At 41.5% G+C, this 144,179-nt stretch overlaps 1 protein-coding gene, 1 non-coding gene and 1 pseudogene across 9 annotated transcripts; 1 reads left to right on the forward strand and 2 right to left on the reverse strand.

The window, feature by feature from the left end:
• Positions 1-11,216: 11,216 nt before the first annotated feature.
• PASD1 (PAS domain containing repressor 1) lies at positions 11,217-116,516 on the reverse strand. 8 transcript variants are annotated; one of them, XM_086385981.1, is made up of 17 exons: positions 116,372-116,493; positions 67,053-67,108; positions 66,486-66,607; positions 62,408-62,469; positions 60,158-60,247; positions 51,158-51,257; positions 50,373-50,486; positions 47,927-48,051; positions 45,721-45,794; positions 38,532-38,598; positions 27,973-28,102; positions 25,233-25,480; positions 18,624-18,803; positions 18,130-18,321; positions 17,609-17,793; positions 15,817-16,081; positions 11,217-11,838 (listed from the first exon to the last, which is right to left on the reverse strand). In XM_086385981.1, the coding sequence occupies exons 2-17, from the start codon at positions 67,082-67,084 to the stop codon at positions 11,719-11,721; spliced, it is 2,106 nt and encodes a 701-aa protein (XP_086242107.1). In that variant the 5' UTR covers positions 67,085-67,108; positions 116,372-116,493; the 3' UTR covers positions 11,217-11,718. The 8 variants fall into 8 exon arrangements, with proteins under 8 accessions (XP_086242107.1, XP_086242105.1, XP_086242106.1 ...); XM_086385979.1 differs by having other exon boundaries at positions 11,217-11,841; XM_086385980.1 differs by lacking the exon at positions 116,372-116,493 and adding an exon at positions 69,294-69,418.
• Positions 75,226-75,332, forward strand: LOC147341155 (U6 spliceosomal RNA). The gene has a single exon (XR_015160021.1). It is a non-coding gene; the product is annotated as a U6 spliceosomal RNA (small nuclear RNA).
• Positions 116,517-130,030: 13,514 nt separating the features above from the next.
• LOC147341156 (syncytin-1-like) lies at positions 130,031-131,088 on the reverse strand (annotated as a pseudogene).
• Between the last annotated feature and the right edge of the window lie 13,091 nt (positions 131,089-144,179).

Genomic DNA, 144,179 nt, shown 5'->3' on the forward strand with positions numbered 1-144,179 from the left:
AATCCCTGGGTCGGGAAGATCCCCTGGAGGAGGGCGTGGCAACCCACTCCAGTATTCTTTCCTGGAGAAGCCCCATGGACAGAGGAGCCTGGTAGGCAATAGTTCATAGGGTCACAAAGAGTCGGACACAACTGAAATGACTTAACATGCATGCAGAGGTATAAAATCATTTGGTTAAAAAATCTGAACCTTTATAGGGTCTGATTCTGAGAACTGAGATGCTATACAACAAGGTTGGTCTAAATCCCAGTGTGAAAGGGATTCACCTCACTTTTGCTAGCAAAAAGTATGGTAGTTTAATTTTTTTTACAAAGCTTATTAAAATATTCCATCACTTTGTGGTCATAGTGGTTTAGTCACTAAGTCATGTCTGACTCCTTTGTACATATTTACACTCACTTGCCTTTTATTAATGCTTATGAGATGGCTGGATGGCATCACTGACTCGATGGACGTGAGTCTCAGTGAACTCTGGGAGTTGGTGATGGACAGGGAGGCCTGGCGTGCTGTGATTCATGGGGTCGCAAAGAGTCAGACACGACTGAGCGACTGATCTGATCTGATCTGATCTTCTTGTTTATCCTTTGTGATTCTTTCCATTTCTTTTAAACATAGAAAATCTCACCTATCCCAGGGTCAGAAAGATATTTTATACATTTTTTTCTTAGTTTTTTTTACAGCTTTATTTTTTTCAGTCACTCAGTCACGTCTGACTCTTTGACAGGGTTCCCTGTCTTTCACCATCTCTTGGTGTTTCCTCAAACTCATGTCCATGAGTTTTAAGTCATGACTTCAAAGTTGGAGGGAAACAATAAATCTCCCAGACCTTTGCTATGGAGGTTTCCTCTCCCTGTAATGTCCACCAGCCCCCCTTCTCCAACTCATAACATTCATTTGGAGCTGAGACCCAGGATAAACCTGCCCTTCCCCCAGAACTCCTCTTACAGCTAGAAGGGGTCTTGTCATCATTGCCTCCATTAGAACATCTCCATTTCTTTCACTTTTTTTCCCCAGTATACATCTAACAGTTATCCACCCTGTTTCCTGGGCTCGGGAGAGAGTGGGGAATCAGTTTGACCCCCTCTATGACACTAATAGTTCAGAAGTAAGGACAGAAGGTAAACAGTTATTTATTCAATGTGCTTAATCTATTAAATGATTTATTTATTAAGCAAAATAATATATAAGTACACATGGAGATAAATTGTGCTGTTATGAGCATTTATGGAAAGGGAGAGGGTTTAGTTAAAATAATATAGTAACATTAGAATAAGAAACAAGAGACATACATACCGAAAATAATACATTGTAAAAGTGTATCATTAATAGCAAATTCTGTGATTGCTTACTTAGAAAGCTGAAGATGTTTAAGAAATCTTTTTAGGAAGGCAGATGAATACAAGACTATTTTATCCAAAAAACTTAACCTTTTTATTAATTAGCCACAAAATAGAATGGAGAAAAATACTACTCACAGTTACAACTTCCACTTTGAGGAAGAGATATTTAAACAGAGACCTAAAGCAAAAGATGAAGTCAGCCATGTAAGGAGCTTTTAAGGTAGAAGCCTTTCTGGCAGAAGCAAGTACAAAAGCCGAAGGCACAAAAGTGCTTGATGTTCAAGAGCCATAAGGGAGGCTGGCATGGTTGGGGCATATGGCGAGCAAGGGTTGGAGGCAGACACAGGAGGTGAGTTCAAAGAGATGGCAGGGCCCTAGAGGACTTTTCAAGGGGCTCACAATTTCTCTAAGTACAATGGAAGGTGTTGGAGGGTTTGAAACAAGCAAGTGACATGCTCAGTTTGATATTCTATGAAGACCACTCTGGAAGTTGTATAGGGAATGGATGGGAAGGAGCAAAAATGTAAGTAAGGAGACCAGTGAAGAAGACATGGGAGAGACATTTCAGGGAATGTCCTGCAGGTGAGGGAACTCGCAGGTGAAGAGCAGCAGATGGATTCCGGATAGATTTTGGAGGAGATCTTGAGCCAACAAGATGTTGCTGTTGAGTGGATATGGAGAGTTAAGGAAAAGGAAGAGGTTAGGGTTGGTCCCAAGAGCATTAATACCACAAATTGGGTGGCTGTCTTCGTCACCTGGGGCTGCCGTAACAAAATACCACAGGCTGGGTGGGTTAAACAACAGACATCAATTTTCTCACAGTTCTGGAGGTTGGGAGCTCCAAGGTCAGAATGCTGGCAAATACGGTTCTTGGTGAGGGCACTCTTCCTTACTTGCAGATGGAAACCATTTCACTGTGTCCTCATGTGGCCTTTCCTCTGTGTGAGTGCAGTGAGAGAGGAATCTCTAGTGTTCTTTCCTCTTCCTCTAAGGATACCAGTCTTATTGGATTAGTTCCCCACCCTTTTGATCTCATTTAACCTTAATTACTTCCCTAAAGATCTCATCTCCAAATACAGTCCCATCTGGGGTTAGGGTTGCAACATATGAATCTGGAGGGTGGGCATAATTCAGTCTACAACACTGGTTTAAGTAAGAAATTCATTGTCTCACAGCTATGCAGGCTAGAAGTCCAAGATCAGTGTGTGGGCAGGGTTGCTTCCTTCAAAGGCTGAGAGGGAGAACATGTCTCAGGCCTCTCTCCCAGCTTCTGGTGGTTTACTGGCCACCTTGTGTGTTCCTTGGCTTGTAGAAGCATCACCCCGTCTGTCTTCATCTTCGCCTGTGGTTCTCTGTGTGTGTGTGTGTCCACGTTTCCCTTTTTGTATAAAGACACCAGTCATGGTGGATGAGGCACCCCTGCTCCAGTATGATGCCTCATGTTCACTCATTACATCTGCATGACCCTATTTTCAAAGAAGGTCCCATTTGGAAGTCCTGGGGATTGGGATGCCACTATATGAATGTTTGGAGGACACAACTCAGCCCATAACAGGAGATTTCTGCCTTAGAGAACTAGGTGAACAAGGAGCTCCATCTACCAAGAGAGGGAAAACTATGGGGCAAACAGGCTTGTGGGGGTATCATAAGTTTTGTTTTGAACATAATATATTTGAAATGCCAAATGGGTATCTAAGTTTTGGGGTGTAATGTCGGCAGTTGTGTATGTGACTCTGGCTTGGTAAAGAAATGTGGTGTGGCTGGTTTATTTAAAATGGATAACTAACAAGGACCTACTATATAGCACAGGGAACTCTGTTCAATGTTGTATGCCAGCCTGGATGGGAGGGAAGCTTGTGGGAGAATGGATACATGTATATGTATGGCTTAGTCCCTTCGCTGTCCACCTGAAACTATCACAGCATTGTTAATCGGCTATACTCCAATATAAATTAAAAAAAAAAAAAAGAAATGTGAGGTGTGTGTGTGTGTGTGTGTGTGTTATAGTTAGGGGACTGGATGTGATCACTTAGGGTATGAAAGAGGTGCATAAAAATCCAAGACCCAACTTTAGGAGTCAGGAGGAAGAACCAGCAAAGGAGAGTGAGAAGGAGTAGCCAGTGAGGTAGCAGATGGCGACACAGGAGTGATGGTGTCCTAGAATCTTAGAGAAGGGAGTGTTTACAGGAAAGGCTGTCCAGTGACTCAACAGTGCTGAGAGCTACAGTAACACTAGGGCAGATAGGTGAACTTGACAACATGGAGTTCATAGGTGACCATGGTAAGAGTTATTTTAGTGGACTGGTGGCAGCTGAGGCTGGATTCAAGAGTGTTGATGCCTATGCTGGGAAGAGAGAGGAATTGAAGATAATACCTACAGACAAGTGCTTTGAAAGGAAGCAGGAAAATGTAGGGGAAAGAAGATAGGAGTCAAGAGATGATTTTTTTTTTTTTCCAGCTGGTAACAATGACAGCAGGTTTGCATGGTGTGGGGACGGTCAAGTAGAGAGGGGGAATTCAGTGATGCTGGATAGAGGGACAAGTGGGAAGGATGGATCTAGGGTGCAGAGAAGGCATCAGCCTTGGAGAACAGAAGGGAGGCATCTGCTGTTTTAGCTTGCGGAAAGGAGGAAAGGTTGGTTATAGAGGAAGGCAGGTGAATATGCTTGGTGATGGTATGATGAGGGAGTTTACATTCCATATTTTCTAATTTCTAAATCAAATATGGACAAGGTGAGCAGGAGGAAAGTGGGAAGACATGGATACTTTGAGAAGAGAGCAAATCACCATTGTAAGATGGACTGGAAAAACACAAGACACAGAGGTCCTCCCGCACAGTGAGGTGTGCCCAGGTGAGTTGGAGATCATAAATCTATAAGGCTGTGCAATGTGCCAGATTGTGTGATTCTTTCTACCAACACAGAGATGCTTAAGTGCAGATGCACAAAGCATAAATAGTTGGGTTCATCCAATGTTGGGGATTTGCTAGTCAATTGTGAAAGAAGGCAAGAAGGGGCAGGGAGTGATGGTATGATGGTTCATGACTCTAAGGGCACTTGGAGAGTAGAGACGGGAGATATAAAGAGATCTGATCAAGGGATGGACTGAAATCTTGAGAATAAGGTTCTGTCCCACATGTAGAGCCTGGCCCTATGTAGGTGCTCAGAAAATATTAATTGACTTGGTCACAAGGGAGGACACTGGAGAGCTGCAATACTTCAACCATACACCAGGGGGCAAGAGACGACAAGAAATGAGTCTAATCAAGTCCTGCCTAAAGTCTGGGGGCTGTGTGGCCAGAGCTCCAGGCCCCCTCCTGCCTGCTCTCAGTTTCCCCAGGCAGTGGGGGCAAATAATACTGCGTATCCAAGCTGGAGTCTACTGAAGGTACCACCAGGTGGCTGGTGGTGGAGCGTGTGGGGCAGGAACAGAAGAAATCATGAGCCCTATGACAGAGATAATGGGACCTCCTTCATGTATGCCTGTCCTGGGCTCTTCTTCCATGTCTGGGCTCTGGACAATGCCCCAGTCGTGAGCAACCACAGGAAGCAGACTGGAAGTGTTCTCGTGCACCCTCACATACAGAAAACTGGTACCAAGAAGTTCAATCTATGTGTTGGTCCTGAGGAGCCATCCCACTTCCCCCGAGGCTTGTCCCATGGGATATAGCCTCATATGCTGACTCGACCTAGAGCGGCCCTAGAGCTACGTGCCCCAAACCTGGAAAGGTGTTTTGCTGAAGCAGGGGCCTGGGGAGCTTCTGGAGGAGAGGAAAGACCCATTGCTCAACATACCTTCCATATGCCTCCTGTATGCCCAGCCTATGTTGGGAGCACAAAACAAGGTCGATTCTCCAGTCATCTGTTCACCCACGTGCTCCCTCATTTATTCAAGCTTTCCCTGCCCCTACTGTGTGTTAGTGAAGGTAACAGACAATTATGCCCAATAGGGTAGACCACAGAAAGGGAGGTGTCAAGGCCAATGTCTGACTACTGGCAGGGGTGACTGAGAGGAGGAAGGGTCCTCTCCCTGAGTGGAGACCTGGTTTCTGGAGATGTTGAAGAACCTGTTTTGGGCTGTATCGACCTTGATATGCCCAGAGGACACCCATGGGTGGTGGTTTAGTGGCTAAGTCATGTCCAACTCTTGTGACCCCATGGACTGTAGCCCGCCAGGTTCCTCTGTTCATGGGATTCTCCAGGGAAGAATATTGGAGTGGGTTGCCATTTCCTTCTCCAGGGGACACCCATGGGGAGACATCTAGTACATAGTTGGATCTAAGGGCCTGGAAGCCAATGGGTAAAGAAAGGTGGGGTATTGGGGTTTGGGAGTCACGTCATTTCCCAGGTAAGGGCTACGGGCTGGGGAGGGGTTAGCACGGGAGTCAAAGATGGTGGTGGGTCTGAAGAGTGGCTGCCTGGGGCCTGCTGTCCTGAACATGCTTGTAAACTGATCAGAAAGTACTCAGTGGGACTTGGGGGGAGGTCCTCAGAACAAGGGTGGAGAGCCTCTGAAGTTTTGTCCATCTTCTCAGGGACCAGGCACTCCCTCTGAATCTTCATGAGAACTAAGGTAGGGGGGCAGCACAAGGGCCAGATCGGCAAGGATCAGACTTGTGTTTACTTCTTCATCCATTGGTCCCTCAGTCGAGGAGGGCTCTTCATTCTGGCCCCACTCTGGAACAGGCCTCATATCCTTCTCCTGCATTCTAGAGAGTCTGACCAGGCACACAGAGGTAAAACAACTTGCTCACAGTCTCAGAGCAAGTGGGTAGCAAGTGAAGCTTAAAATAAAAGTTTAATGTCTTGCCTTCCTCGGCCCCATGTCTGGACCAGGAAGTGGTGGGCATTGTTGTGTGTGGGTGAGGTTTAGTACCAAACTGCATGGCTCTGGCTCCTTCCCACGTGCCCTGTTGTCCACAGGCCCCTCTTTGCAGGAAGCCTGCTTTTCCAGTGGACCACATGCTCCAGGGTTCTGGGTGTGAATCTCCCCATGAGCCAGGCTCTTTTCCAGAGACCTGCACCCTCAGTTGAAATCTCACCCCACTTCAGCCAAACTTCCAACCCCTCTTCCCCCAGGGCTGGTAGACTAACTTCTAAATAGATTACACAAACATTTGAATGCACAATTCTAAATACTGCAATTTGTCTGTCCTGTCTGTTGACCTTTGCCTCCATGCCTTTGACATGTTTTGATTCTCCAGGGTTGTGGGTTTTGTTTCATCAACAAGGAGACCATGTGGTTAATTATCCTTTGACCTTCGGGGTCAGGGCCTCCATCTGGGCAGGAAACACCCAAAGCTCCAGGAGTTTCTTGGCATTTAGTTGTCATTGCCAACCACTCCCATGCTCCCCCCCACCACTACCCCACCTCCCTGCAGTGTTCCTGCTGGTCTCTCTCACCCACCAAGCCCTCCCCCAAGTCCCACCAGAGCCCAGGACTTTTGCCCCACAGCAGCTTCGGTCCATCCTCATCTCTGAGTCTCTTGCTGAGGACGAAGCCTGAGGCAGGGTGGCAAGATGACTGGATGAGGTTCAGAGGCTTAAGAACACCAACACCTGAGCTAAGTGTTAGGTGTACGGGGAAGCCGTCTTCCTGGGGCCCAAGGCTGAAAAAGTGGGCTGCCTTGTGCCCTAGAGATGGCCTCCTGGGAGTTAGCCCTAGAAGGCTTGAGGGCTTGACTTGTCACTTGAAAATCCTGCATCAACCAGCTGGTTTTCTTTGTGAAATGTTCTTTGGGTAGCTGGACGGCCCTTGGTGGAGGACGTTCATGGGGACATTTGTACAAAGAAGGTTCTGGTGGCCCCAACGCCTTCCCCTGAATCTCAGTCTAGAGGAGGCAATGGCATGTGTGCAGCAGGGGCCGAGCAGAGACACATGGGCTTTGGTGAGGCCCAGGTGAGGCAGAAGAAAGGTGAGCAGAGAGCCTTCCAGCTGGGCTCTGCTTCATGGGTGAGAATCAGAAATCCAGAGGTGAGATGGAAGGATGTTCAGGGTGTGGAGAAGAGGGACAAATCCATGAGGGTAGGAGAACCAGGACTCGTGCCCAACCCAATGGTTCCACAAGGCTGGGGCAGAGTGTATGAAGGGTGGAGGGCTATGCAGTTGGGGAGGAAGGGTGAGGCCAGGCCACCAGGCCAGACTAAGATCTTGGTTTTATTTGATAAGCAGTGGAAGCCATTCCACATCGTCTTGCTTAGCCATGAAAACAGAAAAACAGCACAGTGCTTTTCTATGCCCTGTGGAACATTTACTTGAGTCATGGCAATAAACTGGAGTCTTTGTTATGGTCGTTGGGGCCTGTTTTGAGAGATGGGGATGGAATTTGCGGCAGCCCTAAGCCCCCCAAGCCCACCCTGGCCCCTTCTCTCCTGCCCGACATTTCTCCCAGGGATTTTGGCAGAAGTGAACAACACTCACATCCCAGAACGTTCAGAGGCTTCCTTCACTTTCACTGCCTTCAGCAGCAACCCTTGAGATGCCATGCAGGGCCTTGGCCGGGTGGTGCCCCACCGATGCAGATAAGGAAGATCATGGAGCAGGGCTGGCATTTTAATAATGCCTTTTTTATTGCTTCCCTTGTGGCTCATCTGGTAAAGAATCTGCCTGCAATGTGGGAGACCTGGGTTCAATCCCTGGGTTGAGAAGACCCCCCAGAGAAGGGAAAGGCAACCCACTCCAGTATTCTGGCCTGGAGAATTTCATGGACTGTATAGTCCATACAGTCGCAAAGAATCAGACACGACTGAGCAACTTTCACATCATGACATCACATCCTTCTTTATTATCAAAGTCATTTGGGAATAGGAACAGTTATCAATTTTTGCTGACCTACAAATTACATGAATATTCAGCTCGTAAAATCTGCACTTGGAATATCCTATTATATCCAGACTGAGGCTTGGTCAGTGAGGTGGCTGTGCTGCCCACCTGGGGATGAGCTGACGGGGGTGGGGATCATGGTGTCTGTGTTGGGAAGGGTCTGCCACACAGGGGCTGCTGTGTCATGTTCCTCCAACTTCCTCTGCCCTCTCCACCCACAGAGAACTGCAACTCCAGTACTTTTCTGTACAGGAGCTGCCAATTTGACTTTGTGCTGGAGGAGTAAAGAAATCCTTGCCCAGCCACCAGAAGGTCTTCTGGGGTGGTTAGGCAACAGTGGTCTGGGTCAGGGGCCACTCTTGCTGACCTCCTTACTAGGGGTGCATACTTTACATCTCGGGACTGCTGGTGGTACTGTTGAAGGAAGGCAGGCCGGGGTCTGGGGTCCTGGATCAACTATGTCTGGGCCCCCTTCAGCTGTAGGAGCCCTGTGCCCACAAGATCACAGTGCTCTGGCCGCTCTACCCCACCCCCACCCCAACATCAAAGCTGGTGGGGTCCGGGCAGCTGTGGTGAGGTCAGAACTGTCCAGCAGAAGCAGCAAGGCCAGGAAACTTGGGGTAAGCTACCCCCATGTCCCAAATCATGTGCCCAGCCATTGAGTCGTGTATGGGTCCCAGTGCTCAGGGCACTACCCAGTAAGGAAAGCCATGAGGCTGAAGCTAGCATGCTGGGCATGGGCATCCTGGGAGCAAGGCTCACTTGGCCTTTGGATGGGGTCTCCCTCCCAGGCCCTTCCCTGACACACGCCTGCCCTTGGGCTGCTGGAAGAACCTCTTGTCTCCCTCAGAGAGGAGTCTGGAAGGAAAGACGAGCTGATTGAGTGTGTTGTGCACCGTGTATGAGTGGCCTGTGGGGCCCGGAGGGAGGGGGATGGACAGAAAAGCTTTGTCTTGTGTCATTCCAGGTGTAGCTTCCATTTGTGGCATGGGCTGCAGAGCCCCCAGCACCTCCTGGGGCAGTTTAGCACAGATCGTGGGGACAGCCATAGCTATTTCCAGGTGGAGTTGTGGCCTGGGAAGTTTGGCCCATGATCAGTCTTCTTGACGCAAGTCTGCTTCCCTGGGCAAGGTTGGGACAGAACCGCCCCCTCAGTTTGTGATGCAGAGTGCATGCAAGTCTCATTCCTTTGGTACTAAAGCCACCCCTGACCCTCGTGTGGACACTGCCATCTCTTGGTCTGGTCACCCTGTCTCTCCCAGCACCTGACATCAGACAGCTTTCTCTTGGGCTACAATCATCAAGAGACCCTCTGAAGCTGGGGGAATTAGGGCTCATGCCTGGGAGAAGAAAGATCCCAGTTAAAGCCATCAGTCTGCCCGGGCAGCCAAGTCTAAGGTCTCAGCCAAGAGTGCCAAGAATGCCTTGGAGCAGTAACTGGGACTAGAACTGCCTAAGAGAGCTTGCTCAGTGTGTTTTGCCTTTAGTCACATCCAAATCAAACTCATGCTGAACCAGCCAGCACATGAGCACTGGTTCTGGGCTTTAGTCCCGTGCCCTCCACTTTCCCCATCCTAAGATGGGGTGACACTGCAGCTACTGCTGTGGGGATCCCTGGAAAAAAGCAGGCCCTTATGACCCTCTGACCACCTGGCTTGGGGGTTGAGCTTGGAGCCGAACTGTTGATCAAGGTAGAGCCTGAGGGAACCACAGACTACCTCAGCTCAGGATTCTTGTCTGAAATCCAGAGGGTGGTGAAGCCGGAGTCATCTGGGTCAGATGGGACAAATCCTGGCCCAGAAACACCCTAAACATCAAATTCAAATAATAACCCCAACTGGATGCCTCTGGTTGAGTCAACTTTTGTGGTGCCCCTCTTGAAGGCTCTACAATGCCATTAAGCATCATCTAGCTAAAAGGCACTGTCTCTTTCTCCCTCCTTTTTTTCTGATGGATAAACAGAGGCCCAGAGGGCTTCAGTGACTTGTACAGCAGAATGAGGCCCCAGCTGCATTATCTTGGGGTGTGTGCTGCTCTAGGACCTGCGTGACCAGCTCTCTTTTCTGTGTAAAGGGGAAAATACTATACTCCAGGAGTTGGTGATGGACAGGGAGGCCTTGCATGCTGCAGTCCATGGGGTCGCAGAGTCAGACACGACTGAGTGACTGAATTGAACTGAACTATAGTTGGGGAGGGTGGTTGTTTCAACAGATTTTTATTTCTCACAGATCTAGAGGCTGTCAAGGAGATCAAGATCAAAGTGACAGCAATGTAGGTTTTATTCTGAGACCTCTTCGATTGGCTTGTAGGTAGCCAACTAGTTGTGAGCTGATGTGAGTGCCTCTTTGTGCACACAATGTGAGAGGGAGAAAGCCCTTTGTGTCTCTTCTTCTAGGTGCACTAATTCCACTATGAGGACCCCAGCCTTATGACCTCATCTACAGCTAATCATCTCACAGAGGCCCCACCTCCAAATACCATCCCATTAGTGAGAGACCTTTAACATATGAGTCGAAGGGGGGCAGGCATTCAGTCCATAGCACCATGGTAGAGATCTGGCTGCCTGGCAAATGTCAAGCTTCTCCTATGGGTCTGTGGCCTCACTGCCCCTTTAACTTACCACTGGAGATGGGGGCTTCCTTTGCCTTATTCCAGCAATGGCTCAATACTTTAAGACTGACATTCAAAGTACATGATGACTTTAGGTTGGGTTATCCAAGCACCCCCTACCCCCTTTTCCCCTCCCCACTGCACACACCTGGGAAGATGCTCTCCTTGGTGCTTCACTAAGAGCAAATCACTCTTCCTCCAGGGAGAACACTTGCCCGAAAGAAGAGAAGGAACCTGAGTGCAGAGCAGATGGGCACTGTGCCCTTGAGCAACCAGGCTCACCTCTGATGGGATATACCAGGCACAGCCACAGTCTACAAAGAGAGGTTAGCACCAGGCCAACTGTGTCGGGCCTCGGCTATCCAGAGGGCTTGGGCACACGGCCACTTGGGAAGGCAGGAGCCATTTCTAGGTTCCCAAAGTCAATCCTAAGTTCACAGAGAGTTGTAGTCAAAGATAGTTTTTATTAAGCAGTGGAACTGTGATGATTTTAGCACAATTTGTTGACCTATTTCAGCTTCCCACAATTGGATTGCTATTTCCCATGGGTTTCCCCAGTACAACTGTGGAGGAGGCACAGGCCTTGATGGTTGAAGCCAAGGCCTCGAAATTCTCACAGCTTGAGATGGAACAGCTGTTTACTAGATTGCAAACTGTGCTGGAAAATATTTCTTGGCAGAAAAAGGGTATTCTAAGCTGAGCAGACTGCAGCCTGCCTGCCCATGGTAGAATAGTTAAGTGCAACACTGGGCAGCAAAATTTCCAAGACACAGGTTTTAAAGAACTAACAATTAAAACAGAAAGTATTAGGAAATAAATGTCTTCACCCCCCACCCCCCACCCCCCAGTCCAGGGAACCTGGAGGTCCCCTGGCCATGCAAGCTTCGTTGGTCTGTCTTATCCCCCTTCTCTCAAGGCCTGAGAGAAAAGTAGAGCTAATGTGGCTCTACAGATTCAAGTGGGACTGCTGTGATGACATACAGGAGTTTAGCTCGTTCGGCCCATTATTCCCGGCTTGGACAGTCCCCAGTTCTGAAGAATGCTGGACTTGTTCAGTGGGTGCCACCTGCTGAGAGAAAAGGGACAAGATGGAGTCCTTTTCTAGAGTTCCTGGGCCCATTTTGCAGTGGTGTGAGGATCCCTTTGGTCTGAGCCAGTAAGCTGCTGAGAAGGATGTCTTTGGAAAGCACAAGCCTGCAAGGTGCCAGTAGAAGTTGAAGCTGGGAGAATGGGATCCTCCCCAGCTTCTCTCTCCCAACAGCATAGTAGCTTAAAGAGCAGCAGAAGTAGGCCTGGGCTCTCCAAAAACTTGTCTGAATGCCTAAGGCTACTGGATTCCCTGTCTGGCTTCCCCCAACCCAGCTTCCAACAAGCCATGGCCAGCCAAGAAATTAGAAGATCTCTCTGGCCTCTCCCTGCCTCTACCTTTAGGTCTCACCATTCTACACAGACTAGATGACTTCCATGCAGAGCCTCAGTGGCAGCTACCTGGCTCACTCAACGTGACATGGAGAGGTAACAACCCATTCTGGCCTGTGGACAGGGGAGGAGGGACAGACACACAGATGGTGTCACCAAGAGTGGACTGCGGGGCACTTTGTGCAGGAGAAAGAGCAACCCCCTTGGGCTGGTTTTTGAAGGTGATAGATTTTAGTGAGTTGAACTCAAGGGGGTGGAGGACAAGACTAGGGAAACAGAAGGAGCAGGGCTGGGAGAGCAAGGCTCCAGAGCATGGAGAAGAGGAGCCAGGGCAGAGTGTGGGAGCCCCCACAGTCTTGTGGACAGGGAGCATCTGACACGGTCCTGCCCTTGGCTGCTCCCCTGGTTCTTATCCCACCTGTGTCACATCCCTGGGTCCTCTTTTCTCCACTAACTGGGCATCTGCCTCTCAGGGTAAGTGCTTGAGAACATGCATGAAGGTCTCAGCAGAGTCTGGCTTTGTAAATGAACCACAGCATACACTGACCATCTGATGGCATCATGAAGGCTGTCCCTTTAATGGGCCACCTTTCTGGAGGGCTGGTGGCCCAGCTGGTCAAGGGGTGTTTGTGAAATGAATCATACCATTTAAAATACCCAAACTCCTTCATTCTTCCTCAGTTTACTGGATTTTTGTTGTGGTTAGTTTTTTTTTTTTTTTTAAGGGGTTAAACCCTACACATGGACATCACCAGATGGTCAACACCAAAATCAGATTGATTATATTCTTTGCAGCCAACGATGGAGAAGCTCATTACAGTCAGCAAAAACAAGACCAGGAGCTGGCTCATATAATGAACTCCTTATTGCCAAATTCAGACTGAAATTGAAGAAAGTAGGGAAAACCACTAGACCATTCAGGTATGACCTAAATCAAATCCCTTATGATTATACAGTGGAAGTGAGAAATAGATTTAAGGGACTAGATCTGATAGACAGAGTGCCTGATGAACTATGAATGGAGGTTCATGACACCGTAGAGGAGACAGGGATCAAGACCATCCCCATGGGAAAGAAATGCAAAAAAGCAAAATGCCTGTCTGGGGAGGCCTTACAAATAGATGTGAAAAGAGAAGCGAAAAGCAAAGGAGAAAAGGAAAGATATAAGCATCTGAATGCAGAGTTCCAAAGAATAGCAAGGAGAGATAAGAAAGCCTTCCTCAGTGATCAATGCAAAGAAATAGAGGAAAACAATAGAATGGGAAAGACTAGAGATCTCTTCAAGAAAATTAGAGATACCAAGGTAATATTTCATGCAAAGATGGGCTCGATAAAGGCCAGACATGGTATGGACCTAACAGAAGCAGAAGATATTAAGAAGAGGTGGCAAGAATACACAGAAGAACTGTATAAAAAAGAGCTTCGTGACCCAGATAATCACAATGGTGTGATCACTCACCTAGAGCCAGACATCCTGGAATGTGAAGGCAAGTGGGCCTTAGAAAGCATCACTACGAACAAAGCTAGTGGAGGTGATGGAATTCCAGTTGAGCAATTTCAAATCCTGAAAGATGATGCTGTGAAAGTGCTGCACTCAATATGCCAGTAAATTTGGAAAACTCAGCAGTGGCCACAGGACTGGAAAAGGTCAGTTTTCACTCCAATCCCCAAGAAAGGTAATGCCAAAGAATGCTCAAACTACCAAACAATTGCACTCATCTCAAACGCTAGTAGTGTAGTGCTCAAAATTGTCCAAGGCAGGCTTCAGTAATATGTGAACCGTGAACTTCCAGATATTCAAGCTGGTTTTAGAAAAGGCAGAGGAACCAGAGATCAAATTGCCAACATCCACTGGATCATCGAAAAAGCAAGAGAGTTCCAGGAGAACATCTATTTCTGCTTTATTGACTATGCCAAAGCCTTTGACTGCATGGATCACAAGAAACTGTGGAAAATTCTTCAAGAGGTGGGAATTCCAGACCACCTGACCTGCCTCTTGAGAAACCTATATGCAGGTCAGGAAGCAACAGTTAGAACTGGACATGGAACAACAGACTGGTTCCAAATAGGAAAAGGAGTACGTCAAGGCTGTATATTGTCACCCTGCTTATTTAACTTCTATGCAGAGTACATCATGAGAAACGCTGGGCTGGAAGAAGCACAAGCCGGAATGAAGATTGCTGGGAGAAATATCAATAACCTCAGATATGCAGATGACACCACCCTTATGGCAGAACGTGCAGAGGAACTAAAAAGCCTCTTGATGACAGTGAAAGAGGAGAGTGAAAAAGTTGGCTTAAAGCTCAACATTCAGAAAACGAAGATCATGGCATCTAGTCCCATCATTTCATGGCAAATAGATGGGGAAACAGTGGAAACAGTGTCAGACTTTAATTTTTTGGGCTCCAAAATCACTGCAGATGGTGACTGCAGCCATGAAATTAAAAGACGCTTACTCCTTGGAAGGAAAGTTATGACCAACCTAGATAGCATATTGAAAAGCAGAAACATTACTTTGCCAACAAAGTTCCATCTAGTCAAGGCTATGGTTTTTCCTGTGGTCATGTATGGATATAAGAGTTGGACTGTGAAGAAAGCTGAGCATCTAAGAATTGATGCTTTTGAACTGTGGTGTTGGAGAAGACTCTTGAGAGTCCGTTGGACTGCAAGGAGATCCAACCAGTCCATTCTGAAGGAGATCAGTCCTGGGTGTTCTTTGGAAGGAATGATGCTAAAGCTGAAACTCCAGTACTTTGGCCACCTCATGCGAAGAGTTGACTCATTGGAAAAGACTCTGATGCTGGGAGGGATTGGGTGCAGGAGGAGAAGCGGATGACAGAGGATGAGATGGCTGGATGGCATCACCGACTCGATGGACATGAGTTTGAGTGAACTCCGGGAGTTGGGATGGACAATAAGGCCTGGTGTGCTGTGATTCATGGGGTCACAAAGAGTCGGACATGACTGAGCAACTGAACTGAACTAAGTTCTTTTAAGATTTCTAAAGCCAGAACCCAAACATCCTTTGTTTGTGGCATTAGTCAGATTGAGAGTTTGTGGTCCCCAAGGGGACTTCTGGGAGTATATCTGGGAGCCAAACCTGCTATGTGACTGTGGTCTCGATCAGCTCGCATCCCTGCCCTAGCAACATGGGCACTGCAGGTGGTCCCCAAGGTGGGGTTTGCCCTGCCAAATACAGGGCACTGCATGGTTGGATGCCAAGCACTCATCAGAAGGACTCCTGGTTTATTTTCAATACAAGGAAACACACTCACACCAAGCCTTGGATTTTGTAGCAGAACTAAAGATACAGAAGTTCAGAAAGGTATCCCATCTAGGGCACTGAGTTCAGCATATGGCAAGACTCACTCTGCCCAGGGAACACATTTTTGATAAGTTTCCAAGTAGGACTGCATTTAATATCTATGAGAACAGCTCACTTTTTCATGGAAGCCTAGAGAGTCTTTTGTTCAGCCATGACTGCTACCTCCATGTGGGTACCTGTCCTCAAATTTTCTTGTGCTTTCAAGTGTGGGTTTCACACACAGAGCCTATGCAGAAGGGGTGTAGTGCTGTGCAGAACCTCCAACCTGTGTCGGGGGCAGAGAAGAAGGGAGTGCTATACCTGAGTACAGATGGTTTGGCCCAGGGTGGCCTGCTCATTGGGAGACCAATTACTCATTTGGACTGCTTGGTAAAGATGACTTTGCGAGTCTTGAGGCTGTTGCCAGAGGCAGATGTAGTCCTGTGGAGTCTCCAGTGTTACAAGCTGCGGGTTGTGAGTGATAGTAGTCTGAGGGAGGTTGGTAGAATAAATGTCATGGGACCCTGGGCCGTGGGTCACAGGAAAAAGATTCATGTGGGGCTGATGGTGATCTTCAGGAAATAATCTGTAATGGAAGAAACATGTTACAGAGACACGGGTCTAACAATGAGGCCCAAGAGACATCATCTTGCTCATTAAGAGGTACTCAAAGAACCTTTGGTTTGGGTGGCCGAATCAGGAGTCACTTGCTTGGACTCTCACTTTGGCCTGAATAAGACTCAATTCTCCAAAGTAAAGCAAATGGAAACACTGAGAAAATTTAGTCATTTGTATCAAGTGGTATTGTTGCTATTACTTGGATGGTCCTGCTTCTTTCAATATGGTGATCTCTGTGTAAGTCACTTCACTGACTCAGAAGTCAGGGACTTGCCCTTCATCACCGAAGGAGCCCAAGACCCAGAGAGGCTGCAAGTCTGCTTTCTCCTCTAAGTCCAGGGCTCCCTCTATCACCCTAAACTTGAGGGTTGTGTGATAAACAGAGATTTCTGAGCATCATCCCAGACTCTGAATATGCACTTTCAATAACCTCCTCAGGTTGATTCTGATAATTAGGCCAGTGGGAAACATGGCATTAACCCATCCCACATGTCAGGGTCACTGTTCCTAAAGGAAGACCCAGAAGGAACTCAGGAGAGCTTTAGGAGAGCTGCTCAGAGACTGGCATTCATTCAAAAATAAATATTGGGCACCAAGACTGTGCTTACACCACCTTTCATTGCTGAGCAGAAGCTTCTTTTTCTGGCATTGAGACCAAAGATTTTATCCCTGAGCAGAAACTGTTCCTGTCCTCATAGTGCCTCCCAGGACTTTGTCTTTCTATATTCTTGGCTCTTTAGGTATCCAATGCCATATGGATTGTCAGTACCATGGAGATCCCTTCACCTGCTCTACTGTGACCACAAGATCCCAGGAAAATGGAAGCAGGAAGTTAGGAGCCAGGAGTCACTCAGCTGGGGACGCTCAAGACTTCCCAATAGACACCCTGTACCGTGAGACTTGGCTTGGCTAGAAGAAGTCAAGCAATTTCAAGATCGGCATGCTACTTCCCTAGCTTGGAGACTTCCTGATCTAGCCTTCTTATTTTCGGAGACAACTCTGTTCCATCAAGGCATGCTTGGCTATGGATCATGCCAGCAGAGGCAGTGAGGCCACAGAACAGGATGAATTGGAGCATGTTGCTTGGGATAGGGGACTTTGGGTGCCCATGGGCACGTCGCCCATGGTTTCGGACATGATGTCCAGCCACCATAGGAAAGCAGTGACCTCAGTCCTTATGACCATCTCATGGCCTCCTTACCTGAATCTACCATTTTCTGGGCCATTGAAGTTTTCTGCATGATAGTAACCAGAAGCATTGAAGTTTTCAGTAAGGTAGTAGCCAGGGGCATTGAGGCTTTCGGCACGATAGTAGCCAGAGGCACTGAGATTTTCTGCATGATAGTAGCCAGAAGGCTGCTGTTCAGCCACCATTTGGGTAGGAATAAACATGGGTGGTGGTGGTGGTGGTCGTCGTAGGGGTAGGGGTAGGGGCATGAAACCATCATTGTAGCACAACATAGAGCAGCTAAGTTGGTTTGGCACGAATACTTGCATTTCTTGGTTTTCTCTGGTGGTATTACACTGTTGTGGCTGCTCAGGCAGTGGCAGAAGCTGCTGCTGCTGTTGTTGCAGCTGCTGCTGCTGTTGCTGCTGCTCCTGCTGTTGCTGTTCCTGCTGCTGCTGCTGTTGTTGCAGCTGCTGCTGTTGCTCTTGGTTCACCTCTTCCTGAATGGGAACCTGCATCCACAGGAAAGAGAGAAGAGCAACTCAGTGTCTGCCAGAGCCTCATACATGGAACAAACTCTCCATCTTCTGTGGCAGAAGACAACAGGAACACTTCCTCTCTGGGTGCCCCGGCAGTCTGGTGACTCTGCTCCCAGCTGTGAGAAGCTGTGGTCCAGAACCCATGTGTGCATGTGCACCCAGGTACAGCTGGCCTGGACGTTTTATCTCAGGCAAACGAACTGTACCCAACCGGGAAACCACCACTCCCACCAGAGAAACAGGGGAGCCCACGCTTTCATAAGAATGAACTCTGCCTTTGGCTACAGCGATGAAAGCGGCCTGCTGTACCTGAGAAGATGTGTCAAAAGTCTGCTGAAGCTCCTCATGGATCTGAGAAGAACCTGGTAAACATGAACCACTGACAGATGTGGCCTCTGAAATATCGGAGAAGGGACTCTTCATTGCCTCAGAGCGTGGTTTCTCTGGTGCTAGCTCCAGCAAATCAGGACTAAGAACACGGCCTACGATGGATGGCAGTGCCTGTAAGGACACAGTATCACAAAGGTCTTACTCAGGGCCCACAGCTTTCCTTAGGGCAGAAGACATGCTGGTCATGGAGCAAGACTTCCAGCTCACAGAGAGCCTTGGCCCATCTCAGCTCCTGCAACTAAAAGAAAAGGAGCAAAGCCCTAAGTCCCTGCAAAAGATCATTCCAGATGTGCCATGCTTCCCTGGAGGCAGTTGCCCTCACGACTAGCAGGCCCTATCGACTAACCCCTTGGAGGCTGTCCAGGTCCCTTACTCGTCTCCCTTTTGCCACTGGCATGGAACTGGTCTCTGACCTGTGGCTTGGAATTATTCCTCTCTTGGAGCTGCTCCTTCAAAGTTTCCAGGGAGCTCCTCTGTTTTTTTAGTTCAGTGTTCAGTAGTTGTATTTTCTCATTCAGCTGCTCCTGGAATTTCTTCATCATTTCCTCCTGACTCTTGAGGTATGATGTGATGTGTGGTGACAGCTGTAGGGGCTGTGGGGAGACATCACTATGGTTTATATATGGGGCCACCAGCTTCTCCAAATTCTACCACATTGTTTCATTCCCAAGCTTTGGCATACTGAGAATGTGAACAACAACACCCCAACCCTGATTTCATTCACTACTAGAAAGTGTGAAGAAATGTTAGGGAATCCAAAAATCCTATCATCAGAAAAGATTACGGGGAATGTTTAGTCTATTTTTCCCCAAACATTGACTCAGAGACATGAAATAACCTTCCCACAGTCCTTAGTGGAAGAGTCAGAGTGTAGCAGGTCAGATCACAAATGAGACATGTGGAAACATCCATCAAAGCTCCTGCTAGTGATGCAGAAAGAAGAAAGAGGCTCAATTGGCACTTCCTTTCATCCAAGCACTCGTCTAAGCACCATCAGAATCCACAGATCTGACTTTCACACAACTATGGTGTCCACATACAACTTGTGTGGAACACTCTCCCCTTAGCCCTAGAAATCTAATTTTAACTTGAGTATCAGCCTCAGATCTGCTGATAAACAGATGTATGTGTGTGCTTAGTCACTCAGTTGTGTCTGACTCTTTGTGACCCCACAGACTGGAGCCCATCAGGCTCTTCTGTCCATGGGGAGTCTCCAGGCAAGAATACTGGAGTGGGTTGCTATGCCCTCCTCCAAAGAATCTTTCCAACCCAGGGATCAAACCCAGGTCTCCCACATTGCAGGCGGATTCTTTACTTCCTGAGCCACCAGGGAAACCCAAGAATACTGAAGTGGGCAGCCTATCCCTTCTTCAGGGGCTTTCCCCAACCCAGGAATGGAACCTACATTACAGGCAGATTCTTTACCAACTGAGCTACCAGGGAAGCCCAAACAAATGTATAGGTTAATAAAATTAGAAACTGTGTTGCAGGACAAACTAATGCTTTGCACTGGCAGGAAAGGGATGAGGCAAGTCACACTTGAAAGGGAAGCTGGGAAAAGAGCCTTGTGCAGACCATACACATTTAGGTGGCCAGGGAACTTAAACACTGCTGCCAGGAGGCATGTTCTAAAGCACAGATTTGATTGGGGAAGTGACATGCTCAGATCAGTGTTGTAGAACATGCCTTTGGGCAGCAGTGTGGAAGATGAACTGACAGGACAAAGTAAGTCTGGAGTCAGAAAAAAACCTAGTGAGGAGGCAATGGAGTTAATTTAAGATAGAGATAACTGGGACCTGAAACAGATCAGAGACAGGAGACAGACAGGAAGAGTCAGGGGAGTGCCCAAGATGGAAGAGTAGGAAGACCCTGAGCTCATCTGCTCCCATGGGCGCACCAAAATTCTATCTACCGAGCAACTATTGATGAGAAAGATCTGAAGACCAGAACAAAAGATCTTCTACAACTACAGATCTTCTCTACAGAGAAGGAACCATGAAGAGATGGGTAGCAAGAGTGGAGTTGCATGACAGTTCAGTCACATACCCTAGGGTAGGTGACCCACAGACATGAGGACAATTACAATTGCAGAGGTTCTCCCTGGGGTGTGAGAGGTCTGAGCCCCATTTCAGACTTGCCAGGCTGAGGGTCCTGCCCAGGAAGCTGAGTTCCCAGATCATTTGGCTTTGAAAGCCAGTGGGACTTACCTTCAGGAGAGCCAAGGGGCATAGGAAATAGAGATTTCACTCTTACAGGATGCACACAAAGTCTAACATACTCCTGGATCCAGGACAGAAGCAGTAACTGGATAGGAGGCTGGGTCAGACTCACCTGCTGATTGTGGACAGCCTCCCAAGAGGCAGAAGGCAACTGTGGCTCCCCTCGGGGACATAGACACTGACAGTAGCCATTTTTGGAGTTCATTCTCCTATGTGGACACTGGTGTTGGCAAGGGCCATTGTGGGATCCTCTCTCAAGCTTATTAGCCCTGGGACCCAGCCCTGCCCTGGCCCAACAGTCTATAGGTGCCAGTTCTAAGATGCCTCTGGCCAAGAAAATAGCCATACAAGGATACAGGCCCACCCACCAACAGGCTGGCTGCCTCAGGACCACCTGAGCTTTCAGCTAACTCTGGACCTGACCCAATCCACCAGAGGGCTCAGGACACAGACTTGCCCACCAGTGAACTGCCACTACTCCTGGTACCTCCTGGGTCCCCACCCTGCTCACTAGCTGGGCAACATCAGCTCTGGGACCCTGAGGGCTCTGCAGCCAGAAATATCAGGTCCCAGCTCCATTCAGCAGGAGCTGTCACTGTCCCCAAGACACCCTGGGTCCCAGGCCAATCCACTGGTAGGAAGATACCAGCTCCAGGACCACAGTAGCCCCACAGACGGCCCTGTCAGGATCTCGTCTAAAGACATCACCAAAAAACTACTAGAATTTATAAATGAATTTGGTAAAGTTGAGGATACATTAATATATGGAAATCTGTTGCATTTGTATACATTATCGACAAACTATCAGAAAGATAAATCAATAAAATAATCCCATTTATAATTACATCAAAAGCAATAAAATCCTTAGGAATAAACCTACCTAGGGAGTTTAAAGACCTGTACTCTGAAAACTGTAAGACAGTGGTGAAATAAACTAAAGATGACATGAACAGATGGAAAGTTATACTGTATTCATAGATAGAAATAATGTCAAAATGACCATACTACCAGAGGCAATGTACAGATTCAAAGGAATCCCTATCAAAATACCAATGGTGTTTTTCACAGAAGTAGAACAAATAACTCTCAAATTGTGTATGGAAACACAAAAGACACTGAATAACTAAGACAATCTTGAGAAGGAAGAACAAAGCTGGAGGTATCATGCTCGCTGACTTCAGACTATACTACAAAGCTACTGTAATCAAAACAGAATGGTACTGGAACAAAAGCAGACATATAGGTCAATGGAACAGAAGAGAGAACCCTGAAATGCACCCACACTTATATGGGTAATTAATTTACAACAAAGGTGGCAAGAATATACAACAGAGAGAAAACAGCCTCTTCAATAAGTGTTGTTGGGAAAACTGTACAGCTACATGCCAAAGAATCTCACAACATACATAAAAATAAATTCAAAATGGATTAAAGAGTTAAATGTAAGCCCTGAAGCCATAAAACTTCTAGAAGAAAACATAGGCAGTATGCTCTTTGATATCAGTCTTAGTAATATTTTTTGATATGTCTCCCCAGGCAAGGGAAACAAAAGCAAAACTAAACAAATGGGACTATGTCAAACTAAAAAGCCTCTGGACAGCAAAGGAAACTATCAACAAAATGAAAAGGCTGCCTACAAAATGGGAGAATATATTTGCAAAAGAAATATCTGATAAGTGGTTAATATCCAAAATACACAAAGAACTGATACAATTCAACATCAACAAACAAATAAACAGTCCCCAAATGGGCAGGGGATCCGAACAGATATTTTTTTTCCAAAGAAGACATACATATTACCAAGAGGCACATGAAAAGATGGTCAACATCACTAATTATCAGGGAAACGTAAATCAAAACCACAACGAGATGTTATCTCACACCTGTGAGAATGGCTATTATCAAAAAGACAACAAATAATCAAAGTGTTGGTGGAGATATGGAGAAAAGGGAACTCTCCTGCATTGTTGGTGGGAATGTAAATTGGTATAGTCCCTATGGGAAAACAGTATGGAGATTCCTCAAAAAATGAAAAATGAAACCAGCATAAGATCCAGAAATTCCACTCCTGGGTATTTATCTGAAGAAAAGAAACACACTAATTAGAGAAGGGTGTTGGAGAAGACTCTTGAGAGTCCCCTGGACTGCAAGGAGATCCAACCAGTCCATTCTGAAGGAGATCAGCCCTGGGATTTCTTTGGAAGGAATGATGCTAAAGCTGAAACTCCAGTACTTTGGCCACCTCATGCGAAGAGTTGACTCATTGGAAAAGACCCTGATGCTGGGAGGGATTGGGGGCAGGAGGAGAAGGGGACGACAGAGGATGAGATGGCTGGATGGCATCGCTGACTCGATGGACGTGAGTCTGAGTGAACTCCGGGAGTTGGTGATGGACAGGGAGGCCTGGCATGCTGGGATTCATGGGGTCGCAAAGAGTCGGACACGACTGAGCGACTGATTTGATCTGATCTGATCTGATGTTCACTGCAGCACTATTTACAATAGCCAAGATATGGAAGCAATGTAAATGTCCATCAAAAGATGAATGAATAAAGATGGAGCATACATACATTTGAGATTCCCAGGTAGCACAATGGTAAAGGACCCGTGCGCCAATGCAGGAGATACAAGAGATGCAGGTTCAACTCCTGGGTTGGGAAGATCTCCTGGAGAAGGAAACGGCAATCCACTACAGTATTCTTGCCTGGAAAACTCCATAGACAGAGGAGCCTTGTAGGCTACAGTCCTTGGGGTCACAAAGAGTCAGACATGATTGAGCAACTGAGCACAGCCCAAACATATAATTGGAATATTATATGTTATATGGAATATATATGTTCAGTCATTAAAAGGAATGAATCTTTGTCATTTGCAGCAACATGGGTGGACCAATAGTGTATAATGCTAAATTAAGTCAGAAAGAGAGAGACAAACACATTGATTTCACTAAAATATGGAAAGTAAAAAAGCAAAGCAAATGAACAAGTAAGACAAATCAGAATCAGAGTCATAGATACAGAGAACAAACAGGTGGTTGCCAGAGGGGACAAGAGTGAGATATTAGAGGAAAAGATGAAGAGATTAAGAAGTACAAACTTTCAGCTACAAATTAAATGAGTCACAGATGTGAAAAGTACAGTATGGGGAACATAGTCAATAATTATGTATGTGTATGGTGACAGATGGTAACGACGTATTGTGGTGATCATTTAAAAATGTATAAAAATATCAGACCACTGTGTTGTATACCAGGAACTAACATAGTGTTCTAGGTCAATTACACTGCAAAAATAAACTCATAGACAAAGAGATCAGATTTGTGGTTAGCACAGGTGAGTGGGGGTGGTGGGGAAATGGATGAAGGCAGTCAAAAGATACAAACTCCAAGTTAAAGATAAATAAGTTACAGAGATGTAACATACAACGTGACAAAAATATAACTAACACTATTGTATATTATACATAAAAGTTGTTAAGAGATCAAATCCTAAGAGTTCTTGTCACAAGGAAAAAATCTTCTAAAATTTCCCTTCTCCAGCTTTTCTCTGTCTTCTGGGTATACTCCAGTCTGTCAGTCCATGGCACCCAGAAACAAGCCTATTACATTATCACAGGAAGAGCCAGGCTATACACATTGCTGATTATTTTGACCATTTTAAACAAAAGGTATATTTAAAGCTTAAAAAGAAATTAACTCAAAGAAGAAGAGAAAGCCATCATCAGTGAAAGGGGAAGCACAACTTTCTAGCCTGATAGGGACATAAACAAAGACAAATGTATTTCTTCACAAATTTTCTTTTAAATAGCTGAAAGAACTTTCAGAGCAGTCTAAAAATCCCTGCAAGGCAAGAAGACCACTTCAGGTGAAGAAACTGAGGCTCAGGGGTGTGCCAAGGTCACAGTGCTGGGGCCAAAACACAGTTGTTTTCTAGCCCTCGCTTCTTCTCATTAGAAGAGGATGCCATCTAATGAAGAGACTCACCTAACGCTTGGTAGTTATTGCATACAATTCCACATAACAGACCATAAACTCATTATCTTGGCTGCCAATCCTGATGACAATAATCCTTTCTAATATAAAGATAATCACCCAAACCTGTGATTATGTAGATAAATTTGGACATAGAACAACAAGAGTCATGAATCCAACTGCTTTGATTTGGCCTTGAACCATACATTGGTGCTGACAGTTGAAAGTGGGATATATCTAACATTCTGACAACCCATTGGGGAGACCTAGCTTGTGGTGTGGAAGTGTTGGTATGGGTAGGCAGGAAAACCATCCTCCCATGGGACAGTTAGCATCTCCTCACAGATAACGAGCAGAGCGCTTAAAAACAGTGCCTTTTGTTAGTAGTCAAACTTCCTATTTGACTCAAACTTTCTCTCAAGTACAGAGTGTCTTTGGATATTTCAAGTTAAGAGGAGAACAGTACTTCATCTTACTTAAAGAACCTCCAATCTCCCTGTTGGCTAGGGCCCATTGGATTCTCAGCAGCATCAGAAAATCCAGTACAACAGAAATGATGATACAGTTTTAAAATAAACAAAGAGTGTTCTTTCTGCAAAGTGAAATTGAGCACAAGAGTGGAAATTTGGGGCTTTTTAGGGATAGTGGTACAGATAGATATGTGGAGCAAGACTCCCAGAGCACCCGATCTCTGATATCAGCAGCCAAACTGGAGGACCAGTCTCTTGCTCCACTTGGTTCACCTGGTCTTCCTGGGTCTGCTGGTACTGCTCATACTGCTGTTACTACTGGTCCCCCAGGCCCTTCTGGTCCACCTGGCCCACCCAGCCTACCTGATACTCTTGTTCTTTCTGGCCCTCCTCGTCTTCCTGGTCCTTCTTGTTTTCTTGATCCTTCCAGTCCTTTTGGACTTCCTCATGGTTCTCTTCATATTCTTGATCTTCCTGGTTCTCATGGACATCCTTGTCTGACTCTTCTGTATGATCCATAACACTCACCTTGTGTACATGCTTCAACTCATACACATGAGTCACATGTCCCATCCCAGGTTCTGATTCAAAGCTCTGCCTCGAGTACATTTCTGAGGAAGAAAAAATTGGAATTCATAACGAAAAAGGCTAAATTACTAACATCCCCAAACAGATTACACAGATTTCTCTGTTTATTTCTTGTTATATATTATAGAAACAGGAAGGTACACTTTTACTCCATGTTATGGATTAGATGCACCAGGTACCAGGAGTAATTCAGAACATTATTTAAAAATCTGTTCACATTTGAAGTCCATACACCCAAGCATAAGCAGGCACCCAACCCATTCACATTGTGTCTTTTCATTATAAAAGTTCTTTTGGCTCTGCTACTTGAATTTGGTATGTTTCAACTAATCAAATCAAACCTAGTCATAATGCACTTCTGAAAAACTAGGTTCCCAAGCAGACAGGATCTTGGATCTGCCTGAAGTGCTCTTGGAGGTGGTGTGACATGACTCTCCTTCAGCAGCCCCCAGAACATTATTTGAATAATGCAAAATGATAGAATCATTTCAGTACAGAGTTTGGCAGTTCTCTTCACACACACTTCCCACAGGACCCACTAGTCCCACTCCCAAGAATTTACCCAAATGCTTTAAAAGTGTATAGGCACACAAAAAACCTCTATGCAAATGTTTTACTAGCTCTATTTATAATCACCAAAAACTTGGAACCAATCCAGATGTTCTTCTTCAGATGAATGAATTAAAAAAAAAAAAAAAACACCGTGGTACATTCATAAAATGAAGTACTACTCAGCAAGAAAAAAGGAATGAACCACTGATTCACACATTTGAATCTTAAATGCATTTTGTTAACAGAGACAGGCCAAAAAGGCTAGACATTGTATGATTCCATTTACATGACATTCTGGTAAAAGGAAACCAGAGATCAATGGAGTAGAGATCAATGGTTGCCAGAGGATGGGGGACAGAGTTTGAGTTCAAAGACGCAGCACAAAGGAATTTGAGAGGTGGCAGAGCTGTTCTGTTTGTACTGTGGTGGTAGCTGTATGACTTTGCCTTTGTCAAGAACTGTACACCTCAAAGAGCGGATTTTACAGTGTGTAAACTAAATTGGTCTTACACATTTTCAAAATCACAGTCATGGGTTCATGGACTTTGCCCATGCTCCACCAAAAACAATTGGTTAGAAAGGATTTTTCTTCTTTTTTAAGAAATTTTAATTAGAAGATAATTACTTAACAATATTGTGATGGCTTTTGCCATCCATCAACATGAATAGGCTATACATATACATATGTCCCCTCCCTCTTAAATGCCCTTCCCACCTCCCTCCCCATCCCACGTCTCTAGGTTGTCGCAGAGCACCACAGAGACTTTGGGTTCCCTGCGTCATACAGCAAATTCCCACTGGCTATCTAGTGTACATATAGTGTACGTATATATATGTATATGTTTCAATGGTATTCTCTCAAATCATCCCACACTGCTTCCCCTACTGTGTCCAAAAGTCTGTTCTTTATGTCTGTGTCTCCTTTGTTGCTCTGCAAATAGGATCATCGGTACTATCTTCTTAGATTCCATATATATGTGTTAATATATGCTACTTGTCTTTGTCTTAGAAGGATTTTTTAAACAAAGCTTTGAGACTGACAACAATACTGGAAGAATTTTTAACTAGAATATTTCAAAAATATAGGCATTACTTCTATTATGGGGATTCTACAAGTTATCAATGATAAGATCAGCTAATTGGAGGGCATGATTTGCATTTGGCCTTCACTGTTGTTTTGTATTCTATTTTTCATACAATTATATTAATGAAATGTTTTTAATATTTAAACTTCTGTAGTAAATATCACTGTTTTTGAGAGACTATCACTTCACTCTTTAGTAACAATTCTTCTTATAGTACAGTTTTTTAAAAAAAAGAGATTTCTTTGGACTGCAATTAATATACCATAGCAAAAAAGGCTGCATAAGTCTGAAAAGATAAGGTGCTACTCCTCCAAGGACTGAGATCTAGCACCAATCTTTAGATCAAAATTAAATGGGAGATTTACAATGTTGGTTAGTTTCAGGTGTAAAGCAACATGATTCAGTTTATATATTCTTTTCCCATATAGGTTATTGCAGAGTATTGAGTAGAGTCCTCTGTTCTATACAGTAGGTTCTTATTAGTTATCTTTTTTATGAATAGTAGTGTGTATATCTCAGTCCCAATCTCACAATTTATCCCTTTCCCATGCTTCACCTTTGATAACCATAATTTTGTTTTCTATGTCTGTGAGTCCATTTTTATCTAGATTCCACATATTTCAATAAAAACCTTAAAAAATAAGTTGGAGATAATAATACCATTCCCAAACACTTGAATCATTGCTGAGATATTAATTTGCACTGCTCTCAAATCATCATTCACAAAAACTTACAGATGATGAAAAAAGTTACAATTCACTTTTGTGATTTCATACCATTATAAACAGAACACTATCTTCATTTGAAAAACTGTAACTACTCTGTAGGTCACTATTTTTCTTTTGATAGTCCCCATCCAAATGTTAAAATGTACCCACCAGAAGATGCAGGTATGCTTGGCAAGGGGGACACTGTGTTGAAGTCATCAGACATAACGGGATTTACATTAAAGGAGTCCATAGAATCTGATGATTCAGAAAGTTCAGTCTCTATAGTATTTGCTGGTTCCTAGGAATTTCCAAAAGGGAAGGAGAAGATGACATCTCAATTTGGTGACAAAGAGATATATAAAACAACAGAAAACACAGGTAGAACACAAACTTTGATATATTTCACATCATTTCTAACATTGTTTCAATAAATTGAATACCTAACAGAAAATTATCATGAAACATGTACTTGAAAAAAATTGCTGGAAGGTAACAACAAGCAGAGATTATGGGTGTCATATGCTATCCAACATCAAAACTCAGAAGAGAAATATGGTATAGATGTGGTAAAAGCACAAGCATAAGAAAAATGTGTACCAGTCGAAGGCTGTTGCTATACAAACACATGCACACACACACGTGTGTGTGTGCATTTCAGAGGTGTTGGTAGCATGCTGGTTCAGAAAAGTGGGAAGGCTGTAAGAGAACTACCCTCCACTGATGGGGCCATTTTTCTACAGATCTTCCACATGCAGACTAGGTTTAGAGAAAGGAAAGGACAACTGGGGGCTGTTTAACCACTTCTCTCTTTTTTATACAAACTAAAGTTGAAAGTATTATTAACAAAAGTACCTTTACTATATAGTAGCAGAGAGACAGCAATGACCCTGGGGAGCTTCTAGTGCAAACTCCCCATTTGATAGTGTCAAAAAGGAGAAGGTCATACAGCAAGTGAGAAGCAGAATGAGTGATATACTCCAGTGATTTCAAGCTCAGTCTAAGCTATCTGTTGTTTTAAACCATATACATTATATTCACACTTAGTGATCCACTTCCACTTACATAACAACTGGAGCCTTTCTGAATAGTCTGGGGCTCACTGTTCATATGAAATTTAAGTATCTGGTTTATCAGTGAAATCTTGGAAATCTCTGCCAAAAGATCGTGTACGTGTTTGTGTGTTTGTTTTAGACTAGACTAACACATAGACGCATGCTCATTTTTTCTTAAGGAAGCTGTTTGTTGGAGCACATTCATCTAGATCAGGTCCCAGCATTTGAACTTCAGGAAACTATGCAACTTCACTGCTCAAGTACAGTGTTTTGTACTCTTCAAAATGAGCAATATGTTTCTGAGGATGTGGTAATCTTTTCATTACGCTGAGAAAGATATTCGGCTGGGGAGATATTCATTAAGATATGATATGACCTCTCTTTCTCTGTCCTCTTGGTTCTGTTCTTTATCATAGCTATATATCAATTTAATCACTAGCTCCTTGCTTCCTGGGTGATTTTCAAGGGAAATATATATACTTGGATGTTAAGATGTCCATATTTGTACATTCATAATTTTTAGCCCATCAACAGAAATGCGGTGAGTTAAGTGATCTTAACTGATGGAATCATGTACAGTAATAGTAAACGGCTTGGGAAAAAATGAAGGAAAGAAACAAAGCAAAGAATCTTCTAGTTTAAAATACTGTTAGGATGAAGGCCTGAAGACAGTCTTTCAAAAGAGGCAGCTAGAAGCTAAAAGTAAAGATGAAATGAACATGAACACATGGGGCAGAAAAGCAAACAGTAAGCTCACACACATTCAAGAGGACTTTCAGATTCATTTTTATTCCATAATTGTTTCTATGAATAATACATTAAAGGATTTAAAAGAGAAGTATGGCCTTTGAGGCTAGATATGGAGCAAGCTACCAATGCAGCCTCCAAGACCTGATGCAACTGTGAACTAGAAATGAGTGTATATCGCAAGGGTGGAACTCCAGAAGTTTCTCCCCCAATTTTAACATTTTCCCCGTAAGCTGGCTTAAAACTCAACATTCAAAAAATGAAGATCATGACATCCAGTCCCATCACTTCATGGCAAATAGATGGGGAAACAGTGGAAACACTGACAGACTATTTTCTTGGGCTCCAAAATTACTGCAGATGGTGACTGCAGCCAAGAAATTAAAAGACACTTGCTCCTTGGAAGAAAAGCTATGACAAACCTAGACAGCATATTTAAAAACAGAGACATTACTTTGCCAACAAAGGCCCATCTAGTCAAAGCTATGGTTTTTGTCATGTATGGATGTGAGAGTTGAACCACAAATAAAGCTGAACACTGAAGAATTGATGCTTTTGAACTGTGGTGTTGGAGAAGACTCTTGAGAGTCCCTTGGACTACAAGGAGATCAAACCAGTCCATACTAAAGGAAATCAGTCCTGAATATTCATTGGAAGGACTGATGCTGAAGCTGAAGCTCCAATCCTTTGCCACCTGATGGGAAGGACTGACTCGTTGGAAAAGACCCTGATGCTGGAAAAGATTGAAGGTGGGAGGAGAAGGGGATGACAGAGGATGAGATGGTTGGATGGCATCACCAACTCAATGGACATGAGTTTGAGCAAGCTCTAGGAGTTGGTGATGTACAGGTAAGCCTGGAGTGCTGCAGTCCATGGGGTCACAAAGAGTCAGACACGACTGAGCTACTGAACTGAACACTGTAGCTATAAAATCAATGGAAGAAGCTTTCATGATTGCTCCCTGAGTCAGGTTTGTCCTGTCCTCCTCATTAATACATAGCTTGGGTAAAGTGCTTCCAAGTCTCATGTACACTACAGTTCTCCTGCCCTACTCAGCCCCTGGTACAGGGTCAAAGCCAGCATCTTCTGAATAATTGCCTGCCACCTCCAGGCAGAATGGATTTGAGTGGAAAAGCATTCTGAAAATGTACAAGCTCCAATTTTGCCAAAATGCCTATGTAGTGAAACACAGTTCAGGAACAACAGATCTCTACAGATGGGTGACAGAATGTCAATAGCTGGCAACAACTCATCTAAACTCATCATTAAAATAAAGTCTTTGGGACAGAATCAGTTAATGACAATGTGCTTTGGATTAGCATGGTGGAGAGGTCTGACAGAATGTGGTCCAGTGGAGAAGGGAATGGCAAACCACTTTAGTATTCTTACCTTGAGAACCCATGAACAGTATGAAAAGGCAAAATGATAGGATACTGAAAGAGGAACTCCACAGGTCAGTAGGTGCCCAATATGCTACTGGAGATCAGTGAAAAAATAACTCCAGAAAGAATGAAGGGATGGAGCCAAAGCAAAAACAATACCCAGCTGTGGATGTGACTGGTGATAGAAGCAAGGTCCGATGCTGTAAAGAGCAATATTGCATAGGAACCTGGAATGTCAGGTCCATGAATCAAGGCAAATTGGAAGTGGTCAAACAAGAGATGGCAAGAGTAAACGTCGACATTCTAGGAATCAGCGAACTAAAATGGACTGGAATGGGTGAATTTAACTCAGATGACCAGTATATCTACTACTGTGGGCAAGAATCCCTCAGAAGAAATGGAATAGCCATCATGGTCAACAGAAGAGTTCAAAATGCAGTACTTGGATGCAATCTCAAAAACGACAGAATGATCTCTGTTTGTTTCTAAGGCAAACCATTCAATATCACAGTAATTCAAGTCTATGCCCCAACTAGTAACGCTGAAGAAGCTGAAGTTGAACGGCTCTATGAAGACCTACAAGACCTTTTAGAACTAACACTCAAAAAAGATGTCCTTTTCATTATGGGGGACTGGAATGCAAAAGTAGGATGTCAAGAAACACCTGGAGTAACAGGCAAATTTGGCCTTGGAATACAGAATGAAGCAAGGCAAAGGTTAATAGAGTTTTGCCAAGAAAATGCGCTGGTCATAGCAAACACCCTCTTCCAACAACACAAGAGAAAACTCTACACATGGACATCACCAGATGGTCAACACTGAAATCAGACTGATTATATTCTTTGCAGCCAAAGATGGAGAAGCTCTATACAGTCAACAAAAACAAGACTGGGGAGCTGACTGTGGCTCAGATCATGAACTCCTTATTGCCAAATTCAGACTGAAATGGAAGAAAGTAGGGAAAACCACTAGACCATTCAGGTATGACCTAAATCAAATCCCTTATGATTATACAGTGGAAGTGAGAAATAGATTTAAGGGACTAGATCTGATAGACACAGTGCCTGATGCACTATGGACAGAGGTTCGTGACATTGTACAGGAGACAGGGATTAAGACCATCCCCATGGAAACGAAATGCAAAAAAGCAAAATGGCTGTCTGGGGAGGCCTTACAAATAGCTGTGAAAAGAAGAGAAGTGAAAACAAAGGAGAAAAGGAAAGATATAAGCATCTGAATGCAGAGTTCCAAAGAATAGCAAGGAGAGATAAGAAAGTCTTCCTCAGTGATCAATGCAAAGAAATAGAGGAAAACAACAAAATGGGAAAGACTAGAGATCTCTTCAAGAAAATTAGAGATACCAAGGGAACATTTCATGCAAAGATGGGCTCAGTAAAGGACAGAAATGGTATGGACCTAACAGAAGCAGAAGATATTAAGAAGAGGTGGCAAGAATACACAGAAAAACTGTACAAAAAAGAGCTTCATGACCCAGATAATCACAATGGTGTGATCACTCACCTAGAGCCAGATCCTGGAATGTGAAGTCAAGTGGGCCTTAGAAAGCATCACTATGAACAAAGCTAGTGGAGGTGATGGAATTCCAGTTGAGCTATTTCAAATCCTGAAAGATGATGCTGTGAAAGTGCTGCACTCAATATGTCAGCAAATTTGGAAAACTCAGCAGTGGCCACAGGACTAGAAAAAGTCAGTTTTCATTCCAATCCCAAAGAAAGGCAATGCCAAAGAATGCTCAAACTACTGCACAATTGCACTCATCTCACACGCTAGTAAAGTAATGCTCAAAATTCTCCAAGCCAGGCTTCAGAAATATGTGAACCGTGAACTTTCAGATGTTCAAGCTGGCTTTAGAAAAGGTGGAGGAACCAGAGACCAAATTGCCAACATCCGCTGGATCATCAAAAAAGCAAGAGAGTTCCAGAAAAACATCTATTTCTGCTTTATTGACTATGCCAAAGCCTTTGACTGCGTGGATCACAAGAAACTGTGGAAAATTCTTCAAGAGATGGGAATACCAGACCACCTGACCTGCCTCTTGAGAAATTTGTATGCAGGTCAGAAAGCAACAGTTAGAACTGGACATGGAACAACGGACTGGTTCCAAATAGGAAAAGTAGTACGTCAAAGCTGTATATTGTCACCCTGCTTATTTAACTTCTATGCAGAGTACATCATGAGAAACGCTGGGCTGGAAGAAGCACAAGCTGGGATCAAGATTGCCAGGAGAAATATCAATAACCTCAGATATGCAGATGACACCACCCTTATGGCAGAAAGTGAAGAGGAACTAAAAAGCCTCCTGATGAAGGTGAAAGAAGAGAGTGAAAAAGTTGGCTTAAAGCTCAACATTCAGAAAATGAAGATCATGGCATCTGGTCCCATCACTTCATGGGAAATAGATGGGGAAACAGTGGAAACAGTGTCAGACTTTATTTTTCTGGGCTCCAAAATCACTGCAGATGGTGACTGCAGCCATGATATTAAAAAATGCTTACTCCTTGGAAGAAAAGTTATGACCAACCTGGATAGCATATTGAAAAACAGAGACGTTACTTTGCCAACAAAGGTCCGTCTAGTTAAGGCTATGGTTTTTCCAGGGGTCATGTATGGATGTGAGAGTTGGACTGTGAAGAAAGCTGAGTGCCGAAGAATTGATGCTTTTGAACTGTGGTGTTGGAGAAGACTCTTGAGAGTCCCTTGGACTGCAAGGAGATCCAACCAGTCCATTCTGAAGGAGATCAGCCCTGGGTGTTCTTTGGAAGGAATGATGGTGAAGCTGAAACTCCAGTACTTTGGCCACCTCATGTGAAGAGTTGACTCACTGGAAAAGACCCTCATGCTGGGAGGGATTGGGGGCAGGAGGAGAAGGGGACGACAGAGGATGAGATGGCTGGATGGCATCACTGACTCGATGGACATGAGTCTGAGTGAACTCTGGGAGTTGGTGATGGACATGGAGGCCTGGCATGCTGCAATTCATGTGGTCTCAAAGAGTCGGACATGACTGAGCGACTGAACTGAACTGAGCATTGATACTACTACTTAAAGCCACTGCTGATCAAACAGTGAAGTGGTGGTTTTGTGGAGAGAACTTTGTTCTCAATACTTTGCCTTGTTCTCAATTCCTTGCCAGTTGGAAAAGTGAAGTGAAAGTCACTCAGTCGTGTCCAACTCTTTGCGATCCCATGGACTATACAGTCCATGGAATTCTCCAGGCCAGAATACTGGAGTGGCTAGCCTTTCCCTTCTGCAGGGGATCTTCCCCACCCAGGGATCAAACCCAGGTCTCCCATACTATAGGCGGATTCTTTACCAACTGAGCTATCAGAGAAGCCTTTTAGTAGCTGCTCTCAACAGAACCTGCTTTATTAAATACAACATAGTCCATAGTAACAGCCGACAGATCAAAATATTATGATACCTGGCAGGGACCAAGGTATGCTTTGTGTGGTTTTCTTCACTCTTCTTTTGCTTAGATTCAGTTGAGATCCTTGAATCTCTGGGTTTACGGCTTTTATCAAATGTGGACAAATCTCTGGCCATTATTATTTCAAATATTTTTTCTTGTGCTTCCCTCTACATTTCGAAGACTATATTTACATGTACATTTGGCTACTTGAAAAGTTTCTACCAGCCAATTGATACACTTTCCTTTTTTCTTGTTCTTTTTAAACTTTTTTTTCTCTTTATTTGGAGAATTTCTATTATAACGTCTTTAAATTTCCCAATCTACAAAATCTGCAAGGTTTAATCTGCCATCAATCCCATCCAGTGTTGTTTTCATTGCTCAAATTTTAACTTGAGACTTTATCCCATCTTCCACATCTCTACTTGAAAATTTGAACGTATGTAACACATATGTTAATATCCCTGTCCACTAATTCTAAAACCTGTATTGGATCTGGGTGAGTTTTTATTGATTGGGTTTTCTCTTCAATAAGAGTTACATATTATTGCTTTTTTAAATGCCTGGTAATATTTGAGTAGATGCCAAATATTGTTAATTTTATTTATTGGATTATGGATTATTTTACATTCCTAGAAACACTCTATCTTTGTTTTGGAATGTAGTTAAATTACTTGAAAACAATTTGGCCCATTTGCTGTTGCTGTTGTTCAGTCAATCAGTCGTGTCCAACTCTTTGCAACCCCATGGACTGTAGTACACAAGGCTTCCCTGTCCTTCACCATCTCCCAGAGTTTACTCAAACTCATGTCCATTGAGTTGGTGATGCCAGCCAACTATCTCATCCTCTGTCGTCCCCTTCTCCTCCTGCCTTCTATCTTTATCAGAATCCAGTTCTTTTCTGATGAGTCGGCTCGCATCAGGTGGCCAAATTATTGGCGCTTCAGCTTTAGCATTAGTCCCTCCAACGAATATTAGGGTTGATTTCCTTTAGGATCCCTTTGGTCTTGCCTTAATGACTTGATAGTCAGAACCAGAGCAATAGTCAGCCTGGGGCTAACTTTCCCCCATAACTGAGGCAAGATCTCTCTGTGTACTCTTATGCCTCGTGTCCTGTGTATTATGAGAATTTCCAATGTGGCAGATAGAAACAGGAAGCATTACTGACCCTGTAAGAATTTTGGCACTGTTTCCTCTAATTTCTTGAGTGGTTCTCTCCCCTTACAGATCCCCATAGCAACCTTCATCCATGCAGCCCTCTCCTCTCTGGTAATCTGCAAGCAACTTTAGACTATCTAGTCTCACCTCAGTCTCCTCAGCTCAGGAATTCTACTGGGATCCCTGTGTGTCCTCCCTCTTGGCTAAATGGCCTGGTAACTCTCTAGGTAGTAAGTTATGGCAATTGCAGGGCTCATTTCATTCATTTCCTATCTCTTAAGAGTCCCTGTCTTTTGTTGCCTTCTGTCCATTATCTTGAAAACTGTTAGTCGTATTTTTTTGTTTTTTATTTTTGGCTGTTTTGGGCAGGAAAGTCAATCTGGTCCCTGTTGCTCCATCTTGATTGGAAACACAAGTCCCTTAATACCATAGTATATTGTCCAGTTACTGAAATGACTAAATTTGAGACTGTCCAAAGACAGACTTTAGCAATAAGTGATGACCAAAGGAAATGGAGTAGCAGGCAAGCTATCATTTATAACAAAGTTAAAAACAGAAGTGATGGTAGACCGAGACTGAATGGAAATAGCAAAATTAAATAGCAATTGGGCCATTGTGATAAGATTATGAGATTCTTTAAAAAAAAAAAAAAAACTGACCTTTAAATGTTAAAATTACTTAGGTTTTATAAAGTGAGAGTTTTTTTAATCCAACTTTCCTCAAAACACTAAGTTGAAGGACTGGATTCTTCACACATAGCACACAACAGGTCCTGGGTAAATATTTGTTGACAGACTGATGAAGTCAGGCTGTCAGCTATGTAGATGTCAGACTGATGGCCAGAGCTATATGGATGTCTTGGCCTCTTTTCCTAGCATAACTGAAATTAGTTTGTGTATAAACAGAGCATTGTTCCACTTAAATTAACTTTGTTCTACCTAATTTCCTCGCTGTTTCATACCATCTTGAACAGAAAGCTGGGTTAAGCAGAGGTACCTCTTCAGAAGGGAGAAGTTTTATCTACACAGAAGTAGCTTATTGAATGAGCAAGAGTTAGAAAATATAATAGAAAAACCAGCACTTCATATTGAAAATACATGTTCATAGTATTTCCATGTTACAGAAGAACTTAAATACTAAAAACACCTGCTGTCTGCACAGTCTCATGAATGTGAACACTTTTAAGCAAAATCACGTGAAAGGCTGAAAGCCAAAGTGACAGTCTACACATCCAACCTGTCAATATTGTTCTTTAAATCCCTTTACCAGACATTTGAAGAGTGCTATAAAAATAGACTGTTTTATCATACAATATTCTTTTGTGTATTTAATATTTATGAACACCTACTATGTGTGGCCAGTACTGTTCAAGGTGTTTGGTGACATGCTGATGAACAATACTACCCCCGCTCTCATAGAAGATTCATTCTATTGCAGGAATACAGACAATATCCTGAGATGGGTTTGGCTAAAAAATTCATTCAGGTTTTTTGTAACATCATATGGAAAAACTCAAGTAAACTTTTTGGCCAGTTCAATAAATGCAGTTCCTTTGAGTGTTATCTAATCTTTATGAGGTAGCCTGGCAGAGATTATTACCACTCCCATTTTACACATAATGAAATTGAAGCTTCCCATGGTAAAATAACATTCCCCAGGTCACATAATTAATTGGTAAAGGCAGAATCAGGAATTGAGCTCTTATCTTCTGATACCCAAGCCATCTTTCTCTCTATAGTACTATCACCACCACCCTGAATCAGCCTAGTAGCTATGTTGTATGCACCCATGGAGTAACAAGTAAGGTGAAAGCCTATTCATTGGGGAAGGCTTCCTGGGATGGTTATTTGTTGTTCTATATCTGTTTTTCTTGCACTTTGATCTTATCCCCCAGGCTAGAATTTAGATTATTGAGGGCAGACCCAAGTTTCATATTTCTATTCAGGTATATCCCTATAGGGTTCTCTAGCGGAACGTCTGGTGAATGGATAATTGAATGATACATTTAATGGCTTAAGGAAAGGATGGAGGACAATTCACATTAATTAGGGATTCGTTCTACCCATAATCGGCAGAGGACTCTGCCATCTCATGAGTCTACTCACATAGCCTATAGGAGCAGGCTATAGGCTATATAACCTCTGATTTCAAAATGCACTCACAAGTCAAAAAGACTTGGAATGATGTCTGGCACAGAGGCTAGCTTAATTCTTTTTAAAGCTACTACAGGGACCATTCCAAGCATGGCTGTTACTGCTTCCAATAAGAAATAACTATAAAATGGCAACTATGGAATACCACTCATGTTCTGTGTCCATATGGGATACTTCAAATTAAAAACCTTTATATGTAGGTTCGAGGGAGGCTGAAATTGCCACCCCAAAATATGACTTGTTGGCATAAGGGTTATTTTGAGCTGGTTATTTCTAAGAAACAGCAGGCAGAGGAGGAGCTCTGAAAACCAATAGAAGTTACCATTTTGTAAGATACATTTATATTTATAAGGGAAATCTCCATTTATAAGTATGTCTCCCTTTCTGCACCAGGTAGAAAAGGATGACTCTTAGTTTCTAGAAACTTATTAATGCAGAAGACTAGGACTTAAATCTGCAGAAAACCTTAACCCTTGTTTACTGTATCCCCACTGCTGACTCCCCACTCCCATCACCTTCTTTTATCTTAGCTGAAAATGGTATTCAAGATGGTGGCTTGAGTCATTTCAGAGAGTTATTCAATATTATTGGGTCTCTCCCATGTATGTTAGAAATATATAAATACCCATTACTAAGCTTCCATTCATCCTTCTCCTGTTAATCCTGTCTTAATTACAGGGGCATCTTACCTGAGAACCTAGAAGGGTAGCAGGAAAATTCTTTTCTTCCCCCACCTTGGCCACACACATTAACTAAACAGTCAACATTATGGAAATAAGGCATGACTCTATGTACTCAATGTACGTACTTCTACATCAGTAATTTCAACTTCTGAGGATTCCATTCCAAAACATCCTGTTTCCTCTTGAATACGTCTATAAATAGGTGAAAAGAGAAACGGTCATCACTTCATGGGAAATACATGGAGAAACAGTGGAAACAGTGTCAGACTTTATTTTTTGGGGCTCCAAAATCACTGCAGATGGTGATTGCAGCCATGAAATTAAAAGACGCTTACTCCTTGGAAGGAAAGTTATGAGCAACCTAGATAGCATATTGAAAAGCAGAGACATTACTTTGCCAACAAAGGTCCCTCTAGTCAAGGCTATGGTTTTTCCAGTGGTCGTGTATGGATGTGAGAGTTGGACTGTGAAGAAAGCTGAGAATTGAAGAATTGATGCTTTTGAACTGTGGTGTTGGAGAAGACTCTTGAGAGTCCCTTGGACTGCAAGGAGCTCCAACCAGTCCATTCTGAAGGAGATCAGCCCTGGGATTTCTTTGCAAGGACTGATGCTAAAGCTGAAACTCCAGTACTTTGGCCACCTCATGCAAAGAGTTGACTCATTGGAAAAGACTCTGATGCTGGGAGGGATTGGGGGCAGGAGGAGAAGGGGATGACAGAGGATGAGATGGCTGGATGGCATCACTGACTCGATGGATGTGAGTCTGGGTGAACTCTGGGAGTTGGTGATGGACAGGGAGGCCCGGCATGCTGTGATTCATGGGGTCACAAAGAGTTGGACACGACTGAGTGACTGAACTGAACTAAAACACATCTCACTTACCACTAAATTCTCTGTAATACAGTAAAAATGAGGTTCTGTTAAGAAAAAAAACAAACACCCCAAATGGTATCACTTGTGTTAAAACCCATGTTACTAAACCCAGATTTAATGCCTAACCTAACTGCAGTCTCAGCCTTTACCAGCAGTGGAATCTTAATCAACCAGTTTGGAACTTCCTAGTCAGCACCAATTAGGTAATCTATCACATGGTCCTTTCTATCCTCCAAAGGAAGAAGAATGTCCTGGCCCCAAAATAATCCTTTCTTTGCTTTTGCTAGTAATTCCCTGGCCCCACTCTCTTCCTATAAAAAAAACTTCCATTCTATATAACTCTTGGGATGCTGCCCAATTCATGAATCGCCTCATAAAGTCAATTAGATCTTCGTATTTACTCAGTTAAATTTTGTTTTTTAACAGTTCAAACAAGAAAAAAAAACTCTTTTATTTTCCTTTTTTTCTTTTTTTTAAAAAAAATTATTGATAATATATTTATAGGCGAGTTGAAAAATATAGAACAAAGTTACATATAGTTCTACCATATATTACAATTATCTTGAAGTAGGTAAATTAAGATTTTTAGTTGGAGTTTCAATATCAAACTCTCAGAAACTAACAGAATGGATATATAGAAAAGTAGAAGGATATAGTAGACCTGAAAAGCACTGTAAACCAATTAATTCAACACAGTTAAGATTTGTACCATTTTCACACAAGAGTAGGATACAAATTCTTTTAAATTCCCATAGACTATAAACTAGGAGACACTGGAACATATCCAGGGATGTAAAACTAGGTGGTCTAAAGGTATTGAAATCATAGAGTCTGTTTTCTTATCACTGTGGAATTATGTTAGAAATCAATATCAAAAGATATTTGAAAATAACCCATATATTTTCAAGTGCAATGTGACATTTACCACGAGAGATCTTTGACTTAGCCATTGAAAGCATCAATAAAGTTAAAAGACTGAAAAAAACGCAGAGGGTGACTGCAGAGAGGAAAGCATTTAAATGAGAAATTAGCATCAAAGATACTTTAAAAAACCCATGTAATTGGAAATTAAATGTCCACTTTTAAATGATGGGTGTATCTAAGAAGCCATAACAAGGAAAATTAGACCTGAGAATATAAAGAAATACTATTCATAAAAAAAGAAATTAACATATGATACACTAATATTAACTCTCTTATTTTTCTTAATACATAACATTGTCAATCTTTGAGGTGTCACTTTTCCTACAGAGAAAGTAGTTCTGCACCATATTTATAATAAAGTAAGTCATATTTATAATAAAGTAAGGCTTCAGCAATACGTGAACCATGAACTTCCAGATGTTCAAGCTGGTTTTAGAAAAGGCAGAGGAACCAGAGATCAAATTGCCAACATCTGCTGGATCATGGAAAAAGCAAGAGTTCCAGAAAAAAACATCTATTTCTGCTTTATTGACTATGCCAAAGCCTTTGACTGTGTGGATCACAAGAAACTGTGGAAAATTCTGAAAGAGATGGGAATACCAGACCACCTGACCTGCCTCTTGAGAAACCTGTATTCAGATCAGGAAGCAACAGTTAGAACTAGACATGGAACAACGGACTGGTTCCAAATAGGAAAAGGAGTACGTCAAGGCTGTATATTGTCACCCTGCTTATTTAACTTCTATGCAGAGTACATCATGAGAAATGCTGGGCTGGAGGAAGCACAAGCTGGAATCAAGATTGCCAGGAGAAATATCAATAACCTCAGATATGCAGATGACACCACCCTTATGGCAGAAAGTGAAGAGGAACTAAAAAGCCTCTTGATGAAAGTGAAAGAGGAGAGTGAAAAAGCTGGCTTAAAACTCAGCATTCAAAAATCAAAGATCATGGCATCCAAGCCCATCACTTCATGGCAAATATATGGGGAAACAGTGTCAGATTTTATTTTGGGGGGCTCCAAAATCGCTGCAGATGGTGATTGCAGCCATGAAATTAAAGACACTTCCTCCTTGGAAGAAAAGTTATGACCAACCTAGATAGCATATTAAAAAACAGAGACATTACTTCGCTGACAAAGGTCTGTCTAGTCAAGGCTATGGTTTTTCCAGTAGTCATGTATGGATGTGAGAGTTGGACTATAAAGAATGCCAAGTGCCAAAGAATCGATGCTTTTGAACTGTGGTGTTGGAGAAGACTCTTGAGAGTACCTTGGAAAACAAGGAGATCAAACCAGTCAATCCTAAAGGAAGTCAATCCTGAATATTCATTGGAAGGACTGATGCTGAAGCTGAATATCCAATACTTTGGCCACCTGATGTGAAGAACTGACTCATTGGAAAAGACCATGATGCTGGCAAAGCTTGAAGGCAGGAGAAAAGGGTGAAAAAGGATAAGATGGTTGGATGGCATCACCGACTGGATGGACATGAGTTTGAGCAAGCTCCAGGAGTTAGTGATGGACAGGGAAGCCTGGCGTGCTGCAGTCAATGGGGTCACAAAGAGGCTGATGGAACTGAGCAACTGAACTGAACTGAACATCTTTGCAAGATTCTCCTCACAGCTCTGTACAAGATAACACTTCACCGAAACAAGATGAAAGGGGAATTCACCAGGGACATTCTTTCTGGTGCAGTTGCTGACAGGTGGAGTCTCCCTGGGGACCACCTTCTTCAGGAGAGTTTCTGAAGACTGCAGACAAAGGGAAGAGCTACTAGAACTCTCGGACATACCTGTCATCTGATTTTCCAGTGTTACCTACTCTACCTTTGGGGGAAAAGATACTATCTTTGTCGAAAATGTTTGGGCTAATTGATGTGATCTCCTACCATACTAACAACTCCTCTCTCTCTCCATCTAAGACGACATACATTAAAAGAAAAAACGTCTTCTCAAAGTAATGTCCCCAATCAAGTACTTCCCAAACTCCTGGAGTTTTCTCCTTGGAACCCGATACCAGCCACAGTGCCTTTAAGTGACATCCTAACAGAAACCAGCCCAGGAGAATCTGGGTCCCCATGCCAGCTCTACTGCTTAACCAACTGCATGGCTTTGGGTAAATCATGCATCCTCTGTGACTGCACTTTCTCATCTTTACAATGAGTCTAAAATCTAGCTAACAGTTTGTGGAGAATAAGTCAATAAACATGAGATCACCTCATGAGGAATAAAGTACAAGATGCACTTCTATCAAGATGATGTTATGACATAATTTGGGGCCTCACTGATACATAGAAGCTAAGAGTAGTAACAGTAGTTCAGTGCTTCCTCTGATTGTAGCAGTAGGAAGATGAGAAAGGGCCATACAGTATTCAATTCTGTGCCTACTCCTCACCAGTTCTGAAGTATTCATTATTTTTCTATGTTCAAGCAAGACCTTCTCCTCCAGTGTATCTGTAGCTCAAATGGAAAACCCAACCACTGAGTCCCTCTTCTGAAATGAAAGATTCTTTAGCCTCAGAAACATGCAAGGACAGGACATCTTGCCTGGAAAGAAACCCTTTCTTCTAAACATTTTTAAACTCCCTCTCTGTGTTTCTTTCATAAGCACAAACCTTTCAAGCCTCTTAACAGGATGCTTCTTGCCTTTCAAAAAAACACTGAAAATTACCAAGGGAAGTTCCAGAAGCATCTGGGGAGCTCTAGGTCCCTATGAACTTTGTGCCTGATTACTTTTTCAACCATCCCTCAGACCACAAAAGCGGAACAGATTATCAATTGCCACTCAGGGTGCCTACAAACTAATGCCTGACGTATATCTCTCTTCTTGTTGCTATCTGAAAATATCCAGAGGACAAAGAATAAGTCTATGAAAAAAAAATAAGGCAATACTGGTTCACACTGAGGTGTAACAATACTGTACTATATTTGTGAAGTCTCATGACACAGAATGGATTATCATTTTGATAGGATCCATCAGTGAGTCCCTAAGCAGATGTTCATTTATGCCTGCTCAATGTCAAGCTCTGTGCTAAACAGGGATGAGGCTGACAGGTCCTCCTTTATAGACTTCAGACTAGTGGATGAGCCAGGTCCACCAACAACCCATCATGTGAGACCTGAGGTGGTTGGACCTGGAAAAGCAGCCATAGTGTTGGAAAAGAGGAGAGGGATATGAGAGGGAAGTGAGGACAGCTGGAATTATACAGAATTTTCTTCATCAAATCCATCAGTTATTTCTTGTCATGTTTTTATCTTATTGTCTACATGATGAAAAATCTATTGCCTAATATTTGAAGAAACTGCAGGCATATTTATGAAAGTATTAAAATATATAGCATTATGGTGCATCCTTCCAATAATGATAATTTCTCACTATATTAGAAAAGATATGATTTTAAGCCTTTCCTTATATTGAGTGGAGACCAAGTGGCACTGATGTAGTAGCTGGCTTGTTTCTGCATCAGAATATTTTTCATTCAATTAAGTTCCACTTAAAAATAAAATGCAGGTCTCTTCAGTCTCTGAACTCTCACTCTCTGAAGATTTGCCATAATGATCTACTAATTGACACAAAATTCATTACCCAAACCTACTAAACAAACCTGCTGTAAGTTGCATGGAAGAATATGTTCAAGTCATGTACCCTCAGGTGAAAGGATATGGTTGGCTGCTATTGTAGCTCAGGTATTCTCACAGAGTAGTACCTAGAGCTCGTGTTTAAACACTGTATGCTTTATAGATATCCTCTCTCGCACCTTATGCAGTAAAAGGTCTTCTAATAAAGTAGAGGAACTAATGAAGAAGATGGGTAAGTCTAAGAGGCCCAGTGGAGAAGGCAAAGGCACCCCACTCCAGTACTCTTGCCTAGAAAATCCCATGGACGGAGGAGCCTGGTAGGCTGCAGTCCATGGGGTCGCTAGGAGTTGGACATGACTGAGCGACTTCACTTTGACTTTTCACTTTCATGCATTGGAGAAGGAAATGTCAACCCACCCCAGTGTTCTTGCCTGGAGAATCCCAGGGACAGGGGAGCCTGGTGGGCTGCCGTCTATGGGGTCGCACAGAGTCGGACACGACTGAAGCGACATAGCAGTAGCAGCAGCAGCAAGAGGCCCAAAGAAGCGCATGCACTACAAGAAACACTGTAGTGTTTGATAAAACACATTAAGAATTTTGAATGGCTGTTAGTCTTAAACTTGGCCATGCACGTGTCCCTAACTCCTATGAACCATAAATATAGTGATGAATATGTACAAAAAATTTGAGATTCTCCAAAAAAAAAAAAAAATCTTGCTGGGGCACGTGAGTGTGATGGTGGCATGAGCAGACCTGTGACACAATTACAAACTCGGTCATGTGTTAGCAAGAGTTGTAGGGCACCAAGCAAAAGGAACGCAAACAGACTGCCACCATGAGCTCTGTTTTTCATCCTGTGGCTCTGGTGTGCAGCTTTAGACAATGGTTCCTCACCAAACACGTCTGAGCTCTCCTGCCAGAAAGGGAAGATTCTCCCCTGTTCCTCAGATTCAGACACAGATGAACCTCAGGCATTTCCTGTTTAACTCATTTCTTTACCAGCTGTTTCTTCCTTACCTCATTTCACCACCAAAGCCTAACAGAGACCACAGCCTCCAGCTCTCTTCTCCCACCACCAGACCTCACATAAACATGCCTTCCATCAGAAGAATCTTCTCAAAGCATCATCTTGTTTATTTTATTTTGCTAACTTTTACTGGCATCTAGTGCTCATCTTTAATGTATTATTTTGCTATTTATTTACATCTCCACATACACTGCAATGTAGAAGGAATATGTAATCCATTCTCAATATCCTACACTGAGCAATGTCTACTATTATGGCTTATTATATATAAAATATCTACTAATGAGTTTATCAAATATGAAGTGACTAGATAGTATTGCAAACAATTTCTATTTTGTAAAAATTCTTGGTAGATTGTTAAATAGGCGAATTAAGGGGTTGAAGTGATATCTAGCAAGTTGGCATTTTTCTATAGGTCAGGAGTGCATTTTTACTTTTCCCAGTCAAAATAATGGAATTACCCCCTTTATTCTCTGAAAATTTGTTAACAAACAAATGTTAAAGAATAGATTAGATTCACAAAAAAGAGGAACACCTGTATAATAGCAGTTTCTACAATGCTTATTCATTCTTCTACCATTTAAAGTGTTTTTAAAAAAGAAGCAATCAAGTCTATGTGTACTGTATTGTCTTAATTTGAAAGTAATTAAACGTCTGTGTCAGTTAAGGTTGCTATGTTTATTGCTTTATTTCTTTTATAGAAAGCCAATTACTTGTATTTATATGTTAGAAAAAAATATGAATTATACTAGCTGAGAAAGGAAGTTCAAACTAGTAGATTGCTCATCTGGACTCAATTTTTTTTTCCCATTTTGATGGAAAAATAGTCATAGATATGATTTCTCTTGTTTCAGTTTTGTTGGATAAAAGTGTACCCTAGTTCCCCATTACTTACAACAATAGCTTCTCACCTGTGGTCCTCAGATAGCTCATCCTCACCCAAATTTGGGACCAATGGACTAGGCCCATTTGTACGGAAAAAGCCCTGCAGAAAAATTGGCATTTTAGATACTTAAAATGTACTTACATAGTAAAAATATCTGACATATCTGTATAGGTTTTAGTAAATTTGAAAATCCAACTCATGTGTATATCATTGTGAGAAAGGCACTCGATTTTACAAACATGAAAATCGAGGATTTGAGAGCTAGGATGATTTGGTCAAAGATGTACAACTCGTAGATGCAGGATCAAGGTAGGTCCACCTCAAAGTTGAACTCTTGAGTTCACCACACTTCCACTGCTACACAGCCACGCTGGGAACAAAGTCTTCCTCCAAAAAGCCTTCTTTTCTCACAAGATTTGTTCTTTGAAATGACCACTAATATGAAACAAATATCCCAGAAGCCCAGAGAAAAACTGGCATAGGTCACAAACAGAGATCCTCGTGCCAAAAGGGAGCCCAGGGTGAGGGCACCGTCTCAAATGAGATTTTTCTTTCTCAGATGAGGAAGTAGATTTGGGGGTTGTTGATGTTTTAGTCACTCAGTCATGTCTGACTCTTTGTGACTCCATGGACTGTAGTCCACCAGGCTCCTCTGTCCATGGGATTTCCCGGGCAAGAATACTGGAATCAGTTGCCATTTCTTCCTCCAGGGGCTCTTCCCGACCTAGGGATCTTCCCAACCCATGTCTTCTGCATTGGCAGGCAGATTCTCTACCATTGAGCCACCTCTAAATGGGATGTCTGCCTTCTCATGGCAAATATGAGAGCTCAAATCCCAGAGAACTGCTGGAGAGGGATACTGAATGGGGCCAACAGATTTAGCAACTTACTTTAATTGCTTTTCTCTTGACCAATTTTCTAAAGATCACATAGATCACTACTCTAAATTGAGTGTGAAGAAGTCCCTCACAGCTTCTGAAATGTGGTCAGTTAAAGCCCAGATTTTAAACCAGAGAGGAAAAGTAAAGCAGATCTTTTGCCCCCTCTGGATTGTAATGATACTAATAATAATGATAAAAATGACAATGATGATTCTGACTGTAAGGACTCAAATTTACTGAGTGCTGATGGACAGAGAGGCCTGGCGTGCTGCGATTCATGGGGTCGCAAAGAGTCGGACATGACTGAGCGACTGAACTGAACTGAACTGAACCATATACCAGGGGCTGTCTTATTTGCAATTCACAACAACCCTCAAAGAGGTACTGTTTTCGCCATGTATAGAAAAAGAACCTGAGGCTAAAAGATGTAAGTGACAAGAGCTTATCTTGTAGCTAGTAAGAAAGGTTGTGAACTCTGGATCCAGAGGCCTCTCATGTAAGTACATGTATTGTATATTACAACATCATCACAATATTAACAACTTTGTCTAGTCATATGATGGTCTTTGTTCCCTGGAACTCTCCATGCAAGTTACTACCTCATTACTTTTACAGCTGCTGAACCCTCTACTTGAACTGCCTTCCTTTCTTTCCTGGATTGGCATCTTATCATCATTCATAGTCTCTGTTCAAAAGGCACATCGTCAGAGAGAGATCTTCCCTGACACTCTACTGGACTCCCACTCCCACCAGTCATTAGCACACAATTCTGTTTTATCATCTCCATGACATCTGTTAATATTACTTGTCTACTGTCTGTTTTTCCAGCACCAAGCAAAGTGCCTGGCACATAGTAGGTGCTTGCTAAGTACGTCACTTGGTAAATAACTCACTAGTCTGAACCAATCAAATGAATCTAAAGACTAAAGATTTTTCCTTTTTTTTTTTTTTTTTTTGAGACAGAATCTGGAAATTCTCTATTAGAAAGATACTAAGTGAGCAACGGGCAGACAGAAGAGCTGCTTCAAAACTCACCTGGTGACAGAGCCTTCTTTTATCCACCCGCCAAAATGGTGATTTCTCTCTTACTATGTCCCAGCCCCCAGACCTTGTATACCTGTTTAATATACTATCAAAACCACTTGTCAATGAGTGTGCATCTCTTTAGGGTGTTCATCTTCTGAAACACAGGGGCTGGTCTTTTCTCACTCACATATCCTAACACAACCCTCTGCACACATCAGGTGCTTTAGCAGTGCTGTCCAGTAGCTGAGAGACCAAAGAGGACATGTCCCTTTAAAGGAAGCCTGCATGGCCACAACGGGGGAGACACACACCCAACATACTTACCTGTAGAGTCCGAGCGCTAAGGACACAAATGGTCCCCACTAGGTAAAATGCATCATCCAAAGGAAGATTTACAGTAGATGGCCCACAGACAGGTGTGGAGAAGCTGTGGAACAATGCAGGATGCTCTAAGGGAGAGAGAGACACACAAGTGACAATCTAATAGAAAGGCAGGCCAAGTACACAAAAGAACAGTCACCTGTCCCATCCATGTGCCATTTATCAACCCATTGACAATTTTCAGAATTCTGAACCACCAATTTTTCCTGTCTTCCTTCCATTCCAACCACCTTCCCCACCCTGGTCTCCACAAGAACAAGGAGTCATTACTGGGAAATAATTGTGAGTTTAGGGTGATTTTTCAGCCTTCTAATCTTACCTTGTGAATGGATGTTTTAACTCCAAAAGAAATTTGCTCCTCTTCTTTACACAGACCACGTGGATATCAAATATGTGTAATTTGTGTGTACATAGAATCAAGTATTTTTTAAGGTATTTGACTTTTAGTTTCCAAGGCATGTGACAAAGATACCTGCCAACCACTGTGTGAGCTAATTTTCATTCTTTACTTACCCATTCATTCATTTGTTATATTTTTAGACCTCAGTAGCAAAGAACTGAGTTAATCATATTCTTAGTTCATAGCGTATTATGAACACAGATAAAATTCCCACTCTCATTTTTGTTTATTTTTTCTCTCTGTCCCTTTCCCACCCATGGGCACCCACTATTATCTACCACCTTTAACATGTGGTCAAATATACCACCTTGTCAAATATGTGCTAAGTTGCTTCAGTGGTGTCTGATTCTTTGTGGCCCCATGGACTGTAGCCCACCAGGCTCCTCTGTCCATGGGCTTCTCCAGGCAAGAACACTGGAGTGGGTTGCCATTTCCTTCTCCAGGGGATCTTCCTGACCCAGGGATTGAACCCAGGTCTCCCACATTGCAGGCAGATGCTTTAATCTCTGAGCCACCAGGTACCAGGCCATATTTGACTGGGGCTTCCCAGCTGGCTCTGACTTCCCTGGTGGCTCAGACGGTAAAGTGTCTGCCTACAATGCGGGAGGCCCAGGTTCAATCCCGGGTTCTCCCTTCTCCAGCAGATCTTCCCAACCCAAGGATTGAACCTGGGTTTCCCACATCTGAGCCACCAGGGAAGTCAGCGCCACCTGGGAGCCCCAGTCAAATATGTAGCCTGGTTCTATGTACTATTATGTTTTCACAATTTACAGAAGTTGTCTTGTGCTATAGATCTCATTGCTTCTCAGTCAACAACATGGTTTTAAGATCTAAAATACATGTGGTATTATGTATATCTAGAGTTCATTATTTTTAACTACTATAAAGTTTTCTATATTGTATATTTCCCCCAAATTTTACTTGTTCATTTCCCTAATGATTACACCTAGGCTGTCTCCAACTCCCTCCTACTACAAACAACACTATGACATACATAGTGCAAGTCCCCTTAGACACAGATCTCTGCAGCTTCGCCTCTGTGGTATCTCCATCCAGTGATAGGATTACTGAGTTACAAGATAACTGACTTAATTTCACTCTGTTTTCCAGGATGGCTTCTTGAGTTTACATTCCTCTCGACACTGTATTAATGTTTTCATTTCTCACATCCTCACCAATATTTGGTATTATTCACACTCTTAATTGTTGCTGTTCTGATGTGTGTACATTGCTACTCATTGGTTTTTTAATTTTTCATTCTTTACTTGCTAGTGAGTTTGAGTATCTTTTCACATATTTGTTGGGCTATTTACCTCAGATTCAAGCCCTAGATCTTTTAATGGCCCCAAGACAGTGTTTATATTAATTTATCAGTGTGCGGTTCCTGAAACCTTGAGAATTTCAAATTCTGATCCTGTATTCACATTAAGACACACAGATTTGGGTTTTGATTTCCTCTAAATAACACATATTTTTTCTCAAACCCTGAGAGAGTTAGCACACTTACTGTTCATCTAAGCCAATGGGCAGAATTTTACTGATCATTTTAAGTCTCTAAGTTTTATGTGTTGGTCCTTGAACAAGTGTTACTATTCCAGATTGCAGTCAATGGAATCAATGTATGATTTAAAAATCACTTAGGCCCAGCACAAAATCAACTCCTTCTTATCACTGTGTCCTGTACTTTATCCTTTCTTTTAAGGTTGTCTATGCAATACACTCCTTAGGTTTAAGCAATAATTTCCTTGTTTTTTGTAGAAGGAAAGAGCCATCCTTATCAGCTCAGTCTACCATGTTACCATATGACCTCACCTTGTAAATTTTGCTATAACTTTTTAAAGTCTAATTGATGTTTGTGGTCCACCAAAACCTGTGATCACAGGGGTAGCAGAGAGAGTAGCCAATAGTAGAAGGGCATTTATATTACCAATGAAGGGCTGCATAACTCATGAATTTCATATAAATAAGATTAAAAACTCTATTGATTACCATAAGAAACATCTTTCAGAGTCAGGATGACTTTAACATATTCATAAGCAGAGGTGTTATCTGATTCAGCTTCTCCTCTTTTGAAATGACAGCAAAAGTCAATATGTTTTCCCACTTAAAAAAAACAAAAACAGACACAAAACAATTTTACATTTGTATTTAACTATATTCTGAAGGATTATTTCATATGACTATTGTCTTACTTATACTAAATTTTAAAAATATTATTTTCTTTTCATGAATATTAGCACTTGCATAGCTATCTATGTTGTATCTATAGAGTGGTTCAGTTCAGTTCAGTCGCAGTCATGTCTGACTCTTTGCAATCCCAGGCACTCCAGTACGCCAGGCCTCCCTGTCCATCACCAACTCCTGGAGTTTACTCAAACTCGTGTCCATTGAGTCGGTGATGCCATCCAACCATCTCATCCTCTGTTGCCCCCTTCTTGTCCTGCCTTCCATCTTTCCTCTACCCCTATAGAGTCGGGTATCATCTAAAACATAATTTACATAATAATAATTCAATTATACAAAAGCTGAAAAATTCAAGGTTCATGATAAAGAACAAGATTTAATAGTGGAGAAAGTTTAATATTAGAAATAAAATTTGCAAAAACAATTATGTAAAGTTTAAAAATAAAATAAAATTTAAAAAAAAACTATAGTAAGTTAAATTAATATATGATCGGCAGCTATATTGGCGCTAATGTCTTTATTATTCCTTCAAGTGATTGTTATCTGTCTCTTAAAATCTAAGCATTTACTATTTGAAAAAAAATCTGTACCTGAATTCGATACAGCGGTTCTGAAAGCCATCTTTGAAAATATTTTACTTTTCTCGTCATCAGGCAGAAGGCTTAAGAAGCTTTTACCCACGATGTCATTCTCAAGAGGGAAAGAGGGAATCAATTTTGTTATATGCATTACTGGCATTTAATTTCTCTATCTCCTTACCTCCATTAAACTTATCACCTGCCCCACCTCAGTCATCTTATAGTCAGACCTGTTAAACTTCTAAAGTCTCAATTCACATTGACCCATTCTATGACCATCACCTCCTACCTTTCCAGTGTGTTCATGCAAGTACTTGTTTATTTGGTTGTGCTGGGTCTTAACTGTGGTATGTGGGATCTTTGATCTTCCTTCCATCGTGACAGGCCCCCTACATTAGGAGCTCGAAGTCTTAGCCAGTGAACCACCAGGGAAGTCCCTCAAAACTATTTTAAATAGCATCAACTCCCTGACATTCTCGTCCTGTCTTTTTGTATACCACTTATCACTACCTGACATCATAGTCACATGTATAAAATATACAATATAAAATAAAAAATGGATAGGGTCCCTAAATAAAATATAACTTGTATTAAAAGAGAAACCTTGACTGTCTTATTTACTGCTACATCCTCAACACCTAAAACATAGTCTGACATGAGTGAGCACCAATAAATATTAGTTGGATGAATGAATAATGCTGTACCATGTAGTTGAAATGTGGTGACATGAATTAACTGAATGTCAGACATTAAGTAAAGAGTTTTTAATGTGATAGAAACAAAATAATAAGCAAAGTACTCTTTGTAGTTTGATGATGGCTTTGGGTGATGAACTACAAATTTAAAAGATTTTAACTGATTAATATTATTAATCTACAGTCAAAATTCAGAAATATATTTTTATGGTCCATTTGTAGAAGCCAGCCTACAAACTGGCCAATGCTCAAATTAGCAGATGGATCCTGTCTCAATCAAGAAAACTCTTGGCTCAATTCAGGGCAGAAATACAACCCTAGTTTAGCAAAGAAAACATGAATTAATAGGCAATAGGTTTTGACAATGAAAGCCACATAGTAAGAAACTGACTTCTCAAAAGAATAGGATATTTTTCTTTCAATTTTTTCAATGAAAATACTTTATTGATTTAGTTATGAAATACACTTCAGGTACCAAACCAAGTTATCTCTGATCAGTAGAGACCACTCATTCATTCCTTCACCTAACACCTGATTAACAACTGCTCCATGCCAGAACATTGTACTAGGTACATTCAAACAAACTAGCTCACCTAATCAGATTCCCTATGAGAGGAAGAACTCTCCTCTATTGAATTCATGAGGAAATGGAGGCTTGTCCAATTATGGAATAGAAAGAAGTTTAGAGATGAGATTCACACCCAGCTCTACCCAACTACAAATTCATTGTTCCTTCCACTACACCACAGCTACCTTGAGTCCAATCGGCTGATTTGCTACTGGGCCAGCTTCTGAATTTTGGATATTTTACATGAAGTAAGAATTTTGGATATTTTACATGAAGTAACTTATTATTATTATTTTTTTTTTGCTGAAACCTATGATAGTTTAAAAAGATGAACCTGACATGTCTATTCTAAATTTCAATAAACACTGAGTTCAGTAGGGAAGATGACACGTGCACAATTACAATGCAAAGTATAAAATAATAGGTTGAGATCATTTCAGCCCCTGAAATAATAAATAATACAATAATACCCCGACAAGAGGTACAAAGTGCTAAGGCTCACCAGTTCTTTCATTGGTGAAAGAAAGTATAGCATTGTCACCTAAAAGAATTCAAAGCTGATAGGGTCCACATGGGGTCTCACTCACCCGGGCACCTCTGGGATCAGCAGCATGTCTCTTTGGTATGCTGCTGCCCCGCCACCCTCAGGGGGCAAGGGTGGGAGGTGGATGGAAATACATTACCAAAAACAAACAGCAGGGGTACACCAGCAACAGACACTTGGGGCATACACCCAACAACCTCACAGAACACATGCTTCCTCTCCAAACAATCATAACGCCCTGCAGGGCAAAGGAAATCCCTGTCCTCTAATATGTGGATGATCTTCTCCTTTATAGTCCTTGGCTTACACACTCTCAACACCACACTATACAACTCCTTAGTCTTCTAGCTGATAGAGGCTATCCAGTATCTCCCACCAAGTTCAGCTTTCTCTTCCCAGAGTCACCTATCTCGGAGTCCTTTTAACACCAACAAAAAGATACATTACTACCAATAGAAAGTCCCTTATATACCCTACCACTCACTATATCAAGTGTTATAAAATATTTTAGTGCTCAGTCTGGTTTTTGCATTTTTGTATTGTTATCTTGTTTTATAGGTTGTCAGCCCCTCCCCTAATTTCCCCTTCCTCTCTGCCATCTTATCCTGAACTAACGCCCAGAACAGGTGGAAACAGGATGACACCATTTAAAGGCAGGGAAGAGCAAAGTAGAGATTTGGTTCCAGCTTTCAGGTGCTAACTTCCTACTGTGCAGGGCATGATGCATAACGTTGTCTGCTTGTTCCCCTTGTCTCCAGTGTACAGGATCTTTGCACACATGTCTGAATCATCGAGGGATTTCCTCTGCTCTGCAGGGTGTTATGTATCGTTTGGGGAGGAAGCATGTGATCTGTGAGGTTGTTGGGTGTACGCCCCAAGTGTCAGTTGCTGGTGTACTCCTGCTGTTTGCTTTTGGTGATGCTGTATTTCCCTGCAGCTCCCACCTGTGGCCCCCTGAGGGTGGCATGGCAGCAGCATACCAAAGAGACATGCTGCTGAATTCCAGAGGTGCCCAGGTGAGTGAGACCTCTTGTGGACCCTATCAAAAGTGAACAGTTTTTTTTTTTTATCATGCACATTCTCTTGGATGGAAATAGCAGCCATAAGTTACTTATTAATTAACTACATTCTTTAAGGAAGGTGACAGTGACAATGCATGCTTGAGCATGCTCAGTCGTTAAGCTGTGTCCAACTCTTTGTAACCCCATGGATTGCCGCACATGAGTCCTCTGTCCTCCACTGTCTCCTGGAGCTTGCTCGAACTTATGTCCATTGAGTTGGTGATGCTATCCAACCATCTCATCCTCTGTCGTCCCCTTCTCCTTTTGCCTTCAATATTTCCCAGCATTAGGGTCTTTTCCGATGAGTCAGTTCTTCACATTAATCAGGTGGCCAAAGGAGTGGAGCTTCAGCTTCAGCATCAGTTCCTCCAATGAATATCAAGGTTGATTTCCTTCAGGATTGACTGGTTTGATCTCCTTGCTGTCCAAGGGACATTCAAGAGTCTTCTCTAGCACCACAGTTTGAAAGTGTCAGTTCTTTGGTACTCAGCCTTCTTTATGATCCAACTCTCATATCCATACATGACTACTGGAAAACCCATAGTTTTGACTAAATGGACTTTTGTCAGCAAAGTGATATCTCTGCTTTTGAATATGCTGACAGGGTTGGCATGGTTTCCCAAGTGGCACTAGTGGTGAAGAACTCACCTGCTAATGCAGGAGACAAGGGTTCAGTCCCTGGCTTAGGAAGATCCCCTGGAAAAGGGGTTGACAGAGTCAACCCACTCCAGTATTCTTGCCTGGGAAATCCCATAGTCAGAGAAGCCTGGCGGGCTACAGTCCATGGGGTTGCAAAGAGTCTCACACGACTGAAGCGACATAGCAAAGCAAAAAAAAGTTTGTCATAGCTTTTCTTCCAAGGAGCAAGCACCTTTTAATTTCATGGCTGCAGTCACCATCTGCAGTGATTCTGGAGCTCAAGAAAATGAAATCGGTCACTGTATTCAATTTTTCCCCATCTATTTGCCATGAAATTATGGGACCAGAGGCTATGATCTTCGTTTGTTGAATGTTGAGTTTCAAGCCAGCTTTTTCACTCTCCTCTCTCACCTTCATCAAGAGGATCTTTAGTTCCTCTTTGCTTTCTGCCTAATCTAGGGTGGCTTCATCTGCATATCTGAGGTTATTGGTATTTCTCCTGTCAATCTTGATTCCAGCTTGTGCTTCATCCAGCCTGTCATTTCACATGATGTACTCTGCACAGAAGTTAAACAAGCAGGGTAACAATATACAGCCTTAATGTATTCCTTTCCCAATTTGGAACAAATCTGTTGTTCCATGTCTGGTTCTAACTGTTGCTTCTTGACCTGTATACAGGTTTCTCAAGAAGCAGATAAGGTGGTCTGGTATTACCAACTCTTTAAGAATTTTTCAAGTTTGTTGTGATCCACACAGTCAAAGGCTTCATCCACATAGTCAATGAAGCAGAAATAGATGTTTTTCTGGAATTCCCTTGCTTTCTCTATGATTCAACAGGTGGTGTCAATTTGATCTATGGTTCCTCTGCTTTTTCTAAATCCAGCTTGAACATCTGGAAGTTCTTGGTTCACATACTGTTGAAGCATAGCTTGGAGGATTTTGACCATTACCTTGCTAGCATGCAAAATGAGTACAATTGTACAGTAGTTTGAACATTCTTTGGCATTGCCCTCCTTTGGAATTGGAATGAAAACTGACCTTTTCCAGTCCTGTGGGCATTGCAGTTTTCCAAATTTACTGGCATATTGAGTGCAGCCCTTTAACAGCATCATCTTTTAGGATTTGAAATAGCTCAGCTGGAATTCCATCACCTCCACTAGCTTTGTTCATAGTGATGCTTCCTAAGGCCCACTTAACTTTACACTCTAGGATGTCTGGCTGTAGGTGAGTGATCACACCATCATGGTTATCTGGGTCATTAAGACCTTTTTTTGTATAGTTCTGTGTATTCTTGCCACCTCTTCTTAAAATCTTCTGCTTCTGTAAGGTCCATACCATTTTTACCCTTTATTGTGTCCATCTTTGCATGAAATGTTCCCTTGGTATCTCTAATTTTCTTGAAGAGATCTCTAGTCTTTCCCATTCTATTGTTTTCCTCTATTTCTTTGCATTGTTCACTTAAGAAGGCTTTCTTATCTCTCCTTGCTTTTTTTTTGAAACTCTGAATTCAGACAGGTATATCTTTTCTTTTCTCCTTTGCCTTTCACTTCTATTCTTTTCTCAGCTATAGGCCTCCTCAGACAACCATTTTGCCTTTTCATATTTCTTTTTCTTGGGGATGGTTTTGATCACTGGCTCCTGTACAAGGTTACAAACCTCCATCCATAGTTCTTCTGGCACTCTATCAGATCTAATCCCTTAAATTTATTTGTCACTTCCACTGTACAATCATAAAGTATTTGATTTAGGTCATACCTGAATGGTCTAGTGGTTTTCCCTACTTTCTTCAATTTAAGTCTGAATTTTGCAATAAGAAGTTCATGATCTGAGCCACAGTCAGCTCCATATCTTGTTTTTGCTGATTGTATAGAGCTTCTCCATTTTTGGCTGCAAAGAATATAATCGATCCCATTTTAGTATTGATTATCTGGCAATGTCCATGTGTAGAGTTGTCTCTTGTGCTAGAGTGGTATCTTTTGTAAAGTTCTTCTCTGTATTCTTGACACCTCTTCTTAATCTCTTCTGCTTCTGTTAGGTCCTTGCCATTTCTGTCCTACCCTCATAGCCTATTCTTAATACAAGAGCCAGAGTGATTCTGATAAAAGTTAGATTCAGATAATTTCCTGCATCAGATCCAAATGGCTTCCTCCCATCTCTGAGGAAAAGGCAAAGTCATTACAATGGCCCTAAACCGGGTGATCTCTGTTACTGCTCTGACCTTATCACCTCCCACAACTTTTCTTCTTGCTCACAGCACTCCGGTCCCAGTGACCTCTCTATGATAGCTTTTCACACCAGTATAGTCCTGCCTTAGTGTCTTTTCACTTGCATTTGTTTCTGTTTGGAACACACTTTCTGCATGACTCTCATACTTATCCTGTTCTAGTACCTGTCTAAACGTCACCTGATCACACAGGCCTTCACTAACCACACCATGTGTAATATCCCACCTGCAGTCACTCTCTGGGTAATATTGTCCCCTACTGACAGATGAGAAATGAAAGCTCATGTAGTTAGTGACTGAGAGTTAAATTTTAATCTCTAGATTATTTGACTCCAAAGACCAAGTTCTTTCCACCTCACCATCCTATCGGCTTGGAGCTGCCCAATAGACAGAGGTTCAGTTCAGATGCTCAGTCGTGTCCGACTCTGCGACCTCGTGGACTGCAACATGCCAGGCTTCCCTGTCCATCACCAACTCCTGGAGCTTGCTCAAACTCAGGTCCATCCAGTCAGTGATGCCGTCCAACCATCTCATCCTCTTTCACCCCTTCTCCTCCTGCCTTCAATCTTTCCCAGAATCAGGGTCTTTTCCAATGTGCCAGTTCTTCGCATCAGGTGGCCAAAGTATTGGAGCTTCAGCTCCAGCATCAGTTATTCCAATGAATACTCAGGACTGATTTCCTTTAGGATTGACTGGTTTGATCTCTTGCAGTCCAAGGGACTCTCAAGTGTTTTCTCCAAAACCACATTTCAAAAGCATCTATTCCTCAGCACTCAGCTTTCTTGATGGTTCAACTCTCACATCCATACATGACTACTGGAAAAACCACAGCTTTTACTAGATGGACCTTTGTTTTTAATGAAATTGTAGATTCCTGGAGCTGGGCAGATGCTCCAGAAATGGTTTTGTCTCCATATTTACATGAGATGGGTGATTTATAAAATGAAATTTTAAATCAAAGCTTGGTTAAAAATCACATGCTGTTAAAAACTAAGAGTTAGGATTTAAACACAAGTGTGAAACTGTGTCCCAGGTATGGTATTTTTCAACCCAGTTTTAAAATAATATGGGCTTCCTTTGTGGTTCAGCTGGTAAAGAATCCTCCTGCAAGGCAGGAGATCTGGGTTTGATCCCTGAGTTGGGAAGATCCCCTGGAGAAAGGGAAGGCTACCCACTCTAGTATTCTGGCCTAGAAAATTCCATGGACTGTATAGTCCATGGGATCACAAAGAGTCGGACATGATTGAGTGACTTTCTTTTTCACTGAAAAGAATATATAAATTCATTTCCATCTAATATTTATGTACAGAATAATAGTTATAGCTTTGCTTCCCTGGTGGCTCAGATGGTAAAGCATCTGTCTACAATGAGGGAGACCCAGGTTCGATCCCTGGGTTGGGAAGATCCCCTAGAAGGCAATGGCAACCCACTCCAGTACTCTTGCCTGGAAAATCCCATGGACGGAGGAGCTTGGTAGGCTGCAGTCCATGGGGTCACTATGAGTCGGACACGACTGAGCTACTTCACTTCACTTCTTTACTTTAAGTACACCAAACTCAGATTACCATATACCTGGTTTAAGATGAGCAGTTCAAACCCATGTCCCAGACACGTCTACCTTAGGGTGACTCTGTGCGTGTGTGTTTGTTACCTCAAATGTTGAATGGTGAAAGAGTCTCTTAAGAGTGAAAGCTCTGAACCAAAAAGGAATAAAGAATCAGGGATAACAGAATAAGAAGCCTCATAGGAGGATCCTCAGGAAAAGTCATGGGTCTCAGTCAATGGCCAATTTGCTTTAAGTAATATTAAATATTACAAGAATTTGGGTAGTTTTCTAGTCTTCACTATAAAAAACTTTAATGAATGTATTACATTCATAGTCTTTCTTTTAATGTACATTTAATAAAACCATTCTCCTTCTATGATAAGATTCCTCTAAAGTCCAAGGCAATGAATATCTCTAATGCTATGCATGCTAAGTCGCTTCAGTCATGTCCAACTCTTTGGGACCCCATGGACAGCAGCCCACCAGGCTCCTCTGTCCACAGAATTCTCCAGGCAGGAATACTGGAGTGGGTTGCCATCTTCTTCTCCAGGAATATCTCTAATATTTGCATTTTATTCAGCTGTTTTGGTATCCTATAAATATAAGCTGAATTTGGAAATGTAAATTGCTTTCTAAAAGAAAGGAAGAGAATGAGGAGTTTAAAAATGGATACAGGTATCTTTAAATAAAGAGAAAAGAGGAGAAAAGTTCTCTGAGTTTCCAAGTGGGCCATAGAACATGCTGGCTGGAACAGTATAACTAGTGGAATAAGCATGCAATCCTCTTTGAACTTAACTAAAGAAAAATTGGACAAAAATTCTATTAATGTGTGTGGTTCAAACTTGAATGCCACAGATCTGTGGGTGAGGGTGTGTCAAGTTCTTCAGACAATTCTGTGGAGTGAGGAATGTGCAATGAAAGCAACAATCCAGATATGATTAACACAGTCAGTCAAGTGACAGATTTGGGAGTGGTGGTGGTTGTGGATGTATGCTACACAGCTCCTTTTCACACACAGGCATGCACGCATTATGAAGGTTTGCAGTCCTTTCATGTTTAAGTGATATATGTGGTGGGTGTACAGCCTGAAGATCCAGAAAAAAATTCAGGAAATCATATTCTAAGTCAGTGGTGCTGGGAAGATTGTAGAAAGCTCTCCTGAGAGGGATATAGTGACACCAAAAGACTCAGGAAGAACTGGCTATTTTGAACATCTGATACTCTGACTATAACGCATGTGAGTGTCTCTCCAGCAATATGTACAACATTGCTAAATTAGGCAATCATTTATTTTTTTCCCCAAATTAGATCATGGCTTGTTCTTCAACATAAAGAAACAAAACACAAATCAGACCTGGAAATGGATGTCACAAGCTAGCATGACCAAATCATAACATTCATTGTTTAATCAGTATGTGGTAGACTCAAATGTACAAAATCAGAGACATCCATCTGGTTGAGGGCTGCCTAGCAAAGCAGTCACCTTGGGGACCATCACCTTCAAGGGCAGTTTACAAACCACACACCAGTGCACACCCAGTGTTTCATTACCTTATGTCACAGTTTGTTTTCTATAGCTTTAAAACTGAAACCAATGGAGAGGACAATAAAACAGGTGCACATTTTGACCACATTAACAATGTCTTCTCTGATGAGTTGTATGCTGCTAAAAACAAATAATGAACCCCTATACAACTAAGCGCATGATCCTTTCCCAAAAACTGAGAGAACTTACAGGTAAATGGCCAAGAAGTGAAGTGATGCGAGGGCCCACGGAAACTATTATTCCATCTATGCTCACTATTAGCATAAATCCATCCAATGACTAATGAAAAGAGAATAATAATGTAATTAAATAGTGGAACAATAATAAAATGATAGCTTTATTTCTAAATGCATAATTATAATCACACACTGAAAATGTATTGTGGTTCTTAAATATCAATAAAACAAGCCCAGAATTAATTAAAATTCCATTATTCTGCCTCCTACACAGAATCTACTTAACCTTAAGCATGAGATGTTTATCAAATGATGTTTCACTTAGACAAACACATTTCAGTGTACACCCAATTAACACAAAACTCTCCAACACAAGCTAGGAAGATTCATTTCCATGTGTTGGTTATTTCACACTTAATTCAAAATTAATTCCAAAAACAGTAAGAATATTTTGGAGGGCATTTTCATTTGTAGTTAGTTTAGTCTTCTATTTATAAATATGGCTATTGCCTTCACTTTCCTGCTATATAATGGAATAGATATCCAGACAAATGCCTCCTGGTAAAGAACACCTAAAATGATGGATAAAATATATAAAACAGGGAGAAGCTTATGGTAAAGTATGGGAAACAATCTGATACAGAGATGACTAGAACATGAGAAGTCAAAGGATATCGAAGCTTGCACATGCTTTGGAGCATGGGAAGCATATTCTTGGGAGCATCTATGCTACATTGATGGCATAGAGCCAGGGGGACAGAAAACAAAGCTTGGACCCACACAAAGTGGGGGTTGAAATCAAAGACTCCTGTATCAAGCCAGGAAAGGAACACTCTCAGCAGACAAAATAGAAAGATCTTATCCAACAAAGAGCCAGGGAACTCATAACCTGCCTATCTTGCCTCAGCCTCAGCTCTGGCTAGAAAAGGAAAAGAAGAACTGGTCTCCTCTGGGAATTGCAAACAGAAGCCCACACTCACACTAACTACCTGTGTAGCCCTCAACACCCCAAGCCTATTATTTACTTTCAAATGGTCCTGGGCCCAAATATCTAGGAAAAATAAATTGAAATCACCTCTTGAGAATGATTTTAAAACCAGGGCTCAAAGAATGTAGATAAATTTCCAAATACCATAAGTTTGTCATAAATGATTAACAAACACAGGAAAAACATGAAACATGAACAAGAGGCAGTATAAAGAATAAAATGCAGAATGAGATTTAAAACTGAAAATACAAGAAATATCAGAGATAGAATATAAAATAAGTAAAATAAGTATGCTTAAAAGCAACTATGCTGCAATAAAAATTAATAAAAATAAATATATATACCAAAACATGCTTAATATGCTTAAATAAATCTTAAAAGGGTATTGAAAATATAATGAAGGAACAGGAGACTCCTGACTAGGCAGATGTGAAAATTAATCAAATTGTCTAGAAATGATATCAAAATAAAAACTCAATATGTAGGTCAAATAGCAAGTTAGAGCATAGGTAGAAAGATAACTTCTAAAGTGGAAGACAAAGCCGAAGAAATGACTCAGATGCAACACAAGGAGACAAGGGAATGGAAGATAAGAGAAATGAAATGACACAGAGAAGAGCAGGAAAGTGCACTAGACATTTTACACATGTTCATTTTACTCTCATAACCACTCTGTGAAACAGAGATATTGTACAGAGAAAGAAGTCAGAGCTGAGAGATGGCAATTCTCTCAAGGATGCATAACAAGTAAGTAATAAAGGCACAGATCATATCCCTCTCTATCTGACTCAAAGGATCATGGTCATTCGGGCTTTAGTCTGTGGCCTTTGAACTCAGTAAAACCTACCAGTTCCTTTGGAAGTAGAAACCATAAACATCTCATGTCCTTGAGGGGAAAAAAAAAAGTAAGGAATGAAAAGGCTTAATCTGTAGAATCTAACAACCTGTGTTGAATGAATCTACCAGATAATTAATTAACTTGCCACTAAACTATGCAAGCACTTGTTCGTTTTTGTTGTCACTGGAGATCGGTGGGTTCAGTTGGCATAAGAAACATCCAAGCAGCCTGCTAGACATGAAGGCCCCTGGCCCTACCAAGATAGAGATTCCAATTCAAATAGTTTAAGGTGGGTCTCAGGCATCTGTGTTTTTACCAAGTTCCCTAGGTAATTCTGAAGGTAGAGTCCCCTAGCCACACTTTGAAAAACAATATTCTGTATCTTTTACTGCATGCATTCTACATATAAAGCAATCAGAGAACAAACTCCCTCTTACTTGTAGTGTCTTCTGGATAAAATCTTCGTAATTTTGAAACGATGGAGTCCAATTCGGTGTTTCTGTAGACGTTTTTATAAGGAAGAAAGGATAAAAAACAGTCACATTAAAATGATTAGCTTATCGGTATTAGATTTTTCAAAGTTATAATTAACTTTATAGAAAAGATTCTCATGAGAAAATGCTGAGTGCTGATGAAGAATCTGAGGTAGATTAACTAATTGCTTATAAGCTATCATCAACAAAGAAGTGTTCAGAATTGAAAAAGACCTTGAAGATCATCCATCTCAATTTCTACTGTATGCAGGATGATCTTTCTAACAACGTTATGATCTTCAACTCCCAGTTCTTTCCCTTTCTTGACTTCTATAAGTCTTCCAAATTCTACCCAAACCCAATATTCACAATATACCAGATAAGGTACAGGCTGTTGAATGCTCCAGGTGTATTAAGACACTGAAAATGTCCTCAGTCCCTGACTAAAATACAGAATTCCATTGTTTCATCAAATTAAGTTTTTAGCAAAGGCCCTCAACTAGAAAATCCTTAAGCTGTATCTTGTAATTCTCCAAAGCTGCAGACACTCTTTGGTCTCCCATACCCCTATCTCCATGCTTTAAGGTTTTCTGGTTTTCCCAATGAACAGTTTCAGCTCCTGAACTAACTCAGAGCCTCTGCTATCAACATCCACCCCACTTCACCTCCCCAAGTCCCACCTGTTCCACTGACTTCACTAACCCGGGGACCTCATTAACACAGCCCTCCAATCTCCAGTTATTTGAATGTATGTCCATAAATGTTTGTTTCTTCTCCTCACAAAAATGGTGAGGAGACCCATAAAACTGTAATGCCTATTCAAAATGTTACATTCCTTGACAAAGACAAATCTAATAGCAGCACTTGCTCTCTTGGTGGGAAGGAGTCTCAGATCCTTTTCTATGAGTAGATAAGAAGGGGCCCAGGCATGAGCAGAAGAGCTCCTGAACCCTCACTTAAAAGGGGATGAGAAGAGGGTGTGTAACTATGTGGGAAGGAGGAATAATACGAAATATAAACCATGCCGGTTGCACAACCACCTCACAATCAGTGTTCCTGACCCCTGTCCCAGCCTGGAAACTGAATTCCGGTCACAATTTCTCCAACTCAGAAAACAAACTATGCCCCTCTCCCATGGCTGATTTCTGAGGTCATTTCCCCACTGACTTTCAGGTCCATCTAGTGACTTTCATCTCCTGTACTCCCTACAAAGAAATACAAAAGACAAAAGACAGTCCATATATTTCCAGAAAATAAAACCTATGTATTTTATAAAACAACCATAAAGGGCTTTTCTACATTAATATTACCCATGAACTTGTCCTTGTTTTGTTTCTAGGGTAGGCACCATATACAATTCTTCACTAAAACCCCAGTGTCCCGCATAGTACTTAACTCACAATAGGAACTTGGCAATTCTTGTTAAGCTGAACCTCATTCATTCATTTATTTAACTACCATGTACTGGGCTCCTACTACATATCCTACTCTGTTTTAGAGGCTAATGATAGAGCATGAACAAGACAAATAAAGTGGCCATTCTTTTGAATCTTACAGACCGGGGGGGAAGGTAAACAGATAACCAACACATAGACCAGGGAATCAGTCATTGCATATACCTTGAAGTACAATAATTTCAACTGGGTGTACAGGGAAAGCCTTGCTGAGAAAGTAAAAAACAGCAGAAAGAGAGCCATGTGAAAATCCAGGAGCAGGGAAAGCATCTCAGGCAGAGGAAACAGTAAGTACAAAGGGAGACAGGAAAGATTTTGGCCAATTTAAATAACAGGAGGTCAAAGGGACTACTGTAGGGTGACCAAGGGATAGAGCAGTGGGAAATGAAGTCTGAGAGACAGGCAGGACCAGATTATGTAGTGTACATGAGGGAGCCAGCATTGTTTTGACTGGAACAGCATGTGCTTTCAAGCAGAAGAGTGACATATGTTTTTTTTTCCCTAATACTTTTATTAGAAAACATATTTTTCTATACTTCATTAAGGCAAACATGAAAGAGTTCCCCGACCAGGGGTCCCTGCATCGAGAGCACTGGATCCCAACCACTGAACCACCAGGGAAGTCCCTTGATATATATTTTTTAAAGATCACTATGGCTGTTTATGAAAAATAGGTCAAGCTAGGGAGCAAGAGTGAAGCAAGGGAGCCTCGCTGGAAAGCGTGTTCAAATGGAATAGATGGTGGTGGCCTAGATTAGGTTGGTCCACCAAGGCTATGGAAGTGGCAGAGTGAATGGATTTGAAATATACTTTAGAAGCAAAGCTAAAAGGATTTGCTGATGGATTGGTGGAGAACACAGAATGACAGCTGGAGTGTATTTTGAGCTGCTAGAAGAATGGTGGTACTTTTACTGAAACTGGGAAAATCAAGGCTGGGAGTGTGAGAGGAATCGAGAGATCCTGAATGGCGATGTTACCTTTCCTGTTAGACATCCAAGCAAAGAAGTCACAGAGGAAACTCTCTTGCTGATTTAATAATGAGTATGATTCTCAAGTATGGAGGTAAGGGAGGAGGTTCGGGCTGCAGATAGGTTTTAAAAATGGGAGGCACTGACATCCAAGTAGCCCTTCAAATTAAGGGACTGGATGAGATTACGTGGGGAATGACTGTAGACAGAAAAAACAAAAGGTCCTAGGGCTGAGCCCTAGGGCACATCCATGATTCAAAGTTGAAAAGGCAAAGGGGATGGGAAAAAGAGAGGAGGAATGGCCAATGAGTTAGGAGAGAAACCAGAATTCAGTTACCCAGGTATCCTGGAAGCTGAGAGAAAAATGCTTCAAGAAGGAGGGAGTGGTCACCTGTCCAATGTTTTTGAAATATCATGAAAGATGAGGATAGTTAAGGGACCAAAGACCTCAGCAATGTGGCTGCTGCTGCTAAGTCGCTTCAGTCATGTCCGACTCTGTGCGACCCCATAGACGGCAGCCCACCAGGCTCCCCTGTTCCTGGGATTCTCCAGGCAAGAATACTGGAGCGGGTTGCCATTTCCTTCTCCAATGCATGAAAGTGAAAAGTGAAAGTGAAGTCGCTCAGTCATGTCTGACTCTTAGCAACCCCATGGGCTGCAGCCTACCAGGCTCCTCCACCCACGGGATTTTCCAGGCAAGAGTACTGGAGTGGGTTGCCATTGCCTTCTCCCAGCAATGTGGAGGCCACTGCTATTCCTGACAGAAGTAGTTGTCCTGGAGTGGTGGGGAGCTCCAGGCTCAGTGAAGTGGGTTGAGAAAGGATGGGGCATGAGGAAGTGAACACAGGGTCAATACAATCATTTCGAGAAGTTTTGTTGTGAAGGGGACACAGAAATAGGGCAACAGCTGAAGGTATCATGGGGCCAAGAAAAAATATTTTTAAGGTAAGAGAGATCTTCTACAGCATGATTACATGCTTGTGAGTGTAACCTGCTCAGATGTTTTGAGTTAAATATACTTAAATATTACAGGTACTATTTGACACCCTTGGGGCCCTGTTTCCCTTAGCAACATTTACATATGCCTTCAAGTGCCTAAGATACAGAAATTTGCACTACTGTTGCCCAGAATACTTCCACTAATTCTCATTTCCTTATTCCACTTTTGCATGAACCTCAATAATGCTTTTAGCATCGAACATAAGAAAATTATAAATGGAGAGAAACTAAATATCCACATAATAGAAGTTGCTTCAGGAGATCTTCTCATCATTGCTGCTGCTGTTACTATTTAGTCACTCAGTCGTGTCCAACTCTTTGTGACCCCACGCACTATAGCCTGCCAAGCTCCTCTGTCCATGGGATTTCCCAGGCAAAAATACTGGAGTGGGTTACCATTTCCTCCTCCAGGGGATCTTCCCAACCCAGGGTTGAACCCACACCTCCAGCATTAGCAGGCAGATTCTTTACCACTGAGTCACCAGGGAAGCCCCATCTCGTCATTAATCCCACACAATGATGTTTGAGGTAAAGGGAGAGTTCCAGTTGTCCCACCCATAGCTAATTTTCAATATAGCTAAGCTCAGCTGAAACCTGTCTTTTGTGAAAAAGCAGAAATACCCTGTGATTTTTCCATTTTGCTTTTCTTCGCAGGAGAACTTATCTTCTGAAGAAAATAACGCAGTCCACTGAGGACAGAATTGATGTGCGTCTTTTTCTCATCTTCAGATAAATCTCTGTACCTAATTGATAAAAGATAAAGAAGGTTATTCATAAGGGTACATGCATGCTAAGTTGCTTCAGTTGTGTCTGACTCTTTGCAGCCCTGTGGACTGTAACCTGTCAGGCTCCTCTGTCCATGGGATTCTCCAGGCAAGAATACTGGAGTGCGTTGTCGTTTCCTCCTCCAGGGGATCTTCCCAACCCAGGGATCGAACCTGAGTTTCTTAGTCTCCTGCATTAGCAGGCAGGTTCTTTACCACCAGTACCACCTGGGAAGCCCATAGGAAGCCTACAAAGTATTATAATACAATTAGGTGAGGGATACGAAGTACCCACGAGACAGGTCAAATTTCTCTGAGTTTGTCAAGTTTCCCAGAGGAAGGAGAATTTTGCAAGGTGTGAAAAAGGAAGGAAGGACAGGGGAGAGGTCTTTGAGGAAAATATCAGTCAATTAGGAATTCATACCGCTTCCTTTTTCTTCCGTTATCTTCATCCATTTTTCAATGAAAAAACAAAGAATCCTGAAATCAAAGTGGAGCCACATTTTACTAAGAAATCAATCTATGATGAATCACATAAAGCGATAAGATTAATCAAAATTCTCAATTTCCCTTGAGGAATGCCTACTTCTTTTAAAGAGAATCTCATTAAGCATCTGTAGATGCTAAAGACTTGCTTTATTGTGTGATCCCCAATGAATGTTTGTCACAATAATACTACAAATGAATGCATTTGGAAAAAGTTGCAAAAACACTGTGAAGTTACACAACTTAATCCCAAAGTCAGGTACTTGTTGGTTTAATTCTGTACCCTTAGATTCCTTTAACTTCCACTGATTTCATGAAACAAAGACAGTGAAACAAAGATAGATGTGGATTGAAAACTTCATACCTAGCCACTATATCATGCTGCAATAGACAAAAGCCTGCACTTATCATTGATATCACAGAATATCATTGATATCCTCAGCATAGAAGAATGACCTTGACAACACCAGAAGTCTCTGCTTTGAATTGTATAATTACACTCACATATCATCTCAAGGTTGAAACCTCAAGATAGAATTCAATGACATTCAAATACATGTGCATTAAACAAGAAGGCACTGTTAAAATATAGCAAACATCTTGTAAATGCTCTCAAGAAAATAAGAGAAAGCTCAGGTGTCAAACCCTGGGCAGATACTGAGAACAAGCCGGTTAGTTCACCAACCTGTGATGCTGGGGAGATGATGAAGCATAACTTACATCCCTCACATCTAGCAGAGTGCTAGGAAAAGACTGAAAAAATGAACAGAGCTTTCGGATGGGATAACATCAAACAATCTAAAATATAGGTAACTGGATTCCTAGAAGGGAGAGGAAAAGTAATATTTGGATAATGGCCAATTGTTCCCATACTGGATGAAAAACATACATTCGTATATTCTTGAAGCTCAATGAATCCAAGAACTAAACACCATGAAAAGCTACCAAGGCACATCATAAACAAACCGCTGAAAAGCAATTGCAAAGAGAAAATCTTAAAAGCAAACAGAAATAAAAGATACATTTAATACAGAATGGGGAAGAATGTCCTCTGTCTGACTTCTCATCAGAATAACCCAAGCCAAGAGAAAATGAAACATCTTTAAAGTTCTGGGGGCAAACAAATCAACTTAGAATTCTATATCCATTAAGAATGAACCTTTCAAAGAAATTGAAGGCAAAACAAAGACACCTCCAGATGAACAAAAAATGGAAGAATTCAAGGCCAGCATACTAGCACTATCAAAAGTGTTAAAGTAAGGACTTCAAACAGAAGGAAAAGGATGCCAGATGGAAAGTTATATCTACATAAAGAAATGAAAATAACTGGAAATAATATGTACATGAGTAAATATAATATTTGCATCTTAAATTTCTTTAAAAGATAACTGAAATAAAAGCAAGGAACTGTAAGGTTTGTAATACATATTGATATCAAATCTATTACAATAATAATACAAAAGACAGGACTGTTATGAGGTTCATACATTATACATGAAGTGGCACAATATTAATTCACATTAAACAGTAATAAATTAAAGATGTATAGTATAAACTGCCTAGAGAAACAAATAAAGCACACATGAGATATAGATGATAAATGAAAAGAGATAAAATGGAATATTAATTACTCATTTCATCCAGAAGCAGAAAAAGAAGGCAAAGAAAACAAAGAACAAATTGGACAAAGAGAAAATATATGGAAAGATGGTAGACTTAAGCTTCCTGTATTAATAATTATGTTAACTGTCAGTGGACTAAAGGCACCAGTACAAAGCCTAGGAGTGTCAAAACTGGGGATAAGAGTAAGACCAAACTCTCTTGTCTACACGATACTCACTTCATTTATAAAGTCACAGCTTATAAGTACAATAACAGAAATACATATACTATGTAACCCTAATGACATAAAGCTTAAGTGGTTAATTAATACTAAAGACTCTAGGTAAGGAATAGTCTTAGAGAAAAAGAGGGACATGTCATTACGATAAAGGAGTCAGTCAAGAAGGTAAAACAATCCTAAACAGGTATACTCCTAATTACAAAGTTTGAAAATGAAATAAGAACTAAAAGGAGGAATAAACAAACCCACCATTACATCTGGTGAGTTCAAACACTCCTCTATCAGCAATTAATGGACCAAATAAAGAGAAAAGAAGTAAGGATGTGGGAGACTTACTAGCCCGCCAACAGACTTGGCCTCATTTGTTGACAGAGTACTGCTACCAAGCAACTGGAGAACACAGGCTTAACATTCCAACTGTCATGATGATGCAAAATGCATGCGCCATGAGACTTGGCCTCATTTGATGACAGAGTACTGCTACCAAGCAACTGTAGAACACAGGCTTAACATTCCAACTGCCATGATGATGCAAAATGCATGCGCCATGAGACTTGGCCTCATTTGATGACAGAGTACTGTGACCAAGCAACTGTAGAACACAGGCTTAACATTCTAACTGTCATGATGATTCAAAATGTACTGGGCCATGAGACCAGTTTCAGTGAATTTAAATCTTTAAAGGCATACAAACTATGTTCTCTGATGAAAACAGAATTAAATTAGAAATCAATAATAAACAGATAAATCCCTGGAAAAAGGCACCAATACAAAGCCTAGGAGTGTCAAAACTGGGGACAAGAGTAAGACCAAACTCTCTTGTCTACAGGATACTCACTTCAATTATAAAGTCACAGCTTATAAGTAAAATAACAGAAATATATATACTATGTAACCCTAATGACATAAAGCTTAAGTGGTTAATTAATACTAAAGACTCTAGGTAAGGAATAGTCTTAGAGAAAAAGAGGGACATGTCATTACGATAAAGGAGTCAGTCAAGAAGGTAAAACAATCCTAAACAGGTATACTCCTAATTACAAAGTTTGAAAATGAAATAAGAACTAAAAGGAGGAATAAACAAACCCACCATTACATCTGGTGAGTTCAAACACTCCTCTATCAGCAATTAATGGACCAAATAAAGAGAAAAGAAGTAAGGATGTGGGAGACTTACTAGCCCGCCAACAGACTTGGCCTCATTTGTTGACAGAGTACTGCTACCAAGCAACTGGAGAACACAGGCTTAACATTCCAACTGTCATGATGATGCAAAATGCATGCGCCATGAGACTTGGCCTCATTTGATGACAGAGTACTGCTACCAAGCAACTGTAGAACACAGGCTTAACATTCCAACTGCCATGATGATGCAAAATGCATGCGCCATGAGACTTGGCCTCATTTGATGACAGAGTACTGTGACCAAGCAACTGTAGAACACAGGCTTAACATTCTAACTGTCATGATGATTCAAAATGTACTGGGCCATGAGACCAGTTTCAGTGAATTTAAATCTTTAAAGGCATACAAACTATGTTCTCTGATGAAAACAGAATTAAATTAGAAATCAATAATAAACAGATAAATCCCTGGAAAAAGGCACCAATACAAAGCCTAGGAGTGTCAAAACTGGGGACAAGAGTAAGACCAAACTCTCTTGTCTACAGGATACTCACTTCAATTATAAAGTCACAGCTTATAAGTAAAATAACAGAAATATATATACTATGTAACCCTAATGACATAAAGCTTAAGTGGTTAATTAATACTAAAGACTCTAGGTAAGGAATAGTCTTAGAGAAAAAGAGGGACATGTCATTACGATAAAGGAGTCAGTCAAGAAGGTAAAACAATCCTAAACAGGTATACTCCTAATTACAAAGTTTGAAAATGAAATAAGAACTAAAAGGAGGAATAAACAAACCCACCATTACATCTGGTGAGTTCAAACACTCCTCTATCAGCAATTAATGGACCAAATAAAGAGAAAAGAAGTAAGGATGTGGGAGACTTACTAGCCCGCCAACAGACTTGGCCTCATTTGTTGACAGAGTACTGCTACCAAGCAACTGGAGAACACAGGCTTAACATTCCAACTGTCATGATGATGCAAAATGCATGCGCCATGAGACTTGGCCTCATTTGATGACAGAGTACTGCTACCAAGCAACTGTAGAACACAGGCTTAACATTCCAACTGTCATGATGATGCAAAATGCATGCGCCATGAGACTTGGCCTCATTTGATGACAGAGTACTGTGACCAAGCAACTGTAGAACACAGGCTTAACATTCTAACTGTCATGATGATTCAAAATGTACTGGGCCATGAGACCAGTTTCAGTGAATTTAAATCTTTAAAGGCATACAAACTATGTTCTCTGATGAAAACAGAATTAAATTAGAAATCAATAATAAACAGATAAATCCCTGGAAAAAGGCACCAATACAAAGCCTAGGAGTGTCAAAACTGGGGACAAGAGTAAGACCAAACTCTCTTGTCTACAGGATACTCACTTCAATTATAAAGTCACAGCTTATAAGTAAAATAACAGAAATATATATACTATGTAACCCTAATGACATAAAGCTTAAGTGGTTAATTAATACTAAAGACTCTAGGTAAGGAATAGTCTTAGAGAAAAAGAGGGACATGTCATTACGATAAAGGAGTCAATCAAGAAGGTAAAACAATCCTAAACAGGTATACTCCTAATTACAAAGTTTGAAAATGAAGTAAGAACTAAAAGGAGGAATAAACAAACCCACCATTATATCTGGTGAGTTCAAACACTCCTCTATCAGCAATTAATGGACCAAATAAAGAGAAAAGAAGTAAGGATGTGGGAGACTTACTAGCCCGCCAACAGACTTGGCCTCATTTGTTGACAGAGTACTGCTACCAAGCAACTGGAGAACACAGGCTTAACATTCCAACTGTCATGATGATGCAAAATGCATGCGCCATGAGACTTGGCCTCATTTGATGACAGAGTACTGCTACCAAGCAACTGTAGAACACAGGCTTAACATTCTAACTGTCATGATGATTCAAAATGTACTGGGCCATGAGACCAGTTTCAGTGAATTTAAATCTTTAAAGGCATACAAACTATGTTCTCTGATGAAAACAGAATAAAATTAGAAATCAATAATAAACAGAAAAATCCCTGGAAAACCCCCAAACATTTGAAAATTAAATAACATCCCTGTAAATCATTTCTGAATCAATGAATAAACCTTTGGAAAAGGTTTAAAAACAGAAAATCAGACAGTATTTCTAACTGGATTATAATGAATATTAATGTTAAATTGAAAAATATTCAATAACCTAATTGAAATTTATTAAAATTGCATTATATGTATTTATGATGTTATATAGTTCCATCAAAAAGCCAAATCTCTATAATTACTCAAATCATTTTTTGTGTTCTTAAATAATACATGATTCTTCATATATATAGTAAAGGAAATGATACAGTGTTAGGAGCTAATTTAACATAATGTGCAAAAGTATTACACAGAAAATAATGTCTTTATTGATTAATATAAAAATATCTAACTAAATAGAAAGATACGTCATATTCCTGGGCAGGAATTTTCATAGTTTTATCAGATCTCCCCAACTAATCTACCAATTAACTCTGATCAAAACTCAGTATATTTTTGTTTGGGTTTGGTTTTCTATATAACTTCACATGTTAATTACAGAATTCCCATCAATATCAACAAGTCAAAAATATACAATAATTTTGAAGAATAAAAATATACAAAGATGTGTTCTACTAGATATCAAGACTACATATCTTTGAGGTAAATAGATAAGGGTACAAAGCATAGGACAGAAGAGACCCATCAGGAACAGTTCCATGCACAAATAGAAATTTGATTTATGATAAAAAAATCATCATTTTGACAATTCTACTAAATCCCTTAGGATTATACAGGGAAAGTGAGAAATAGGTACAAGGGGTTAGATCTGACACAGTGCCTGAAGAACTATGGACAGAGGTCCGTGACATTGTACAGGAGGCAGGGATCAAGACCATCCAGAAGAAAAAGAAATGCAAAAAGGCGAAATGGTTGTCTAAGAAGGCCTTAAAAATAGCTGTGAAAAGAAGAGAAGTGAAAACAAAGGAGAAAAGGAAAGATATAAGCATCTGAATGCAGAGTTCCAAAGAATAGCAAGGAGAGATAAGAAAGCCTTCCTCTGTGATCAGTGCAAAGAAATAGAGGAAAACAATAGAATGGGAAAGACTAGAGATTTCTTCAAGAAAATTAGAGATACCAAGGGAACATTTCATGCAAAGATGGGCTCAAGAAAGGACAGAAATGGTATGGACCTAACAGAAGCAGAAGATATTAAGAAGATGTGGCAAGAATACACAGAAGAATTATACAAAAAAGATCTTCACGACCCAGATAATTACAATGGTGTGATCATTCACCTAGAGCCAGACATTCAGGAATGCGAAGTCAATTGGGCCTTAGGAAACATCCCTACAAACAAAGCTAGTGGAGGTGAAGGAATTCCAGTTGAGCTATTTCAAATCCTAAAAGATGATGCTGCGAAAAGTGCTACACTCAATATGCCAGCAAATTTGGAAAACTCAGCAGGGGCCACAGGACTGGCAAAGGTCAGTTTTCATCCCAATCCCAAAGAAAGGCAATGCCAAAGAATGCTCAAGCTACCACACAATTGCACTCACCTCACATGCTATTTAAGTAATGCTCAAAATTCTCCAAGCCAGGCATCAATATGTGAACCATGAACTTCCAGATGTTCAAGATGGATTTAGAAAAGGCAGAGGAACCACAGATCAAATTGCCAACATCCAGTGGACCATCAAAAAAGCAAGAGAGTTCCAGAAAAACATTTACTTCTGCTTTATTGACTATGCCAAAGGCTTTGACTATGTGGATCACCACAAACTGTGGAAAGCTCTTCAAGAGATGGGAATACCAGACCACCTGACTTGAGAAATCTGTATGCAGGTCAGGAAGCAACAGTTAGAACTGGACATGGAACAACAGACTGGTTCAAAATAGGGAAAGGAGTATGTCAAGGCTGTATATTGTTACCCTGCTTATTTAACTTCTATGCAGAGTACATCATGAGAAGCGCTGGGCTGGATGAAGCACAAGCTGGAATCAAGATTGCCGGGAGAAATATCTATCAATAACCTCAGATATGCAGATGACACCACCCTTATGGCAGAAAGCCAAGAAGAACTAAAAAGTCTCTTGATGAAAGTGAAAGGAGAGTGAAAAAGTTGGCTTAAAACTCAACACTCAGAAAACTAAGATCATGGCATCTGGTCCCATCACTTCATGGCAAATAGATGGGGAAACAGTAACAGAATTTATTTTCTGGGCTCCAAAATCACTGCAGATGTTGACTGCAGCCATGAAATAAAAGATGTTTGCTCCTTGGAAGAAAAGTTATGACCAACCTAGACAGCATATTAAAAAACAGAGACATTACTTTGCCAACAAAGGCCCATCTAGTCAAAGCGATGGTTTTTCCAGTAGTCATGTATATGGATGTGACAGTTGAACTATAAAGAAAGCTGAGCACTGAAGAATTGATGCTATTGAACTGTGGTGTTGGAGAAGACTCTTAAGAGTCCCTTGGACTGCAAGGAGATCCAACCAGTCCATCCTAAAGGAAATCAGTCCTGAATTTTCACTGAAAGGACTGATGCTGAAGCTGAAACTCCAATGCTTTGCCCACCTGATGTGAAGAACTGACTCATTTGAAAAGACCCTGGTGCTGGGAAAGATTGAACGTGGGAGGAGAAGGGAATGACAGAGGATAAGATAGTTGGATGGCATCACTGACTCAATGGACATGAGTTTGAGTAAACTCTGGGAGTTGATGATGGACAGGAAAGCCTGGCATGCTGCAGTCCATGGGGTCACAAAGAGCTGGACAAGACTGAGTGACTGAACTGATCTGAACTGAACTGAACCATAGAGTATGTGTGTATGTGTGTTTTCATATAGCCCTTTCTATATATGGGGAATAAAGTTTGTTGCAAGCTATTTAAATACACAAGTCTAAAAAAATAAAATAAATAAATAAAAATACTTCAATAACAGAAGAGTTGGGTGACTTGCCTGGCAGTCCAGTGGTTAAGGCTCTGCCAAAATAAATAAATACATACATACAATAGTCATGCTTTATATATCTTTGTTATTTCCAAACAGCACCCAGCTCCACACAGAGAAGACACTCAAAGCACACCATTAAATTTTCCTGCCAGTGCTCACTTCAGCAGCACATGTACTAAAATTGGAAAGATACAAAGAAGATTGGCATGACCCCTGTGCAAGGATGACATGCAAATTCTTGAAGTGTTCCATATTTTTTGAATGGATAAACAATTTGTGGTACATATACACAATGGAATATTACTCAGCCATAAATAGGAAAATATTTGAGTCAGTTGTGATGAGGTGGATGAACCTAGAACCTATTATACAGAGTGAAATGTGTCAGAAAGAGAAAGACGAATATTGTATTCTAATTCATATATACAGAATCTAGAAAATGGTACTGAAGAATTTATTTACAGGGCAGCAATGAAGAAACGGACATGGAGGAAAGACTTATGGACATGGGGAGAGGGGAGGAGAGGGTGATATGTATGGAAAGAGTAACATGGAAACTTACATTACCATATGTAAAATAGATAGCCAATGGGAATTTGCTGTATGGCTCAGGAAAATCAAACAGGGGCTCTCTATCAACCTAGAGGGGTGGGATGGGGAGGGAGATGGGAGGGAGTTTCAAAAGGGAGGGGATGTATATATACCTATGCTGATTCATTTTGAGGTTTGACAGAAAACAACAAAATTCTGTAAAGCAATCATCCTTCAATAAAAAAATATATTAAAAAAATTTTCCTGCCAGAATCTCCTAATATATTCTCGGATTATATAAGGGGCAGTATTTCATACTGTCTCCACTATTGATTAGGCAAGTTAAACTAAGTTTCAATCTCCTTGCTTAGAAAAGGGGATAATAATAGTACCCACCATTTCACAGGCTTGTTGTAAAGATTGAATGAACATGTCACTTGTTACATGTTACATGAACATGTCTTTTTGGCATAGTGGTAAATTCTGAATGCTAAATAAATGTTATTATTTTTTTTTTTTTTTTAAACCCACACTGCTAAATATTCAATGACTTCCCTTAATCACTGGACAAGGTCGTTCCAGGCACCTGTTAATTACTGATCTGTTCCACTCAGTAATTCATTCTAAAACAAAGACTTAGAAACTGACACAGGGAAAAGAATACACAAAGAATGAAAAAAAGAAGGCCAAAAGTAGCCAGCAAAGTATTTTCCTATGCAATGTAATAATTATTTTCTTTCAGAATAGCAGAGTTGTGTGTTGAGTGGCTTTTTCCAAAGTCAATGGGAAATCACCTAAAAAAAAAATCTCATCAAATTTTGTGAAAGTTGCTCAGTCGTGTCTGACTCTTTGAGACCCCATGGACTAAAGCCCGGCAGGCTCCTCTGTCCATGAGATTCTCCAGACAAGAATTCTGGAGTGGGTTTCCATTCCCTTCTCCAGGGGATCTTTTTGACCCAGAGATAGAACTCGAATCTCCTGCATTGGTAAGCAGATTCTTTACCATCTGAACCACAAAGATCAAAAAAGTCAAGTGAGTCATACTTGCAAAGATTTCCTCTTTTGGGGAGGCAAAGCCACTTCCAATTTTCTGGTGTGTGTACACAGATACACACACATTTTGTTTTAGTTCACAAGAGAACACACTGAGTAGATGGATTATGATTACTCTCTGTGGTTGAGAATCACTGATGCAGATACTTTCTAGTATGATGATTAGGATAGCATAGGTCGTCAATGTTCAGTTGGGATAAGATTTATAGTCAAAGAAATCTTCATTCTGTTTCACAGTCTTATAACTGCCAAAAGCAAATAAGTCAACACAGTCACAGTTCAGCTCCAGGGAAGTACCAGTCTATGGATGTCAGTCTAGGCTTCTGCTGATCCAATCTAGGCTTCTGCTGCTAATGCTCTTGCAGCACGTTGCAGGGGCCATGTCTGGGGCCCATGTGACACACATAACATGTGCAGAAACAGTTTAGGACTAAATGACACTAAAGTCTTAATCTTGAATGACAAAGTGAACACGTCCTGAGAACTACTGGACAACTCAGCTAGGCCCACTGTGTTCAGTCTCCCATCATCCCTGGACATCTTTAAAGAGTCTCAGCATTTTAACACTGCAGTAAGGGAAGCAGAGCAGCGAGAGCAGGACTTTTTCTGGATGCACACCTAGGGGAGAAGAAAGCCTGTGCATAAGGACTACAACACTAAGGAATTTTCTTACACATCTCAGGGTTGATGACCTTTCCAACAAACTCTCCACCAATTCAGATAGATTCAAGGACTCAGCCACCTCGGCCTGTTCTGCCTGAGGAGTTACACAGTTGAAACTTTTTTTTTAATTCAATTTTATTTTTTAACTTTACAATATTGTATTGGTTTTGCCATATATCAAAATGAATCCGCCACAGGTATATATGTGTTCCCCATCCTGAACCCTCCTCCCTCCTCCCTCCCCATACCATCCCTCTGGGTCGTCCCAGTGCACCAGCCCCAAGCATCCAGTATCGTGCATCGAACCTGGACTGGCAACTCATTTCATATATGATATTATACATATTTCAATGCCATTCTCCCAAATCATCCCACCCTCTCCCTCTCCCACAGTTGAAATTTAATGAAGTTCCATGTAGAATGTCTATACTGGTTGCATTCTTCAATTTGAAATAGGGTAATATTTGCCTGGGACTAGGAGTTCAAACTCCCTTTACCCATCCTCCCAAGACTGCGTTTCTTATTTCATGGAAAGTCTCAGCATTTGTGACGCTCTCCAGTGACCTTTTCATATGGTTTTTAACCAGTGCAGAGGCCACTGGAAAGTATGTTTGTGAAGAATCTATATTATGAAAAAATTATTATAATACTAGCTGGAAAAGGTAACAATGTTGTATAATATATATCAGTCCAATCATTTAAACCATGATATACAGATGAACAAATAAAATACTGTGCAGAAAACAGGACTAGGAGAAAAAAAAAACATTCAGAGGTGTCTTTGGATGATGAAATTTTGGGAGGTAAATTTTTTTTTTTTTTGCATGTTTAAAGTCTGCTCTAATTAGTATGTGTGGCATTCAAAATTAAGAAACACCTCTCAAAAATAATACAAGAGGGCTTCCCTGATAGTTCAGTGGTAAAGAATCTGCCTGCCAATGGAGGAGACATAGGTTCGACCCCTGGTCCAAGAAGACCCCACATGCCATGGAGCAACTGAGCCTGTGCACCGAAACTATTGAATCTGTGCTCTAGCACCTGTGCTCTGCAACAAGAGAGGCTGCCTCATTGAGAAGCCTGAGCACTGCAACTAGAGAGCAACTCCTACTCTGTGCAACTAGAGAAAAGCCCATGCAGCAACGAAGACCCAGTGTAGCCAATAAATAAATAAAACAAAACAAAAAAATAATATGAGAACCAGTGTTAAACAGTGTGTTAAACAGTGTTAAACAGTTAACATTTGTAAGCCCACAGTTGAGTGGCATTAAATACATACACATTGCTATGCAACCATTCAGTTCAGTTCAGTCGCTCAGTCATGTCCGACTCTTTGCGACCCCATGAATCACAGCATGCAACCATTACCACACTTCATTTCCAGAAGTTTTACATCGTCCCAAACTAAAACCTTGTCCCTATTAAACTGTGTCCCTGGTAACCACGGAGAAGGCAATGGCACCCCACTCCAGTACTCTTGCCTGGCAAACCCCATGGATGGAGGAGCCTGGTGGGCTGCAGTCCATGGGGTCGCTAAGAGTCGGACACGACTGAGAGACTTCATTTTCACTTCTCACTTTCATGCATTGGAGAAGGAAATGGTGACCCACTCCAGTGTTCTTGCCTGGAGAATCCCAGGGACGGGGGAGCCTGGTGGGCTGCCATCTACGGGGTCTCACAGAGTTGGACACGACTGAAGCGACTTAGCAGTAGCAGCTGATAACCACTATTCTGCTTTCTGTCTCTTATCACACTTTGTTTATAGGCATTTATTGTGGTCTTACTCTGTATCTGGCACTCGGGTGGGCACTTTGATATCCAGTATGCCTGTGAATTTTTGCAACAGCCCTGTGAAATGGTGCTAGTATTATTCTTATTTTACAGATGAGGACACAGAGGCTCAAAACAGTTAAGTAACTCGCCCAAGATCACATGCTAGGAAGCAGTAAGGACCATTTGATGTAACCATGACCTTTCACCTTGGTGCCCTTACTCAGGCTCTGTTTTCTGCCTGTGATGTTCTTTCCACCCACTGGTTGAAGGTGTCTGTGTCCATTACACAACAATCTTTGGTACTGCCTTCTGTGAAGCTTCTTGTCCTGCAGTGCTTATTCCCTGGCCTTGAGTCAGTGAATTTATATAGATACCAGCCGTAAATCAGCGTGCTTCTAAGGAATAGTGCGGACAGGGATTAAATGGATTGCAAAATTTCAGAGGGGTATATAGACAATCCACAGTCGCAATTGAAGTAAGACTAGGATTAGGAATTTAATGAGTTGCAGATCTCTTTCAGTGCCAGTTTTTACTACACCGTACAGAAACTTGAACTATTCTGTCAGAATGGTGAAGGATGGAAGAACCTTTTGCCTTTTAGTATTCCTCACTGCCTCAGGGTAAGAGACCTGGAGACAACATTCCCTCAAAGTGCAAAACCAGTAAGAGATACACTTTGAGACTTTTAGATTTCTCTGCAGATCTGAGTTTGCCTTTTTTTTTTTTTTTTTTTTTTTAGCCAGTCTGTCTTTTAGGAACAGGATTAACTGGGTGAGAGTTGTTCACCAGCATTTTGGCAGGCAGAACTTGGTGTTTTTTCATTCATTTTTTTTTATTCACCAAACATTTACTCAGTGTGGGATGCTAGGAATACAACAATGGACACAGTTGACCTGACACTGTCCTCAGAAGGGGACACAAGATATGCTGAGAACAGACCTCAGCTTCAATCTCAGAAGGAGTGGACCTTTGACCTGTTGCTGTGTGTGCACCTGTGCTATGGGGCTCATTGTCTTCATTGACTGGCTTGTCCACCACCTCACCCAGGTAAGCACTCTGGCTGATGCAGGGAGAGCCTGTGGAGGAACTCATGTTCAAGAAAAGAAAAGCCACTCTTTAGGGAGACCCTGACGGAATCAGGAAGCCTGATTCTGTTTCTGGGTCTCTTTTGCAGCGTGGCTTTGCCACTTGCCCTTCCTGGCTTATTTGGCATGGTATGTGGTACACATACTGCATAATTCACTGTAGGTTAATTTCCATTCTTGACTTTAACAATTGGAAAATTATGTTCCCTTCAGATGGATGAACAAGTGATGACATATAATCTTGTGAGTTATAATTTTTGAAGAAAGTTTTGATTGAAAATAAATTGGAAAATCCCACCGACTGGGCTGATGTATTTATGCCATACACATTTAATGACATTATTGTCTACATGAGAATTGTAAAAATTTCATTCATCCTCACTGATTAAATATATTTAATAAACCTTATACAAGTGAGAGAAGATAACTTCAAATTGATGAAGCATGCCATCATGCATTTCTTCCTATAAACTTAAAAAAAAAAAAAACAGCATTCTACTGAAATTTGAAAGACCACTTTTTTGAGCAATTGTTTATAGAAAAATGCGTGTGTCTGTAGAAAGACTAGAGTTGATCCCTGATGATGCGCAGCAAATTTTATAACTCCAAATACACTTCGTGATTGTCTTCCACAATAATGTTGTGAATGTCATTTAAAATACTTGAAGCTTTTTACTTGAAAAAGAAACAAATACATGGAAACCACAGTTAGAGCCAAAGATGCATTCACCTCTACATTCTGCTTTTCTTCAGACTCTCTCTGGTTTTCTTTCCAATTCCACATAAACATTTGAAAAGATGTTTACACAAGCCAAACACTTTCTGGCCATTATTGCACGGTGTAGGTCACAGGGGCTTCCTTGTCTCTGTCAGACTGGCAGGAGGAAGGTGGGGGAAAGCCCAGTGGAGTTCAGCTTGCTGCTAACACAAGACTAAATCCGCTTGACTAGCTCATGAGGCCTCCCAGGAACTGTAGGGGATTCAGGGAACCCCACAGAGAAGGCAGTTTTTCCTTAGTGACTGAGTGCTTACTAACTAGTTAACTTCAGCCCCTTCAGGGGTGTGGAAGGGTGAAGAGCTGTGCATGCTCTCTCTCTCTGTGAAAGAGTATTTTTCATGATGGTATATTAGGGATTACTGGAAACCACCGGGACGTTTTCCTTTGCCTCCTCCCCAGCAATGTCCCCTGACCACTCTCTACCATTGCCCTTTCTGTGGCACATTTAGGAGCCCTCCTCTTCACCTTCCTCCAGTTCATTCCAGCCACTTGACTGCTATCCTTTCCTCTCTGTGAATCTCCCCGCCTCCATCCAATCCCACAGCATCTTTACTAGTTCATCTTTACATTATGGTCCCAGACTTCAAGTACGTTTTCTGGCCAATATCCTTGTCTTGGTGCTCAGAAAGACGCCCAGGAAGCGTCAATCTGATCACCCCCCTCCTCCATTGCTACAGAGGGGCAGCTGTGCTTTGCTAAGGGAAAATGAGGCTTCTGTGCAGCTTGGTACCACTACGGAGCCAGGCTCTTTCCCCTGACATTGCTGATGATGGGGACATCCATTAGGTATCCTCATGGCCCAACCCTACATCCAGATCTGAAATACCACCAGTCCCTGGCGTGTTAGATTTCTGCGGCTTGCTGACTGCATGGGGCTTGATCTCAGGGTTCTCTCCTTCTTGCCCCAACAAGTGGTATCAAGAAACCACTCTGTAGTGCCAGTTTTGTTTTGTTTTGTTTGTTTTTGCCATTGCTTCCCTCTCAGAAGATTGCACCTTCCTCACAGTCCTTTTGACTTTACACTGCTGTTAATATATCTCTAATGAAAGCTACCACTTCTTGAGTAGCTACTCTGTGCCACTTTCTATATGTTAATTCTCACAAAAACCTTGACATGTCAGTATTATAATCCAGATATTACAGTTGGGATACTTAAGACTTATAAAGGTTAAAGAACTCAACAAAACTCACACAATTATAAAGATGTAGAATTGGAATTTAAATCCAGGTCCCATTGATTGCAAAATCCAGACTTCCCAATGCAAGGGGTACAAATTCAATCCCTGGTCAGGGAGCTAAGATCCCACATGCCTTGTGGCCAAAAAACCCCAAAACATAAAACAGAAGCAATACTGTAACAAGTTCAATAAAGACTTTAAAAATGGTCCACATTTAAAAAAAAAATCTAAAAACATTTTTTTTTTTTTTTAAATGTGGTTCCCAGCTCGGCAAAATGGGTCCTACCTGAAATCATAGTCTCAGGCTGCACCAGACCTGCTAAATAAATTGTGGTGCTGGATCTCCAGGTGGTGCCGATGCACAATGACCTTGCAGAAGCACTGGGCTAGAAGACTCAAGGAGTTGGGCTGGGAGAGGCTGAGGGCTCGAGCAGAGTGGAGCCACAATTTTATGGAGTTTATTCACACATAGCTCGTGTCAGTATTTCATGAACCACTCTTCATTCCTCACAACAGCCCAGTGCATAACGTACTATTACTCTCACTTGCCACGTGGACTATCATTCAGCCATAACACAGAAGGCAATCCTGCCGTTTTTGACAAGGATGGATCTTGAGGCATTACGCTAAGTGAAATACATCAGACAGAGAAAAAGACATACTGCATGATGCCACTCATATGTGGAATCTAAAAACAAACAAGCAAACAAACCTCATAGAAACAAGATCAGGCGTTGCCAGAGGTGGGCCATGGAGAGGAGATGGAGGGGGAAATTAATGACAGTGGTCAAAACATACAAACTTCCCATTTTAGTAAATAAGTTTTAGGGAGGTGATTTACAGCATGGTGATTATAGTCAACAATACTGCATTGTATATTTGAAATCTGCTCAGAGAGTAGATCTTAAAAGTTCTTGTCACAAGGGGAAAAAATTTAACTATGTGAGGTGATAGGTATTAACTAAATGTATTGAAGTTATCATTTCATAAATATATATAATTGTTATATTGTACCCCCTAAACTTACACAATGTTATATGCCTATTATATCTCAATAAAACTGGAAAGAAGTTTTAAGATTGTAGCTGATGTAATTTGTCTGAGGTGCTAGTGGTAAAGAATCTACCTTCCAGTACAGGAGACACAAGAGACGCAGGTTCGATCCCTGGGTTGGGAAGATACCCTGGAGAAGGAAATGGCAACCTACTCCAGTATACTTGCCTGGAAAATCTCATGGACAGAGGAGCCTGGAAAGCTACAGTCCATGGGACCTCAAAGAGTCAAACACGGCTAAGCATATCAACACAGGACACAGGACACAGGTAAGTACCTGACAGAAGTGGGATTCAAATGAGTCTTTGCACATGTGCCTTGTCTCCCCTACATTGCTTTTCAAACCTCAGTAAAAAGGTCTTGCTACACCACCCACTTTATTTCTCTTTCATTAAATCCTGAGATGATTACTCTGAAAGCTCTCTAAACTATTTTGGAGGCCCAATTGTTGGAGAAGACAGCATCTGAATAAATGGGACACTTCTGAGTTTTCTGGCCACCCACTACTCGGACACAGCTCTCTACATCCTATCACCCAGCCTTTGCCTGGGTTGTACATGAAGTCTCTAAGTAATATCCATCCTCATCCACGGTCAAACTGAGTGTTCCTTCCACAACCCTGTCCTCCTGAATCCCAAGGCTACCTAGGAATCTGGCTGATCAACAGCAAGGAGGTGACCTAAGGTTTGTTTCTGCCCCTTCCTCATTCATCAACAAACCCAACATTTGCTTCCCTTGGTTGCAAGATATTAGCAGAGAAAAACCCCAGTTGTATGACCAAACTCCTAAGCATGACCATCATCAATCTAGTCCTGCAAACGAAGGTTGCCAAGGTACCCTCCATAACTCTCTTGTCTCTCTGCCCCCATTTGGGCCAGTCTGATCAGCATCTGCCTCTGCACTGGGGCTCATGCCTGTCTGCTTCTGTTGATCATCCACACCAGACCTCAAGTTCAGGCCCTTTCATCTCAAACCCTGCAACCACATCCCCCTCATCCATCTACACTCTTGTCCCACTCTACTCCATCCTCACCTCTCAGACAGCATGATCCAATCCACCAACCCAATCCTGACCCTCCTCCTAAGCCCTCCCCCTGGGTCCTCTGCTATCCCAGACCAATGGAGAGGCCCTGACCTCTACAGTAAGCAACTTATTTGTTTCTCACAACATTGCTGTGAGGTCTGATCTGATGTTATCATCTGAGTTCCTCAAGAAACAGGCGCAAGAAGATAGCCCGAGATCATCCAACGAGTAAGTGGTACACCAGCAATTTGAATTCAAAGAAACTAGTATTAGAGTTCAAAACTACACCTGACTGCCTTCTAGTCTTATGTCATCCTTTCTAAGAAGTCTTCCCAGATCTCCCCAAAGTCTTTCCTTTCAAGATTATGATACACACTGTGCCTTGTGTGTATTAGAATGTAAGCTTTCTCGGGCCATAGGACTCTTATTCTGCTTTCTGTACATTAAAGTACCTAGAAATCTTCTCCAGACACACAAAGCACTGGGTACCTGTTTAATCCAATTAAATGTACAAAAGTACAAAATACAATATAGAGAACTTAGATATATTGTGAGAGTGCTGGCACAAACTAATGTTAACAGCTCTCTCTCTTCTTTGCAAGGTTCACAGTCTCATACACCCAGATGACAGAATGGAAGAAATGGAAATTCTGAATGTCAAAAATCAAAGGGATGTGGTCCCCAGGAGTCCTAGAATCTTAGAGAATAAATACTGCTCAAAAAAATCCAACTTATTCAATGTCCAAAGTGAATTTTGTGTGAGGCTTACCAATCCTGCTGCTGCTGCTGCTACTGCTGCTGCTACTGCTGCTAAGTCACTTCAGTCGTGTCCGACTCTGTGTGACCCCATAGACAGCAGCCCACCAGGCTCTGCCATCCCTGGGATTCTCCAGGCAAGAACACTGGAGTAGGTTGCCATTTCCTTCTCCAATGCATGAACGTGAAAAGTGAAAGTGAAGTCGCTCAGTCATGTCCAACTCTTAGCGACCCCATGGACAGCAGCCTACCAGGCTCCTCCATCCATGGGATTTTCCAGGCAAGAGTACTGGAGTGGGGTGCCATTGCTTTCTCCGATTACCAATCCTAGCATATCTTAAATGGTTTCAAAGGGGTAAAGAATGGGTAATGACCTATGAAAGCACTTACAAAATAAATGAATTCCAAGTGTCTGGCATTTTTAAAGTGCTGGTTCACAATAACTTTAACTGTCCATGGCTACTTCCACTCCATGACAGGCAAAAAGAACTGCAGCCTCAGTCTGACTTCCACTAAAAGGACAAAACATCTCCTAGGACTTCATTTCTTGGAAAAGCAGAATTGATCCACAGTCTCTGCTGATCTGATGTGCCTGATTTATTTGCTAGTCACTGTAGCTGGACAACAAAAAAACTAGCAAATGAGCCTTGTAGGTATCCAGGTGGCAGACTAGATTTTAACTAAAGTTCAGTCACCCTGTAGAACTTAATGTTTTTCATTATTCCCAAAGCATGTCCTAGAATTAAACCTAGATATCAATCCTTAGAAGCCTTAACCCCTGAGAGGCAGAAAAGGAGCTCTAATGATGGAAGATTCACAGGGACAATACTACTGTTTTGCTTCTGGATGGCCCATCTGGCACTTCCTCCCCAGACCCGTTCTTTAACCTTTATTATTAATGCTAAACTTCACTTTACAATGAAAATCATCTACTGTGGGGTTCGGGTGGGAGTTCTGTTTTTTTCCCTAAATAAATTTCTATTTTTTTCTTTCTTGTGGTATAAGTGACAAATAAAATTCTATACATTTTATATACGTATAAGCTACAAAATGATAACCACATAAAATTAATTAACACATCCATCACCTCACATAAGTATCTTTGGTGTGTGTGTATGTGTCTGTGTAGTAAGAATGGACAAACTTAGCAAACTTCGAGTATGGCATTATTAACTATCATCACATTGCTGTACATTATTAGACCTCCAGAACTTATGCTAGAAAGTTTGTACTCTTAAAAACTATTTGTACTCTTAAAACTATGTTTTGTGGTCCCTATACTTTGAGCCATGGCACTGAATATCAACCTTGGTTTTTTATTAGTCCATGAAATTTGTAATCTTCTGACTGACATTTTAAAAATCTAGCAGAGAATGAATGTAAATCTAGCTGAGAACGAATATAAATCTAGCTGAGAATGAATATAAAGCAAAAATACAAAGATTTTTGTAGTGTCTCTTTTAGATTCTCTTCTGATTTCCCCTAGACTTCATCTGAATTCCTTTAGGACTCAGATATATGAAAACACTGTAACTTAAAAAGCTAAAGGACGGGGGCAGTCCTAAGATGGTGGAGGAATAGAACAGGGAAACCACTTTCTCACCCACAAATTCATCAAAAGAATGCTGAGTAAATTCCACAAAACAACTTCTGAATGCCAGCAGAGGACATCAGGCACCCATAAAAGCAGCCCACTGTCTTCGAAAGGAGGTAGGGAAAAACATAAAAGATAAAAAGAGAGTCAAAAGAGGTAGGGACAGAGCTCCGTCCTGGGAAGGGAGTCTTAAAAAGCAAAAAGTTTTCAAACACCAGGAAACACTCTCACTGCCGAGTCTGTGGCAAGCCTTGGAACCACAGAGGGCAACATAACTGGGAAGAAAAATAAATAAATAATTAAAACCCACAGATTACATGCCCATTGGTAACTCCCCCAGCGGAGAAACAGCACAGATGCCTGCATCCGCCACAAGCAAGCAGGGGCTGGGCAGGGAGGCACGGGCTGCATTGCTTAGAGTAAGGACAGGGCCTGAATGCCCCGAGGGCAATCTGAGGGAGCTAACTTGGGCTAGCAAACCAGACTGTGGGATAGATACCACACGAAAAGCCCTAACCGGAGAAGGCAATGGCACCCCACTCCAGTACTCTTGCCTGGAAAATCCCATGGATGGAGGAGCCTGGTAGGCTGCTGTCCATGGGGTCGCTAAGAGTCGGACACGACTGAGCGACTTCACTTTCACTTTTCACTTTCATGCATTGGAGAAGGAAATGGAAACCCACTCCAGTATTCTTGCCTGGAGAATCCCAGGGACGGGGGAGCCTGGTGGGCTACCGTCTATGGGGTCGCACAGAGTCGGACACGACTGAAGCGACTTAGCAGTAGCAGCAGCAAGACACTGTCAGGCCCGCTCACAGAACAAAGGACTGAACAGAGCTAGCCGGCTGCAGACCAGCCCATCCCCCTCCGGTGACAGGCAGGCGAGGGCAGCCAGAGCCAGAAGGGGGCAATCGTGGCCTCAGAGAGGCATCGTCTACCAAACTGCAAGCAGGCTTCATTGCTAACCAAGATTTCTTGGGATTCTGGACAGTCAACATCCACCTGAGAAGGTGCGCCAGTTGTACACCCAGAAAACCAAGCGGTAGGGACAGGGGAGGTGATAAGTCACAGCGACCACCTTCGCCAAACACCTGGTCACCTGAGCGGCTCGGACTTGGGAAGGGCACAAAACACAGGCCCAACCGAGTCTGCGCCTCTGAGGACTACGCAAGTACCTGAACCTGAGTGGCTTAGACCTGGGAAGTGCATACAACCCAGGGCCAGCCTCAGACAATTCCCGGCACAGCAACCTAGAACCTAATCTGTGTAAATGGGGAAAGCACACATGCCATGAGCAGGGGCAAACCCAGTGTGGCCAAGACACTGGGAGCACTCCCCACACAAGCCAGATATATTTGTTTGTGGCATCCCTCCCTCCCCACAGCACGACTGAACAAGTGAGCCTAAAAAAGTGTCCACCACCGCCCCCTTGTGCCAGGGCGGAAATTAGACACTGAAGAGACCAGCAAACAGAAGAAGCTAAAACAGAGGGACCCGCCTTGGAAGTGACAGGTGCAATAGATTAAAACCGTGTAGTTAGTACTGACTACATAGGAAGGGGCCTATAGATCTGGAGAAATATAAGCCAGACCAAGGAACTATCCGAAAATGAACTGACCCCCACACTGCCCACAGCAACACCAGAGAAAGTCCTAGATATATTTTTATTTTTTTACAATCTTCTTTATTTTTTTATTTTTAAATCCTCTATTACTTCTTTAATTTTAATTTTTATAACCAACTATTACTTTGCAAAAAAAAAAAAGAGAGACCCTATTTTTTAAAACAAATTTCATATATATATATATATATATTATATAATTTATGTGACTGTTTTTTTTATTTTTTTTCTTTAATATTTTATTTTTGAAAATCCAACCTCTACTCTAGATTTTTAATCTTTGCTTTTTGGTATTTGTTATCAATTTTGTACCTTTAAGAACCCAATCGTCAGTACCCATTTTTACTTGGCAGCGAGATTACTGGCTTGACTGCTCTCTCCCCCTCTGGATTCTCCTTTTCCTCCACCAGGTCGCCTCTATTTCCTCCCTCTCCCTTCTCTTCTCTACCCAACTCTGTGAATCTCTTTGTGTGTTCCGGACAGTGGAGAACACTTAGGAAACTAATTACTGGCTGGATCTCTCTTCTTTTGATTCCCCTCTTTATCCTCCTGCCACCTCTGTCTCCTTCCTCCCTCTTCTCTTCTCTGTATAACTCCTTGAACATCTTTGAGTGGTCCAGACTGTGGAGCACACATAAGGAAGTGGTTACTGGCTAGCTTGCTCTCTCCTCTTTTGATTCCACCTCATCTCATCCTGGTCACCTCTATCTCCCTCCTCCCTCTTCTCTTCTCCATGTAACTCTGTGAACCTCTCTGGGTTTCCCTCACTGTGGAGAAACTTTTCATCTTTAACCTGGATGTTTTATAAATGGTGCTGTACAGATGGAGAAGTCTTGAGGCTACTTCAAGAATAAGACTGAAAACCAGAAGCAGGAGGCTTAAGTCCAAATCCTGAGAACACCAGAGTACTCCTGATTCCAGGGAACATTAATCGACAGGAGCTCATCAAACGCCTCCATACCTATACTGAAACCAAGAACCACCCAAGGGCCAACAAGTTCCAGAGCAAGACATACCATGCAAATTCTCCAGCAACACAGGGACACAGCCCTGAGCTTCAATATACAGGCTGCACAAAGTCACTCCAAACCCATTGACATCTCATAACTCATTACTGGACACTTCATTGAACTCCAGAGAGAAGAAATCCAGCTCCACCCACCAGAACACTGACACAACTTCCCTAACCAGGAAACCTTGACAAGCCACCTGTACAACCCCACCCACAGCTAGGAAACTCCACAATAAATAGAACTCCACAAACTGCCAGAATACAGAAAGGCCACCCCAAACACAGCAATATAAACAAGACGAAGACAGAGGAATACCCTGCAGGTAAAGGAACAGGATAAATACCCACCAAACCAAACAAAAGAGGAAGAGATAGGAAATCTACCTGATAAAGAATTCTGAATAATGATAGTGAAAATGATCCAAAAACTTGAAAACAAAATGGAAACACAGATAAATAGCCTGGAGACAAGGATGGAGAAGATGCAAGAAAGGTTTAACAAGGACCTAGAAGAAATAAAAAAGAGTCAATATATAATGAAGAATGCAAAAAATGAGATAAAAAAACACTCCGGAGGGAACAAATAGTAGAATAACAGAGGTGGAAGATAGGATTAGTGAGGTAGAAGATAGAATGGTTGAAATAAATGAAACAGAGAGGGGGAAAAGAAAAATGAATTAAAAGAAATGAGGACAACCTCAGAGACCTCTGGGACAATGTTAAATGCCCCAACATTCAAATCATAGGAGTCCAGAAGAAGAAGACAAAAAGACCATGAGAAAATACTTGAGGAGACAATAGTTGAAAACTTCCCTAAAATGGGGAAGGAAATAATCACCCAAGTCCAAGAAACCCAGAGAGTCCCAAACAGGATAAACCCAAGGTGAAACACCCCAAGACACATATTAATCAAATTAACAAAGATGAAACACAAAGAACAAATATTAAAAGCAGCAAGGGAAAAACAACAAATTACACACAAGGGGATTCCCATAAGGATAACAGCTGATCTTTCAATAGAAACTCTTCAGGCCAGGAGGGAATGGCAGGACATACTTAAAGTGATGAAAGAAAATAACCTACAGCCCAGATTACTGTACCCAGCAAGGATCTCATTCAAATATGAAGGAGAAATCAAAAGCTTTACAGACAAGCAAAAGCTCAGAGAATTTAGCACCACCAAACCAGCTCTCCAACAAATGCTAAAGGATCTTCTCTAGACAGGAAACACAGAAAGGGTGTATAAACTTGAACACAAAATAATAAAGTAAATGGCAATGGGATCATACTTATCAATAATTACCTTAAACATAAATGGGTTGAATGCCCCAACCAAAAGACAAAGACTGGCTAAATGGATACAAAAACAAGACCCCTATATATGTTGTCTACAAGAGACCCACCTCGAAACAAGGGACGCATACAGACAGAAAGTGAAAGGCTGGAAAAAGATATTCCATGCAAATAGAGAACAAAAGAAAGCAGGAGAAGCAATACTCATATCAGATAAAATAGACTTTAAAACAAAGGCTGTGAAAAGAGACAAAGAAGGATACTACATAATGATCAAAGGATCAATCCAAGAAGAAGATATAACAATTATAAATATATATGCACCCAACATAGGAGCACCACAATATGTAAGACAAATGCTAACAAGTATGAAAGGGGAAATTAACAATAACACAATAATAGTGGGAGACTTTAAAACCCCACTCACACTTATGGATAGATCAACTGAACAGAAAATCTACAAGGAAACACAAACTTTAAATGATACAATTAGACCTAATTGATATCTATAGGACATTTCACCCCAAAACAATGAATTTCACCTTTTTCTCAAGCACACATGGAACCTTCTCCAGGATAGATCACATCCTGGGCCATAAATCTAGTTTTGGTAAGTTCAAAAAAACAAATCATTCCAAGCATCTTTTCTGACCACAATGCAGTAAGATTAGATCTCAATTACAGGAGAAAAACTATTAAAAATTCCAACATATGGAGGCGGAACAACACACTGCTGAATAACCAACAAATCACAGAAGAAATAAAAAAAGAAATCAAAATATGCATAGAAATGAATGAAAATGAAAACACAACAACTCAAAATCTGTGGGACACTGCAAAAGCAGTGCTAATGGGAGGGTTCATAGCAATACAGGTTTACCTCAAGAAACAAAAAAAAGTCAAATAAATAACCTAACTCTACACCTAAAGCAACTAGAAAAGGAAGAAATGAAGAACCTCAGGGTTAGTAGAAGGAAAGAAATCTTAAAAATTAGGGCAGAAATAAATGCAAAAGAAACAAAAGAGACAATAGAAAAAATCAACAAAGCCAAAAGCTGGTTCTTTGAGAAGATAAATAAAATTGACAAACCATTAGCCAGACTCATCAAGAAACAAAGGGAGAAAAATCAAATCAACAAAATTAGAAATGAAAATAGAGAGATCACAACAAACAACACAGAAATACAAAGGATCATAAGAGACTATTATCAGCAACTATATGCCAATAAAATGGACAACTTGGAAGAAATGGATGAATTCTTAGAAAAGTACAACTTTCCAAAACTGAACCGGGGGAAATGGAAAATCTTAGTAGACCCATCACAAGCACAGAAATTGAAACTGTAATCAGAAATCTTCCAACAAACAAAAGCCCAAGACCATACGGCTTCACAGCTGAATTCTACCAAAAATTCAGAGAAGAGCTAACACCTATCCTATTCAAACTCTTCCAGAAAATTGCAGAGGAAGGTAAACTTCCAAACCCATTCTATGAGGCCACCATCACCCTAATACCAAAACCTGACAAAGATGTCACAAAAAAAGAAAACTACAGGCCAATATTCACTGATGAACATAGATGCAAAAATCCTTAACAAAATTCTAGCAAACTGAATCCAACAAATATTAAAAAGATCATACATCATGACCAAGTGGGGTTTATCCCAGGGGTGCAAGGATTCTTCAATACCCACAAATCAATCAATGTAATACACCACATTATCAAATTGAAAAATAAAAGCCATATGATTATCTCAATAGATGCAGAGAAAGCCTTTGACAAAACTCAACATCCATTTATGATAAAAAAAACCCTCCAGAAAGCAGGAATGGAAGGAACATACCTCAACACAATAAAAGCTATATATGACAAAACCAGAGCAAACATTATCCTCAATGGAGAAAACTTGAAAGCATTTCCCCCAAATTCAGGAACAAGACAAGAGTGCTCCCTCTCATCACCACTATTCAAAATAGTTTTGGAAGTTTGGGCCACAGAAATCAGAGCAGAAAAAGAGATAAAAAGAATCCAGATTGGAAAAGAAGAAGTAAAACTCTCACTGTTTGCAGATGACATGATCCTCTACATAGAAAACCCTAAAGACTCCACCAGAAAATTACTAGAAATAATCAATGAAGATGGTAAAGTTGCAGGATATAAAATAAACACACAGAAATCCCTTGCGTTCCTATACACTAATAATGAGAAAACAGAAATAAAATTGAGGAAAAAATTCCATTCACCTTTCCAACGAAAAGAATAAAATACTTAGGAATATATCTACCTAAAGGAAAAAACACCTATATATAGAAAACTACAAAACACTGGTGAAAGAAATCAAAGAGGATACTAATAGATGGAGAAATATACCATGTTCATGGATTGGAAGAATCAATATAGTGAAAATGAGTATACTACCCAAAGCAATTTATAGATTCAATGCAATCCCTATTAAGCTACCAATGGTATTTTTCAGAGAACTAGAACAAATAATTTCACAATTTGTATGGAAATACAAAAAACCTCGAATAGCCAAAGCAATCTTGAGAAAGAAGAATGGAACTGGAGGAATCAACCTGCCTGACTTCAGGCTCTACTACAAAGCCAAAGTCATCAAGACAGTATGGTACTGGCACAAAGACAGAAATATAGATCACTGGAACAAAATAGAAAGTCCAGAGATAAATCCATGCACCTATGGACACCTTATCTTTGACAAAGGAGGCAAGAATATACAATGGGTTAAAGACAATCTCTTTAACAAGTGGTGCTGGGAAAACTGGTCAACCACTTGTAAAAGAATGAAACTAGAGCACTTTCTAACACCATACACAAAAATAAACTCAAAATGGATTAAAGATCTAAACTTAAGACCAGAAACTATTAAACTCCTAGAGGAAAACATAGGCAAAACACTCTCCGATATTAACCACAGCAGGATCCTCTATGACTTACCTCCCAGAATATTGGAAATAAAAGCAAAAATAAACAAATGGGACCTAATTAAAATTAAAAGCTTCTGCACAACGAAGGAAACTATAAGCAAGGTGAAAAGACAGCCTTCAGAATGGGAGAAAATAATAGCAATTGAAGCAACTGATAAAGAATTAATCTCAAAAATATATAAGCAATGCCAGCAGCTCAATTCCAGAAAAATAAAAAACCCAATCAAAAAATGGGCCAAAGAACTAAACAGACATTTCTCCAAAGAAGACATCAGATCAGATCAGATTAGATCAGTCGTTCAGTCATGTCCAACTCTTTGCATCCCCATGAATCGCAGCACGCCAGGCCTCCCTGTCCATCACCAACTCCCGGAGTTCACTCAGACTCACATCCATCGAGTCAGTGATGCCATCCAGCCATCTCATCTTCTCTCGTACCCTTCTCCTCTTGCCCCCAATCCCTCCCAGCATCAGGGTCTTTTCCAATGAGTCAAATCTTCACATGAGGTGGCCAAAGCACTGGAGTTTCAGCTTTAGCATCATTCCTTCCAAAGAAATCCCAGGGCTGATCTCCTTCAGAATGGACTGGTTGGATCTCCTTGCAGTCCAAGGGACTCTCAAGAGTCTTCTCCAACACCACAGTTCAAAAGCATCAATTCTTCGGCGCTCAGCCTTCTTCACATTCCAACTCTCACATCCATACATGACCACTGGAAAAACCATAGCCTTGACTAGACGGACCTTTGTTGGCAAAGTAATGTCTCTGCTTTTGAATATGCTATCTAGGTTGGTCATAACTTTCCTTCCAAGGAGTAAGCGTCTTTTAATTTCATGGCTGCAATCACCATCTGTAGTGATTTTGGAGCCCAGAAAAATAAAGTCTGACACTGTTTCCATTGTTTCCCCATCTATTTCCCATGAAGTGATGGGACCGGATGCCATGATCTTTATTTTCTGAATGTTGAGCTTTAAGCCAACTTTTTCACTCTCCACTTTCACTTTCATCAAGAGGCTTTTTAGTTCCTCTTCACTTTCTGCCATAAGGGTGGTGTCATCTGCATATCTGAGGTTATTGATATTTCTCCCAGCAATCTTGACTCCAGCTTGTGTTTCTTCCAGTCCAGCGTTTCTCATGATGTACTCTGCATATAAGTTAAATAAACAGGGTGACAATATACAGCCTTGACATACTCCTTTTCCTATTTGGAACCAGTCTGACAAACACATGAAAAGATGCTCAACACCACTCATTATCAGAGAAATGCAAATCAAAACCACTATGAGGTACCATTTCATGCCAGTCACAATGGCTGCTATCCAAAAGTCTATAAGCAATAAATGCTGGAGAGGGTGTGGAGAAAAGGGAATCCTCTTACACTGTTGGTGGGAATGCAAACTAGTACAGCCACTATGGAGAATAGTGTGGAGATTCCTTGAAAAACTGGAAATAGAACTGCCAAATAACCCAGCAATCCCACTGCTGGGCATAAACACTGAGGAAACCAGAATTGAAAGAGACACATGTACCCCAGTGTTCATCGCAGCACTGTTTATAACAGTCAGGACATGGAAGCAACCTAGATATTCATCAGCAGACGAATGGATAAGAAAGCTGTGGTACATATACACAGTGGAATATTGCTCAGCCTTTAAAAAGAATACATTTGAATCAGTTCTAATGATGTGAATGAAACTGGAGCCTATTATACAGAGTGAAGTAAGCCAGAAAGAAAAACACCAATACAGTATACTAACGCATATATATGGAATTTAGAAAGAAGGTAACAATAACCCTGTATGCGAGACAGCAAAAGAGACATAAATGTATAGAAAAAACAGTCTTTTGGACTCTGTGGGAGTGGGCGAGGGTGGGATGATTTGGGAGAATGGCATTGAAACATGCATATTATCATATGTGAAATAGATCGCCAGTCCAGGTTTGATGCATGATACAGGGTGTTCGGGGCTGATGGGATGGGGAGGGAGGTGGGAGGGGGTTCGGATGGGGAACACATGTACACCTGTGGCGGATTCATGTCAATGTATGGCAAAACCAATACAATATTGTAAAGTAATTAGCCTTCAGTTAAAATAAATAAATTTATATTAAAAGAAAAATATTTATGATCTTATTTTTCATCTCTTCATATTCTAATTATAGAAGTAACAAAGTTTCCAGAGAACCTAAACACCAAATTATATTTACTGCAAGAACAATAAGTTTTATTTTATACATCACAGTTCAAAGGAAATACATAGTTGGTTTTTCATCTATGAGAACATGTTACCATATATATACCTATATAAATATAAAACTAGAAGCAAAAAATTAACATTCAAGCTCAGTTTTATTTGCATTTGTTCAACAATTGAGTTTATATGCATGCATACACAAACACACATACAAACACACATATCACTGATCTAAAATATCCAGTTTGCCAAAGCCAAGACATCTTTTCTTTCCCTCACTTGGTTTTAAAATTCTCTCAGGGAAATGGGTACAGTGCTACCTTTAAAGTGTCCAAGTAGAATAACATGATTTGCATTTTAAGTTTGTAGGTGGTAAAAATCAATGACATCTCTAAACAGATCCTTTTATTCCTTGTGCTACACAATTTCACATGTGTTAGGAGTTGATTGTGACTACTTGAATAATGTTACATCTTGACCTGTGCTTTAACTAACTGAGGACATCTTGATTGTATGAATTACTCAGGTGTTATTATTATTATTATTTTAAAATATGGCTCATTACTTAGATTTCCCCCCAGTCAGTTAGAACTTGCCAATCAATTGCAAAACACAGAGGACTCTTACTTTCATTAGGTTACAAGCACACAGTATAATATAAAAAGTAAGCATAAAGGAAAAAATCCAAAAGATAAAGGCATTTTCTTATGCAAGAATAAGAATTGAAGAAACTGTGATCTCTGTCTGTGGACACTTATAGTCTATCTAGCTGACTTTTGAACAAAGAGGAGTTTCTAGATCAAAACAGCCTTTCTAGCAACACCACGGAAGTCAACAATCACGTACATTTAAAATAAAGATGTGTGCTGTGTCCTAAGTCACTTCAGTCATGTCTGACTTTTTGCGATCCTATGGACTGTAGCCTGCCAGATTCCTCTGTCTATGGGATTCTCCAGGCAAGAATACTGGAGTGGGTTGCCATGCCCTCCTCCAGGGGATCTTCCTGACCCAGGGATTGAATCCTTGTATCTTACATCTCCTGCATTGTCAGGTGGGTTCTTTACCACTAGCGCCACCTGAGAAGCCCCAAAATAAAGATAAGAGAACCCTTTTCAAGAACTAAGATTTCCCAGGTTAGAAGTGACTTTTTCCAGAATGCTATGATTCTCATACCAATGCGATGGGCTGGATAAACTGGGATTGCTCTTCACCCAAAAATGTTCTTAAACTGCTGCCAGCTTCTACATGAAGTCAAATTTCCAGAGTTTCTCACTAATTGTAGCCCCTCTTGAATCACAATGGCAGCCTACTCAACTCAAGGCACTGAGCTTTCTTATGCTAACTTGACCTGTCTGCTTGATAAGAGCCCTAGAGATGAAGTGAACATCTGCCACTATACAAACTCTCCTCTTAGTGCAGTTAGAGAAAAATGTTTACTTGTAATCCTTTACTTGGTTTTTAGATACAGAAGTGATGCTGACGTTCAGGAATTTCTTCTATCAAGTGTGATGGATTTTCTTTGCATTAAACAAGAAGTGTCCCTGCCTTCTCTGAGGGACACATAATCCTTGTACCATCTGGATGGTACTAAGGATAAAGCCAAATAATATGGTCCTCAAATAAAAATCTGTTTCTGAAGGTATCCGGGGGTCTGGATTATATGAATTTGTGTCAAAAAGATACCATTTTTCTCAAATTTTTCCAGAATCACGCCCATGCTCTCCCCAGATTTTTCCTGCTTGAGCCCTCTAGAGCTCACTGTCTACTTCTCTTTCAGGGCACTTGTTACTTTCTAGGATGTCTGATCACTATTTGAGTCCTTGTCTATCCCCACCACTGGAGTATATGAGTGCAAGGGCAGAATCTGGTCTCCTGACTCCTTGTCCCCAGCACCTGGCACTGAATGGAAGTGCAAGAAGCACCCACTGAAGGAAATCAGGGGCCATTCCCAATATGTGACCTCAATTCACACTGGCCAAAGAGCATCTGCAAGAAGCCGTCTGGCATTCACACCCAATTCACACTCCACTGGTGACTGGCATCCAGAACTATTTGGTCCAGCTCTGACCTCAAGGAAGAGCCTCTGACAAAATTTGTCATTTGAAACCATTATGAAGCCAGCAAGAGCAGTAATGTGGACCCTGGGCCCCACCTTAGTTGGGTAGGTTTGGGTTTCGCTTCGGTTACTAGGCCAATTCCATGTCACTTCACTGCAGATAAGATTACGTTAGTAAGGGGAGAATATAAGAGGTTCCATATGTTTACTGAATGTGGGTATCATACATGGTTACAGGTGTTCTCTTCGCAGCTTGTCACCCAAGACCCTCTAGAATATAATACACCTCACCTCTTCAGCCATACCATAGCTTACATCTTTCTGAATTCCAGGAAGTATGCACCATTGCCTTGTCACACACTCCTTTATCCAGACCCATCCAGTCTTCCTGCCTAGAAGGCCTTTCTTCATATTTTTAATGATTGAAGCTGTATCTATTCCTCAAGCCACTTTCTCCAAAGCATCTTCCCCAAGAAGCCTTTTGTCTTTCCCTCTCCTGTCCTCCAAATGGCACCTGCCCTATCTGGCTGTGTATGAAATTTTTTATGTTGTCTGTTTCCCCCCAAGGGCAGGAAAAATGTTAGTTCCTCCCAACAACACATGGTTGTCTGAACCTAGCCTGCAAAACTGTGAAGAATAGGTCGTAGTCAACTGGTTAAGGACTGTGACAAGAGCTTTCTCTTTCTCCAGAGACCCTAGGATGAAGCACAAACTGGAATCAAGATTGCAGGGAGAAGTATAAACAACCTCAGATATGCAGATACCACCACCCTTATGACAGAAAGTGAAGAGGAACTAAAGAGCCTCTTAATAAAAGTGAAAGAGGAGAGTGAAAAAGCTGGCTTAAAACTCAACATTCAAAAAACTAAGATATGGCATCCTATCCCATCACTTCATGGCAAGTAGATGGGGACACAATGGAAACAGACACTGTATTTTCTAGGGCTCCAAAATCACTGCACATGGTGACTGCAGCCATGAAATTAAAAGATGCTTGCTCCTTGGAAGGAAAGCTATGACCATCCTAGACAGTATATTAAAAAGCAGAGACATTACTTTGCTGACAAAGGTCCATATAGACAAAGTTATGGTTTTTCCACTAGTCATGTATGGATGTGAGAGCTGATCCATAAGGAAGGCTGAGCACCATAGAATTGATGCTTTTGAACTGTGGTGTTGGAGAAGACTCTTGAGAGCCCCTTGGACTGCAAGGAGATCAAACCAGTCAATTCTAAAGGAAATCAGTCCTGAATATTCATTGCAAGGACTGATGCTGAAGCTGAAGCTCCAATCCTTTGGCCACCTGATTCAAAGAACTGACTCATGGAAAAGACCTTGATGCTGGGAAAGATTGAAGGCAGGAGGAGAAGGGGGTAAAAGAGAATGAGATGGTTGGATGGCATCACAGACTCAATGGACATGAGTTTGAGTAAGCTCTGGGAGTTGGTGATGAGCAGGGAAGCCTGGCCTGCTGCAGTCCATGGGGTGGCAAAGAGTCAGACACGACTGAGTGACTGAACTAAACTGACTGAGAGGCCCTAGGATTCATGAAAATAATAGTCTAAGATATAGAAAAAGATGTAGGAAAAAATGTAGGAGAAGTAGCTTAATATGTAGATAGCCTTCTCTCTTTACATAAAGGTATATTTTAAGTGAGCCACTGAAAGAAGTCTTAGTGAATCACGTAAGACTCTGGAGACTTCTCTGGCAGTCCAGTGGTTAAGACTCCAAGCTCCTACTGCACAAAGCATGGTTTCAATTCCTGGCTGGGTACTAAGATCCCATGTGCCACAAAAAAAGAATCTGATAGGTAAGTTTTCTCTGTTTTCAGTCCATTTTCAGTTTAAAAATCTGAAAATAAACTGGTGAAAAAAAAACAAGGAAAATTATACAGGAACTCTTCATAGAAGAACTTTCTAGGAAATCACATATACAAACTCACAGAAATACTGAATTTGAGTCAAGAACCTGATACATATTACACTGGAGTATTTTAGGCCACTCTTGGTCCATATTTCTTAAAGTTCACTCTATTTGACTCCATAAGAAGTTACCAAGGGAGCAAGAATTCTGTTTTCAGAACATTGAGCCCTATGCTTCTGTTTTCTGGGCAAATTTAGATGTCTTCAGCAATTTCAAATGCTTCCATGGATTTAGTTAGTTGTTTGTATCCCAAATAGTTATCAACTATGGGCAAAGCACTGTGCTGGGTTTTTTTATTGCTGTTATTGTCAGTCTTAAAAGTAAAAGACCTACAGAGAAACAATAATTATTTCAAAGAGCTACATAACTGCCAAAATAATTATCTAAAAATAGAAAAGGTAGAATATTGAAAAGTATAAGAATCAAATGGGGAAACTGATGTTGTCAGATAAGTTATGTTCTCTAACTGAAGATGTTAACATTTTAATTTAATTTGTAAGCTAACTGGGCACTATAGCAAATTTCTGAGAAGGGACTGATAGGATCAAAGCAACTTTAAGAGAGATGATGCCAGGAGCTGAGCGGACAGGCTGAGGAAAGGCTTGAGTTTAGGAGGTCAGCAGAAGGAACAGAAGAAAGCTGAAAGAGAGGATGGATTTTCGACATGGTATAAAGGAGGCAGGTGAAAAGGAGAAAAGACAAAGAATGAGTTACAAGGCAGAAATGACACTGCCTCTATGGGCCTGTGGCAGTAAGGGGCTGAAGTGGCTGAAAGTCACAAGGCCAAAGGTATCCTTTACTGGAGGGAAACTGGATTATGGAAGAGTCTGAAAAGAAAAATCACAAACTGCAGGTTCTCTTGCATGTTTAGGCATCAATGAAACATGCAAGAAAACCTACTCTCTATTTGACAAGAATGATCAATCTGACCATGTAGATAGATAAGAGCAATAGTTGGATGCATCACTTGGTGATCTCTTCTAGTCCATTCTACAAGACACACACAAAGGAGAGAAGGAGAAGGTGGGATGCTTTGAGAGAATAGCACTGAAACATATACATTACCATATGGAAAATAGATAACCAGTGCAAGTTTGATGTGTGAAGCAGGGCACCCAAAGCCAGTGCTTCATGACAACCTGGAGGGATAGGGTGGGAAGGAAGATGGGAGGGGGGTTCAGGATGGAGGGGACATGTGTACACCTATGCAGATTCATACTGATGTAGGGCAAAAACCATCACAATACTGTAAAGCAATTAAAATAAATAATTTTTTTTTAAAAAAGAACATTTGAAATTTGATGCATCACTATGAGTGCTCCAAGGGAGTGACCTGAGGAAGGGAAAATAAAACCTTGGAAATATTCAATGAGAAGGATGGAGGGAGTGAGCAGCAACCAGGGGAGATAAGAGAGCCCAAGCAAGTGAGAAGACCAGGCAGCTTCTCCATCCTGGAGGATGAGGAAGAAGGCCAGGATCAGGAAAGAAACCAGGAGAGAACTGGCAAAAGCATATACAGACGTTATCAGTTTTGCATAATGTCAGAGCACCATAATTTCTGCCTTCCCAGACTCTATACTACTTCCATCTGTTCCATCTGAGGAATCACTTGTTCCTGATCAATAACATCTCAAAATATAAGAAGATGTTTTTCTTCCCAGTGTACAATTTATTAACACTAGCATTTTACAAAACGTTGTGCTTTTCTTCCTAGAAACACCTAACCTGGGCAAGCTCCCTCCTAGCCCTAAACGGAGCCTATCCACCCAGAAAGGCTTAGTTGGCCTCGGTCATGGGGCCTCTGGACAATAAAGAGGGATTTGCATAAAGGTGGTCAGCAGAGTACAGCCCCTCTTGGAGGCCTTGCAGCGTTGAAAGGGCCATTCTCCAACCTGGCAGCGTAATCCTAATGGAGAGCTTTTGTGCACAGGATGTGGCAGGCCGCTTTATTCAGCTGACAATCCAGTGAAAGAAGGAATGACCCGCCTCCTTTTGGTAAAGCTCAGGCAGCTGGCAGCCCACAGGCTGGACAGCTTACCCGATCAGAGGCAGGACAATTGTCAGCTTCAGCCCCCAAAGGTGCTCCGCGAGGCACAGACCATTGCTGGTGCGCGTGGCTGCATGCTGGGTGCTCTCGCTGCTCAAGACAAAGGTCCGGGAGCCTGATCTCTGCAAAGGAGAGGAGCTGAGGGACCTGCCATTCCCTACAATACTTCTTGAAGAGATCGAAATCTATCAGCAGGGCGCAGCCTTTTCGACAGTTTTGTGGATCTCTATATAATTTCCCATTAGAACGCTGGGAAAGAGCCAGATTTCTGATTTCTTTTGCAATTTCAAATTTTTAAAAAGAAACGTGATTTTCATTTTCCTCTTTTTGAGACTGTTAGATTTACAAAATAGAGCAGAGACTCAAGGCAAACAGAATTCTACCACTCAGAGGCAAATACTGCCATTTCAGATGATTTCTTCCCAGTCTTTTTCAATGTAGCTTTGACAATTCTATAAATACAGTTTGTTCTCTGACTGATCTCTATTATTCAACTAAGGAATAATAAGCCCTTTAGAAGTATAGTGGTTTCTCCTAATTTATTTTAATTCCCTTGCCTTAAGGTAATTCCCCAGCCCAATCCCCAGTTTTCCTGAATCCTAGTCCATTATTCTGTGTATACTAGGCTGCCTTACCCCCAAAAAACAGGAAAATTGTCTCCCAGAAGCTGTTGAACATTTTTTAAAAGGGGTCATATTCACTTATGCAACAAAAATAATTTAAGATCAATATATGAATTATGCGCGAATATCACACAAAAGATTAAAAAACCATACATGTATTTTTATTACATCAAAAAATAACCTATTCCAAATAAGCATCTTAGGTTTTACTTTTGGAAATATTTACTTCTTCAAAAACCTTTTTTATTTTTGATTTTCAGAACTTAGAATAGTTGCTCAACTTGGAATACCGGTTAGCTACAATTCAAAAGTATCCTTAAAAAAATGGCATATGTTTGTTGACATATGTTGATTTTGGAAGGAAAATGCAACAACTGAATAAGAATATTATTAAACAATTTTTCATAACCCAGAAAAGAAAAATAATATTTACTTTATTCCTCTTTTTATCTGCCATTATGTTTTATCTAATCACTTTATATTTTTTTAGTTTATAAAACTGACTCATTATTCTATTGTGTGTTTATTAATTTCTCTTTGGTAGATCATTCTCATTGTCTTAAAATCTTTTTTTATTAACTATGGTGTCATTTTTTTAGAAATACAACCTTCTGGGATGAACTATCAATTGGTTATGAGAATGTTAATGTTCTATAATTTTGCCACTTATTTGTATCATGATTTTGAGAAATTAAGAGATGACAGAGTATGACTGTTATGTCACTTAATGAGGAATTTATTTGGCTATTTTTAAGATATTTAAATAAAACTGCTAAGGACAAATGACATTTTGATTTTTAGTAAGATTACTAAAATAAATACTTCAATCTGCTATTTACATTTTCATGAAAGTGGCTCAGTCATGTCCGACATTTTTGCAACCCCGTGGACTATATGTAGCCCACCAGACCCCTTTATCCATGGGATTTCCCAGGCAAGAATACTGGAGTGGGTTGCCATTTCCTTCCCCAGTGAAAAATTTAAAAATACATAACACTTTAGTAAATTTATTAATTCTTAATTTATTAGCTACACAGTTCTCAAATTAGAGAGAGGGGCCAAAGAAACCTTCCATTTCCTCAATGAAAAATTGTAGACCTCCTCAATTAAAATTATCTCCCTCATTGTTGCTGACTCTTGGCTGTGACCACACCAGACATCCTCCTCCCAAATCCACTCTCACACAGTCCTTTTCTCGGTGCTAATGGTTGAGACATGGCCACATGAAAGGGATGCTCGGTGAATGCCTTGGCTGACAGCTGCAATATCCTCCCTGCTCAATACACTTCAAATACTTTCTGGGATCACATGTGCTGGAACTTTACACAAAAGGTTCCCACTTGCTTCTTGTGGAATGCACAGAAAAATGAAATAGCTCGTAATGAGAGTTTCCAGAGTTTTCATGTTGATTGACTTTGTTTGAGAATTTCACCTCAAAGTACAATCCTTTTGTGAAGACAGACCCTTGTTTCCTAGGCAACTCCTGCCTGTGACTTTCAAGTGTTCTTATTTCCAAGCGCTGTGTGGTCCTTGCCATACAGCAGAGCTCGCACCTAAGTATCCTGAGAAGATCAGCAGACAGAGCTGATACTATAGAAGGCAAAGAATAGAAAGATTTAACAAAGCTCTGTCTGTATGGTACCCAGAAATGTTTCAAACTGGTCTTGACCCAGCCTAAGAAGGAAAATGAAGCTTTCCACAACTTATGCCTAGACTAAGGGATATATGTATTGCTTTCTATGAAGAAACAACTGACTTACAAGTTCATTTTCCCAAATGGGCAATCTGAAGTTAGAGTATAGCAAGCCAAAAAACAAACCAAAAAAATTGCTTTAGTCCACACTTTAAAAATTACTACTCAAGTGGCTTAGTGAAAGTGAAAGACACTGTCATGTCTGACTCTTTGTGACTCCATGACTATACAGTCCATGGAATTCTCTAGGCCAGAATACTGGAGTGGGTAGCCTTTACCCTTCTCCAGGGGATCTTCCCAACCCAGGGATTGAACCCAGGTCTTCCGCATCACAGGCAGATTCTTTACCAGCTGAGCCACAAGGGAAGCCCAAAAATACTGGAGTGGGTAGCCTATCCCTTCTCCAGTGGATCTGTCCAAGCCAGGAATCGAACTGGGGTCTCCTGCAATGCAGGCGGATTCTTTACCAACTGAGTTATCAGGGAAGCCCCCAAGTGGCTTAACAAGAGCACAAAACTAGTGGAAATCAGACAGACCATGGAGATGGTGGAGTAAGAGGATGTGGAACTCATTTCCCTTCACAAATACATGAAGGTGACATCTAAATGCAGAGCAGTCCTCACTGAAACAAACAGGACACCGGCAGAAAGACTCTTCTATGACTAAGGCCATACATATCCACAGGAAGTCAGGTAGGAAGGGAAAAGAAGTGAGCGGGTTGGGACCCATTCCCCTAGGAGGAGACATGGGAGAAGAGGGGGACATTGGGTGCTCAGAGATCCTCCCTGGGGAGTGAGCTATTCAAAGACCTCTTAGCTGGTTTGAAAACCAGTGGGACTTACAGGCGGGCTGCAGGAAACCTAGACTCTGCTCATGAAGAGTGTGCACAAAGGCATGCTCACTCCTGCACTTGGAGGGTATTATGCTTAGTGACATAAGTCAGACAGAGAAAGACAAATACTCTATGATCTCACTTATATGTGGAACCTAAAAAACACAAGTGAACAAATGTAACAAAACAGAAACAGACTCACTGATACAGAGGACAAACTAGTGGTTACCAGTGGGGAGAGGAAAGAGGGAGGGGCAAATAGGGGTAGGGGATTAAGAGGTACAAACTACTATATATAAAATAAATAAGCTACAAGATACCGCACAGAGAATATAGCCAATATTTTATAATAATATTAAATGGAGTATAATCAATAAAAATATTGAATCACTGTGTTGTCACCTGAAATTTATATAATATTGAAATCAACTATACTTCAATAAAAAGATTTTTTAAAAAGTGGAAATCAAAAGCATTCTTGAAGTCAGAATGCTTAGAATCCAGTCCTAGCTCTGCAGTAGTTGTGTGACCTTAGGCAAGTCACCTTCCATCTCTGAGCACCTATAAAATAATGCTAAAGCCCTGATGCCACAAACCCATACAGTCATTCTGCTGCTGCTGCTAAGTCGCTTCAGTCGTGTCCGACTATGTGCAACCCCATAGACGGCAGCCCACCAGGCTCCCCCGTCCCTGGGATTCTCCAGGCAAGAACACTGGAGTGGGTTGCCATTTCCTTCTCCAATGCATGAAAGTGAAAAGTGAAAGTGAAGTTGCTCAGCCATGTCCGACTCTTAGCGACCCCATGGACTGCAGCCCACCAGGCTCCTCTGTCCATGGGATTTTCCAGGCAAGAGTACTGGAGTGGGGTGCCATTGCCTTCTCCGACATAGAGAGCATCAGATACCATCAACGAGGGGCAGTTCCATGGAAAGTCTAAGGTTCACATTAATAAGGAGATAAACAGCAAGAAGACACAGTGGGAATTCAACACCTCTTGGCTTCCTCCTGAAAAACAACAGCCTTCACAAATTCAACAAATACTGCAGTAAGTAAAACATACATTGTAAAAATTAAAAGCAAAAGGGAAAAATCTTGGAACATTGTGTGCATACATATATTATGGTTAAATAGCAATGAAGAGAAAGAATGCTAATCAAATTCATGAATTTATGCTTTAATTTCCAAAGCTAAATATTAGCTTGATTGAGCAATATCTAATGTGCCTTGAGCTCAGGCATTAGCATATGAAAGGCTGACTGCCCTTAGCTCCTTGCCCTCCCAGAGGTGCACTTGTATATGTAAATATGGATTACATTTATTAGTTGTCATGCTCACTCTACAATTAAAGAACAACCTGTTACTTATATAGTATGCCCAATCATTAGAAATAGAATCAGAAGAAAAACTCATCAACCCTCAAAGTATCCTTCCATCCTGGGGCATTTATTAGAAATGAGTCAAGACAGACTCCAAATGTATCAAACAAGAACAATATTTTCAGGGACCTCCCTGGAGGTCCAGTGGTTAAGACTCCGCCTTCCAATGCAGGGAATGCAGATTTGACCCTTGGTTGGGGAATTGAGATCCCACATGCTGCAGGATGCAGTCCAAATTTAAAAAAAAAAAAAAATGAAGAAAGAACAATATTCTATTTCTCATAAACAATATTTTGTAAGTCAATTTAATATTTATATAATGTTTTGGAAAAGCCTGACAGAGTTCTTAAGCTCTCGATAAAGGCAAAGGGAAAATGCACCATTTCCTTGCAGAGTCTAAATGAGGAGACTTACTTCCAAGGAAGTTTATGTGCTATATTACAAAACCTGACAATTATTTGGCTCCTGGGCTTCCCTGATAACTCAGTTGGTAAAGAATCTACCTGCAATGTGGGAGACCTGGGTTCTATCCCTGGGTTAGGAAGATCCCCTGGAGAAGGGAAAAGCTAGCTACCCACTCCAGTATTCTGGCCTGGAGAATTCCGTGGACTGTATAGCCCATGGGGTCGCAAAGAGTCAGACAGGACTGAGCGACTTTCACTTTTCAAGAGACTGATACTTTGAGATTATCACCTTGCAAACCCAGTGGGAACCTTTGCCACACGTGGCTTGAACCTATGAACATTCAGACACAGCATAAGTCACAAGACATGACAGAAAAAGCAGTTTTTATGGCTGGAGCAAGTAGGTGTGACTTTGTTTTCCCACACCAGAGCCATCATCCCACACCCACTAAGAGTCCACAGAAACCTCGAGGACTCTGGTTCTTCATTTACAGCTCAGTCTGCTCTGGGACAATGGAAGGGTCCAGTTCCCACCCCTCCCCACAAGTGCCAGGCCCAGGCTCAGAGGCAGGAATCTCCCTGTGCACTGAATGACTGATGAAGGGTCGGTGCTCAGGCCTTCTCATCACTAAGTCCAAAGGCCTCTCTCACCTGGCCACACTGGCCCAAGGACTTTCAAAGTCATGGGTCAAGTGTTTTCCAACAATTCCCTGGAATTTCATGAAAGGATCCTCTTTGGAGGTCTGGTGTGGCCATGCCTCAATCCTTCCTTTTCTTCTAGAACAGCTGGAGAAATATGCAAAACAAGACTATATACTTCAGACACAACTAGACTGTTTTCTAGAGCAAGCACTTTTGTTGACAGTATTTATTCCTAAATGTGATGACTGTTCATGTCTATTATATAAACTTACTGTTAGTCGCTCAATCATGTCCAACTCTTGGTGACCCCGTGGACTGTAGCCTGCCAGGAGCCTCTGTCCATGGAATTCTCCAGGCAAGAATGCTGGAGTGGGTAGCCATGCCCTTCTCCAAGGGATCTTCCTGACCCAGGGATCAGACCTGGGTCTCCTGCATTGTAGGCAAATTCTTTACCGTCTGAGCCACAAGAGAAGATCCATTTGCCATGCTCTCCTCCAGGGGATCTTTCCAACCCAGGGATTGAACCCAGGTCTCCTGCCTTGCAAGTGGATTCTTTACCATCTGAGCCACCAGGGAAGCCCAAGAATACTGGAGTGGGTAGTCTATCCCTTCTCCAGGGGAGCTTCCTGACCCAGGAATTGAACCAGGGTCTCATGCATTGCAGGTGGATTCTTTACCAGCTGAACTATAGGGGAAGCCTAAGAACAAAGCCAGAGAGATATCATACTTCATGATTTTTAATTATAAGTCGCTCAGTTACGTCTGACTCTTTGTGACCCCATGGACTTTACAGTCCATGGAATTCTCCAGGCCAGAATACTGGAGTGGGTAGCCACTCCCTTCTCCAGGGGATCTTCCCAACCCAGGGATAGAACCCAGGTCTCCTGCATTGTAGATGAATTCTTTACCAGCTGAGCCACCAGGGAAGCCTTCCGGAGAAATTAAAATAAACTGGGCTACCTAGTTGACAGCAGAATTGCTTAATTTTATAAAGCAGGAGGGATCTGTGATTACTCAGGAAATGACATTTTCTCCTTTGTACACCTGCAGCCGTGGTTTGGAAAAGACCTGCTAAGAGGTCTTGCCATTGTCTGGGATGGACTTTCAGCCTGAGAATTTCCTCTACCATGATATTTGGAATTAAGCAGCTAATTTCAAAATAAGGGAGAATAAGTAGGATCAAAGCAGGTGTTTGTTCCATTAAGAGCAACAGGGAGAAATATATTGCTTTGCTATTTCATTTACCTATGAAGATACACTGCACATCAAAACCTTTCACAGCATTGTTTAAACATGTATTTTCCTGATAGAAATAGCAACATTCACAAGGCAAGGACCAAAAAGAGAATCATTTAGTGGAAAAACAACCAGGTAAGAATAGAAAAGTGAACTATCACTCCTTAGCTCAATACCCCGACCCGCCACTGGCCTCACCCACCACCCAAGGTTCCCTGCAGGGAACACCTGGAGCCACTGAAATGTACAAGCAAAGGGCCTCTTCTTTTAATTCAGTTACACATAAAATAACCCCAGTGCCCCATCCAGACACCTGGATGACTCACTGGCCTGCCTGTTCACACTGCTCTCCCAATATCAAGCAATTAGAACTCTGGGGCTCCTCACCAGTCATTTACAATTAAAACAAGGAAAAAAATCATACTCTTTTGAGGGGTGAGTCACTATGTGAAATGTTGATCCTCTTATTTTGTTTTGTTTAAAGAAATAGGTTGAACAATAATAATGCAACATTTCCCTAATGAGTATGATGAAAATTATCCTTGCTTTCCAATTCTTTCTTCATGTTTTGCAGAGAACTTAGTATTCTGCTGCTGAACAACAGCCAGAAAAACACAAGCAAACTATACAGACCTTGCCCTCTCCTTTTTATCTCTTCTCTTTCTCTCCCTGCCTTGCCAGATTTCACAGCTTATCTATTCTCTCCTTTTTCAAGTTTTGCTTCCATCTGAGAAAGAGCAAAATTCCTTGAAATGTTACAAATCCTGGCTTCTCCTACTTGCTTACAACCTCCAAATTACTTGGCACCTTTAATCATACTTCCCCAGCTTGCTTGCCACTAACCTTGTTACCACAATCACTGCAGCCAACATCAGTCCTGGCTGCAATGGCATTTAGGCACCCCTGTTTTAAAATATTCATGACCTGATCACATTTCATGGGAATTTTTTTTTTGGATATTCCCCTTTTCAAACTCCTGGCACACGGCTTCATGGTAGTTTGACTTTCAGAATTGTAAACTATATCACTATTTACAAGCAGAATTTGAATTTATAGAATGAAGCCAGTATGTGTTTGTTAATAATAAAGTCAGGGACCACTGAGAAAATAATTAATTAAACTTCTCTACCTATATATTGAGCTTATCGGGTCCCATTAGTAAGTGAAAACTCCATTTAAAAAATTCATATAGGAGTTAAAAGTCAAGCCAGTGCCCTCCCCCACATAACAAGGTCCAGAAAATACCATTCTTTCTTATTTTGTGTGTGTGAAATTTAACAAGCTTATTCTAAAACTTTTATGAAAGTATAAAGGTTACAAATAACCATGACAATCCTTAAGAACAAAGCCATGTATGAAGTATTCAGAAGATAATACAGAACAACAGCTTTAAGATATTTTTCTCCATTATGATGTCAAAAATTAATAATAAAAAGAATACATAAAGAAAAAAGATTAACTAAACACATTAAAGTTAATTTTTATTCATCAAAAAGTACCATCAAGAATGGGAAAGGACAAGCCACATCCCAGGGAAGATATTTGCAAACATTTAACCAGTAAGAATGGCACTCAGAATATGTGAAGAATTCCTATGAATTTAAAATAATGGGCAAAAACACTGGAAATGAAAATTATAACTACGATTCATGTCTAAAGCCCACTAGGTTAGCAAGAATTAAAAAGTCTGACATAATTAAGTATTGCCAGGGATGCAAAGTGAATCTTTTACAGTGCTGGAAGTGGTCCACTTTGGGAAGTAAGTTGAATATATACACACTGGTGACTTAGCATCATTACTCCTAGAGAAGTTCTCAAATGCCCGTAAGAGACACGCACAGCAGTATTCATGGCAACATTGTGACAGCAAAAGAAAATAAGGAAACAAACAACAAAAAAACTGAGTGATCCAAATATCTGTAAAGAGCAGAAAGAATACTGCAGTATATTCATTTAGTGGAATACTAATCAGTAATCAAAATGAATTAATTTTGAGATTAACATGAGTGAACAAAAAAAAAAAAAACCACGGTTAGAGAATATATGATGAAATAATACACATATTAATTCAAAACAGGCAAAATAGTCTATTGTGTAGATATACATACATAGTTGGGAAAACAGTGAGGAAAAATAAGTGAAAAATTATCACAAAAATCATCAGGATAGTGACTAATATGGACAGAGTGAGGGTATGTGATTAAGAAAGTGCACACAGAGACCTTTCACCAACAAAGTTCGAGATGCTAATCTGAATAGCTGCTACACTGGTGTTGGCATCACTATTCTTTAAAGTACACAATTACATGTCATGCAATTTTCTGTATTTGATACTTTTCAACAGAAAGAAATTAGCTTATCACATTTTCATTTAACTTTTGGTAATAAAATACTTTATTGGTTCCTCTTACTATCAAAAACATAGTAATGTTTCCATTGCTTCCATCTTTAAATTAAAAGCTTGGTTTTTTTAAAAAAGAAAAAATTCATTTGGTTCTGTCAAAAAACAAGCTACAACTCACTTCTGTAAATAATTAGGTTCTCTCACTTTAAATATCTTAATTCGCTGACCTTTACAATAAATAACTGTATATAAAAGGAGACAATGACCTGAACAATTTCGCAGAGAACATTTTACACATCTTAAAAAACCAAGCCTAAATGCTATCCCAACTTAATACTTAAAAGAATATTCAGTAAGAGTTATTGTAAAATTGAATTCATGTAGCACCAAGAAGTTTGGGACTTATAATATTTCAGATGATATGATATATGCAGCAAAAAGAATAATGATTTGTCTTCCATGAATTTTCAGGGGTTTATATACAATAGAAAGAATTCCTTATAGGTCCCTTTTAAAAGCCAAAAGTTCAAAAATCTACGCATGCCTTTCACTGCATTTCCGATCTGTGGATATAGCGATTGACCCTATGGCAAAAGATCCATGTGTGATAAACAGCACAGTACAGTCCTATCTGAATATAACTGCTTACTCATCTTGTCTCATTAATATAATTTATACCTCAATTAAAATATCATTCTATCTGCAAGTTATATATTTCCCTAAAATACTCTATAATTCAGATTTCCATTTAGACAATGTTCTGCTCTGCCCCTTTCCTTGAATCAGTATGATCTTATGGCATACCTCACTAAATTGTTTGGTTTTTCTCCTCTCAGTGAAACTTCCCCTCAACTCAAAGTATTATAATAAGGTAAATACAGATGTAACATAATTAACATATAAGACAAAAAGGATAATACAAACATATAGATCCATGCTAAATGAGACAACACAAAGCAAAAAACACACACTATGCTACGTTCATCTATTCTGAACCACAAGAAGGCCCTGCTAGAGCCCTGGCTCATGTAAACTGATGTTCCCAGACACCCCTAGTGTCCTGTACTCCAGCATAATTAACTGTTATGTTTAAGGTGTTTCCATATTTATTTGTTTGTTCAGAACAGCCTATAGCAACTCTGACTCCTAATCCTGAACATGATGATAAATTAGACAAATAGTTAACTCAAACTTTCGAGAGTCCCCTCTCTAAAGCAATTTGACTATATTCCTCAAAGAAAGAGAAGTTTTAAAAACATCAATTTAAAGACAATAAAATCATTTTAACATAAGTTGTTCTACCAACCATAAAAGATTTCCCTCAAACTGAGTTGTTTACTTAAGTTTTTGCTACTTTCCCCACCCCCACCCCCCGCCTTTGGAGTGGTCCTATGTACTTAAAAGATGCTTACTCCTTGGAAGGAAAGTTTTGACCAACTTAGACAGCATATTAAAAAGCAGAGACATTCCTTTGCCAACAAAGGTCCGTCTAGTCAAGATTATGGTTTTTCCAGTGGTCATGTATGGATGTGAGAGTTGGACTATAAAGAAAGCTGAGCACCGAAGAATTGATGCTTTTGAACTGTGGTGTTGGAGAAGACTCTTGAGAGTCCCCTGGACTGCAAGGAGATCCAACCAGTCCATTCTAAAGGAGATCAGTCCTGGGTGTTCATCGGAAGGACTGATGCTGAAGCTGAAACTCCAATACTTTGGCCACCTCATGCGAAGAGTTGACTCATTGGAAAAGACCCTGATGCTGGGAGGGATTGGGGGCAGGAGGAGAAGGGGACGACAGAGGATGAGATGGCTGGATGGCATCACCGACTCGATGGACATGAGTTTGAGTGAGCTCCAGGAGTTGGTGATGGACAGGGAGGCCTGGCGTGCTGTGATTCATGGGGTCGCAAAGAGCCGGACACAACTGAGTGACTGAACTGAACTGATAGGAACATTTGTTAATATTCATGAAGGCTTCAGTCACATATACTACAGGCTTTTAAGTATATGGATGTAATTTCAGTTTGTATATTGGTATTACTCCATTTTACAAGAAAGAATTTTCAGTAGCCAGGCATTCTATGCTTTCAGTGTTGATACACTCACACACACATCCCTATGCCAGCACATTCGAAAACTAAAGACCAAAAATCCCCACTAATATGAAACGATACTTGCACATCAATGTTCATAGCAGCACTATTTATAATAGCCAAGACATAGAAGCAACCTAAGTGTCCACTGACAGATGATTGGATGAGGAAGATGTGGTATATATATATGTGTGTGTATAATGGAATACCATTCAGCCTTTAAAAAGAATGTAATAATGTCACTTGCAGCAACATGGATGGAGCTTGATGTTATCATACTAAGTGAAGTAAATCAGACAGAGAAAAACAAACAACATAGGACATCACCTATATGTGTAATCTTAAAAATGATATGAAAGAACTTATTTTAAAAACGGAAAAAGATTCACAGATATAGGAAACAAACTAGAAGTTACCAAAGGGGAGGGTGGAGAGTCAAATTAACAGATGCAAATTACTATATATAAACCAGGTAAGCGACAAGGATGTGCCATAGAGCATAGAAAATTACACCCATTATCTTATAATAAGCTATAATGGCGTATAATCTGCAAAAATAATGAATCACTATGCTGTACACACAAAACTGACACAATGTTATAAATCAACTATAATTCAATTTTTAAAAACCACTTAAATGATACAATATTTAAAAATTTAATATTAAAAAAAAAAACAAAAAAATGAACGAAAACCCTAATGGGGATCCTTTGAAAAGCTACCTTTGCAACATGGCCCTCAAAATCAGAAAGTGTACAGACTCACAGCACACAACTGCTCTTTCTCTTAAAGTCAGCTGGTCTCTGGCTTTCCATTTCACGTCTTCTGTTTTACTGGAGGCCCACTGAGCCCACCTACCCAGAAAAGCCTGTTACTTTGTTCCTCACTCACTGACGTCAAAAAAAAAAAATGTTTCTAGACTTAGGTTGATGCTAGAAACTTCCTCAAAATTTCCGAAGGCACACAGAGTGTTTCCCACCATGATACCTATGATGGGACCTCATGGAGGACTCCAAATACAAGACTTCAAAAATGGTCCACATCTAAAGCAATATATATATATATATATATATATATATATATCTCCATCCCTGCCTCATAGAGTTGGGAGGATACGCTGGGATGATGCATGCAGAATGCCTGGTACCAGGTCTAGGAGGAAGGAGGCCCTTGTCAGTGAGGCTGTAATTCCCATCAGGAATCACAGAAGCAGGGAGAGTGCCCATTCCCCCCTGAACATAGCATGTACAGGATTTGAGGAACTTCCACTGGTCTTGCTTGGAGGAATCACTTTACCTCTGGTCTTTCTCACAGGGGACCTGCCAATATCGGAAAGTAGCTAGACATTCCTCAGCAAAGAAAGGATAGTCATAAGTAGCCTCTATAGCAAGCCCTCAAATTCCATGGAAGTCTCCAAAGAAATTCCCTGAAAGACGAAAAACCCAGTGATGTAAAGTTTTATCTCTGTGTGGTCATCAAACTTCTGGTTGTCTGCTTCATCCCCAAAGGAGTTATCTCATTTGCACATCTCTTAAAGGAAAAGATAACATGTTTGTATACAACCAACAACAAGTCACTCCCGGCCTGTAAGGACACCCACACCCTCATCCATCTCCAGTTCATTCAGAGGCCATTTTGTGGAGCTGTGGCAATATTTCAACTACATCTGAAATATACTGATCAGTGTGTGATTGGAGATTCCATTAAACGCCCCCCATTTTTCCTGATATGATATTATAGTGGTATACCTTAATGAATTATGGTCTATTTTGCTATTTAAAAAATTCAGTGATAAATACATGGAGGAATTTAAGGAATGCTATTTTAATTCATTTTGAACTTTTAAAAATCTATCAATGAATTCTGGAAGGATCTTCCTTTAATGTCCTGATGCTTTTCAGTTCTATCCATCAAGTAGAAAGTGGACAGCCTCTATGTTGCTACCTACTACATTCTCCATTAAGCCAGGAGTGTGTGCTTGAAACACGATCTGCTTCTAGATGCCAAACATCTTCTGTAGAGCATGGTTGTTGCTCCCTGGTAAAAACTCCAGAAACAGAGTTCCTTAGGCAAAAAAGATGTGTGAACTGGCTTCCCCTTTTTAGTCCATGTCAGCAGCTCTAACCTGCACTCTTAACTAGAATCCTCAACTCCCACACTCTCAGCCTCTCCAAAACTGTTCTCCACCCAGCAGCCAGCACAGCCTCTAAAAATGTTCACGTCACATCATACCTATGGTCTAGATACTGTCAGCTTCCCAATCACCACGGCTATTGAAGGCCCAAGACTGTTCTCACCTCCTCTAATACCCTCTCAGTTGTAATGGATGCTTTTCTGTCCTCACTTCACAACAGTTAGAAGATACGCATACACACACACACACACACATATATATATATATAATCTTGTTTTATATATATATATATAGAGAGAGAAAAATGACCTTATACATAATAGGATATTATATACATCTTATTTTATATCTATAACTTTGCTATAACTTTTACTAATTATTTTGAATTGAGAAACTATGGAAGGGACATATTCTGACATTGGAACCATGAAAAGAAAAAAAAGGTCCCTTCTGGGAGATCATTAACTAAAAGGAAGATGTTGAAATATGTTCTCAGAGAGCCTAAGCACCTATGCTTTTTTCTTCCTCTACTCTCAACAAGAATCAGTTTAGAACATGGAAATTACCTACGTTCTCCACCTTCAGAGTGTTCATGAAGCTCCCAAGGGAGATGCGGGTGAGTGGGAGTAGGGAGCTTGCTGGGGCTCCTGCCTTGGTGACCCTGGCACATCCAGGCTGGCCCTCCTAGATGGTCTGGCCCAGATCCTCACTTTCTAACTGAGGACACTGAGGCCCACTGAGTCCTGTGAGAAGGACTGTACAGAGTCTGAGGGCTAGAGCTCGCTGTGCCCAGATGGCAAACCTGGGCCAGGCTGCCTCCACTTTATCATATCAATATGTATTTTGCCCCCACAAAAAAGTTGCTTTGAAACAGAAGGTGGACAGACTTCTGAAGCTCTTCCTAAATCCCCAATAAATAGAAAGATAGACTTAAACGTGAGCGTGTCAATAAGTACATTAAATGAAAATAGTCTAAAAACCACAATTCAAAGATAAGAATTGTCAGACTGGAGAAATAAAGCAAGGCTGACATCTACTCTTTTCTACAGGGAAGAAGTTTAAATACAAAGATGAAGAGCATTTAAAAGTTAAAGAATGAGAAACTAGATAGCCTGCAAATTCATTAGAATTTCCTGTGATTACATAGAAAAGATGAAATGACTATATTCATATTAGATGATGTAGACTGCACACCAAGTAATACTACCAGAGATAAAGACTAAGATTTCATAACAGTAAAAGACCCGATTTAAGAAGATATAATAGAAAACAATTTCATTTACAATAGCATCAAAAAGAATAAAAATACTGAGAAACTTAACCAAGGAGGTCCCCCTTCCCACATACCTGTCTTATGCTTCTCTTTCCCGTAGCTATTACTGACTATGTTCTTTTATAATAAAATTATAATCTAGCTTAAAAGAAAACAAAAGAAAGAATAGAAGGACATGTTCCTGGAACATCTGCAAGAGGGAACACTCTGGTTCAAGTTGACCAGAGAGTCCCTGGCTCTGTGCCATGGACACCATGGTGTGTGCATGCCCATGCTTCGCAAGGCTGTCAGGGATATGGGGGAGTTACAAGTGAGTTGAGCTTCATGTAGCAGGATGGGTCACCATCACAATTTCCCAAGGCCAATCTTTCTTTTTTTCCTTTTTTTTTTTTTTTTATTTAAAGTGCATCTTTATTTTAAAAAATCAAAGCAAGCTAGTTTTACTTGTTTTTTTTTTTCTCATTTGCTTGTATTTATTTGTTTTTTACAAAAAAAAAGAAAGAAAGAAAGAAAAAAAAATGAAAGAAAAGAAAAGGACCTCTGGCAAAAGCTGCTTTCCAAACTATAAGCAGTTCTTCAGGAAGTTTTTAGGTAAGGAAATAAATATGCTGGCCACAAGAACCCTCCCATTCCAATGCATTCCAGTCACTGCCTTGGACCCTTATGGTAGCCCTCTGCACTGGACTGTGACAATGCTTCTTTAACTGTCCTATCTTTCTCTGGCCTTTCCAGCCATCCAAACCAGTGGCAGGGGCTGGCGGGGAGAAGTGGGGGCTTCCCTTATCTTGACAAGTACTGGACTTGATAGATGTTAGTTCATCTTTGCCTCCCCAAACTGGCTCAAGGCCACCTCCTTTCCAGCTTCCTATCTGCTGCCTCCTGCAGTGGTGCCATCTCTGTCCTGGTCAGGCCACTTTCTTCACTTGCTCAAAGCTTCTCCCTCTGACCCTCTTTCATGCCACCACTATCATCTGGCAACTCCAGAGGACAGGGGTCATATGGGAATTTTCAGCATGGTGCAAGAACAGGATAGGGTGGGGTACGGGGGTGAGTTGAATGTGTGATTTGATGCTGCTGCTGCTGCTAAGTCACTTCAGTCATGTCCGACTCTGTGCAACCCCATAGATGGCAGCCCAACAGGCTCCCCTGTACCTGGGACTCTCCAGGCAAGAACACCGGAGTGGGTTGCCATTTCCTTCTCCAATGCATGAAAGTGAAAAGTGAAAGTGAAGTCGCTCAGGATGCTACAGTAAGTCAAATAAATTTCTCCTCCAAGCAGCTTCAGCATCCCACCTTTCATATTTCCAAAACACCCAAATAGTCTTGCACAACCCTGAGACTGAGAGCCTTCTTAAATTCTGTGTCCTAGGCACCTCCCTTGCCTTACCCTACTTAATTCGAGCCTTGTTGGTCTCTTCTTTTTTGAGAGACCTCAGTCAAGTTGGGCCATCACTGACCTGTTTCATCTTTTTAAGGTGGTCAATATAAGCCCCTAGAGCTAACTTCCCCTCCCCAAGTAAAGAGCCATGGGACTCCACCCCTTTCTGTTGTAAGGCAGTTACTAGCCATCTTGGAACAGCTAAAACCAAAAGCATAGGCTTCGGGTGCAGAACCTAATGACTGTGTGAGTGAGGCAAGCTTTTGCCTCCGTTTATCCTTTTTTCTGCATTCATCTAATTATTTGTAGCTTCTGTTGCTATGGAAAGAAAACACCACTTCCACGACAACTGTAGCAACTTAAGGTGCACAGCTTGTCTCAGACCATGAAGCTTCAAAAATACAGAAACGTGAAGGGGTTTCATGTCCCCCTTCCCCTGCCACCTTTTAAAACATCAACCAAATGTTCTTCTCTCCAGAAAAGTCATCGGAGTATTCTCCACTTTCTCTGTGTTACCTGTCATGAAAAACCAGAGGACCTTAACAGGGAATACTCAAGGGCTGAATTCAAAGGAAATTTTAGTAAACCTTCAATTTTTTAAAGGTTGGTAAGACTCAAAAAACAAATAAATGGAGATTTACTGTGTACCTGTTCTGCACCAGATGTGTGTAGATTTTTTCACATACATTTAACATGAGTGTGGTTCAACATCTTTTTTACAGAAAAGAAAACAGGCCCAGGAAAGATAAATAACTAGTCCCAAGAGACAGAGCTGAATTTCAAACCCAGAGTGGACTGTCTTCACCTCACTTCAGCTCAGTTCAGTCGCTGAGTCATGTCCGACTCTTTGTGACCGCATGAATCGCGGCACACCAGCCCTCCCTGTCCATCACCAACTCCCGGAGTCCACCCAAACCCATGTCCATCGAGTCGGTGATGCCATCCAGCCATCTCATCATCTGTCGTCACCTTCTCCTCCTGTCCTCAATCTTTCCCAGCATCAGGGTCTTTTCCAATGAGTCAGCTCTTCACGTCAGGTGGCCAAAGTATTGGAGTTTCAGCTTCAACATCAGTCCTTCCAAAGAACACCCAAGACTGATCTCCTTCAGAATGGACTGGTTGGATCTCCTTGCAGTCCAAGGGACTCTCAAGAGTCTTCTCCAACACCACAGTTCAAAAGCATCAATTCTTTGGCACTCAGCCTTCTTCACAGTCCAACTCTCCCATCCATACATGACCACTGGAAAAACCATAGCCTTAACTAGACAGACCTTTGTTGACAAAGTAATGTCTCTGCTTTTCAATATGCTGTCTAGGTTGATCATAACTTTCCTTCCAAGGAGTAAGCGTCTTTTAATTTCATGGCTGCAGTCACCATCTGCAGTGATTTTGGAGCCCAGAAAAGTAAAGTCAGCCACTGTTTCCCCATCTATTTGCCATGAAGTGATGGGACTGGATGCCATGATCTTAGTTCTATGAATGTTGAGCCTTTAAGCCAACTTTTTCACTCTCCTCTTTCACCTTCATCAAGAGGCTCTTTAGTTCTTCTTCACTTTCTGCCATAAGGGTGGTGTCATCTGCATATCTGAAGTTACTGATATTTCTCTGCCAATCTTGACTCCAGCCTGTGCTTCCTCCAGCCCAGCGTTTCTCATGATGTACTCTGCATAGAAGTTAAATAAGCAGAGTAACAATATACAGCCTTGACGTACTCCTTTTCCTATTTGGAACCAGTCTGTTGTTCCATGTCTAGTTCTAACTGTTGCTTCCTTACCTGCACACAGATTTCTCAAGAGGCAGGTCAGGTAGTCTGGTATTCGCATCTCTTTCAGAATTTTCCACAGTTTATTGTGATCCACACAGTCAAAGGCTTTGGCATAGTCAATAAAGCAGAAATAAATGTTTTCTGGAACTCTTTTGCTTTTTTGATGATCCAATGGATGTTGGCAATTTGATCTCTGGTTCCTCTGCCTTTTCTAAAACCAGCTTGAACATCTGGAAGTTCATGGTTCACGTATTGCTGAAGCCTGGGCTTGGAGAATTTTGAGCATCACTGTGTGAGATAAGTGCAATTGTGTGGTAGTTTGAGCATTCTTTATTGGGCCATAAAAATGAGTGAAGTACTACTTGATGATACAAAACGGATGAAGCTTGAAAACATTATACTAAGTGAAATCAGGTGCTCACAAAATAAAATATACTGTATAACTCCACTTGTATGAGATACTTAGAGTAGTCAAATTTATATAGACAGAAAGTAGAATGAATGGTGGGCTGGTTGCCAGAGGTTAGAAAAAAGAGGGAACAGAAAATTGTTGATTATGGGCTTCAGTTTTGCAGAATTTAGTGAGTTCTAGAGATTGGTTCCAGAGAAGGCGATGGCACCCCACTCCAGTACTCTTGCCTGGAAAATCCCATGGATGGAGGAGCCTGGTACGCTGCAGTCCATGGGGTCGCTAAGAGTCGGACACGACTGAGCAACTTCACTTTCACTTTTCACTTTCATGCATTGGAGAAGGAAATGGCACCCCACTCCAGTATTCTTGCCTGGAGAATCCCAGGGACGGGGGAGCCTGGTGGGCTACCGTCTATGGGGTCGCACAGAGTCGGACACGACTGAAGCGACGTAGCAGCAGCAGCAAAGATTGATTCAGCTGGTAAAGAATCCGCCTGCAACGCATGAGACCTGGGTTCGAACCCTGGGCTGGGAAGATGGCCTGGAGAAGGGAAAGGCCTCCCACTCCAGTATTCTGGCCTGGAGAATTCCATGGACTACATAGTCCATGGGATCGCAAACAGTCAGACACGACTGAACAACTTTCACCAGAGATTAGTTACACAACAATATGAATGTACTTCTACATTAGTGAACTGTACACTTAAAATGGTTAAAATTTTTATGTTATGCGTATTTAACCACAATAAAAATAGATTCCACTTATAATGAACTGTCTAGAATAGGCAAACCAATATAGACAGAAAATAGATTAGTGGTGCCAGGATCTGAGGGAAGGGAAAATGGGGAATAACTGTTAATGGGTAAGGGGTTTCTTTGGGAGTGGACCAAAATGTTCTAGGATTACATAATGGTGGTATTTGTACAACCTTGTGAATACTCTGAAAAACCATTAAAGTGTACTCTTCTAAAGGGTATACTTTAGAATAAGTGAATTATATATCAATTACAAATTTGCTACAATAAAATAGATGTCTAGGAGTGGGAGCTGGTGTGTATGGCAGACCTGAAAGTGAGAAGAGGGTAGGAAGTTGGTAATTACACCCAACTGCAAAGATACCATATTTTGCTTGCACACAGCCATGAACCACAGTTGGCTTGTACCAAAAGTGGGCTTCATTCATCTGGAGATCAAATATTTGAGCAAAATATATATACATCCTTATGATTACTTTAAACATGACACAAAATCACTATAAAACACAGTTGATAGTATTTGTAATGGCTAACTAGAGGATACAAATATAATTATAATATAAATATATGCTAGTACTCTATTTGAAATCACCTGAAGGTACTTATATACTCTAACCCCATGTCTTTCAAACAAGACCCACTTCATTCTCATTATTTGTGTTGGATAATAAAAATCTCTGTGGACTACTAATGGGATGCTAGGGTAAATTAACAATAAGCATCATTTAATTAAGCTATTTGAGAAAATCTGGTTGCTACTGGATTACTTAGAACTGCCTCAAAGGCCTTGATTTATAGCAATTTATAGCACAAGTTCCTAGTTCCCTCATGGGGCAAGGAATGGCCACAAACTTTTTATAATTAAAAAGAATGAAAAAGAGTGAGGAGGTTATTGGACATTGAACTGAGCCTTCAACTCTACAAGGAGACTTTCCTTGGGACTCATGGCACACTGGAGTGGATATTCTTCACAGTGTGCCTAATTCTTCCCCAAAGGTGTGCTGCTGCTGCTGCTAAGTCGCTTCAGTCGTGTCCGACTCTGTGCGACCCCATAGACGGCAGCCCATTAGGCTCCTCTGTCCCTGGGATTCTCCAGGCAAGAACACTGGAGTGGGCTGCCATTTCCTTCTCCAATGCCTGAAAGTGAAAAGTGAAAGTGAAGTCGCTCAGTTGTGCCCGACTCTTAGCGACCCCAAGGACTGCAGCCCACCAGGCTCCTCCATTCATGGGATTTCCAGGCAAGAGTACTGGAGTGGGGTGCCATTGCCTTCTCCGAAAGCATTGCTAGAGACTATCAAATTGAAGTAGACCATGGAATAGAATAAATAGGGAGAACAAGGCATAAATAGAATCATAGGATACAGTAAAAGTGACACCACAGTTTATTTGGTAGATGATGCTGGGAAAATCATCTCATTATGGGCAGAAAAATCAAACTAGATTCCCATCTAACAACCTCTATGAAGGATAATCTCAGATTGTTTCAAGAATAATTATTTTTAAAAAGTAATTAAATAAAAAAAGATATTATAAAAAATTTTATCTTAGAGGAGAGAAGAATTTCTTAAATAAGACTCATAAAACCAAAGATATGAGGTGAAAATTAATTGATTATATTAAAATTAATGATTTCTGCTTAATGAAAGACACCATGGACAAAATTAAAGACAGATAATAGAATGACAGAAAATATTTGCAATATTTAGAACCAACAAAGACCAATATTTTAAAAGCATTACAAAAAAGACAGGAAGTTTAATAGAAAATGGGCAAAAGATAAAGGAACAGGGCATTTTTAAGGATAAAGGAACAGGGCATTTTTAAAAGAAGAAACTCTAAAAGTGTACATAGAAAAAGTTCCTACTAATTGATTAATGCAAATTAAAATATCTATGTGATATCACCTGTTGGCCTAGAAAAATTAGAAAGCTAAGGATTACCAAGTGTTGACAACATTGAGAAATTTTGAAATCTTCATGTTTTGCTGTGGGAATACAGAACAGGGCCAACCATTTGGAGAGCAGTCAAGTATTACTCAATTAAATTAAGTATACACAATGGCCCAGCAATTTTCCTTTTATAGATATGTTTTTATGTATTTATATGGTATATGTATGTATGTGTGCATACATATGTATATAAAATCTCAACTTGTGCACACATAGCATTATTCATGTCAGTCTAAATCTAAATGTCCATTAACTGATGAATGAACTTTTTAAATGCACTTTATCCATACAATGTAATATTATTTTGCCATAAAATGAAGTATTGATTCCTGCTACAATGTGGATGAACCTTGAAAACATTATGCTAAATGAAATAAGCCAGACACAAAAAGACAAATGTTGCATGATTCTATTTAAATGAGATATCTAGCACAGACAAGTCAACAGAGACAGAGAACAGACTTATGGACACAGGGACTTATGGAAGGAGAGGGAAGGATGTATGGAGAAAGTAACATGGAAACTTACACTACTACATATAAAATTGATAGCCAATGGGAATTTGCTGTTTGACTCAGGGAACTCAAACTGGGGCTCTGTAACAACTTAGAGGGGTGGGATGGGGACGGAGGTGGGAGGGAATTTCAACAGGGAGGGGACATATGTATACCTATGGCTGATTAATGTTGATGTTTGGCAGAAACCAACACAGCATTGTAAAGCAGTTATCCTTCAACTCAAAAATAAATAAAACGCACTTTAGAAAAGAAAGAAAGCAAGTTAATGGTTGCCAGGTGCAAGGAGTAGGGGAGATAGAACTTGACAGACAATGGCTATGGAATTTTGGGGTGATGAAAATGTTGTAAACTTGGGTTGTAGTGATGGTTACACAACTCTATAAGTATACTAAAACCATGGAATTGTACAAATTCACATGGGAGAATTTGTGATATGTAAATTATATTACAGTAAATCTGTTATTTTAAAAAGGAATGCATAGTGAATTCCCTGGCAGTCCAGTGGTTAGGACGTGGCACTTTCACTGCCAGGGCCTAGGTTTGATTCCTGATCAGGGAACTAAGATTCTGTCAGCCTCATGTTGTGGCCAAAAAAAAATTTTAATTAAAAAGTAAAAGAGGAATGCATGAATCCTTGACATAGATAAAATAAAAATGTAAGCAGGGCTTTGCATAGACTTGTGATGAGAATGTGCCCAGAATAGTGTTATTAATTCAACCTTTTACTCTGGTTGTACCTGCTTCCTTTTTTCCTAACTGCTAATATTCCTACATATTTTAAAATGTTTTAAACATACTATGTTCTCCTTTGACTTACTCCAGCTTACTGTGTCCCGGGTCCTTAGCTCCTATTCACGTGCTGGAGCCAGGTTGGACCTTGGTGTGAACCACACTGCAAATTCTGTAGGCCAATCAGAACCCCCTGTAGATAGAGGATATGGTAGGCAGCTTATGATTCCCACTTCCATGTATTCATGACCTGTGCAATCCTCTGCCCTGTAAGTGTGGGCTGTACATAGTACCTTGTTTCTCACAGAACATGGAAAAGTGATGGGATGACACGTCAATGACTAGATTACAAAAGACTATGGCTTGTGAATTTCATCTTGCTAGCTCTCTGTTTTTCTCTTTGTCATCGTGACTATCTCCTGCCTACTTGCTTGCTTGCTGCCATGTTGTGAGATGCTTTATGGAGAGGAACCAAGAGAAGCCTCCAGTCAACAGGTCATGAGGATCTCGGGCCTCACTCCAACAACTTATAAGGAACTGAGTTTCGCTACGTACCCATGTGAGTGATTTTGGAAGCAGATCCTTCTTTGGTTGAGTCTTCAGATAAGACTACAGCCCCAATTAACACCATGATGATAGCCTTGTTAGAGACTCTATAGCATAGACTGCATCTAAGCCATGCCTGATACCTGACCCACAGAAACCATGAGCTAACAAACATATCTTTAAGCCACTAGGTTTGGGGGTAATTTGCTATGCCATAGTAGAGTAGTTGTTAACTAATCCAGAAGCTAAATCATGTTAAACATGCTCCTTCCCTGTCACCAGAAATTTGGGACTGAGCCTCCCTTTCAGTTGGATGAGGTCATGTATCCGGCCCCATAAAAAACATCTCTATTTGGTGATTTGTTTATACAGCTCAAAACCCTCCCTTGACTTCCCAGTACCCTCAGGATAAAATCCAAAAGAAGTGCTTACTGTAGTCTATAAAATCCTCTTTGAGCTAGAGGACTTCTGGACTCATCCTACTCTTCCCCTCACCCTCTTTGCCCCAACCACATTGGTGTTCTTACTGGTCACTGAATCAAACATGGTTTCACTCTAGAGGCTTCACTCTTTGTCTTCTACATTTAGAAAGTTCTTCCCACAAGACATCTGCTTAACTTACTGCCTCACTTCCTTCTGGCCTCTGATCAAATATCACTTCTTCAAAGAGTTCTTTCCCAACAACCACTAAAATAGGCCTCAATTCGCAATCTATATGTTATTCTCCTACTTTATTCCTTGTACTAGGATTTATCACAACCTAAAATCGCATGCATTTACTTGTATATTGATCTTGTCACCTCCCTCTAGGCACTCAGGTCCATGAAGGCAAGCAGTTTGTTTTCTTCATTGCTGTAACTCCAGTGCATAGAACAGTGCCTGATACCTATAGCCAGATCACAAAAATGGGTATTAGAAGAGATTAGACTCTGCCTTGGGCCCACTGGTGTAATAAACTACACTCCACTATCTACATTGTCCTTCTGAGTGAGTTTGTTTCCCAAAATGCTTGGCTATAACACTGGGGTTCATAATTTCTTCCTTTTCAAGTTGCTTTAGGTGTAGAGTTAGGTTATTTATTTGATTTTTTTCTTGTTTCTTGAGGTAAGCCTGTATTGCTTTCCTCCCCTTAGCAGTACTAAACCTTCCCCTTTGTACTACTTTTACAGTGTCCCATAGGTTTTGGGTTGTTGTGTTTTCATTTTCATTCATTTATATGCATATTTTGATTTATTTTTTGATTTATTCAGTGATTTGTTGGTTATTCAGCAGTGTGTTGTTCAGCCTCCATATGTTGGGATTTTTAATAGTTTTTCTCCCATAATTAACATCTAATCTTACTGTATTGTGGACAGAAAATATGCTTGGAATGATTTCAATTTTTTTGAACTTACCAAGGCTAGATTTATGGCCCAGGATGTGATCTATCCTGGAGAAGGTTCCATGTGTGCTTGAGAAAAAGGTGAAATTCATTGTTTTGGGGTGAAATGTTCTATAGATATCAATTAGGTCTAACTGGTATATTGTATCATTTAAAGTTTGTATTTCCTTGTTAATTTTCTATTTAGTTGATCTATCCATAGGTGTGAGCTGGGTATTAAAGTCTCCCACTATTATTGTGTTATTGTTAATTTCCCTTTTCATCAGTTCAGTTTAGTTCAGTCACTCAGTCGTGTCCGACTCTTTGCAACCCCATGAATCGCAGCACGCCAGGCCTCCCTGTCCATCATCAACTTCTGGAGTTCACTCAAATTCACATCCATCGAGTCGGTGATGCAATCCAGCCATCTCATCCTCTGTCGTCCCCTTCTCCTCCTGCCCCCAATCCCTCCCAGCATCAGAGTCTTTTCCATTGAGTCAACTCTTCACATGAGGTGACCAAAGTATTGGAGTTTCAGCTTTAGCATCATTTCTTCCAAAGAACACCCAGGACTGATCTTTAGAATGGACTGGTTGGATCTCCTTGCAGTCCAAGGGACTCTCAAGAGTCTTCTCCAAAACCACAGTTCAAAAGCATCAGTTCTTCGGTGCTCAGCTTTCTTCACAGTCCAACTCTCATATCCATACATGACTACTGGATAAACTATAGCCTTGACTAGACGGACCTTTGTTTGCAAAGTAATGTCTCTGCTTTTGAATATGCTATCTAGTTAGCATTTGTCTTCCATATTGAGGTGCTCCTATGTTGGGTGCATATATATGTATGATTATTATATCTTCTTCTTGGATTGATCCTTTGATCATTATGTAGTGTCCATCTTTGTCTCTTTTCACAGCCTTTGCTTTAAAGTCTATTTTATCTGATATGAGTATTGCTACCCCTGCTTTCTTTTGGTCTTTATTTGCATGGAATATCTTCTTTCAGCCCTTCACTTTCAGTCTGTATGTGTCCCTTGTTTCGAGGTGGGTCTCTTGTAGACAACATATATAGGGGTCTTGTTTTTGTATCCATTCAGCCAGTCTTTGTCTTTTGGTTGGGGCATTCAACCCATTTATGTTTAAGGTAATTATTGATAAGTATGATCCCGTTGCCATTTACTTTATTGTTTTGTGTTCAAGTTTATACACCCTTTCTGTGTTTCCTGTCTAGAGAAGATCCTTTAGCATTTGTTGGAGAGCTGGTTTGGTGGTGCTGAATTTTCTCAGCTTTTGCTTGTCTGTAAAGCTTTTGATTTCTCCTTCATATTTGAATGAGATCCTTGCTGGGTACAGTAATCGGGGCTGTAGGTTATTTTCTCTCATCACCGTAAGTATGTCCTGCCATTCCCTCCTGGCTTGAAGAGTTTCTATTGAAAGATCAGCTGTTATCCTTATGGGAATCCCCTTGTGTGTAATTTGTTGTTTTTCCCTTGCTGCTTTTAATATTTGTTTTAATATTTTTTCTTTGTGTTTGATCTTTGTTAATTTGATTAATATGTGTCTTGGGGTGTTTCTCCTTGGGTTTATCCTGTTTGGAACTCTCTGGGTTTCTTGGTCTTCGGTGACTATTTCCTTCCCCATTTTAGGGAAGTTTTCAACTATTATGTCCTCAAGTCTTTTCTCCTGGTCTTTCTTTTTGTCTTCTTCTGGGACTCCTATGATTTGAATGTTAGGGCATTTAACATTGTCCCAGAGGTCTCTGAGGTTGTCCTCATTTCTTTTAATTCATTTTTTGTTTTTTCCTCTCTGTTTAATTTATTTCAACCATTCTATCTTCTACCTCACTTATCTTATTTTCTGCCCCCATTATTCTACTGTTGGTTCCCTCCAGAGTGTTTTTGATCTCATTTATTGCATTATTCATTATATATTGACTCTTTTTTATTTCTTCTAGGCCCTTTTTAAACCTTTCTTGCATCTTCTTGATCCTTGTCTCCAGGCTATTTATCTGTAACTCCATTTTGTTTTCAAGATTTTGGATCATTTTCACTATCATTATTTGGAATTCTTTATCAGGTGGATTCCCTATCTCTTCCTCTTTTGTTTTATTTGGTGGGCATTTATCCTGTTCCTTTGCCTGTTGGGTATTTCTCTGCCTTTTCGTCTTGTTTATATTGCTTTGTTTGGGGTGGCCTTTCTGTATTCTGGCAGTGGTGGTTCCTCTTTATTGTGGAATTTCCTCACTGTGGGTGGGGATGGACGGGTGGCTTGTCAAGGTTTTCTGGTTAGGGAAGCTTGTGTCAGTGTTCTGGTGTGTGGAGCTGGATTTCTTCTCTCGAGTGCAATGAAATGTCCAGTAATAATTTTTGAGATGTCAATGAGTTTGTTGTGACTTTGGTCAGCCTGTATATTGAGGTTCAGGGTTATGTTCCTGTGTTGCTGGAGAATTTGCTTGGTATATCTTGCTCTGGAGTGAAGATTTTAATAAATAAGGAAAATTAAAAGCCTGTCTTAGTATCATGTTTGAGGTATTTTCAGAAAGCAGCTAAAGCCATTCAGGATGGGGAATACATGTATACCTGTGGCGGATTCATTTTGATATTTGGCAAAACTAATACAATTATGTAAAGTTTAAAAATAAAATAAAATTAAAAAAAAAATAAATAAAAGTTCATGTCATTCCCCATACTGAATCTTCTACTTTGACATAAGAGGAACAAGAATTTATGTACAACTTGGTTAGAGGCAAGGCAAATTTTTGGCAATTTTTTTTGTTCAAACATACTAATCAGCATTATTTCCTAATTCAACTATACAGTTTTAAATGTTTTGAATGAAATTGAACCAAATATACTTGAAAATGTTTGATTTTTTAGGATTAGCATGCATATTATTATTTTAAATCCTGGTGTGTTTTAGAGAAACCATATATTTGAGGCACAGTTTACCTGCTCCCCAAATATATGAATTTTATATATATATATATATATAAAATCTTTATATATATCTTTTACTAACTGAAAAGCAAAAACTATACCCCAATTCATAAATTAATGCCTAGTATTATTTACTGAATATTTGTGAAACTGAGTTCCTTTCTTCACTAATTTGTTTATAACTGTACAAATTAAGCTAGTGGCTTTAATTCTCAATTCAGTTAAATTCTACAAACACATATTGTCTTTCTACTATACATAAAGCTGCATATTTTATTAGAAACATTTCATCAGAAATATTTCAGCAACAGTATTTCAGAGTTATTTCCTCAGGGAAATACATAGCTTGCCAAGATTATAATTGCCACTTTACATACAATTATGTTTAGGTTGCTGGAGTTATTTACCTATCAATCAAATGAAACTCCCCATTCTTCAGCCTCTCCGTTATCCTCCATCTCACTCTCCAATTTCTAGTCAAAAGAATCTGTTTTTAAAATCGGAAGGAGCATCATTTTTTTTCTAGATATTTGATATAACTATTTTGTGTCCACATTCTCAACTTCCTTTAAATCTATTTGTTTCACCTCCTTAATTAAAATCCTGATCAATTTTATCTACCACTGATTTTTGCTCTTCTCTGACGTTTTAAAAATTGAAGTGTAGTTGATTTATGTGCTTCCACTATGGCTCAGTGGTAAAGAATCTGCCTGCAATGCAGGAGATGCAGGAGACACAGGTTCGATTCCTTGGCCGAGAAGATCCCCTGGAGGAGGAAATGGGAACCCACTCCAGTATTCTTGCCTGAGAAATCCCATGGACAGAGTGTAAGGTATAGTTCAGGCTGAGGCAGAAAGAGGAAAGACAACCTCAACAGAAGTAGGTTAACTTTATTCAGGCAAGGAGGGGCGACAGTCGGCCTAACGACCAGGCTGAACACCGAGAGGGATCAGGGAGGCTCCATATTTATAGGGAGGTTTGTGGAAGCAATAAGGGAAACGTTAATCAAGCAAGATGTTTTGGGTATCCTTTAGTTGAGATGGCGTTTGTAGTTGGGCAGGGGGTGGGCTGCCGTCTATGGGGTCGCACAGAGTCAGACACGACTGAAGTGACTTAGCAGCAGCAGCAGGGGGTGATAAGTCTTCTGGGCAGGTGTAGGGGGTGGAAGGTTTCTGGACAGGGGGTGATAAGTCCCAGATAGATGCAACCGGCCTGGAGCATCAGGGCGTGACCTAAAGTTCTGTTTTGTTTTCTCCAAAGTTAAATGATTCAGCAAGGGCCTCTGAGGCTGTTGTTTTCTTTTCTAGGCCCAAAAGACTCCTTCATTCCAGACCCTGAAATCATAAAAAAAAAAAAAATGGGGAAAAGGGCGCAGTATCTCTCTGGCTACTTCCTGCTGGATAGGGGTGATGATTTTGGGGCTGGAATGGAGGATCGTCCTAGGGCCCAGGGTCTCCTTTTTCTGAGCTTGGGGTGAGGCTTTCGAGAAGAAGAATGGTCTTGACCTGATCTTGAGAGATGGCCCAAATCCATTCTTGGAGAAACCTTTGAAAGAGATTGAAGAGACAGGGTCCAAATAAGAGGAATAGAATGATAAGTACCAGTGGTCCCAGGAAAGGGAACAACCAAGGGAGGACCTGTTGGAACAGGTTTGGAAGACTATAAAGGTTTTGTAACTCTCTTCTGTGGCATTCAATTGTGTCTCTAAGTTCTTTGACTCTGCCCTGGACTATGCCTATTTCATTAGCAAAATAGCAGCAGTCCTCTCCTAGGAAAAGGCAGGTCCCCCCCTTTTCTGCGGTGAGAAGGTCCAGGGCTCACCTATTTTGTATGGCCACAGAAGCTAATGAGTTAATTTGTCTTTGGATTGAAATGAAGGACTCCACTACCTGCTCCATGTCTTCATTAAGTTCTTGGGACAGCTTGTAATAGAAATGGACAGAGGTCGAGATGCCCCCAATCCCAGTGCCTAGGGCTGCTGCTATGCCAGTCCCAATCAGGAGGGGGGCTATGACAGCTCATCTTTTCCTTTGGGAAAATTCCCCTTGGGGATAGACTATTTGTTCTACCTCTTCTTCTTTGAGGAATGTTAGGCCCGGGGTCAGGAAGACCAAGATGCAAGGTCCAGGGGGGTCCAAGGGGAGACATGAATATGCATAGGTCCCGCAGAGGATGAAGATTCCCAGATTGGGGCAATTATTTGTGCTGTTCCAGAGAACCCAAGTGGAACAGAAGGAGGGAGTGGAGTTTGTAAGACCAGTGTAGTTGGGACTAGAGTAGTTAATACAGGTTAGGTTTGAAGAGGCTGAGAGTAGGACATTGTCAGAGACTGGCCCAATGAGTTGTGTAGTTTTTGTTGGGAAGGGGAAGTATAGTTGCCCTGTAACAGCCAGGTTGAAGGTAAAGGAATTGCTATGTGTGGTGAGGGAGACAATGACATGCATATCCAACACTGGGATGTGTGTTGTGTGTACTGGAAAGATTGGAAGGAAGAGTTGAGAAGGCGGGTAAGGTGTTGGTTGCCAGATGGAGGTTTTAGGAGAGGCCGTAATTGAATGGAAAGGAGGTCTAGGCATTTATAAGTCTCAAGGGTCGCCCGTAACCAGGAAATTATGTTCTTTATGACTTGTTCTTGTTTCTTTTCCGGATTTTGATCTAGTACCCCGCCCACGTCTGAGTACCCCCAGTGGGTAATGGGATAGAAACATGTGTTTCTTCCATTTGGTTTATGGCAGGTACTCATGAAACTCCCTCTCTTTTGTATTTTAACAGTGAGTAGGGATTTGGACTTCCCACCCTCGAGGTTCATGGTGCATGGTTTTGGAGCTGTATTATAACATGAGGAATGTACATAGGAATAAATGTCAGAACAGGGGCAGGGAGTAGCCAGAAGGCTGGGGAGTGCAGCAAGGATAAGGAACAGAGGAGTCATGGGGCTGTTAGTTAGGCAGTGCAGAGGAAATAGCACCCTAAGAGTAGAACACAGCTAGCAACGTAGGCGATACCCACTGAAAGATGAAGGATAGGTGGCCAGTCCTGAGGGGAGACAGTTACTAGGCCTATAGCAAGGATTAAGATTAAGAATGTTATTATAGTTAGAGAGACAGGGAGAGGCCAGTCAAATGAAGTCACTCAGTCCTGTCCGACTCTTTGCGACCCCATGGACTGTAGCCTACCAGGCTTCTCTGTCCATGGAATTTTCCAGTCAAGAATACTGGAGTGGGTTGCCATTTCCTTCTCCAGGAGATCTCCCCAGCCCAGGGATTGAACCCAGGTCTCCCACATTGTAGGCAGACGCTTTACCGTCTGAGCCACCAGGGAAGTCAGGACGAGGGGAAAAAGGCCCCAAGTTGGTGGTTGTTTGAATCTGAGGGGAAACAGTGTTTATTAGGATGTAGAATGATGTAGAGAATGAGAGTAAGAAATCAATTTCGTCTGGAGTCAGGTTGTAGAAGGTTTCCTGGAGCCACAGTTGAGACACCAGTGTAGTCAGGTCTTTGAAGGAGGTTCCTGTCGGGGCACTGGTCAAGAGGTCTTGTAGTAGTTGGGTCAGGAACAGTTGTAGGTTGAAGAAAGTCCGGGTCCTTCAGTGTCTTCTTGGATGGTTGACAGAGATTGTCACCAGGTGAAATTTAAGGAGGTACGTCCTGTGAGGGAGATCTGATAGGTGCCATTTAAGGAGGGCAACGCAGGATCGGAGGTGACCCGTTTTAGGTGAGAGAGGTGTACCCAGGAGGTGACCTTCTCAAGTTTAGCTGCAGTTGGGGTAAGGAGGATGATTTTGAATGGTCCCTGCCACTTTGGGGTTAGGTCACCCTAGGGATTATCAGACAGATAGACCATGTCCCCAGTTAGGGGGCAGGGAGGCTTGGGGGTCAGGGGCAGGCAAGTTGTGGTTGATGTATTCCCAGAGGGCATTGCAGAGTTCCGCCAGCAGAGGGGAGTGTAAGAAGCTTGGTATGGGAGGAGGTGCAGCGGGGAGTCCAGGAGGGAGCATGGGCCTTCCATATATCACCTCAAAGGGGCTCAGCCCCAGGGGCTTTCTGGGCAAAGCCCATATTCTGAGGAGAACAATTGGCAAAAGTTTAGTCTAATCCAGATGTACTTCCAGGGTTAGTTTGGTAAGGGTTTCCTTGATTATTCTATTCATCCTTTCTGCCCTTCCTGAGGACTGGGGATGGTAGGTAATGTGAAATTTCCAGGGTATCTGTAAGAATTGGACAAGTTGTTGGGTGACCTTGGATGTAAATTCCGGGCCATTATCAGATTGTAGGGATGAAGGCAGGCCAAACCTGGGGATAATTTCTGTGAGGAGGATTTGGGCCACAGCGTGGGCTCTTTTGTTTGTAGTGGAAATGCTTCTACCCATCCCGAAAAGGTATCCACAAGGATCAGGAGGTATCTGACTCTCCGGGGTCATATGAGTAAAGTCTATCTGCCAGTCCTGTGCTGAAAGGCTGCCTCGCATTTGATGAGTTGGAAAGGATGTCAGTTTAAGGTTGGAATTCGGGTTAGTACATTGACATGTTTGACAGGAGCAGGTAAGGTTATCTAAATATTGATGGTCAGCATTGGATATGTGGAAGTGGTTATGGAGGAACTGTTGGAGTGTCTTGGATGAGGGGTGAAAAAGTGAGTTTAGATAAGAGGATTTCTCTGGCAGTGGGAGGGTCAGATAGTGTCAGAGCTAAGATGACAGGGGACTGGAGGGAAGGATGGGACAGTGCTATCTCCTTTGCCTTCTGGTCTGCAGCATTGTTGTAGGCTAATATGAGACTTCCCTTATGATGTCCCCTACAGTGGAGGATGGCGGCTTTATTTGGTAAGAGTGCTGCCTCTAGAAGTTTGTGGATCGGGTCTGAATTGATAATGGGGGATCCCTTTTGGTTTAGGAAACCTCTTTCTCTCCATATTAGGATGTTTGAGTGAAGTATGTTATAGGCATATTTGGAGTCTGTGTGGATGTTAACCCTTAGATTTTTAGCCAGAGTTAAAGCTCTGGTGAGAGCTATCAGTTCTGCCTGTTGGGAGGTGGTGTGAGGTGGCAGAGGTGAAGCTTCAATTGTCTGGATTTTGTGATTGTGACAAAGGTCCCCCTGGATGATGGCATATCCTGCTGCAAAGGGTGGGGATTTTTGAGAGCTGCCATCAATGAACCAGTGTGGGATGTCTGGGTCTAGGATGGGCTGATCTGTTAAATTTTGGAAGGGGTTTTGGGTAAGATCTACTGTTAGGCTGCAGCTATGTAGGAGGGAATCTGTTGTAGAGGACGTGGGTAATAAGCTGGCAGGGTTAAGGGGAGAGCAGGGGGAGAATGAGAGCTGAGGGTTGAGGAGAAAGGCATGTAGGACCTGTACCCTGGAAGGGGGAAGGGAGAGAAAAGCCTGATGTGATAGTTAAGTCTCGGAAGGTGTGTGGAGAACAGACTGTTCAAGAGGCATGCCTAGAGAGTTTATTTGCTTCAGGTACGAGGGCTGCGATAGCAGCCATGGCCTGTATACAGGGAGGCCACCCCTTGGTCACCATGTCAAGCTGTTTTGATAGATAGGCTATGGGAGCCCAGGTGTCTCCAGCCCGCTGAGAGAAATCCCAGGGCCTGTCCTTGGTTAGAATGTGCAAAGAGAAAGAATGATCTGGTGTGATCCAGCAGGTGGAGAGTTGGCAGTCGGAGGAGGCTCTGAGTGAGCTGGCGAAGAGGATTGGCCAGCAAGGAGGGTTTAAAGAGGGGCTCATTCAGACATCCTTTAGTTGCCTCATAGAGCGGCTTTGCAATGAGGGTGAAGTTAGGGATCCAGATACGGAAAAAGTTTAGAAGGCCGAGGATTGACAGGAGCTGCCTTTTCGTTTTTGGAAGTGGAGAGTTAATTAAGACCTGGATTCTATCTGGGGGAATAGTTCTTTGTTGATGGGATATGTAGAGCCCCAGGTAGGTGACGTTTGTTTGGCCTATTGGGATAGGTAGATTGGGATACCCGATAACCCCAGGATCCCAGGGCCCCAAGGAGTTTGGCAGTATGTTGGAGGCAGAGTTTTCGAATTGGGCTACAAGGGAGGAGGTCATCTACATATTGGAGGAGATGACTCGGGGCTAGGTCGAGTGTCTGTAGGTCCTTTTGTAAAGCCTGTCCAAAAAAGTGGGGACTGTCTCTGAACCCCTGGGGGAGAATTGTCCATGTTAGTTGTTGGGAAACGTGAGTCTCGGGGTCTTGCCAGGTGAAGGCGAGAGGGGGTGGAGAGGGATGGTGAAAAAGGCATCTTTGAGATCTAATACCGTGAAGTGGGTTGCAGTCGGGAGAATGGCAGACAGAAGGGTGTAAGGGTTAGGGACTACTGGGAATGTTGATGTGACGGCCTCTTTGAATTTTCACAGATCCTGGACCAGTCTGCAAGAGTTTGGTCCCTTCCTTACTGCCAGAAGAGGGGTGTTGTGTGGTGGATGGGTAGGAATTAGGATAGAGGCTTGAAGAAGATGGTCTATGATAGGTTTAACAACCTTGTGGGCCTCCGGGGTGAGACAGTACTGTTGTTGGGTGATTATAGTCGAGGGGTCTTTTAGGGTAATGTGGGCTGGGGGATGATGTTTGGCTATGGATGGTTGATAAGTGTCCCAGACTTGGGGGTCTAAGGCAGGTAGATCCAAGGGAAGGTCAGGGGTGAGGGATAGGGACCACCCAGGTGCCATTTGCATGCAGAATGTAGAGACTATATCGAGGGTGGGTATGGTAATAAAGACCCCCAATTTGGATAACAAATCTCTCCCTAGGAGTGCCATCGGGCACTGAGGCATTATGAGGAATGAGTGTATAAGGGTCGATTTTCCAAATTGACAAAGTAATGGAGGGCTGATTTTTTGCCTTAGGGGAAATCCAGAGACCCCCCTTGATTGTGAGTTCTGAGTCTTAAGTAGGAAGTTAAGAGAGAGAAAGTGGCTCCAGTGTCTACTATAAAAGAGGGCTTTTTTCTGGCCACTACCCCATCTACCCTAAGTTCCGAGCTCCTGTTTGGGACATGGGCCAGGGGGCTGGAACCCAGGCCCCATCATTGGAACAACTCTCATAGGGTTGGGCTGGGGTTCTGGGGAGAAGTGGGGATTTCCCCAGAGGCGCCAGGGCGTCCCTTTGGACATTCCACTCTCCAGGTCTGGGAGGTGGGGACCTTCCCAGGGGTGCCAGGGCGTCCATGGGGACAGTCCATCTTCCAGTGTCCCCATTGGCCACAGGTTGCTTATGTGCAGGGCCGCGGGTTGGGGCATGCCTTTGCCCAGTGTCCTGACTGGTTAAATCAGAAGCAGGGTCCAAGTGGGGTGGGTCTTAAGCCCCATTCTGGGATGACTTGGGCCAGGCTGATCTCTTCCCTTAACTGCTGCCACCAAAAAGGCATATTTAGCTTTTCTCTCAGGTTCTTTTTCTTTCTTAGCCTCCTCCTCTCTATTATTGAACACCTTGAAGGCTACTTCTAGAAGGTCTCTTTGTGGGGGAAGGGTCTCAGGGCCCTTTTCTAGTTGTCGAAGCTTGTGTCTGATGTCAGGGGCGGACTGGCTGATGAATTGAACGTGAAGGTCGAGTAACCCAGCAGGGGTGGTGATATGTAGGTTGGTATACTTCTGGACTGCCTCTGTGAGGTGTGCCAAGAATAAGGCAGGATTTTCGTCTGCCCCTTGGGTGATTTCTCTGACTTTATCATAAGTGACATGGATATGAGTATTTTTCTGCATTCCTTCTAGAATTCAGGTAATCATATGATTGAGTCTCCTGATACCTGGGTCACGGGCTGGTAAGTCCAGTGGGGATCTAACTGAGGCACTGCCTCATCAGCAGCTGGGCTATCCTGGTCTTGGTTATGTAAATGACCAGCATGGGCTTTTGCTGCTTGCCAGATACAGTCTTTTTCGTCAGGGGTGAGATTGGCATTTAGGATATAATGTACATCACTCCATGTGAGGTTATAGGCCTGGGAGAGTCTCAGGAATTCTTTTTGGTATCTGGTAGGATTTTCAGAAAATGACCCTAACTTTTCTTCTATCTGGCTCATATCTGACAATGAAAATAGCACATGGACTCGGGTGGGGCCCTCTGGTCCTGCCACCTCTCTCAGGGGAAACATGTGTTGGGTACATGACCATGTGGCAGGTGGGGACAGAAAAGGGGGAGGGGGAGTCGGGGAGATGGAACTAGCGGAGTAGAGGGGGAGTCAGGAGAGGTTTCCGGACCAGTAGGTGAGTTGGATGAAGGGGAAGGAGAGGGTTGGCCGTGTGGTGGGTAGGGAGGGGGTTCGTCCTCGGGGCTGAACTCCAGGAGTGCGGAAGGTTGCAGTCTGCAGTTACTTGAGGAAGAAGAGCCCTTTTTCTCGGGAGGCAAGGTGCATAGAAGGACCTCGTGGGTGAAGCAGGGCTTGCATAGGGAGGGCCTGCTCCGAAGGGCCCGAAAGGCTTGGGCGTATGGGACCTCCGACCACTTGCCATTCTGTTTAAGGAAGTCAGTGAGATTTTGAAGAATGTTGAAGTCAAATGTGCTGACTTCAGGCCAGCGGTCTTGATTGTCTAATTGGTATTGAGGCCAAATCTGTATACAGAGTTATTTTAAATGGTTAGCTTTGAGTTCAGTGAGTGAGAGTGGTTTGAGATTTTTGAGAACACAGGTCAGAGGGGAATCTTTTGGGACAGATTGGCCAGACCCCATAATTGTAAAGGCAAGCAGAGGCTCCTACTGAGAGCTCAAGTCGTCACCCGTAGTCGCAATAGGAGTTATGAGAAGAAAGCTCTGTGTTGAGGTGGAGTGTCCCCCACTGTCGCCTACAGAGTGGCCCTGGGCCGGGGGTCCCCGGGACCTAGAGAGGACTGAGTTCTAGGGCACCTCTAGCACACCATCCAGATCTTACCTTAATCTAGGGGCCAGCTTGAGTGGAGTGCTGCATGTAGAGCAGTCTAATGGCAAGAGTTCCCTATTCTGGAGGTCGTCAGAGAGACAGAGAGAGGGAAAGGGGGTACAGCCGAGGGCTGGGGGTATGCAAAGCACCAATAAAGCCTTAGCCCAAGGCTTGCACCGCTCACGAAGGCACTAGGCGTCCCCAAGGACTTGAGCCCTGGCAGAAAAGTGAGCTCAGGGGATGTTCACGCTCCCAGACTCTGGGAAAAGGGAAAACAATGGGAGGGAGAGTGAGAGAGAATGAGACGAGTGTCTTGCCCCTTCCCCGGTTTTGGCATGAAGAATGTAAGGTATAGTTCAGGCCTAGGCAGAAAGAGGAAAAACGACTTCAACAGAAGTAGGTTACCTTTATTCAGGCAAGGAGGGGCGACAGTCGGCCTAACGACCAGGCTGAGTGCTGAGAGGGTTCAGGGAGGCTCCATATTTATAGGGAGGTTTGTGGAAGCAATAAGGGAAACGTTAATCAGGCTGGATGTTTTGGGTATTCTTTAGTTGAGATGGCATTTGTAGTTGGGCAGGGGGTGATAAGTCTTCTGGGCAGCTGTAGGGAGAATCAGTGAACTAAAATGGACTGGAATGGGTGAATTTAACTCAGATGACCATTATATCTACAACTGTGGGCAAGAATCCCTTAGAAGAAATGGAGTAACCATCATGGTCAACAAAAGAGTCCGAAATGCAGTACTTGGATGCAATCTCAAAAATGACAGAATGATCTCTGTTCGTTCCCAAGGAAAACCATTCAATATCACAGTAATCCAAGTCTATGCCCCAACCAGTAATGCTGAAAAAGCTGAAGTTGAACGGTTCTATGAAGACCTACAAGACCTTTTAGAACTAACACCCAAAAAAGATGTCCTTTTCATTATAGGGGACTGGAATGCAAAAGTAGGACGTCAAGAAACACTGAGGTAACAGGCAAATTTGGCCTTGGAATATGAAATGAAGCAGGGAAAAGGCTAATAATAGAGTTTTGCCAAGAGAATGCACTGGTCATAGCAAACACCCTCTTCCAACAATACAAGAAAAGACTCTACACATGGACATCACCAGATGGTCAACACCAAAATCAGATTGATTATATTCTTTGCAGCCAAAGATGGAGAAGCTCATTACAGTCAGCAAAAACAAGACCAGGAGCTGACTGTGGCTCATATCATGAACTCCTTATTGCCAAATTCAGACTTAAATTGAAGAAAGTACAGAAAACCACCAGACCATTGGGGTATGACCTAAATCAAATTCCTTATGATTATACAGTGGAAGTGAGAAATAAATTTAAGGGACTAGATCTGATAGATAGAGTGCCTGATGAACTGTGAATGGAGGTTCGTGACATTGTACAGGAGACAGGGATTAAGACCATCCCCATGGAAAAGAAATGCAAAAAAGCAAAATGCCTGTCTGGGGAGGCCTTACAAATAGCTGTGAAAAGAAGAGAAGCGAAAAGCAAAGGAGAAAAGGAAAGATATAAGCATCTGAATGCAGAGTTCCAAAGAATAGCAAGGAGAGATAAAAAAGCCTTCTTCAGTGATCAATTCAAAGAAATAGAGGAAAACAACAGAATGGGAAAGACTAGAGATCTCTTCAAGAAAATTAGAGATACCAAGGGAATATTTCATGCAAAGATGGGCTCAATAAAGGACAGAAATGGTATGGACCTAACAGAAGCAGAAGATATTAAGAAGAGGTGGCAAGAATACACAGAAGAACTGTACAAAAAAGAGCTTCATGACCAAGATAATCACAATGGTGTGATCACTCACCTAGAGCCAGATATCCTGGAATGTGAAGTCAAGTGAGCCTTAGAAAGCATCACTACGAACAAAGCTAGTGGAGGTGATGGAACTCCAGTTGCGCTATTTCAAATCCTGTAAGATGATGCTGTGAAAGTGCTGCACTCAATATGCCAGCAAATTTGGAAAACTCAGCAGTGCCCACAGGACTGGAAAAGGTCAGTTTTCATTCCAATCCCAAAGAAAGGCAATGCCAAAGAATGCTCAAACTACCGCACAATTGCACTCATCTCACACGCTAGTAAAGTAATGCTCAAAATTCTCCAAGCCAGGCTTTAGAAATACGTGAACTGTGAACTTCCAGATGTTCAAGCTGGTTTTAGAAAAGGCAGAGGAACCAGAGATCAAATTGCCAACATCCGCTGGATCATCAAAAAAGCAAGAGAGTTCCAGAAAAACATCTATTTCTGCTTTATTGACTATGCCAAAGCCTTTGACTGCGTGGATCACAAGAAACTGTGGAAAATTCTTCAAGAGATGGGAATACCAGACCACCTGACCTGCCTCTTGAGAAACCTATATGCAGGTCAGGAAGCAACAGTTAGAACTGGACATGGAACAACAGACTGGCTGCAAATAGCAAAAGGAGTATGTCAAGGCTGTATATTGTCACCCTGCTTATTTAACTTCTATGCAGAGTACATCATGAGAAATGCTGGACTGGAAGAAACACAAGCTGGAATCAAGATTGCTGGGAGAAATACCAATAACCTTAGATATGCAGATGACACCACCCTTATGGCAGAAAATGAAGAGGAACTAAAAAGCCTCTTGATGAAAGTGAAAGAGGAGAGTGAAAAAGTTGGCTTAAAGCTCAACATTCAGAAAACTAAGATCATGGCATCTGGTCCCATCACTTCATGGCAAACAGATGGGGAAAGAGTGGAAACAGGGTCAGATTTTATTTTGGCGGGCTCCAAAATCACTGCAGATGGTGACTGCAGCCATGAAATTAAAAGACGCTTACTCTTTCGAAAGAAAGTTATGACCAACCTAGATAGCATATTCAGAAGCACAGACATTACTTTGCCAACAAAGGTCCATCTAGACAAGGCTATGGTTTTTCCAGTGGTCATGTATGGATGTGAGAGTTGGACTGTGAAGAAAGCTGAGTGCTGAAAAATTGATGCTTTTGAACTGCGGTGTTGGAGACGACTCTTGAGAGTCTCTTGGACCGCAAGGAGATCCAACCAGTCCATTCTAAAAGAGATCAGTCCTGGGTGTTCTTTGGAAAGACTGATACTGAAGCTGAAACTCCAATATTTGGCCACCTCATGTGAAGAGTTGACTCATTGGAAAAGACTCTGATGCTGGAAGGGACTGAAGGCGGGAGGAGAAAGGTACGACAGAGGATGAGATGGCTGGATGGCATCACCGACTCGATGGACGTGAGTTTGGGTACACTCCAGGAGTTGGTGATGGACAGGGAGGCCTGGCGTGCTGCAATTCATGGGTTCGCAAAGAGTCAGACATGACTGAGCAACTGAACTGAACTGAACTGAGGGGTGGAAGGTTTCTGGAAAGGAGGTGATAAGTCTTCTGGGCAGGTGTAGTGGGTGGAAGGTTTCTGGACAGTGGGTGATAAGTCCTAGATAGATGCAACTGGCCTAGAGCATTAGGGCAGGACCTGAAGTTCTGTTTTGTTTTCTCTGAAGTTAGATAATTCAGCAAGGGTCTTTGAGGCTGTTGTTTTCTTTTCTAGGCCCAAAAGACTCCTTCACAGAGGAGCCTGGCAAGCTATGGTCCATGGGGTCACGAAGAGTCAGACACAACTGAAGCAAGTGAGCACGAGCATAGTTGATTTACAATTTTGTGTTAATTCCTTGTGTGCAGCGAAATGATTGAGCTATATATAGGACTTCCCTGATAGCTCATTTGGTAAAGAATCTACCTGCAATGCAGGAGACCCAGGTTCAATTCCTGGATTGGGAAGATCCCATGGAGAAGGGAATGGTAACCCACTCCAGTAATCTTGCCTGGAAAATCCCATGGACAGAGAAGCCCAGTGGGCTACAGTCCTTAGAGTTGCAAAGAGTCAGACATGACTGAAGGACTAACACTTTCACTATATATACATTCTTTGTTGGGCTTCCCTGGTGGCTCAGCATCTGCCTGCAATGCATTTGATCTGTCAGTCAAGAAGATCCCCTGGAGGAGGGCAGGGCAACCCACTCCAATATTCTTGCCTGGAGAATCACATGGACAGAGGAGCCTGGTGGGCTACAGTCCATAGGGTTGCAAAGAGTCAGACATGTCAAAAGCGACTGAGCACTCACATACATTCTTCCTTATATTCTTTTTCATTATGGTTTATCACAAGACTTAATATAGGTTTCTTCTCTGAATTTTAATATCAGTCTTCTGTCATATATATGTTGATTTGTGATCATAAACATCCTCTTAGACTTACTTTTCCAGCTAGATGGTAATTTTGCAAGAAATGGGGACCAGGCCTGTTAATTCAATGCTTTTTTCTTTTTTTTACTGTTTGGGATGTAACACAAAAAGTAAATAGGTATTGATTGCTTGATAACCTTGCAGTATAATCTGCAAATAAACTACTTCAAGCAAGTGATATACCTGTTAACTCTTTAAAAATCTGGAAAAGCTATAAAAAGTCATTTAAACCTGCAGTCAAATCTTAGAAATCCTAGCAGAGGCTGGGAGTTGCCCTAAAAAATTCAAAAGTTGAGCTTAAATAATATATGAAAAAAGTCAAAGTGTTGGTTGCTAGGTTATGTCTGACTCTGTGACCCCATGAACTGTAGCTGGCCAGGCTCCTCTGTTCACGGAATTCTCCAGGCCAGAATACTGGAGTATGTTGCCATTCCCTTCTCCAGGGGAGACTCCCAACCAAGGCCAGTGATCGAACCCACGTCCTGTGTTGGCAGACAGATTCTTTACCACTGAGCCACCAGGGAAGCTATATATATATATATTATATATATATATTACATGTTATGTATTATATTATATATATATTATATTTATACATACATATAAATATGTTATATATTTATATAATATATATATTAATAATATATAAATATATAATATATAAATATATATTTATTATATATATATAATATATATATAAATAATTTAAAGTATATTTTAAAAGATAGATACTGTCCTTATTTCTATGTTCACCAGCAACACAAACGGAGATGAGAAAGCAATTACCAGGAGTCTGCACCAAGTAGAGACAGGAATGCTATGCCAACAAGATGCTACTCCCTTAGAACCAGATGTTTAAATTTACTTTAAGACTAGGTAGTCCATAGTTGTGTTCACCTATGTCCCTTCCCTACTGTCCCCCATTACAAAATCAGAATGTCTAAAATAAGAATTTGTAACATTTGAGTTTAGAAGAAACTCATGCCCAGTCAAAAATGTCTCCAGGGAGCTTGACTTCAGTGTCTTTCCCCTCAAGGAAAATGACCAAGTCCTGCCTAATATCAGCCCCAGGGAAAGATTTCAGAACCAGGAAGAATTTACAAAATTCTTAAAATTGCCCTCTGTTTATACTTTAATTTTGAAGACTCAACAATGCCTTTAAATTCTGCTCAATGCCTTAACTGGAGTGTTTCCATATTGAAAGCATTAAGCGGAATAGCCTCTGGCTGGAAAAATACAAAGTTTCCATTATCTCCATCACTAAGAACCAGAGAACAAGACCCCACCCTGCTTGGCAAACAAGCAATTAGCTTCTTCTTGGATTTATGCAGCTAGTTAATGAACTTGCTGATATTCATGGCCTGTTGACAAACGAGCTGATCCCTGGGACCCACAGATGCCCCAGGAGCAGTGGAAGCTGCCCTCAGATTGTTTCAGCACCCTGGATCCCACTATTTTCAAAAATCACTTCATGGTCTGTGAGAGAAGAACATTCAATACTAACAAGCATCTCAAAAGCCAGAAGCTGGCCAGTGCATCCAAACAATAGGGCCCTTCAAAACAGGGCCTGAAACAAAATGTTAAGTCTCCCTTGGGGCAGGACCCCCTTACCCTTCATGACTTTACATTCCTTAGGATCCAATCAGCTTCCCCTTACAAGACTCTTGGCTTTATCCTTTCGTTACATGAATCCCCTCTTCATTCACACCTATTACTTGAAAATGGGTTCGTGTGCAGCATTGGACCAGGTGACTGGATAATGTTCTGTGTCAGGCCAAAGACTGGAAAATGATTCCTTTTGACTGTTTTCAAATTGTATACTTCCTTACCTCTATGGTCAAATAAGCTCTAATTTAGATGGCACTTCTGGATAATGTTGCCTGTTGGTTTGTTGTTGAACATTCACGTACCTCTTTTCAACTCTAATTCTTTGTTTATTTGAACTAGTCTTAGCTAGGTTTGTGGTGAAAAGCAAAGGGCTAGTTTCAGCAGATGTCTGAGGGCATGGAGGCTGAGAGCTCTGCAGGGAGTCTCTAGACAGACCCCTGTGGAGGATGAGGGGGAAGGAGCTGGGGGGCAGGGTCATAGGTAAATGGGCACCAGCTTCCAAAGGAGTGAAAGCAGAATCAAGCCAGGGTCTGGTCCTGGATTGAGAAAGGTGTCACCCAGAGAGTCAGAATGTTGGAATAGAACACAGACAGAGGAGGTGATGAAGTGGGTGAGAGCAAAAAGACACTGAAACAACAACTAAGTGTACAGATTGGCTGAGAACAGGGCCAGATCAAGCTGGACTGTTAGTGGGTTGGTACGGTCTATGACAATGAGGTATGGGATATAGGATGTGTGCACTGTTTCCCTGGGAGTGATCACTACGCAAATACTGTCAACCTACCATTTTGGAAATGCACCTCCTTGAAC

The sequence above is a fragment of the Bos grunniens genome, chromosome X, assembly GCF_055505025.1.
Source record: "Bos grunniens cultivar Pamir isolate PY7600 chromosome X, Bosgru_T2T1.0, whole genome shotgun sequence".
NCBI lineage: Eukaryota > Metazoa > Chordata > Mammalia > Artiodactyla > Bovidae > Bos > Bos grunniens.

Bases quoted from the DNA above. Each gene is read 5' to 3' on its own strand.
- PASD1 (XM_086385979.1), bottom strand. From the start codon at position 67,084: ATGGATGAAGATAACGGAAGAAAAAGGAAGCG. The intron at 60,248-62,407 runs GTAAGAGGGAGT...TCTTTTCATTAG, and splicing joins TTATCCAGAAGACACTACAA to TCATTGGATGGATTTATGCT. The intron at 45,795-47,926 runs GTAAGTATGTTG...ATTTTTCTGCAG, and splicing joins TTAGCGCTCGGACTCTACAG to GGCTTTTTCCGTACAAATGG.